This window comes from Solanum lycopersicum, chromosome 8, assembly GCF_036512215.1.
Source record: "Solanum lycopersicum chromosome 8, SLM_r2.1".
Classification (NCBI taxonomy): Eukaryota; Viridiplantae; Streptophyta; class Magnoliopsida; order Solanales; family Solanaceae; genus Solanum; species Solanum lycopersicum.
Genome location: NC_090807.1, coordinates 62,206,708 through 62,338,316, shown reverse-complemented (window position 1 = coordinate 62,338,316; position 131,609 = coordinate 62,206,708). Strand labels below are relative to the sequence as shown.

The following is a 131,609-nucleotide window of genomic DNA, read 5'->3' as shown; positions in this document are numbered from 1 at the left end:
TATGACGACCTTAAATATGTCTCGAAGATAAAATATGCTTGTGTCAATATATGTATAAAATTTCTTTACTAATAAAAATAATTTAATACTCCAAAGAATTATAATAGAGGCGCGTGATTCACGCGTTACCTGAAGCGAGTGGGAGTTTGGTGAGTAGTAAGACGTAAAGTGAGATTTTCATTTGCAAGTGGCAAAGATATCTTACTCTGAACCACACCACCATATTAGCGCGTGTCAAACACTCTCTTTAATTCAAAGTACGACTTGGGACTTATTCGGTGTGGGACCCATATGCTGAGTTGGCATTATGTCAAGGTTGTACCATGTCTGCTTCAATTTATTTATTTGTTTATTATTTTTTTCATTTCGTGTTCGGAGATCGCAACTCTGACTCAATTCTAATAATTCATTGTGAAGCTCATTGGATGGTAACGTTTTCAACGTAATTTTTTTCATACTCAAGATTTAAATTTAAAATTATTCATTAAGAATAAAACGATTTCATTACTACGTAATTTATGTTATTATTTTATTTTTTCTAATCCAACATGAAGATGTTTGTTGACTAGGATCTTGGTTCTTTTGGACATTGTGCTAGGTTAAGTTTTTAATGTAAAAATATGTTTGGAATTTGTGATATCGAAATCTAAATTCATAAGGTATTATCAATAAATAGAATTTCTTTTTCCTAGTAAAAATATTTAAGTTTGTGTTAATAATATAAAAAAGTTCTCAATAAACAATATCTCTGAATAATTATATTTATGCAAATGAATTCTAACTATAACTATATCATACGAATTTATTTGGTCTTAACATGTCTACTCATCATTGATGCTCCTAAAGAAGAAGAAGAAGAAATTTGTGTGTTGATATTGTTTAATCTAAAATTTAATTATTAGGTCACGTAATAGAATTTATAAGATAGGGTCCGAAGAATATGAGATTCAAAACGTTCATGATCTGGATGTAAATGAGTCGAATGATTTATCCCTCGGTCTATTAGTGAACCATCTCTCAGGATTGTGAAAGATGTTCTACTAGTAATTCAAAGCTATAAACTGAATAATTAGTTACAATTTGTGTTGTTAATTTAAACACATTGTTTGTTTTGATTGTTACTGAAATTTATTAGATTGTATCATAAAGTTGATAGTTATGTAATAATGAAAATTCTTATTTTGTGATCAATCAATTCGTGTGATCGTAGCATTATCTTTTTTTTTTCCATCCACTTATTATTTGAAATAACTTAAAATAAACTTTTCCCTACATTTATTTAATAGTTGATCGTATTTTGTATCCTACCTTTCTTTTTATAGGTTTATTCTTCAAACTATTAATATGTAATATCATACAAAGACGAAAAATGATATAACTAGTCCAAAATAATATATTATAATCCAATATAATATATTATAAAATAATACGTAACATTTTCGATGAGTATATATTATATTACAAAATAATACATAAAAATCTTCCAAGGAGTGAGCTTGTATACTAAGTGGAAAATATTTATGCACACCAAACACCAAAATCCATTATTATGTGATTTAATGAAATAAAACGCGTGTTAATTAATTAAAATTGTGGAATGAGCTGTAAATTTAAACATGTGACGTCTATATATTGGATCGATATAAACACCCGATACGAATAAATTTTATCCGTGCCTGAGTTGCAAAAGAAAACTTACATGCTAGGTCAAATGGGAATTGTCGATAATAAGGGAGAAAATTGATTATTATTATTTTGTAAAAGAAAAAAATATATAAATTAATGAAATCTTGCTATTTAAGGGATATGTACCATTATTGACAAAATCAACAACTATAGAAGTAGTAAATAATTACGAAAACACAGTGTAACAAGTGTGCAAATACTAGGAAATAAAGGTGCAGCATCATATTATATTTATATATAAATAAGTGCATTAATTATTTATTAAGTTAGATTAGGCAACAATAACTATCTCAATAATTATTTAGCACCTCTTTATTTCTCCACTAATAGACACTTCAATCCAAATCAATATGCTAATTGCTAATTAATGTTCTTATTCAACAATAAAAAAAAGGTATGTACGTATTTACTCATCTATGTTTGATTTGGCACAGTTCTTAAAAATCAATAAAGAAAAGAGTAACTTTTACTATATGATAAGATTTCTATTAATTATAAACCATTTAAATATTTGAGAATGAATAGAAGTATTAAATAATAACGATAAAATAGATTAAAAGACTCCTAATTAAGAAGTAAAATCATGCAATTGTTTTTACTTTGTTTACATCTTATTATATAACATTATTCCTTAAATGGAAAAGAGTCAAAAATATATTTAAATTTTGATTGAAATTGTTGTTATGATGTCAAATTTTGAAAATGATATTTTATTCCTGCACTATTTAATAGTGTATTTTAAAGGAATATATGTGTCATATGGACATAAAAAAAACACATAATTATAAATAATAATATGTCCACGCGGACACATTCATTACGTTGAAAACTTGAAAAACCATTCTTAGATACCTAAATAGAAAGAGCTTAGAAAGAAAAACATAAAACGCGTTTGCTAAATGCGATTTATGTATAAATTTCAGTCTCTCCGTATTTATTATTAAAATTACTTTATTACCCTTTATGTTTAATTTTATTTATTCACTATTTTAAAAATATATTCATTACTTTTATCTTATCAAGAAAATATAATTATTTTTTTCTATTTTACACTCAACATTAATTACTTATCTTTTTAAAATCTTCATATCTCAATTAATTAATTACCTAAAATTTAACTTTATCCATAAATATTTAATCCTCTGCCTGAGTTAATAATCTATCTATATTATTTAATTTAGTCAATTATAACTAGTCCAAATTCAACCTAGTTGAATTACTCAATTTTACATTCTTCTTTTTCAACTACACGAAAATATTCCAAGTACTAAAATAGTATATAGTAGTAATAATATATAAAAAAAACACAAAGTGGAGGACCATATAATTAATTTGAAGTATAAGGTGGGACCTTAGCCATATTGTGGACTGGTCAGAATATAACAAAGACAATCAATTGAACTTTTGGGAGTTGGTGATTTTTCTGCAGTTGAATTATTGTTCAAAGAGTACTTTATAAAATATAGTAATAATTTCTTTTGTACTCATATATCTACCTCTTGTTTTGATTTAATCAAAATTTTATAATGTTTAAATATAAAAAGATTTGAATTGTTTTAGTCAAGAATTACAAAATCAGCTCATAAAAATCTTAACGTTAAAATCGAAATCAGTTAAATATAAAAGATTTGAAAGGTTTAAGTCAAGCCTTTGAAATTATGATTTTTGTCCTTTAGATTTGGATGGATTAATTATTTTATTAACTAAGCTAATTTTAACCTATTTAGTTTAATCTATTTTAAAATTAGATTGATGTAAAGTTCAAATTGATTCATGGAAAACTTTGTCTAAATATTTTTTTTTATTACGTATGTTTTATATAGTCATGATACTCAAATAAATTATAAAAAACCAGCCTTATTAAGAATTGAACAGGTTAAATTATGATTCATTTTTTTTAAAGATAATTTTAACTCATTTCAATTCAGTCTGCTTCAATCCAACTAACATTTAAGTGAATCAACAACTCGTCTATTTGTTAGCTCAAATTTTTTAACATTCTCAAATTCAATTCAATTCGTTCACTTGACATTTCTCAGTAATCAAATAATCACCAATTTAGAACTCTACAACTCGAAATTTGAGAATTATACACTTGCAGTTTTAAGTGTTATATAAGAAAGAAATATTTAGCTGATAATTCCTCTATTCATTTAAGATCAAAATTATATTTTAAGTATGTATAATATATATATCAATTTTTTTTTTGTGTAAATTTATTTCTTTTATATTTTATATCTCCTTAATAAAAATTATGAACTCGGTACTATCTCCGGCCATTATCTCTTAATATTGTTGTTTTTTCTTCTTTAAACCTTCTAGTATGAAATTGACTCTATCAAAACTTAATTTTACACCTAAAAACATTTGAAGTTTTGATAAATATTTTCTAAATAAAAATAACACCCTATACACATTTAAGGTTATATATATCAAGTTATAAATTTACTTTTTAAAATAAATTACTTATAGCAGATTATTATCGAGTTATAGCATATCAATTAAAAATATATTTAATTAAAAATAAATTATAAGTAATTATTTAAATACTAATTAATATGTTTAAATATTTATTTTTATTTTTTACAACTAACTTTTTATTTTTATTTTTTTAGATAAAATAAAAAGAAAAAAAATGTTTATGTATGAATTGGTAACCAACACTAATTGTGGGATTTGAATTAATTTTGATTAATAATGAATAATTAACAAATTAGCACATGTTAAGGAATTCAAAAAGGACTTAAATTATTCAGTTTCCTTAAAATGCTCAAATTAGTTTAAATCAAATTAAAACATGATTTTTTTCTCTCTTTTTCACCTTTTAAAGCTTTTAATATAAATAATAAATTATTATTAATTAAATTTTACATTATATAGTTACCTTTTAAAAAACAAAATCTAAATAATAGGGATTTGATTTTAATTAATTCACTATTATACGGTTGCCCAATAACTATCCACCCCCATCTCAACCAATACATACATAGACATCTTTCCCCAATACACTCCATCTCTCCCCAACGCGCGAAGATATTTTGATCTTTCCCAAATCCTGCCTCACTCATCATCTCTTTCCAACACGCAAAGATTTCTTGTTCTTATCCAAATCTCGCCTCATTCATCTTCCCCATTATCCCTCTCAGATCAGTTCACCCAAAATCCAAACATCCCTCTCAGATCAGTTCCCCATTTAGTTCATACAGAATGTCTAGGAAGGTAGTGAAACCCCAAGTAAAAGTAAAAGATTGGTCGATGAGACTGATGACTTTCATGTTCCTTCATTCAATATATTGTCAGAAACTCAAGCACAGAAATCAAAGGGAAAAGAGAAGTGTAGTTCAGTTGATTCGAAGATGGAAAAAAACAAAATCAAAGAGGCATTGAAAGTGATCAATCAACAAGAAAGTTTTCAAAAAAAAAAACATCAGGGATACAAGCTACAAATAAACCCAAAAAAGTTGATAAAGTCAGTAAAAAGATTATTTCAAATTTGGATTACAATGTGTTGTGTTAGTGTATTTAATTTTTGCTTTTATTTGTCAATAGTATACTACATGAAATTGTATGATTTATGTATGAGTTGAGTTTTTAATATTTTTTATATTATAATTAAATATGAATATTGAATGATTTAGTGCTGTATGTTTTGTATATGATATAATTTGAATATATCAGTATATGATTTGATACATAATAAATGTATTAGTTTTGTATGATTTTGTGTATGAAATAATTGGTCATTATCGATACAGGAGTGTATGCATTATGTATTACCTTTGTATCATATATGTATGAAATGATATTCTTGTCCAGATAAATATATGTGTATGAATGATGTATTAATGTTGTGTATCCTATAATTTTGACTATTATAATAAGTATTGCAACTATATATTTTATTTTTTGATTTTGATGTATGAATTGACATATTCATACTAAATGAGTTTAGTATGTAGTTTTAAAGTCACATATTAGTGTTTTTTTTAAAATCGTATATGTATTAATATTGTATGAATTGTGTATGAACTGAGGCATATAATTTGTATGATTTCTGTATGAATTGAATTAAATGTCCATCGAATATGTATTTATATTGTATGAATTTTGTATATAATTTGTATGATTTGTGTATGAAATTGAATGTCAATTTAATATAGAATTGTATATGGAATTTTATGGTATATAAAAAGTAATAATTTAGTTTTACAAATTTTATAGGAGAAGAAGGTTCAAACACATTTATCTTTCTGTATCAACATGATTTTGTTTGCTGATTTGTTGACCTTCCTCGGTCAAGATAAGTTTCACCAATTTTTACAAGAAATTCCATTTGGATTTTTTTATGATATACATAACATAAAAATCCGATGTCAATTGTTGTGTCATACTTTCCTTCTTGAATTTGAAACTGGCAGGGATGACATGTTCATTATCAATGTAAATGGTACAGAGTTACGTTTTGACTTAAAAGAGTTGATCGTTGTAACCGATCTAAAATCTTGACCAATTTCTGATTTTGTTTCTGATCCATCTGTTCCAAATAGATTAATTGCAGAAAATTTCGGAGAGTTTGACAAAGTCCCCAAGTCAAATTTTTACCACAAGTTTAAATTGGAAAACTTTTGGAAAAAGATGACCATTTATAATTAGTTTATATAATTCATACATACTTCATACACATTTAATATATCATTCACTGTCCTATAAACTACTCCAATTAAATAAACACAATATAATTTCAATAAAAAATTAATACAAAAACATATATTCTAATTTCAATAGAAACTAGAATATATTTTTTTTAAAAAAGGACTTTCATAAACATTTGATACACGTTGCGTATACTTTTCATACACTAATAATACAAACTCCAGACTTCAAATAAGCTATACGTAACATGACTATTTCATTCAAAAAAAATAATATACAAACTGTTTTCAGATAATACAGTTATCAAAAAATCTAGCACTGTTCTACATGTAAAAAACATCAAATTAATTAAAATAAACAAATCATAATTAAAAAAAACAAATCATAATTAAAAACCAACACGATGAATTCCACTTTCCATCATGTTTAATTAATATTGACATAATGTTCTTCATCACATCAAATCAAATTGTTTCAAACGCCAAAATTTATCAGGTTACTAAAAAGACGAACTGAAATATGCAGATCTAAAAATAATCGTGAAATTTTGGGAAAAAATGACTTCTACGTTGATGCCAAACTGAAAATAATCGTGAAAATTTGGAAAAAAGATGAATTGTAACGATGATGCAAATAGATTTCAAAATGCCAATTTGAAAAAAATCTGAAAATAATCGTTAAAATATGGTAGATTTTTTTAAGGAATTAAATAAAAAAATAATAATATCATTTAAACTAACTAGAGATTTTTAAGGCAATGATGCTAATCTGAAAATTTTTGATATCCCTAAAAACGTGTTAATCTAATATTAATTTTTAATTAAAATTCCTTAAAACGTGCTAGTGTACAGTTCAAAATGTGCTAACTACATTTTATGTAATTAATAAAATATCTCATTTTCCATTATTAGTTTATCCGTTTGTTAATTAGGTATATTAATTATCCATTGTTAATTTATCCCTTTTTTTATTAATTGTTAATAACAATTTTTTTTAATAAATTATAATTAACATTATATTTATTAATAAAATGCTATAAATTGAAATATTAAACGTTATACACTGAAATTCAAACTCTAATGCTATAACTTGAGAATATTACTATATAAAATGCTATATACCTAATTTACACATTTTCTAATGCTTCGTAGCCTAAATTCAGCTAAATTTAAATTATATTTCAAAGCGATTTTAGCTTCAAACCCATATATTATGAAGTGATGAAAACTTTATAGGCAATGAATGTTGGGCTAACTAAAAAAGAGATGTGGGCTTTAAAATGAAAATGGGGCCTCAGGCCTGTAAAAAAGAAGACTTGGGGTTCCAATATTATATTATTTTACATTTAAAATTGAAAAATAAAAAGAAAATAAGAAGAATGCTTTATAAAACTGGAATTATGAGAGAAAATTAAATGTTGAAGAAGATAACAAGGGAATTCATTATCTACCATTAGCTTGTATTTGGACACGCGATATAAAATTCTGATTTCAAATCAGTATTTTTTTAGACGTGTCATTAGAAATCATGATTTGACTCATAATGGAGTTGGGATGATAAGATTGTTACGAAAGATTATATTTAAGAATAAGTAGTTACTACTATTATTGACTAGTAGATCTTTATAAAATTATTTGTATTTGAAAGTTTGTAATTGCAAACATTACTTATAAAGGGAACATAAAGAATGCAATATATCAATGCGGTGCCATAGAGTATTCTGATATCTTGTTTATGAACAATAGTTTTGCTCATTTTGGTAAAAATATATAAAAGTTCAGAAAATTTCGATAATTCACATCTTGTAGCATTTTCATGTTTATAAGAAAAAGAATATAACTTGAAAAATCTTCAAGTACAAACAAAACTTCAACTTTATATCAATCAAATTTCATATCACATGTCTAAACGAGCCCTTCAACTCATTAATAAATGACTCTCAATTTATTTTTCCTTGGGTCTACTAGCAGGGTCATTCCAGTTTAGATATTGTATCAATAGATCTCATTTTGGGCTAACCAATGAAAATTGTAGAACATTTACCAAAAGTGTAATAGGACTATATGAGTGGCTACATATATTTTAATTCCATACTTTGTGGACCCCATCAACTCAAAAACATTATCCTATCAACTTCCACATGTCTCATGACTTGGCAGATTTTTTCTGGTTCAAATTCACTTTCCAAATCTCATGGATGAGAGCACTCTTTCTAGTTGTCTCAATCAAGAAAATGTTCAAGATTCCAAGCTACTTTCACTTCTTTTCCAATTCCAAAAATTTAATATTTTCATAGCACAAAGTTGTAATCTTGATTCTATTGCACTAGTGACTAGTGAGTTTTATCAGTTCATCAAGCTTAGAAAATCTTGAAATTAAATGATGGTGTAAAACAGGATGGTGAGGACTTCAGTCCTTTATCAGACTCCATTCTTGATACCCAAAGAATACCATGCAAAAGCTCAAGAACTCAACTTTAGCTTGAAGGAACAAGAATGGATTTCTATGATCAAGAAATGCAACAATATGAGGGAATTGAAGCAAGTTCATGGCCAAATCTTGAAACTTGGATTCATTTGTAGCTCTTTCTGTGCAGGCAATCTTTTATCCACTTGTGCACTTTCAGAATGGGGCAGCATGGATTATGCTTGTTTGATTTTCGATGAAATCGATGATCCAGGTTCATTTGAATACAATACTGTTATAAGAGGATATGTTAAAGATATGAACTTGGAAGAAGCTCTACTTTGGTATGTTCATATGATTGAAGATGAGGTTGAACCAGATAATTTCTCATATCCTACACTTCTTAAAGTATGTGCTCGAATTCGAGCACTCAAAGAAGGAAAGCAGATTCATGGGCAGATTCTTAAGTTTGGACATGAGGATGATGTGTTTGTTCAGAACAGTTTGATCAATATGTATGGGAAGTGTGGAGGGGTTAGGCAATCTTGCATTGTCTTTGAGCAAATGGATCAAAGAACTATAGCTTCTTGGAGTGCACTTATTGCAGCTAATGCTAATTTGGGACTATGGTCTGAGTGCCTTAGAGTTTTTGCTGAAATGAACTCTGAGGGGTGTTGGAGGGCAGAGGAAAGTACATTGGTGAGTGTGATTTCTGCTTGTACTCATTTGAATGCCCTTGATTTTGGGAAAGCAACACATGGATATCTTTTAAGGAACATGACTGGTCTCAATGTTATAGTAGAGACATCCTTAATAGACATGTATGTTAAATGTGGATGTCTAGAGAAAGGGTTGTTTCTCTTTCAAAGAATGGCAAACAAGAACCAGATGTCCTATAGTGCCATCATCTCAGGGTTGGCATTGCACGGGCGTGGAGAGGAAGCTCTAAGGATCTACCATGAAATGCTCAAAGCAAGAATAGAACCAGATGATGTTGTTTATGTTGGGGTTTTGAGTGCTTGTAGTCATGCTGGACTGGTTGAAGAAGGGCTAAAATGTTTTGACAGGATGAGACTGGAGCATCGGATAGAGCCAACAATTCAGCATTATGGGTGTATGGTTGATCTCTTGGGACGAACTGGGAGGCTCAAGGAAGCTTTGGAGCTCATCAAAGGCATGCCAATGGAGCCAAATGACGTCTTATGGAGAAGTCTGCTAAGTGCTTGCAGAGTTCATCAGAATGTTGAGTTGGGAGAAGTAGCAGCCAAGAATCTTTTCATGTTGAAATCAAGAAATGCTAGTGATTATGTGATGCTCTGCAATATATATGCACAAGCTAAAATGTGGGAAAAGATGTCTGCAATTCGGACAAAAATGGTTAATGAAGGGATAATTCAAGTACCTGGTTCTTGCTTAGTTGAAGCAGACAGAAAACTCTACAAGTTTGTGTCACAAGATAGGTCACATACCTGCAGTGATGAGGTCTACGATATGATTCACCAAATGGAATGGCAACTGAAATTTGAAGGGTATTCACCAGATACATCATTGGTATTGTTTGATGTAGATGAAGAAGAAAAGAGGCAAAGACTGAGCACTCATTGTCAAAAGCTGGCAATTGCATTTGCACTTATAAAAACATCTCAAGGTTCTCCTATAAGAATAGTGAGAAATGTCAGAATGTGTAGTGATTGTCACACATACACTAAACTTATTTCCACGATTTATGAAAGAGATATCGTTGTTAGGGACAGAAATCAGTTCCACCATTTCAAAGATGGAACTTGCTCTTGTAAAGATTACTGGTGAATACATATTCTTTTTCCCTTCAAACTTACCTTTCATAATTATCGTCATGCTTTCTGCAGTTCAAAGATGAAACAATATTAGCACCTAACTTCAGAATCATGCCAATCCTGGAATCCATAAGAAATTGACAAGAAATCATATGATCCTGTATAGACGCGCTCTCATTGCTGGAGCTAAATATTTGATCCATAAAATTTGACAACAATCAATTTGAACAATGAAGTAAAAGAGAAATTCATTTCCAGCAAGATTTATTTTTTGATTCAATGATCCATAGAACTAGAGCAGGCTCTCATCTGGCTTATTTTTTCATGGCAATTACTTGCCCTCTTCAAACAATAGGAGGAGGTCACTATGACCTTGCAGTTTTGAAACTTCAGCCTACCTGAACTAGAAAGGTAATCTATACATTCTAATATTTTAAGATCTTATGTTTTAGTCATATGGCACTAGTAAAGTGAACAACTGCAAGTGATCTCCAACTTCCAGATCATTATTCAAGCTGAATTGAAAAAACAGCTGTAGTAATTTCCTTTGCTCGAGGATCGTTGTTTTCCAAGGACACACCATGAGGATCTTCTCTTACTAGCATTGCGAGAACATTAAGTGAACTCCAAGCTTGAGTCACATTTTCGCATGAAGCCCCCAGGGTAACTGCAAAAACTGCATCAAATCCACCAGCACCAGGAATGCCAGCCAACAAGACTCCCTCCATATTCACTGTAGCATCTAGAAGCTGAGATTGCGATTCTGGTTCTATCTGTGAATTGTGTACAAGGTGAATGAAATGGTCATAAACATGGAATAAGGCAGCAGTGCACTGCACTTTAAGAGCTTTTGACCTTACAGGCATTGTTTGAATGTCAAGGTCATCGAAATATGTTCCATGAGAAAACTGCAGTAAGGTAAATTAGACGAAAAACATAATTTTCTAGCGAAGTGTCTATTGAAAAGCAGAAGAAAGTTTAAATTAAGAAACCATGTCCCTTCAAAACTCCTAAACTTTGCAACAGATGTAGGAATTTGAATGGAACCTACTTTACTTTCTCATTTAGAATTTTTTTCCACTGATTCAAATACATGCAAGAATATTACTTTGTCATTACTTCATTTTTTAACAATTTTTCTTTTTACTTCTCGGACATTTATAGAGACCCAAAGGAAATGGACACTACAATTCAATTCTTCAGAAACAAAGCCTGCTTTTACATCATTGAGATAGAGCGATGTCTTGATAAATTTGCATCTGAAGTAATTCATTTATAGATGAGGAGTGATAAGAGAAAGAAAAGAGAAGAAACAGTCTAGTTATATGGAATTGGAGAACTTACTGGGATTCCAGCAGCTTCTCCCATCTTCCGCATCTGATACCTTATCCGAAGCATAGCATCTCGAGCTCCTAATAATTCTTTAACAATTTCTGTTTGAGTGGGTTCATTTGCTCTCTCCAACCACTGTTCATGGTTAAAAGCAGAAGAACTCAAAATTCGAATGAAAAAGGTATCTCGAAACTTTGAAATAATATTCTATGAATAGAGATTCCACAATTATACCAAAAAGTAATGAGAACCCGATTGCTGTACATATTCAAAATATTTACATTTGAAACTTTGGGCTATAAATAGGACCTTTGAAGTCTCTCTACCTTCACAAGGTAGGGATAAGATAGGCATACACACTATCCTCCCAGACCTCACTTGTGATTACACTAGGTATACTGTTGTTGTGAATATGACCCTTTGAGAAGTTATTTTTTGGGGGGTATTCTGTTAATTGAATTAGAAGAAAGGCAATTAGTTGATCTCAAGTATGATTCTTGTGACAGGCAGGACTGGATGCAAATTGAATAATTATATTAGCCCTTAGCTGCATACTTCTGCAAGGTAAATTGTAGGAAGGAGTTCACTGATATGAGAATCAGAGGGACAGCTTTCAAGAATGAGAGATAGTAAAACCTTAATTGTGAGGACGTAAATCGGCAATCAAATGTAATGCAAGATTAGGACTCGCATAAAACTGCCCAAGGAGGACTGTGAACAGAAACACGGAGGACCAAAAAACTGTTGGGAAAAGTTCAGAGGATCACACAAGCTTTTCGAGCTCCGTTCTAGTTCCACTTTACCTTTCCAGCAGGAAGTAGGCTGCAGGCATTGATGATGCATTCATAAGCATTGTAATATCTCTCTGCCAATTTACTTAAGGTATTTAGGTGCGCTTCAAGAGCAGAGTTTCCTTCAGATAACCTTCTCCATGTTTCTAGAGAACCCTGAGGGTCAGACCTCTGCCATTTCTTAACAGCTCCAACCATTGATGGAGTTGAAGATCCTCCACAGCCCGGTTCTCCAAGTAACTGCAAGTGCTCAGTTATTAGCTCCAGCAACTTAGTGTGCATCACATACAATTAACACTTCAATATTGAGACAACTTCTGTTATAGTACAAATGCCTAGGAAGAGCAAGAACAAATCCATTGAAGTGGCAAGTAAAAGGAAAAAATTCAGTCAGGCAACTTCTTCAGTTATTTCGTTTATATAGCTAATCAGGGGACTCAACAAAAGAGGACCAGCAAAAGCATGCTAGGTTGGATCATTGACCTATGTGAAAGTTAAATATCATATCATCATCATAGAGGTTTGAGTATCTTCTGCAAAAGAAATTTGAGTGCTTAGCCCAAACACCAGGTGGATAAATTTACACTTGACATCAATATTTAGCAATTGAAGCTGAAATTAGTTTTATAGTTCTATCAGCCGGTATGATAGTCAACCAGCTGTGTAGTCAGCTACGAGAATGGAGATCAAAAGAGAATGTGTAGATGTGTCATTAAAGGTCGCCTAACATGTAAAACAGTAATTCTGATCATCCAGCTTATAGCAGATGAGCAATCCATTATTTTTCACTAGATTAATATTCATAAAGTTGTGGAAAGTATATCAGACTCACTAATGTCATCAAAGGAGGCAATGAAAACTTGGTCCTCTCATGGTCCCACTTTGCTTTTAGGACATCATCAATGACTTCTGTTAGTGGTGTAGCCATACCTGCAAACTGCTAATCCAAAAGAATGTCAGAACAGTTGTGAACTAGATTCGATAGATTTAGATTCAAATCCACAATCATCACTCCGCATAGTAATTAGCAGATGTTGGTTGGGATGACATCTACCCGGAGGGAGTGTAATGAGTACGAAGATTTATATAGCTGACACCAACTGGTTTGGTAAATGAGGTATAGTTGATTGATTGATTGGAGAATTATTCCTTCACGTTAACTGAAGGATCAATTTAAGCAGGCATCAAATGTCCCATAAGTTCCCCTGACACGTTATACAAACCCCGACACCATTCCTTAATCTTATACCCTCAGAATAAGAACCAACTGAAGATTTTGAAAATCAAGGCTTTTCATTACAGCAATATGAGGATTGGACTGGAGGAAAAATGATTAACCCTTTAGGTAATTTTATGGTTACCACTCCCCCGATTACTATGTTCCCTCTTCATTGTTTGGAAAAATGCGAACAGATAGTTAATCCTGGTAAAAACTGGGCCTTGGGGGTGACCAAGCTAGATTTTAGCACCACTGAAGCATGTAGTGATGGCAACAATATTTGAGTGATGATACATTTTTTTTCTTCTGTTTTTTAGTAAGCGAGAAATTCATGAGGGCCAGTGGCACATGGTCCGAAACTTGGTGGATAAAGACCCACCCCTCTACCCTTCTTAATACTAGGCTTTTGGTACATCACAAGGTTGAACTCGTGACTTGCACCTCATCTACATAATTCACACATCACACACAGGCTCTTACCACTTAACCAAAGACCCAAGGGCTTGAATGATGTCATATATTCATCATCTTCATATGAAGTTATCTTAATTCGGAAAGAGTATATTACTCTTAGTCAAAGCTATGTAATTCACAGGGGTTTGAATGATGCAAAATATTCATCATGTTTGTATGAAGTTATCTCAATTTAGAAAGAGCACATTAACTTTGTTATCTTAGGACAAAAGCTATGTAATTTAAACATGGATTATTAATGAGCATCAGAAAGTAAGCCTTTGGTATATTAAATTACTAGTTCTCGAACACGTGCAACGCACGTGTATCTCATACCATTTTAAACTACACGAACACACAGTCAACTATGAACTTGTGTGCTCCAAGCATAGTCCATGTCCACATTTCAAAGTTCAAATATGCAAAGGCATTCACAGATCAACTTGTATCTGAATTTGAATTTTATTGCAACAGAAGCTTTTCATAAATAGATATTATACTAAAAGAAGTGAATATGCCGCTAGCTTAGCAATAATACAAAAAAGTGTTGGTCAATATTTGTAGCTAAATCAATTATATTGGAATAGATTTATCTGAAGTAAGACTCTTTTTAGAGGAGATATATAACCAAAGAAGGCAAATGAAATAATTGGACAAACCCACCTTATGATACACTTTATAGAGTATTTAACGAATGTTAAATTAATAAGAATAAATATTATTGAGAAGATTAAACTATGTACAACCAATAAAACATAGAAATTTTATATATTAAAATATGAATGAAAATGTAAAAAGAAGTTGGAAGATGAAAGAAAAAAAATTTAATGAGTGAAATAAATTTTAGAGTTCCTACACACAAGAATTGTAGGAATAGTAAATTAAAGTTTTTCTTAGAAAAGTTAAATTTATACGACAAAATTATGGAAACATGAAAAGACACATGGAAAATTAAAAGGTCAAATACTATTAAAATAAATATAAAAAAGATAGAGATGAAATTTAACTTTAAAAGATACATGCATCTACTTTAATTTCTTGTCTTTAAGGAATAATTACTCATTTGTATTTTTTTAAAATTTGTGTGAGAAATTTGAAAGGTCAAGATTTTGAAATGAGAATAAGAAGATTATATATATATATATATATATATATGAAAATTATAAAAGTTTTAATTTAGTAGAGGGGGAAAATGGTAATTCAACTTTTCACTTTGGAGCTTCTCACTTATAATAATATATGATATGATGATAAAATATATATGCTGAAGCCGTTCGGGCTATTTTCCCGTAACCGAGCCTCTGAGAAAACTTAACAGAATACTTTATCTATGATCAAAACTATGTCAACAAATTAATCAGATAGATGGAATATGAAGAAGACCTGCGCAGAAGAGAGCACTTCAGGCGAAAAGCGGATATAGCGTTGACTTCCATAAACTGCAGAACTAACATCAAACCCACTGCCAACTTTACCCTGTGCAATGCAATGAGCAGTTTGAGCTATCACATGAACTACATCAAGATCAGCTACATCTTTCTTTCCTTGGAGTTGGTCCTCATCCAAAGAGGAGAGGTTCACAACACCAAGATAATGAAGCAAGGCGGCAACAACTGCAGTTGTCATAGCTGCTGATGACCCTAATCCAGTCTTTGCAACTTCAGGCTTGCGAGTTTCTCCAGTTGATTCTTCTGCATTGAAAGTGATCGAAGCAAAAGGCGGAAGGGAAGCCAATGACTCAGGTGTAAGAGGGAGCCCATGTGCTTCAATCTACATAAATAAGTAACAGAGAGGTCTCAATTACTATCAAACTAGAGAATAAAGGCAAACTAGTTTGTCGCATAACATCTTCGACATCTTAGCTTATGCATTTGTTACACAATGTAATCTGATAGAAAGTTAAATATTTCAGTCAATGATTATTACAAAGGATTAATCCGAGTTGACCATTTCCAACCATACAAAATCCCCGTATCAATGTCATTGCAATTTCTTGTCCCTATAGTCCAGCGCAATGTGATCAAGATATATAAGTCTTAGCAATAAGATGATCAGGATGACTGAAGCTTGAGTCAATTTTGTTTTGATATACTATACAAATCCTAGTAGAATTGTTTTTATATTCTATATAAAGTACCGTAACTTCCTTAATAAATCTACTAAGCAGAAATTTGTTTCCATGAGTGAAGTAAATCTTACAAATGATGTGCTCATTTGGTGCATGACTAGTCACTCCGTTTAACAACTTCTGCAGTTGTGACTTCTGTTCAAGTAGTCTACTCTAGTTCTACTTTTTATCTTAAGCTTAAGATTTGAACATCAACTGTATAAATCAACTTGGAGTGGCATAATCAATTTTTTATTTTTTCAAAGTATTTCTAAGAAGAATTATATATTTTGTCCATTGTTATCTTCTGAACTTAGAAAAGGTTTAGTCAAACATTAGTCCAGCAATTGGTCAAATTGATTATTATGCCAACTTAGGTCACTTCTAGGATTGAGGTAGAACTCAGCACTATTTTTCCATTAAATCATTCAACAAATTGTGCAACACCTTTATTTTAAAATTGACAGGGCATTATATAGACTCATGAATTTTTTTCCTGCCCACTGTAAATCTTGAAACAGCTGCCACAAATTAGAAAATATTACGTCGACAACTGTGGGAATGGTGGTTACTGAATACCGAATTTCACTTCATGCCAACAAGCTGGACTCACAGGTAATTATCTACCACTGAGATACATGCCATATCAGAGATATAAAGTAAGCTGCAAAAGCACCTGATTCCGATACGAATAGAACTCATTGCAACCCAAGATAGTTATGTCAAGACCTGCATCGATAATGCAGTTTGAGAAATTATTTTTCTAATTTCTTTACAAACAAAAACTATGAGGTGAGTCCCGTATAAAGAAACGTCATCATCCACAGATAAGAAAGGTGAGAGTGTCGGACATTACCCTGCAGAAGTAGTGTCTGCAATCTGTCCTTCTTATCTTTGTCAAGTCTTTCATGGGCTGCTGCAACAGCATACTGCACTGCATGTTCTACAAAGGGGTTTCTTGATCCACTGATATTCGACTAAAAATATAAGTTACTACACTGCTCGTCATTTAGATGACTTCATAATTCATGTTATAACAAAACAGATCAAATTCATCAAGAATACAGTAGCCAAGTTACATTTAATACTTTTTTTTAAAAAAAAATCAGCAAATTCACAGACATTTTTTGATAAAAGTAAATAATTTTATTAGTGATGGAGTAAACTCCTGTAGAAGCCGTATACCAAAAAGTAGAAAACCTACACCAAATTTGGTTATCTACAAAAGAAACTCAATCATCAATGCACATTGGGACCTCATAAAGAAAGTAGAAACAAGAGACTATTTTGCAAGTTCACAAGCATAAAATGAAAAATATTATTTTCACTAACGAGACTTGAACTACTTGCCTTGAAGAAACAGGCTGAAGCTTTAGCTGTTTAAGAGACAGTTTATACATGGTTTCTCTTGCCATCTGGGGAGAAGTCAATTTAACATCTGTCCAACCCTGAAAAGGAATAAGAAAACTACCTTACAGTAGGAATAAAGCGTAGGGAGATACATAAAAGGTGCTTCTCAAGATGAGAAATGGTCATGTTTACTCCAATTAATTGATCATTCAGTTAAGTGCAGCAAATATCACTCACCCATGCCCAACTTTCAGGTTTAATTTCGTCATAAAGTGGCTTCACGATAGCATAAAAACGAGCATTTGTGCTCAGTACAATACCAGCATTAGGCCTCTCCAGAACAAGATAACCACCAGTCATCAAAACCTTTCCAGGAGCAGAGGCCACTCTATTTCCATCAATGAGCCGAAAATCAGACATACTAATACAAATGTAACTGGATTACTAAAGTATCATAAAATGGAAAATTCAAATGATTAACATCCCAAACTTACACTGCCATTATTTAATAATTCTCACTTTGTAAAGCTTGAAAACTTCAATCCAAGACAGATAAGCTGCAGGGGCGAAGTACCCGATAACGTACTTGTTTTTCTTGGGAAAAATATAAAGAGACAAAATGAAGCGTAATAAAAGAACAAAAAGCCCTCCAATTAATACAACAACAAACAAATATGCCTTATTAAGCAAAAATAAAAATATGATCCCAAACTAGCCTGGGATCAGCTAAATCATCAATCCTCTCCATTTCGACCTATTTCTAACCAAACTACAAAGACTACTACTTCCACTATCCGAAAAAGAATGTTACTTTATATATTTAGAAACAATTTAAGTATAATTCTTAAAATTTTACCCTTAATGAGACTTGATTTATAGCCTCTAAGGCTTGTTCTAGATCACAAGTTCCAAAAGTCATCCATTCTTTCTTAAACCCAATTCCTAGTCAAACAGTGTCACATGAGTAACAAACAGAGAACCAGATGTAACAGCAGCCAAAACCTCAATCCCAACTACTATGATGTATAATCAAAGAAAAGGGAGATCATTGATTTCACTACAATAACTTGTTAAACTGAATATAGAGCATCTTAAACTATATGTTTCAACATGGGTTCCTCTAAAATCCTCAAAGAAATATAACAACAAGCTAAACTCAAAATCATCCACCACACCAAAGAATAGAGCCAGATCACAAATCAGGAAATAGACAAATAGTGGGAAAACGAAAAAAGGGCAAATCTTTTACCATTCAAATTTTCAAATAAAGTCGAAAGCTCCAAGTCCACTTAACAATTTCAAGTTGGGATTTTTCAAGATTGACAAGTAATCATTCATATTTTAAACTCAACATATAAAGATAGAGAAAAAGATACTAACTTTTGTTGGGTTCGTGGTGGGGGTGGGGTGGTGCCACTGTGATTGACAATCTTGAATCGAATTGAAGACGACGACAAGTGAAGAAGTAGCACTCCATTTTCATTTTTTTCCTTTTCTTTGTTATTTTTTTTCACACCCCATTTGTTAAAAGGCTTAAAATGGTCCACTATCTTTGAGTTATGACTCAAAATAGTCCTATTTCTTTCTATTGGAGCATTAATAATCCAAATTTGGTACATTTTCTGTCTCCATCCTTAACCACCGTGAGTTTTTCAACCGAGGCAAAACTTTCTGCACGTGACTTTCTCTTCAAAGCTTCTCAATTTTCTCTCTCTCTCTAAATAAACCAGATCATTCTCTTCCTGCAGTTTCATCATAACCTAATTTACAGATTGTTGTGTCCAAGTGAAAACTTTGGTGCTTCAGATTAGGAAAGACGAAAAATAGCCCCTCTTTTTGTGGGTGAAATTGCAACTTTGGAGCATCGACTGTGGTGTCGTGTGGTAATTTCTATTATATTCTCTTTCTTGATTAAAGATTTTATTTCGTGTAATTATAACTTTCATCATCTCTAAAGAGAACCTTTGGATTATTGCAGTAGTTAAGTTTGGGTTTCTGAGTTTCTGGCTTGCTGAGTATGTACTCTTTGTCTTTATTTTCCTTTTTTTCCATTATTAAAGCCACCCAGATGCTAATTTTATGTGAAGTTTTGTTCTTTTTCTGTTTCTTGAGGTGTATTGGGGAAGAGGAAACTGTTATTTATCTTTTGCCTGTATTTTAGGTGACATACAGATACAGTTAGTAGAAAAGGTGTATGATAAGGCAACAAGGTACTACAAGGAGTGTGTATTGGTGATACTTTCAGGTATTGAAGGTTGATGACAATGATTAGGTGTTAGATTGATTAGAAGTTGGGATAAATGTAGGAACTCATCTTACCGTTTTGGCGGAAAGCATTGTACTCAACACATGTCATATATGCTTTCTGTGGTCCAGTTTAGGTTGATAACAATGACTAGGTGTTAGATTGATTAGGATTTGGATCAAATGTAGGAACTCGTTTTCCCTTTTTGACGGAAAGAATTGTACTAAACACATGCCATATATGCCTTTTGGCTTGAAGTCATCACCCATAAGCACATTTGATGACTTGAAATCACGATATATTACCTGAACTTCCTTTTGAATTAGCATGCAGGAAAAAGAACCTTCTTTGTCGTTTTGATGCCATTTTGCCAATGTCAAGCAAATGCTTATCTTTTTGTAGGAAGTGCAATAGCCCACAGTAAACAAATATGTTTTTTGAATTCAGACTTGTTTTTTTGGATAAATTTATTCTTAAGATGTTGGTTGGACCAGAATTATTCACAAACCAACCCGTGCAGATTTGAACAGGTTGGGTTATGACCCCTTTTCTATTTAATTCATTTTTACTTTGTCCAAATCAAACCCAACCAGACTTTACTACCCCTAATATTGGGTTTTATTTTGGTGATGTTTTTCTCTTTCCTTTGTTCTTTTATATATTTATTTGTTACAAGTAGTACTTTTGAATGAGCAGGTGTAAGGCAGAGAAAGAAGTAGTTCAGGAAAGATGCAGAAGCTAGGCGAATTCAAGCTGCCTAACTTCTTTAATTATCCACCCTACTTCACGTAATTTGCTCCTGCCCCTTATTTCCATGTCTCTATATGTATTAAATCTTGGCTATAAATTGCAGTTTCTGGATTTAGTATTTTCACTTGTCTGGTCAAAATATATGGAAAACCTTTTCTTGGACGTTGTGGTGAACCTGCATTTTGACAGCAGTAGCTATCAATCAACTAGGCCTCAATCCCAATTTCCCACATCAGTGGAGTTTAGCTATATGAGTCTATCCATCCTGCTTTAGGACTAAATTTGTTATGGGTACATGATGGATGGATGTATTTGCTAATAAGGAGAATGTAAATAGAATGATTCCTAGAGAAAGGTTCTAATCAGGGCATGGAGGCAGTCTCATTATTCGGATGTCAAAATCAGTTAGATGTACCTGCAGAAATTTAGTTTGGATCAGTGTTGTGGACGGCGAGAGGCGACAAAAGGCGACAAGGGCCAGCCTCGCCACGCGGCGAGGCGCTTGCCTTTTTGAATAAAGGCGTCAATTAATACCAAAAATTAAAAATATTTAATTGCATATTTTATTCAAAATCTTAATAGCAATAACACATATTAGCAAATATTCAATTCAAAAACCAATAGTAGATACTAAAATGTCTAAAACTTTAAAGACCAAACAATTCAAAATACAATAAACCAAAACTTTAAAAGTCTATTCTTCTTCAAAATTATCAAACTCTTGAAGATCAAAATCCTCTACATCATTATATTGCTCTTCATTTTCTTCCTCCTCGTATTCTTCATCAATCAGTGTCCGATTCCTACTTGAAGATGAACTTGTAGATGTACTTTCTACTCCTTTGCGAGAAAGAACTGGAGAGAGTCTCGCGATGGAGAAGCCGACAGCGATGGAGAAGAGAAGAGAGCGAGGGAGAAGAGACAGCGATGGAGAAGAGAAGAGAACTGGAGAAGAGAGCCGAGAAGAGAGTCAATCGAGAGCGAGAGTCGCGATGGAGAAAGCAGAAATTTCAAAAGTATTAAAAAAAACCCTAATTTTGATTAATATTGTTAAGTCAAATATTTTTAATTAAAAAGGCGGCGCCTTTTCTGTTGCCATTGTAGCGCCACACCTCGCCACTCCTCGCCATTTTGCTATCGCCTCGCCTCGGCAGAGAATGGCGAGGACCCATCGCCTCGCCTCTCGCCAAAGGCGAGGAGGCGCTCGTCTTTTGTAACACTGGTTTGGATTGCTTTCTGATTGTGTATATTATAACTGGAAAGTACCTAGAAGCAGTTGTCCGTATGCATTCCTGGTAAGCTAATGTATGTTATCAAGTAATCACCAAGTACTTCTTGTACCTGTTCCATTCATCTCCATCCAGTCTTTTATTGGGCGGATGAAACACTTTTTCCTTTTAATTTGTAACAGGAAGTTGTTTCTAGTTTTATGATAATTTATTTACTTCCCCAGTTTGCAGCCTGTGAGGGAAACTAGGGAGAAGCAGATACAACTATGGAAAGAGCTCATAATTGATTTCTGTCGAACCCAAAAGATCTTTGTAATTGCGCTGGAGGTAGACTTTCCATTGTTCAGTAATGCTGCTATTGAAAGTGAGTGCTTCTTCTTATTAGTGTTTTATATATTTGATTTTCTGCCAAGGAGCTGCTTTATATATATTCCCCAAATTATTGCTTTGGGTAAAAATCCAGTAGGGTGGGTTAAATTTACAACAACAGCTAGTGATCTTGAATGCCAGAGGAACTCAAAATAGTAACGCCTGTATTCCAGCTCATGTGAAATTTAAGATGTTAATTTGACTTGTATTATAGTAGTGATAATCTGTTCAAAAAGTGTACATTATAATAGTGATAATGGAAGAAAATATTGAAGTAAGAGTTAAAATAGTTATGATTTCTTATGGGAAAATATAACAGAGCTATAAAATGCATATGTTGTGAATTTGAATTCTTTAAAGGTCTTGAAAATTGTATAGAAATGAAATGGTGTCCACATTCTGGGATGTCCCGAAGCGAAATGAGTTTCATTTAAATTTGAAGAAGTAACTATCACCCTCTGGATTCTTACAAGATTGTCAAAACGAATATGCACGTGACATTAAGCAAGGAAGCAGAAACAAAATAGATGTTCTCATGCATGCATGCACATTTGAACTGAGATGATCTAGTCCCAGCATGAAAGGAGCATAAAATATGTTCATGCTGATTTTCTCAGTTTGTTGTTGAAAATAACCAATGATACAAAGATTATCCTACAACCAGGAAAGAAAATGGATTAATTACATGTGAATCGGTAGGTTACCCATCTAATTTCCAAGGAAGTGGGACGGTTAGGGGGAAATTAATAAGAAACAGCTGCAAAACAGAGAAAGAGCAAAATGTAAATATCATTACAATAGAATGTAAAATGTTTTAAAAGTTTCAGATCCATTGAGAAAATTTCTGCTATGTTACCACTTACCAAAATAGTATGAAATTATATTATAGTAGCATGCCATGGAATAATTCACGTTAGCTTATCTGGCAACAAAAAATTGTCTTTAAACCACATGCACGTTGCGTCCAATGAATTTCTTTTCCTCTGCAAATGTTACCTAGGGAAGTAAGAAATTCATATAAATGATCAAACTGTTTAAATTTATGTGATTCTAAAGTTGAACGGCGTGACTTGTAATACTTATTCCTCTGGAGCACAAGGTTACTGAAGAGATCCTTTAGTTTTTCTATGCCATTAAGTATGCATGTCTGTTCATAGACAAAAGAAATTTCAATCACAATAGCATTAGGTGGTAAAGCTTGCCGGTACTGGTTGATTTCTATTAGGAAAATGCAAAATCCTTGCTTTTTTAGCTAAAAGAAAATGTGATTATCTCTTTATGTGGTATAGCATGCCTCGGACTGGATGAAAATCTTTTATAATCTGGAATGGTGGCAATATTTGTGTGCCACAACTGAATACAGATGATCTTTGATAGTGCAGGATCTCTGAGTCATGAAGCTAGGGAGGCATTTCTCTCGGCTTTGGTTTCTGATGGTAAGTGATCTTGCCACGTGAATAATGTATAGGACCTTACTGAGAGTCTGTTGTACTGTAGAAGGATAGATCTCTGACTCTGATCTACTTGACAGGTCGTGCAGAATGGATGGATAAAGGTCATAGAAAATGCCTAGTTCTATGGCATCGTATTCAAGACTGGGCAGACTTGATTGTAAACTTTGTGAGTAGTATAGAACCATTTTTCATCTCTATGGGTTATCCATTATAAAAGGTGGCGCTGCAAGATCGTGTTTATCATCAGTCATCAGTGACCCCTTTTCCCTTCTTCTGCGTAGCTTCCACTTTCCTGCTTTCTTGTTCTTCTTAAATTTATCTGAAATCTCTCTCAGTTTGGTCATTTGAGTCGAATTTCTTATGGGGTGTCATCCTATAAAAAATGCAATTTTAATGTTAAGCAATTAGGTTCCCTGTTGGAAGACTGCTATATTACCATATTTGGGATGGATGCAGGTATCGGGTTTTCTTTCGAATGAAATGATGAACAGGAGTATATTCAACCTTGTCACATTGTTTTTGTGTTGGCAATCTGCTCCATTACCGAGCCTTGTCAAATTCCTTATGCCAGTTTTATCTGTCTGATTAGGTGAAGGAGAATGGGCTGGAAGACAGTGTTATGACAGTTGAAGAAATACGTTCTGGGGTGGAGTCCCGTGGAACAGGTAAAATTTCGGTTTTAGAATCTACAAGATATTAGATACCACTAATAGTTAAAGGCCGAAGCTAACATATGCAAAATATTTAAAGAAAGAAGATCAAAGTATAACCAATATTGTTTTCTCTTTTTCAAAAAAATATTGGTTATTCTTTTCTTCTTTCTGCAAATAGTTTTGCATATATTAGCTTAGGTCTTGGCAGTTCACTTTCCCTACTATGCACGAAGCGTATTTTCACTAAAAGAGTTTACGCTTTCAATTTTTCCTTTTCTAATATGATCATGTGCTTATTTCAATCTTGAACTACTTGATCATAAACATGTACTAGAAATATCAGTGGATCAAACATTTTACGTTTAACATCTGTCTATTCTGTATGTATTTGATGTTTAGTAATGAACTCGCTTACATGGTTTAACTACGATTTATCCTCTGACAACCTTCATGGACTTATGGAATCTTATGCTATTATGTTCTTCTTTGTCTTTGGCATTTTGATTTTTCAGAGCTTCATGGAATAGACCGTACAGTTCTTATGCGAGCTTTGAAGGTGCTGGAACATAAAGGAAAGCTTGCAATATTTAAGGGAACATCAGCTGATGATGAAGGTGTCAAATTTTCTGTGTAAACCACCTTGGTGGACTATATTTTTTTTGTGTACGATGATGGAGAAAGTTCGTATCTACGAGCACGTATGAATTGCTTTATGGAGTGAAACTGGAGATAAAATGGTTTCATGTTATGATACAGATACCTTACTGGACTATTTTAATTCCAGGTAGAATGAACATTGAGTTCTTACTTGACTAATTTGCCTAAATGAACAGATGATATATAGACTGATGAAAGGCTATATATGAACAGATAAATTTGTTCCTCACTGTGTGAAATGAAACAAATTTATCCTCTGGTAAATGGTGGGGATCAAATATGCCCTCGATGTTACTGGCGATAAAGGTTATGCCAGAAAGAATAAGTATATTACTATGAGCGACATAGGAGAGAGACGAGCGAGCAAGATGGTAGAGAAGCAAGTGAGAGTTCAACATGTATCTTTGATACTATATATATATATATATATTTGGGAAAAGGGTCTGATATACCCTTCAACTTTGTCATATGGAACTGATATATCCCTCGTTATAAAAGTGGCTCATATATGCCCTTATCGTTATACAAACGGCTCACATATATCCCTGCCGTTACAAAATGGCTCACATATATCCTTCATTTAACGGAAATTAAAAAATTAATTTTAAATTTAAATTTATTACTTCTAATTTTTTTAAAAAAATTTATTTAGGGGTATATATGATTCTTCTATCAAAGTTCAAGGTATATTTTAATTTTTTTCATACATAAATTATTTTTTGACTTCTTTTATTATAATTATTTAAGTTTCTTATTCTTATTTTGTTTTTTTCTTTCATTTCTTGGTTTAAAGAAAAAAAATTTAAACTATTTTTTTGTGTGTATTGTAATTTAATTTCGTATTCGAAAAAAAAAAAAATTTGGTCATCTACAATAAGTTTTACAAGAATATTAGTGAAACATGAATAAATTTGATTATCAAAATAATAATTATAAATAAGTCATTGAAATAAAAAAAAGTCAAAAAAGATATGTTTGACGAGGATTAAATTTACTCATATGGGATTATATTTTTTAGAAAAAAATAATAAAAATTTAGATTAAAATTAGTTTTTTTCTATTTCCGTTAGAGAAAAAGGGTATATGTGAGTCATTTGTTTACAAGTAGGGATATATATGAGCCACTTTCATAACAAGGGGTATATCAGCTCTAAATGACAAAGTTGAGGGGTATATCAGACCCTTTTTCCTATATTTTTTATACTAGATACAATTTGAAATACAAATACATATGAGGCAAGCGAGAGACGGAGAGATGAACAAAAGAAGAGAGGGGCAAGGGAGATAGGAGAAAGGTTAGCGAGAGAGTCAGTACGTCTCTGATGCATGTAAATCACGCTTGAATACAATGTATTTATAACAAATTATATTTAATAACCTGCATGTATCATCTGATTGCGCCAAATACATGTATTTGGTGAAGAAAAAGTGATAAGGAAGGTAATTTTCTAAACTAATATGAGCGCACGTAATTAAGATCCAAACTAATAAAATTTGTGTTGTTTGCTCAAATTCTATTTCTTGCAATTATAAGGTCACAATATTTGAAAAAATGAATCTTATGGGTTTCTTTAAAAACTTTTATTAGACACTTTTAAAGTTAATAAATGAAATGGAAAATCTCTCGATATTTTATATAAAAAAAGAGAGAGAGAGAAAGAATTATTAGTTAGTTTTCAATAATATAAATATTTTAAAACATTAAATTAAACTAATCAAATCTTTAAATTCAAAAAAAAAAATTTACAAGGTCCAAGGTGATACATTATAAATAACATCTTACTCATAACTTAAATTATCTACCGTATATATTTTAATATTATTATGTCAAACTGAAAAACTTTATATTTTATAAAAGAAAAAAACTAAAGACTTAATATTTTTGTGTGATCAAATCAAAGGTTGATTGATCACTCAACCTATGATTTTGCTTTAATCAAAAAAATTACACAAATATTTAAGAATGAGATTAAAAATTAAAATCATATCACACGATTATTATCGGATTCTATAAACATGACAACAAAGATGGTTATGAAATCTTTTTGAAGAAGATTATGGAGAGAGGTTTGAGATGAGAATATATACTTAATTGTATATTTTTATAAAAACATACCGGTGTGAAACCCGATGTCTTAGTTAAATCATTTTCTTTAACTTCTCCCTAAATTGTAGCAATTTGAATACCAATATGATTCTTAAATTGTATTAATTTGATTTCATTGGTAACTCTTCTGTAAAGTATATAAATAGACCTTTTACTTATTCTGACTTATATTAAATATTAAAATTAAAAAAAGTATTAATTTAAATTTATTATCACTAGTAGTTAATTTGTTATGTTTTTATTTACAGAAAAATATTTTTATATTGTTATTGTAGACTTGTTTAGAGTCGTCACTTAATTTTAGGAAAATCAAGAAAACAGACTTAAACAGTATCATTTGAAAAATCTTTAAAGAGAGGTTCGGACGCTCTTATTAATATTTTAGGAAGGTTTTTACGGCACCTAAAATATCCACTAACTTGCGGTTATCTATCAACGAACTTGTTTGGCTAAAATATTTAACTTAATTTTGAGATAAAAAATTATTTAGAGTTTGTTTGAAAGTGAAGAATTAATTTACTAGCTAAGTGTTTTATTTAACTCGCAAAATTTTTTCGTTATCATTTTTTAAGTCGCGATCAATTTAGTTTAAAATAATTAAAACATAAAGGCGTCTTGCGGGGAATTTGAATCTTTTTTTATCCTAAAATTAACAAAAAATAATGTCAAGCAAATAGACGATAAAGTAAAGAGATAGTTAGAGAGTTAGAATCCAAATCCAAAACTATTATTAATTAAATGAGAGATATTGTGATTATGAGGAACAAAGAAATAAATCCAAAACTATTACTAATTAAAATCTTCCAAAAGAAAATGTCTTCTACCCCCCAAAGTTAGAGTTTATGATTTATTGGGATGATAAAATTATACATAGAAGGAAATATCGTTTATTATTGGGAAAAGAGTTAAAAATACTCTTCGACTTTAATTTATCAGTTGACTATATCCATATTTTTTAAACAAAGTTATATTTACCCCTGTCGTTATTTATTTCATCATTTGTACCCTTTAATTTGATGGAAATTTGCAAATTTACTCAAATGTATCCAATTTCAATTGAAATTACCCGATTTTGTTTTTTGACCCAAATTCGAATCCAACCCATAAAACAGAACTCATGACAAATTAAATCCAAAAATCAATTTTTCTTCGTCTTCTCCCTCCTTGAATAAAAAAAATATTTTTATATCTTTACTCCATAAGAACTTCACACTTCCAACAACATATATTCTTGTGAATTCATCAGCTTGTTGATTCAATTTTTTTACTTTGATATAAATTCAGAATAAGAACAAGATTTCAACTTTTTTTTTTAAAAAAAAGTTCAAAATGGGATTTAGCTTTCAACTTCCACCATTTCTGCAAAGAGAAAATGGAAACAAAAACAACTTAAAAACAACAAGAAAAACAAATTAACCAAAATAACTAAAGGCAAAACGTTAAAGTAAAAAACAATTCTCATTGATAGCGAGTGATATCCAGTGGCAATGTGTAGGCCGACGAAGAATGTCGGAGTCGGAGTTGAGTGAGGTAAGGAAGGTAGGATTGGAGAGACGATTTGGGTAGCGATTTGTGGGAGGAAGAGAGGAAAGTGGTGATTGTTTGAACTAGTTGTCGCGGCTTTGGATTCAAAATGAGAAATGGGTCATTTTTAAAAATTTGGGTTAATTTGAGTCAATTTGAGAATTTTCGTTGATGAAGGGGTACAAATGATGAAATTGGTTACGACAGGGGTAAATATAAGTTTGTTTTAACGGTAGGGGTATAGTCAACTGATAAACTAAAGTCAAGGGGTATTTTTGACTCTTATTATAATTGTCCTCTCAAACACAATGCTAAATATTCAATTAATGTCCGATATCATAAATTTCTTTCATTAATTTACAAAAGAATGTGTATAAATAGTACTGACTGTAATTTTATTATAGTCGAAAAATACCTACTTCATTTTTATCACAAGTACAAGTTCCAAATTATTAAAGAAATCAAATCAATTTAATAATACTTGAAATTTATGTTAGAAAGGAGCCTAAGACTTGTCAAGAACGTTCTATTTTATCGGTTGAAACTTATGTAAAATCTATATTTCTCTTTGTAAAACATAATTTTTTTTCCACTTTATAAAGTGTAAGAAAAAGTTTCACTTTACAAAATGTTAGAATAACTTGCACGTTATAAAGTGTAATAAATAGTTCCGTTCTATATTAAAATATATATGTTATGAGAATAGCTAAAAATGTTTAGAATATTGAATAAAGTGGAGTTTTTTCTTCCACTAAATCTATTTTAGTTACTTCCTAAAATAGTAGCCTATTTTGAACACTTCCTAACAATTTATTTTTACCCTTCCTTAGGAACTCACTTTTTTTGCTTCATTATAAAATCAATTGTTTCGTTTAAAATCATCACCTCAAATTATTTTTCTCATTATAAAAAGTCAAAAAAAAATTTATTTAATTTTATCCTTAAATAATTTTTCTTGAAGACTATAAACACCTCAGTAGAATAAATATTTTATGAAAAAAAATTAATATATCAAGACTCTAACGGGATAAAATGGTTAAAAGTAATATCTCTCAATTAACGTTCCCTCCGTTAATTTTATCTTTTTAGTATTAACTTCACACATTCCTTAAGGAACAATAAATAGAATGACAATGAAAGTTTTATTATATCAAAATATAATAAATTAAGAGTTTTTGAAAAATGATTATATTAATAAAGGGTAAATTAGAAATAAAATACTCTAATAGATTATCTCTTGATTCTCTAAACTAGACAGTAATAATGAACAGTGGACAAGTAAAAGTTCACGGAGAAAATATTGTTTTCATAAGAGGCGTGAAAGTGAAGTTAGCTCAAATGTAACTATGAAATTAATAATTGAATTACAAGAACCCAAAGGTCTAAAAGAAACATTCACAAGTCACAACAGGCAATATAAAATGCTCAAGGAAAAGCCTTTAATCAGGTTGGATCTCCATACACCTAAACAAAAGCTTCCTCATGCATACGATGGAGCGAGGCATTCGTCAACCATGTCAACGAGGTTAGGGTTCTCCAATGCTGCAGCTACGCGTTCTTTATCATTCAACTGCTTATTTACTGCAAGCAGATAAATTGCTGGATATAAAGCAAGCGCGGACAACTCTTGAAAAGAGCTAATGCTTTATGATATACTAATAAGCAAAAGGGTTGTATGGTTTTCTTTCCTTCCATCTCTTTTCGACTGGGATATGTTATAGTAGTAACTTGTATTAACAAAAAGGGTGCACATTTTCTATGGAAAAAATAGCAAAAACCGTGTGGTATGTTAAAAGGAACGCGCACTTTAGTGAATGCAAAAAAGGGAAGTAAGAAATACATGCCTCTGTGGGTTGAATTAGAAGAAAGTCCAGCAGAGTGACAGGTAAAGAATTGGATGTTGTATGACAGTTACAAAGAGATGTATAGATACCTGCAGTTTCCGTAGCATGACTCCCCGGTGCTACTCTAATATCGACCTGGCAAGATAACAAGGATATGTTGTTGAAAACAAGCAGACTGAATACTTGTGGACAGGGAAAACAATTTCAAACAATTTAAGGAAGCTACCAACAGAACACTTCAATATTGAAATATTTGCATAATTGTTCAACAAGATAAATGACTTTGAACAGAAGTCTTTGCATCATTATTTCATTCTTGTACTTAAGAACGCAACTAGTTGAAATTGCAGACAGACTGGGTTAAAGTTCTGATACGGGTTTACCCATATAATGCAGGAACAACCCACAAGTAGTTGAATCACAAGAAAATTTCACAAGTCCACTGACCTCATCTCTGGCAGCCAAAAGAACCTACCCGACTCCTTTTGCACCTTCCAACATAAAAGCTATATCACAACCCCATACAAGCCCAACTTTTTACTTTTCAAGGAAGATAAATAAATTCTATGCTTTCTAGATTGCTGAGCTCATTTAGCTGTTCCTCGCCCAACAGAATAAACCACTAAAACCTTCAAAGATTTACCAGGACAAACAGCACCAAATTTTGAGACTGGTATAAATGAAATAAAGTTCATCCTACATTGTGTAAGAAAAGGAGAAGCTGCTATGAACAGGAAAAACATGGCAATTATGATGACAAAAAGATCCTACTTCGCTCAGGAAAAGGAAGATGCTATACAGAAGAACTTTGCAAATATCACGATGACTTTACTGTAGAGCAAAAACGAGAATGAGAATACAATCTGTAACTTGTCCTGAAGTACAGAGCAAAAGGGGTTGGAATCTATCCACGATTATTGGAATTCTTTTCTTTTAATAAGATGAAAAAATATAAGGGTATCAAGATGGTACAAAAGGGTATAAAACTCCAAGATAGAACATATAAGCAGCCTACTATGGTCTACACTCTTGCTCAACCAACTAAGCAACAATCTCATACTAGCTGAGATCATCTACATGAATCACCTATATTTATTCACCTCTATCAGCATTAAGCTGCATTTATTCTGAAACTAAATAATCTGTATTGCACAGAAAACTGGGATTTCTCTTAAAAAAACTGGGATTTGTCTAAAACTAAAGATGCTCTAAGTCACACATTTATCACATTTATCTACCGCAGATTCATTTATTCCAATACTAAATAATTTGTCTTTTAAGAAATAATTGGAAAGTTTTCTAAACTAAAGATTCTCTAAACACACATTATCACGTTAACCTCTACATTTACATACAAGTCTCTAACCAGACTACGGAATTATAAGAAGAAAACAAACATTTTACTGATTATTAAGCCTAAGAATGTCTAGCCTATGATGTCTATGTAGAAACTACACGTTTTTAGAAGCTTTTAGCTTATATGTTAGTCTGAAAGAGTGGGCTCAAACTCAGGTCGTACTTTCTTAATATTTCATAATCTTTTGGTAAAATGCATCATTTAGAACTGGCATTGGTTTGAAGAATCTAAATATTAAACCAAAGTTATGCAATGGAGAAGAATTTTTGTAATATACTGATCAAACTCAAAATGCTCGTTTAATAAATGGGAGGCAGGAACATAGCAACTCAAATTTAGAACTTCAGAGTTCAATATTTCAATACTAGTTAACTAGTTTTCGATTGGCTAATGAGTTAAAGGTTAGGCTTCCATGTTAATCCCAAACTATAGGAAGCAAAATGTGAATATTCATACCAGGAGAACTGTTAAAAAATAAAAAAGAATATAACTAATATAGTCTTAAAACGTCTGTTCTTTTCACTAACTAGAAATCTGAAAATTTCCTTAGAATGGCTAAAGTTTTTTTTTCTTCTTTTGATTGGTAAAGTGCAATTTTCATTAATATATCAACATAAATAGAGTGCTGGGAGAAGCTACAACCAAATAGAATGGCTAAAAACATTTTTGGGTGTACGAATGTCTAGGCACAAGAAGAAAAGATTAGTTGATGTGCTCGCAAGCTGGCCAAAACACCACCATTCATAAAAGTAGCATGGTGAATCAAAATTTGTCAAAAACTGCGACCACTTGGTGGTTTGAAATTAAAGTTTTGAGACAATAATTATATAAAACTTGTTACAAACAGTTGGACTGCTTTTATCAACGCTAGAAAGTGGTTACATACTTTGAAAACCACATTTTCTGTGAGAGGTGTAATTGTAAATGAAAACATTTTAACAAACACTTCTAAGTGGTTATGATTTGCTTGACCAAAGTAAGGATTAAACAACACTGTTCGCTGCAATATGCAAAGGAGTTAGTCTTCCTAAACTAGCACTTTTTTTGAGAAGATCATGATAAACAAAGACATGACACAAATTCACTGATTCAAGTACTTCTGTCATTTTTCCAAGTTACCTTTATATAACACATTACACCTAAAACTATGATTTACACCAAAAGTCAGACTCTATATTATCAGATTCCATCTCAACATGTTTCCCTATGGCTTTTACTTTTTCCACATCCCTCTCAATTGAAAAAAAAAACACATCCACAGGTGATAAGATCGAATATCATTAGAGCATCTAGAAAGAAACATATATGGCCTAACAACAATGGAGATAAACCAGAACTAAGTGCAGTTGTCATCAACTACTCATAAGAACTTGGAAGAGATTGGGGATAGAAGAATCCAGAATACAAAGTCAACTGTGATTTTGAAAACCAGCACAACGCGGCTCAAAGTTTCTCAACTATTTCTGATAAAATGATTTGATTATGATCTCACCAGGCAGCTACAGCGAAGCTACAAAATGCCACACAGCTGAGGGATGTTTAAGTTAAGAGTAGTAAGAAGCCAAGAACCAGAAGACGGTGTGTGTGTGTGTATGTTTTCCTTTACTCTGTATCATTTAGGCTGTGAAAGAAAACCTATCCGTTTATATACTCAACGTACCGGAATTAAAGTAACCGCTTGGTTGAATTAATTCTTTTAGTGGTGGTGCGGAAGGACCAAATTAAAGTCAGATATAAGCTAATGATGACACTTGTCATGTTGAATAGAATCGACCCATGCTCAGTAATAACAGGTTCAGCGAAAAGGTAACCACATTTGCAAATTGCTCAAGATTTTGAAAATGAAATCCCGAGTGTAGGATATGTGCCTGAAGATTCACTCAACTGGTGCCGAGGAAAAATCTTTTAGGTTGAAGTCTTTAATAGTTCTAAGAAAACACACATATATAGCAGCCGTGACATCAATGCTTCGCCAAGCTCGACAGGTATAACCTCTTTTCCATGGCTTTTGGGAATTATAAACTTCTATAATAATGTCATAATATCACATCAATTTTTAGCATAACATTCTATCAATTGTAATATCTTTTTTTTTAAAAGCTGAAAAAGGGGTGCAACACGAGGACTTCCCAGCAGGCACCCTCTATCAATTGTAATATCATTTTTACAGGATAAGATGTGTAACATTACGAGTCTGTTGAATCAAAACAGGAGGGTGATAAAGCATACCTTATAACGGGAAGGCAAACTTCGCATAAGCTTCACACGCAAGCATAATCCAATAACAGTCGCCATGCTGCAATGTTCCACGGTAGGCGTGAATGTGACCCTGAATCAAAAACTTCCTCTCCTTAGACAACGCGAAAATGCCACCTATGAGGAATCAAAATAGAAACATACGAAGCGGATTCATTTTCTCACCTTACATAGCTTCGCTGGTCATCTATGTCAATCGCATCTTCTGTTATAACTTTCAGCTCTTCCAGAGAATAGGGATGCTCTGGATCTTTTATATCTCTAATATGGTGTAAGAATGTTAAGGAATGATTAAATTTTCATTACTATGATCAAACTTAATACTTGCTTAGTTCTCTACGAAATGATACAATGAACAAACAGGCTGGAAAATAGTTGGAAGGAACCCTATAAAATACAAATCAAAGGTACTGAATAACACTGGCATTTCTGAAGCAAGAAAAAGTATGAAACTATGTAAAGGTTCATCACGCAGGGTAATGTGAAGATTGAAATTATGTGTACGGAATTGATTAGACTGATCCATGTTTTAATTGAATAGGAAGTATACAAAAATAGTTGGTCACTGATTGGACGGTATCACCTCAAATCAGAACTGAAGGCAGCATGATCCTAACACTTTTCATGATATCTGTTCCTAATATATTCTACCTTTTTCTAGGAATAGCAAAACAATGTGTACTTCGATTCCAATAATGTAAAACAAATATTGGAGGGGCCAATAATGCATGCCCTCCTCATCCCATCCCACCCTCACCCACCCCACACACAAATCCAGGAAAAAGCAAAATAAGGACAAGAAAATCATATGTCAACCTCTTTAGTGAAAGGCTTTCAGAAAAATCAAAATAAAGATAGCTATCATCATGTTTCTACAGAAATGGAGCTTCGTGACTGACATGTACACTTATCCCACTATATGTCCCCTCTTTTTGCAAAGTAATCAGACACTCAATATGCCAACTTCATTCTCTGGGATTTAGCCAAAAAAATAGAGTGACAAAATATTAATCAATCTTATCATACCAGAAAAGAGAAAGCTTAAGTTTATAAGCCTTCATCAAAAAAGAAAAAGGAACGCTCATAAACCTATTTTGTGCACCAAGGTACAAAAGGATTTTTCACTTCATCTTTCACATTGAACTACATGGCACAACAATAAATATCACAAACAACTAGTATAAGGGAATAAGGAATCAACTCTAGTTTGCAAATTTAAACACCTCCTCTAGGTATTTTGCAGTGTAATATGTTAATGCTACACAGAAACTTAGCATGCTGGTTGTATGAGTAATATGTAGTGCCCTTTGAATATGAATGATTGAACTTACTACCGCATATTCTGAAGTAGATGAGTTCTAGCCTCATAGATATTCCCTTAACATATAAAGATTAATTTCAAGCCTGGCATAACAAATTAAGAACAACATCCAATTTCAATCATCATTAACACAACAACCATCGGATGCACCCACTCAGAAGGATATCAAAAATTTCTAGCTGGTCGATAGGTTCAGCTGCATATTCATCCAGAACAGTTCTGGCACCTCTATCTCGCCGCTCCTTCTTTTTATACACAACGGGGTTGGCATTTATTAATTCAGAAACCATTTTCAGTGCTGGCTTGTATAGGATTCACCCTCCAATACTGATATCTGTAGAGAAGTATACACAGAGCCAAAAAATAAATAAATAAATAAATAAACTTCTTTTTCTTGGTCATAAACTAAAGATTGCATCTTTTTTTCTTTCACAAAAACAAAATAAAAAAATACACTTCCCACCATCAACCAAACTGAAGCAAACAATGAATTAACAGATGCCCAGTTGCCAAAAGCATCAAATTAACAGACCTACCGTACATAAACTAGAACAAGACGATTACTCTATAGTCTATACCCACATAAATAAACACATAAAATCACAATTTTTCACTAGGGTCAGGGGAATTTTTCAAGAAACAACAATAGGCACATGGGGTCGAGTTAAAAATCACAACTTTTCAAGAAAGTATATGTTTTTACTTACGAGCTCAATTTCCAATCTGAAAAAAAGCAGTACCTGTTGTGGGAGAGAATTAGAATGAGCTAAGCCAAGAGGATGTTGGCGGGCAACAAGAACTCCCAAATCTTTGGGACCTAAAAACATCTAAATTCCTCTAAGTAGTAATTGTTTATTTCTATTGCAAAAGCCAAAGCAAATTTGTGGGAATTTTACTTATATGGGGCATGGGGTTCTTAAAATTACATAACAATACACTTATTTTTGCTTTCATGTAAATCAGTCCCTTATATTATAATTAAATTAAATCAATGTAATAGTAGAAAAAGAAAATCATTTGTTTGTATTTGAGAGAGAAAAAAAATCTTGATTTTCTTATCTTCGTGGCCAAATGCAAACTAAATAGAAATTATAAGGGCATTTCTTTAATCAAATATGAAAAGTCACGTAGCATTTAGATCATCCATAAATATTTTATTAGCAACATATTTTCAATCCAGATAGCTAACTCCAAATATTAATTTTCAAGAGGAATTTGTATGTCTTTTTGTCGATGTACGTCATGTAAAAGAACATATCTTCGTCCTTGTTTTTCTCGAGCAATATAGTATGAGAAATAATGTTCTAAATATGGTCTTTTCTGCACAATAAGTGTTCCATGGTGACACACATAATCACTTGACATGTTTTTAATTTTTAAGTGTTTTATATTTTGATTTGATTCTCATTATATTTTTTTCATTCGCATCAGAAAATCATTTTGAAAACACTGAATCAAATTGAGTTGAGTTAAAAAGATTGAAGAGAATCAAAATTAAAATCCAAAAGATCGACTAAAATATGATAAAATCAAACAAAAAACCGAAGACTAAATAGCCAACCTGACCCCTTTTCCACGTTTAGTTTGTTTTGATCTTGTTGTCCAAATAAACATTGTACAATTTTTTTTTCTTCTGAAAATAAATAATAATAATAATACAGAAACGAATCTGAGCCGTTGAAATAAGTCCACCTCACGGTCAATTGCGCCACGTCACCAACCAATTCAACGATGGATCGAAACTACAACTCCTCCGCAAATCGACGGGACAGTGACGCTCCGTCTTGCCAATTTTCCCCCAAAACAAAGCCCTAACTTTCTCTCTCTAAAAATTCTCCCACATTTCTCTCTCTTAATCTTCCATTTTTTTTCCAGAATTTTCCCTCAATTTCACTTCTTTTGATTATTGTTGGGTTCGCTGTTCAAGTTAAAACCAGTCCTTTTCGGAGTTGTACTACAGCTGAAGCAGACCCAAATTTTCAGATTCACTGGTGTCTCTGTTTATCTTCCCGGTAATTGATTTTACGAAGCTTTGCATGTTTAAAGGTCTCTTTTGGGGGTTGGTGGGCGGGGGAGGGGATGTGGTGGACCCCCTCCCCCCACTAGGGTGAGGGTGTGGGCAGCTCAGCAACCGAGCTACACGCTACTTTTTTTTAGAGGTCTTTTTTGTGTGTGTGTGTGGGGGGGGGGGGGTTTAATCGTTTTTCTTGTTTGCATTAACTAGACGTGGACTTTGAGCTTTTATGGTTTTCTGTGGACAGTTTTCGATTTTTCAGTTCGGATTTTGGAGATTACAGCTAGTCAAATAGCAAATCTGTGTGAATGGACACTTGGTATGAACGAGTAATGGTCTTGCAAATTTGGTAGAGGTTGTGTCGGTCTTTGCTTATGTGTTAGTTTGTAGTAGTTTTGTTGTATTTTGTGTTTTATTTTCAGAAATATGTAATTCATGACTTGGATTTGGTCTAGTTTGTGCTTTACTCTGAGAAACATCTAAATTTATGACTTGGATTTGTTTGTTCAAAAAGATGAAAATTTTGGTCTAATTTGTGCTTTACTTTGAGACACATGTAGATTCATGCATTTGATTTGTGTGTGTTGATAAATAATAAAATTTTGGTCTAATTTGTGTTTTACTTTGAGACATGTAAACTCATGACTTGGATTTGGGTATGTTGAAAAAAAATAAATTTTTTGTCAAATCTGTGTTTTTCTTTCAGTCATATGTAAATTCATGCCTTGGATTTGTGTGCGTGTTGAAAAAGAGAACTTCAGCTGATTTTTATGAAGAACTTCATTTATGTGTTCTTATTTTGCATGACAGGATGGTTTGAGGAGTGTTTGAGGTAGTGGTGCAGTTTAGCCATGGGGAGCAGTGATATTGACAAATCCTCTAAGGAGGCAAAGGAGTCAAAGGAGACGAAGACTCCCAATTCACAGGTAACTATCATCTTCCTTTTTCTCTTTTAATAACCAAAGTTATTTATATAACATGTGAGCTATCCTAAATCCATAGCATCATTTTTCTATTTTGCATCATTTAGGAGCAAGCTTCATCTACTGCTACTGGTACAGCAAATCCAGAGTGGCCCGGATTTCAGGTTGAGTTTCTCTGTAGCATTGTCGCTCTGTCTTTTACTTCATCTGTTGAATTTAATTGCTGATAGTCAAAGGACATGGATTATTTTCATGCAGGGATATTCACCGATGCCTCCACATGGGTTCATGGCTTCAAGTCCTCAAGCACACCCTTACATGTGGGGAGTTCAGGTATGATGGAATTATGAATCACGGTATGTTTAGTGTTTCCTTCAAAAGTTAGATCTGCTGGCTGTGCATGAGGGAGTTCAGTCATCACATCTTCCTAAATAAGCATGTTTGTTGGATATTTTAGGATCATCTGCTTGGGGTTCATAATGCCGTATTGAGTTCAATGTTATGATAATGATGTATATATGTGGTATTACTCTGTGATAGTCAATGTAAAAGTGCTTGCAATCACCAATTTTATGTTTTCCCCCTTTTCAGCATCTTATGCCACCCTATGGTACTCCACCACATCCTTATGTCACTATGTATCCCCATGGTGGAATATATGCTCATCCATCTATTCCTCCGGTATCTTGTTCTTTCCTAGTATTTTTCAGTTTGCTACACATTGCTCGCATTTTATTTTGCTTACATGCAATATTTTCCTTATTAATCAGGGATCATACCCCTTCAGCCCCTTTGCGATGCCTTCTCCAAACGGCGTTGCTGAAGTTGCAGTAAGTCCAAAGCTAGATATGTTCACTGAATTTATACAATGATATCAATGGTTTAAATTTCTAATTTTTCATGCTGCTTCTGATTTATGAATTTTGTAGGTTAACACCTCTAGCAATACTGAGTTAGATGGTAAATCATCTGAGGTAAAGGAGAAATTGCCCATTAAAAGATCTAAAGGAAGCTTGGGTAGTTTGAATATGATTACAGGCAAGAACACCGAGCTTGGTAAAACGTCTGGAGCATCTGCAAACGGAGTCTACTCTAAAAGGTATGAAGATACTCGACTAAATAAATCATTCGAATGTATCACACGAAGATGAGGACTAACACCAGTCTCCTCATCCTTTAGCTTTTCTCATCTTCTTCATTACCCTTGAACTTTTTGTTTTAATAACCGAGAAATTCGTCTGTGACCTGCCCTTTGGATCAACCACAGCTTTCTAAACTCGGTGGATAATGGGTCCGTCCCTCTACCCTTCACTTAAATACCACGCTTCGCTTTGCATGTGGAGCTTGAACCTGCGACCTAAGCCATAAATCCTCCACCTTTTGCCACTCGATCTAGGCCTTGGGGGCATTACCCCTGAACTTAATTAGAATGTACTTAAATATTCCTCTGATATGAAAGTCGTTCAGACTGAAGAACATGTATAAACATGGAGGATAGGTTGTATTTGAATTGGTTTGCACTTCTTGAGCATTTCATGCAAGTTGCCTTGATTATATCTTTCTGCTAAAAATAAGTAGCTTGACTGAGATGGTTACTAGATGAATAAAGTATGCACCTTAGTTAGTAATTGGTCTCATCCGCTCTATCAAGATTCAAGAATGCATGCTTTGTTGAAATGGTTTGAGGTTGTTCCATCATCATGTCTCCAGTTCATGCTCGGTTTAATTTTTTTTGTTTTTTGTCTCTATTTATTACCAAAAGATCTGCTTGGGTTATTTGGCGCATAGTTCGGAACTCAACAAATAATGGCCTCGGACCTCCACCTTTCTCCATAAGTATCAGACTTCGTCTATAGCAGGGTTCAAACTTGTGACAAATGCATATTGTACGCATCACGTGCTGCACTCTTTCTATTGGACCAAAGCCTTCATGCTCCCTTTAATTATTCATTTATTTTTCTAGCTGCTTTTGTGTTATTATTTGACTAGATGCGTTTTTGGATAATTTATGTCATAAAAAATATTTAGTTAAAACTTGGAAGTAGGGTTTATTGGGACTCCATTCATAGAGCTTCCAATGTCTTTTTTTCCCTCTCAAAGAGGCCTCAGGCAGTGTTATCAAGGTGCACTTAAGTGCTGAAGCGAGGCTCAAAACGTGTTGAGCGCTTTGCCTCTCCTTATGTGTGCTTTAGTGTCGTCATTAAGGTTCTAAGGCAAATATTTCCTTGCCAATGAGCCTCTTATGAAGAAGTGAAACTAAATAATTGATATTTCACGTTCTCATAAATTTTTTTCAATTTCTTTGGTCACATATTTATCATTCATGTTTATAATTATTAGTCTTGGACTAAACATATATATTTGTGGTCTTCTCTTTCTTTGCGCTTTTTTTCATTAAAGTCCACACTTTATTTGCGCTTTGCTCTTAGAGCCCCCATAGACCTTATTTTTTGTGCTTTTCGTGTTTGATAACATTGGCCTCAGGCAGGGAGATCCTCTATCTCCATTTCTCTTCATTATTCGTATGGAAGGTATGACCAACGTATTAACACAACAAAAGAGAAGAACTGAATCAGTGGCTCCAAGCAGGTGACTTAAACAATATGGAGATCACACACCTCCAATATGCTGATGACACCTTAGTATTTTTTGGGGCTGTACACGACCAAATCAGGATGTTGAGGGTAATCTTTGTGATATTTGAAGCGGTGTCAGGGTTGCATATTTTTTGGGGGAAGAGTTTTGTCTACCCTATCAACACAGTGAATGCAATTGAAGGCCTAGCTAATACATTAGGTGGAAAGGCTGGTGATCTTCGAACTACTTATCTAGACATGTCTTTGGGTGCCAAAAGCAAAATATAAGGGATCTGGAATGGAGTATTAGAGAAGTGTGAGAAGAGGCTTACCAATTGGAAATGTCAATACTTGTCATTAGGAGGCAAGTCTGACACTAGTTAATATACTTAATGCTTTTCCCTCCTATATGACGTGTGTCTTTCCTATGCCAGCTAGTGTGTTCAAATGTATTGATGCTCTCAGCAGGCAATTCCTATGGCAAGGTAGTAAAGACGAGAAAGTTTCACTTAGTCAAGTGGGAGGAATTAATAGTGAGCAAGGAAACTGGGGTCTGAGTATCAAGAACTTGAAGAAACAAAATGAAAGCTTGATGTTGAAATGGTTATGGAAATTTGCAAATGAAGATGGCATGCTATAGAAGGATGTGATTACTGCTAAATATGGGATGGAGGACAAGTGGATGACAACACTACTACACAAGTAACTACTCCATATAATTGCAATGTATGAAGAGCCACCAGGATTCTATGGCCATTGATACAAGCAAGAACAAGAGTGGAAGTGGGAAATGGTAGGAAGACCTCCTTCTGGGAAGGCAAGTGGAATGGGACAATAGTTTTGAGACAAGCACACCCTGTTTTTATTTACACTATGCCAATGGCAACATGCAACTATAGCTAATATGTGGACTGAACAGGGTTGGAACCTAGGGCTAAGATGACAACTAAATGACTGGGAGATTGAAAATGTGACAGAACTGCTCAGCTAATTAGGAGTTCACACATGTCTTGCTGAGGAAATTGATGCGTTATTACGGAAGGAGGCTAGCAAAAGTGACTTCTCAATCCAGTCTGCTTATAAAGCCCTTAACAGGACATGGGACTTGAAAAAGATTGGCCATGGAAGATGATATGGAATTCAAAGGTGCCTTTTGAAATGAACTGCTTTACTTGGCTCCTGGCTAAAGAAGTTGTTCTAACACATGAGAACCTGAACAAGAGAGGTTATCTGTTGGCCTCTAGGTGTTATCTGCGTGGGTGCAAGCTGAGACAGTCAACCATCTCTTCTGACATTGTAAATGGACAGAAAAACTACGGAGAATGTTCACTAGCCTGGAGGGGATCACGTGGGTGAAACCAGGATGTATTAGAGGAGTACTTGTTAGCTGGAACAGGGATGGAAGTGTTACGAATGAGGAGAGATGGAAGATTGTCCCAACATGCATTTGGAGGTCAATCCGGAAAGGGAAAAACAATAGGAGTTTTGGTAATGTACAGGACATGCTTCAGGATGTATGAAGTGTCTAGCTCTATTTTACTTTTGGGGTAGACATAATTTATTAGCTCAAATAGAAGACATCTTTGATGTTCTAAATTGTTTGTAGGCAACAGATTTAGTTTTGAGCTTTTGATAGATTGTAATACTTTTGAAGGGGAACTTCAATGTTTAGTTGTAGTATTCCTGTGGATATATAGAGTATGGTTACCGGTTCCAAAAAAAAAACTATCCTGTCATAAACTTAGCCAGGCTGGGAATTTACTACCAAAAGAATGTAATAATGTCATATACTCTTTTTTTTTCTTTGGAAGGGGAATCTTGGAGCAACGGTTAACTTCAAAAGTGCAAAAGGTTGTGCTGGCCATATTTGTTGTATATTGAAACTAGCAAACTATCTTCTTCCTCACAGAGACTCTAGTACTTTCAACAGAGACTCTGTGTCATCTATATATTCCTGTTTGCACCAGAAATGGAACAACATAATGATAGCTTTGAGATGGATTTTTGTGACTAGCAGATGAGATGGATTAAGTTTTGCATTTTTAATGCCAGGTTCTCTTTCTTGTTGATGAAAGTTTCAAGCAAAATGATGTATAGGACAGTCATTTGGAGGTCTAAAAGGGTTTTGATGCTTCTTTTAATGGGTATAGTAATGTGACTGTTGCACCTCTTATTTGCGAATGAAACATTGGTCTTTTCTGATGCAGAGATGTCCTAGCTAGATCACTTGAGACAGATTTTTATCTGTTCCAGGTTGTGTTAGGCCTTAAAATCAATCTTAAATGATGTGAGATTACACCAGTGGGATCAGTGGATAACACCAAAGAAACCGCGCAGGTGCTGAATTGCAAGGTGAGTACTGTATCTACTACCTATCTGGAGTTTACATTGGGTGGGTCAAGCAAAGATTTTGCAGAGTGGAATCAGTTATAGAGAGAGTAACGAAATGACTAGCAGGGTCAGGTACTCGTCAAAAGGGTGAAGGGAAGTATGATCAATAGCACCCTTTCTATACTACATAGGGATGGAAACAAGATTAGTTTTTTGGTGCTTAAATGGTGCTGGGAGAACGGATTGAGGAATTCCTCAGCATATATATAATGTCTTGCCAAAGAAAGATGCTAATCAAAGAAATTTTGTAAGTCTCACTAGTGGGTGGGATTTAAGATTCTGAAGGAACGTATAGGATTGGGTGATGGAATAATTTCACGGAGATATTATATAAGATTGGGAGATGGATGAATTTCATCGTGATATTGTATTGCTGGACACACTAAACAATACATCGGATGTATGGAGTTGGCGGGGAAGTGTAAATAGACTTTCACTGCCAAATCCTATTACAAGAGGTTATAGTGAGAGAGGAACATACTTCCCCTCATGGTTCTGTTTGAATCACAGTGCACTGAGAAAGGTATGTTTCTTTGCATGGTTGGTGACTAGGAGTGTGCTTTTGATAACAAAAAAAAATTGAAATAGAGGAGAATCGCCTATTTTGGTGTTTCATGTGCAACAATTTGGGTGAAGATGTACATCATCTTGTTTTTTGCATTGTAATGACTAATCAATTATGGAGGATGGCCTTTAATTTTCTTGGGATGCAATGTGATGCTGGGCAAAGTCAATGGGCATTGCGAAATTGGGACTCAAGAGGAGGGGGAAGAGAAGTCCAAGGGCATGGAGTGCTGCCCCCTTAGCAATTATGTGAGTTATTTGAAAAGGGAGAAATATGAGAACATTTAAAGGGGTCGAATAAGATTTTGTAAAATTGAAAAGTAGTTTTTTGTTTGTAGTTTTCTTTTGGTGTCTCATGAGGTCCCTATTTGTATAGGAGATATCTCTTTAATTGAGAAACCATATTTCGGTGTAGGTTCTCTTTCTTTTGGTATATTTCTTGTATACGGGGTTTCACAAATTGGTAACAAATTATTTACCTTGTATTAAAAAAAGGAACAATACGATGACAATTCTATTTTATTTCTTGATTGATTGCCCTTATATTCAAAACATCTTGAATTCTTCCACCTCCGTATAGTGCACCATATGCAATGTGGTAGTTCGCTCCATCTTTTTTGATCTATTGATCCTCTTCTGTGTAACTTGACAACAGTCCAGGGCTTTTCCTAGCATTGCCAACTCAATCCTGGCATAATTAGAAAGTCAATAATGTGCGGTCACTTCACAATGTAGGAAGAGATGGCTATTTGTTTTTGCATTTTCTGCATGATTCTGTTGGTCGTTAAAGTTAAAATGAAAGTACTGTCAGTTATTGAGAAGTTTGACCTTCAATTTACCAATTTTGGGCTTGCAGTGCCGAGAGTGGAAGTGAAGGCTCAAGCGAAGGAAGTGATGCAAATTCTCAAAATGTGGGTACCGTATGGTTGATATTTTGATTTATGTCATTCCATCCTTGGCAGCTTTTATGGTGGATTACTGTTACTTAAAATCTTGTTTAGGCATGCTATTAAATAGGCTTTCCATCTCAATGCATCAATTTCAGTCTTTTGAGCATAGATTTTTGGTCTGTTCATTACCATTGTAGTCTGTATGCATGCAAACAGTATTGTCCAATTTACTACTTAGTTGGTACCATCATTGATTTTTCTTGTTTATTTTGTGTAGGAGTCACCAATGAAGTCAGCAGGAAGGCAAGATTCAGGTCTGGTGGTATGACTTTGCTTTAAACGTTTTATGATAAGTTTTGAAATGCATTATTTGATGAGAAGTATGACATCTCTTCAACAGCTGAAGAAGCATCTCAAAATGGCAATTCTGCTCATAGTTCTCAGAATGGAGGAACTAGTGCTCCTCATTCACTGGTCAACCAAACTATGGCAATCATGCCAATGTCAGCTGTGGGTGCTGGCGGTATTCCTGGCCCCACAACCAACTTGAATATTGGTATGGACTACTGGAATGCCGCTGCTTCGCCGAATATTCCTGCAATCCATGGGAAGGTACCGTCTGCTTCAGTTGCTGGAGGAATAGTTAATGCTGGATCAAGGGATATTGTCCAATCACAAATGTGGATTCAGGTGTCCCTTTATCTCTTCTTAACATTCTCCCTCTTTTCCAACTTTAACTTAGCATGTGGTGGATTAATTCTGTATTTGCATTTTGCATTATAAAACAAGACTCTGGTTCTAGATATGAATATATGCAGGTGCTCATAATGTTCATCTTCATGCTAAACACCCACTTTAAGAGCATGTACTTTAGTTATATGGGAGGAACATAAATAGTGTACAATATGGCCCGTCATAGCCCCATAGGATTATTGGTAGAACTCATTTAATATGTTCAGACATAGAGATTTTGTAAATGCCACGGATATTTTGCCTGGGTAGTGACTCAGGGTGGAACATCCTTAATGCATGCTCCTTGGATGTCCTTTTCTGCCGTTTCTAACTGCAGATGTGTCTCCTTAGGTTTTCCTTTTTGTTTGTAATTTAGTCCATATTTCTCACCATGATTATAGGATGAAAGGGAGCTCAAGAGGCAGAGAAGAAAGCAGTCCAACAGGGAATCTGCACGTAGGTCTAGGCTACGGAAGCAGGTACAGATAATTCCAATTTTTCTTTTTGTCTATCTGGATTGACCCTTGACTCCACTTTGCCTTTCGGGACCAGGCAGAGTGCGATGAACTAGCACAGCGTGCTGAAGTTCTAAAGGAAGAAAATGCCTCTCTTAGAGCAGAACTGAGTCGTCTAAGGAGTGAGCATGACCAACTTGCTTCTCAGAATGCTTCTCTTAAGGTATTTTCTCATTTCCTTTCTTTAATTCTCTCAAATGAAGAGAAACAGAAAGACGAATTCAATAATTGTCACCCAATTACTAATAGCACAACGAAGAAACTGAGAGCGGGTGAGGTCAAAGGAATAATGTTCCTAGTTGCAGAACCAACCAGCCTGTTATATTTACATGGTGTGGAGTGTTGACTGTGTCATGGTTTGATGCTAATTACAGTATTTGGCACACTTTATTTATTACCTTCTAATTGTGGAAGTTAGTTGAAATTGCTACTTCTCTTTTACCTGTATGTGCTTTTAGATACTTGTTTGCCATGAGTTACTGCATTTGACTTTGCAGGAGAGACTTGGCGAAGTTTCAGGCCGAGATGATCCAAGACCTAGTAGAAATGACATACATCTAAACAAAGATACCCAGCATTCATCACAAACAGAGCCCAAACAGGGTGGTCAGTGAAGTTCTGGCTAGATTATCGTGGATTGAAAAATAGGCTTAACCTAACAAACTTAGTAGTAAGAGTCTTTAATTTGCATATTTATGTAGTTTAACAATCTATGGAAATGTGAGGCTTTTTGGTATCAGGATTCGTTGTCCTATGTTGTCCATTGTTTCTCAGTTTGGACCGATCTTTTATGGTCGAGAAACCTGGATAATATGTAGAGTATGTGACCGATGACTCGTGATAGTTTTGTGCCTAATAGGTGGTGTCTCTGTTTGCTCAAATTTGTATGTACTGATGAAATAGTTGATGAGTCTGCTCTTAGAACTAATGAATTTCCAATATGACTATTATATCCTCTTTTGGAATCATATTCCTTTGTCCTTTCCCTCAGATAACTGTTGGTGACATTCCTCATTTTCAACTTTAAGATGTTCTCTTCTTGTGAAAAAGTGAATGGTGCTCTTACTTAGAAACTTGATCCAACAATAATTTCTACAACAATATACAATTTTACATGTAAAGGATGTATACAGATCTTACCTCCTACGTCAGAAGGTAGAGAGATTGTTTTTGCTAGACAAAGGAAAAACATATCAAAGTAGTTCTGGAAAAGCGGAAGTGAAGTAGTCTCAGCAAACTACGAAAGAAAAATGAATCTACTCTGATAACTAAAAATATTAAATGATTTTGCTAGACCTTTGATCCAAGGAAAAACATATCAAAGTAGTTCGGGAAAAGAAATACTTAAGTGAAGTAACATGACAAATTACAAAAGAAAAATGGATCTACTCTTGTGGCAAAAAATATTATGTATGATTTTGTTAAGGGTATATTGAAGAGTTTGGTGCTAGTTTAGCAGAAAATCAACTTTGGGGTCCCAAATAGCAAGCTATTGTTTTGATTAATCAATTAATGTGACTCGTGAGGTATAAGATTATTAGGAAATAATCGAGTCAATGTCGATAGTATTAATTAATAAATTAATGTAACTTGTGAATTGCGAGGTATAAAATTATTAGGAAATTATCGAGTTAAAATTGTGTTACAAAAATAATAATGATTGACACAAGAGCTCTTATACGTAAAAATTATATACCTATTATTATTATATAACTATATAATTAAATATAGCATATGATTTTATATTAACATAGAAAAAAAAATATTTGAAGAGAAAGAAGTTAGGAAAGAAGATTAGATACTTTTTATAGTTTGAATTCCACGTAACCAACCAATGCCTTCTTCAGAAAAATCAGCAAAATTGCGGCTCTACCGTTGATTAGCAACACACGCAGTAGCCACTAGAAGATTCCGTGCTTCGCCGAATCTCCACCTCCGTTCCCCGGGAAACCGCCGGTGCCTCAGCCGCCGAAAATAGTTAACGAAAATGTCCGTAATGTTCGCTGACGTGTCTGTTGTTCTTCCGTCAGCTGCCGGCGGTTTGAAACTCTCCAATGCATTTTCCGACTCCAAATTCCTTCTCTCTCCTTCTTTCTCCAAAGTAAGATGAGATTCTTATTTTATGATGTTTATAGTTTCTTGTACATATATCTTGGCTTTATAATGCAAGTATAAAAGGAAAAAAACAAAGAGAAGAAGAAATATCCTTAGTTTCGGTTCGGATAAACAATCGTAGATTCGCAGTGCTAATAGAGACTACGAGTTTATGAAGATTACTTGATGAAGTTAGAATTTGACAGTATTTGTTTGGTATTGCTATTTTAGTTGAAAATAGAACTTCGGTTTAAGAGTGAGCCCGGACGGTCCAGTTCAAACAATTGATTGAGCGCCCACATAGGCTAATTTCTGTGGGTTATGTAAGCGCACAAAATAATTTGATTGAGTATTCATTAGGAAAATACACAATAGAAGAAAGAGATTCCAGTGGCTGCGGTTTAGGTAGTTTATTTTGTTAGATTATAAAATTAATTGAACCAGAATATATCCTCCTTTATAGGAATGTTAATAACACTATGGCGTAAGCAAGTATTATGGCAAAGGTGATGTAGAAATACGGTGTGTACTACTTTCTTGATTAGAGCTTCATGTCAAGCTGTATATAAAAGCTTCACGACGAGCATAATGCAGATCGAAATGAACTCAGCGCCAAACTTGATATGGTATGCATTTGGCTTGAATACAAAATTCATTAGTTCATAGATTGAGAAACAATATTTTCTTACTCTTCGGTTTTGCAAGAAAATGTTGAATTAAAAGAGTCTAGCATGATGATACTTACAGTTGAGGAAATAAGTGGGAAAGTAGTCTTAACCACTTTGAACCTTTGGAAGTGTTTCGGGAAAAAGGCTCTCAGAACACTTGGACATTGCACGTAGCTTTTTGTAATGAACCATATGGCGGTTATAAAGTCAAATATGAAATAGGATGCATGATCCTAATTGGAATCTGCATGTTCAGTCATTTTTCTGGGGTATAAGTTAATATTTTTCCTCACAAAGACAGCATTCACCCGGTACGAATATAAACAAGATAAAGGACTTAAGCTCCTTTATCTATGATACAAAGAGTAATGAAGTCCAAAAGATTGTCATAATGATACATCTTTCATTTCACGCCGAAATGATAGAAACTAAAAACATGTAGATTTAATATAATGAAGTGCAGTTGCTTACCTTCAAATATGTGGAGTTCCTCTTCGTACACATTGTCCATATGATGCAAAGGTGTAGACAGATTGAAGTCAAAATGTATTTGTCGTTATTTTTTTGGTGTAAAGAAAGCTTTCTAGATGATAATGACTCCTTGGTAGATTTCATATGTTCCCTGTGAAGATTTGTGATTAATTCTTGTAAGATGAACAAGATTTTTGTCTTTGCTTACAACTTGTAAATATGGTGGCCAGCATTCCCTAAGCTGATGAATACACTGTTACTATTATTAAAAAAATAAAGGGGTTACGTCAAGTATGCTGAATTGGTCTGTTCTCAATTTGGAAATTCTTTAGGTAGATCTATTTCAGGGTGCCAGATTATAATATCTCTCCGAGTCAGCGAGTAAAAGTTGAATTTGTTTCATGTAACTGACATTGAATTCGTATTATAATTGAAAGTCTTTTAGGAGTATGAAAGTGACTGATACAGAGGTGGTTGCATTATGCATGTGATTGAGGAAAAAACCATCTATCTATCACTAACATTTTCAAGCTATCTCACTTGTTCTTGAACATCGTGTGGTTTGGTAAACTTATATTGTGTAAAGATATCTGCTCAGGATTGTTTTGTTTAGCTTTGCTCTTTAGAAAGATTGGCTAATCAGTGCATGAAACATCTTGTTTGTGTTGAAAGCTTATTTCATAAGCTGAAAAGATATGCAATTAGCCGACCCACACTTTGGCTACTAATAATGGGATAAGACCTTAACTATATAGGATATGTTACCCTCTCTCTAGTTAGTGCAGTGAAGGACTCTATTTGCATTTTTCTCCTGTAAATAAATTATATATTTGTGACTTAAAGTACAGTTTTATTTGAATTCAAAAATTTTGGATTTCATTTGTGCCGTTTTGTATGCTTGAGTAATGGAATTTGGGAACATTTTTTCTGATGACTTGTTTAAGGGCTGTTTCCTTGTTTGAGGTGGGAGGTTCGTGTGATTAATAGTATGTGTGTCCTTGTATACTCTCCGGCTTCATGTGATACAGTTTTCCTCAAGCAGTAACAAGAACAGCTGTATTTGACCGTTTAGCTGTTTATACAATTGTATGTTGATGTTCTTGATGGAGAGTCAAGAAGGTGTAGTACTTTCTAGATTCCAGTTTCTCACAAGAGAAATTTCTCAAGTACCTTAGCTATCTTACATTTATCGCCTCTAGTAATCTTACTTCCTTCTGCAGAGCTCTCCATCTTCTTCTGTTCCGAGGCTAGGACTTGGACTAGGAAAGGCCCAAACTAGAAGCTGGAAAATAAGAGCAACAGCATCAGGAAGTTCAGGAGGTGATTTGGTCCCAGTTGCTCCTGTTCAGTTGGAGTCAGCTGTTGGTCAATTTTTAGCCCAGATGTTGCAAACCCATCCCCATCTGCTCCCTGCAGCTATTGAACAGCAGCTGGATAACCTTCAGAATGAAAGGGATGCCCAATTAAAGGAAAACCAGTCTTCTACCAAAGATGTCCTCCATAAGTAATTTACTTGACCTTTGCTTCTTTATGTTTGCTTAGGGTGACATATTCAGTTATTGTTTTCCTTCCCAATTGAAAACAAAACAGCCAAGTCTATTTATATTGATATTATTCATATAAGTACATTTTTGAATTTCAGGAGAATAGCTGAAGTCAAAGAGAAAGAAAGGCGGAAAATATTAGAGGAGATTCTGTACTGCTTAATTGTACATAAATTTGTAGAGAATGACATTTCAATGATCCCAAAAATATCTGAAACATCAGATCCTACTGGAAATGTGGGTTATTGGCCAAATCAAGAGCAGAAGCTAGAGTCCGTACACTCCCCTGATGCATTTGAAATGATCATCAGTCACATAACCATAGTTCTTGGTGAGCGTGCTGTGGGGCCTCTTGATAGCATTGTTCAAATGAGCAAAATCAAACTTGGCAAGCTCTATGCTGCTTCTATTATGTATGGATATTTCCTCAAAAGGGTTGACGAACGTTATCAACTTGAAAGATCTGTGAGTAAGCCTCCTGAGAGCTTCCAGATCTCAACGAATCCTGACGAGCCAGCAGCACCGAGACAACTATGGGATCCAGATTCATTGATAGAAATTTACCCTGAAGATGGTGACAGAGAAGGTTTTGCAGTTTCTGATATTGAGGGTAAACCAGAGAGGCTGAGATCCTATGTGATGTATTTGGATGCGGACACATTACAGAGATATGCAACCTTAAGATCAAAAGAGGCAGTTACTGTGATTGAAAAGCAGACACAAGCATTGTTTGGAAGGCCCGATATTAAAGTTACTGGTGATGGTACCCTAGATGTATCTAATGATGAAGTTCTGTCTGTTACATACTCTGGTTTGACAATGCTGGTGCTGGAGGCAGTTTCTTTTGGATCATTTTTATGGGAGACAGAAGGCTATGTGGAGTCGAAATACCATATTATCAATAGCTAGAGATACTCTTTTGTACTTGAACAAGAAATATTTTTTCATCTTCTAGTTCTGTATATTGTTTACTCGTTCGAACCCACTTAGCATGAATTTTGTATCTGCTAATCATCAGACTCATATAGCATGTTTTACACGCATACTGCTTGTTGTATGATACAAATCCACATTTCTAAGCTTTCAATTCCAGAAAATGCTGGTTTCAAGTGTGGTCCTGGCAATCTGTGAAAATGCAGTCCGAGTGTCTCCATAACTTCTGAAAACTGGCTATGCAGGTTAGGCATGGGTCCCAATCCCGAACTGTTTGGTGGGATCACCCAGGGTTATGTTATTATTGTGAATTGTTATATATGTGTATATTGGTGATCCCTTGGAGCCATCATTACAGTTGTAGTGGAAGCTTCTAAATTGTGCATATATAGTTTGTGTCTTAACATTACACAAAGCACGCATGCTGATATTTGCAGGTAATCATCACTGTAGTGAAGTGGGAGTTTCTTTCATACTCATCTCATGCATGATTGCAGCCAGCTAATGAAGCCTTTCTATAAAGAGTTGCCAGGTCAGTGATCTTTCTTTGAGCTAGTTATGTAACTTCTTCTTTTGTTTTGGGAGTTCTCATGATTCCAGAATCAGAAGTGGGGTGCCATGTTCATCTATGCCATACCTTGAAAACTAGAAAAGCCAAAAGCTTTAGTGAAATGATTTTCAGGGCCTACGTGAGAAGATATCATTGTTGAATATTGTATTTTACATATACCTTGAACTAGGTTTAGACAGACATGCCTAATGATGACTCAACACTTATCCTACTTCCTTTTTTTCTTTGACAAAAGTGTTATTCTGGCCAGTTTGTCTACTCGGTTAGTTTCATAAGGTACCGGGTAACTATGTCGTCAAGTTTGAACAGATGAAAAGAAATCACCTAGTGTTTTTGTATTGTCCAGCAAAAACAATTACTCATATTACGTGTGTATATATTGACTTTGATTTAGTTCATAAGTTACTTGCGTCACAAGTTGATTTTCTCATAATATTATAAATATCGAATGCGACTAAACTTTTATGCAAAATCACTTTCATCCTCTCATACGGATTGCGATCATTTAAAGAAAAGCAAATCTAGCTATGTACTATTTAATCATGAATAGAGAAGAAATGAGATTGAATAAAATGTAGAAGGACATGACTCATGACTAAATTACTTAAATAATGTGCGATAGATATTCACATATTGAGATTTGATTAAATTTATTTACATATTGTAGGATTCATTTTTAATGCGAATATTTAATTTAAAGATGAGTTAATCTCAATTATGTAGTATATATGAGATTACACTCTTAACTTTCATGACCATATTTAAATTTGATATTTTGATTGATATGTATGGAGGAGTTATCTATTATCTTAAATTAATTTAACCTAATAATAACATTATCTTTGGAACCAAAACTCGATTTGATTTTACAATCCTTTACACATAAAAGAATTTTCTTTTTAGAAAACATTATCTTCTATTTCTATTTAAGTTATAAATAGTCATAATAGGAGTATATCATTTTCATCAAACTTGCAATATTACATTCCAATTCAACTATGTTTTGGTTATTAAATAGAACTTTCTTTCATATTACTCCACCATCCCAAAAAAGTATGATCCTATCAAAAATTAAGTCTAATAAAAAAAAGTTAATAAGTACATGAATTAGTGTAGTTTATTAAATTTATCAAATATTTATCGAACTTTTCTTTTAAAAACAAGAATATATATGGAAAAACATGTTGATTTTTACTTTATTCCCTTTTTATAAAAATATATCACGTGGCAATCTAGTAAATAAACCCAACTACGAGGACTATTCTATATTCCACCCCTCAAAACCGTAACCTGCCAAATCTCTCTGTTTCCTCCTCTCTTTCTTCATGGCTGCATATTCCGTTACCATTTTTGCGAATCGAAGAATCCAAAAGAAGAAGAAAATGAAAAGATTACAAAAATTTTTATAATTAAGAGAGAAGAAGAGAAAAAATCTAACGTATATATATGTATATATAGTAAAAAATTTCTATACAGAATTACAAAAAAAATAATAATCATGGATCATCGAGTTCTTTCATTTGTATCAAAATCAATAACACCTTTCTCTCTCCTATTATTACTGTACATTTTTCCGGCGGCTGAGACGGCGGCGAACATGACGTATAAGGCGTTTAATCTGCCGACGATTACTTTCAAAGAAGGATATTCCCCTCTTTTTAGTGATTTCAATATTGAACGATCTCCTGATGATCGAAGCTTTCGTCTCCTCCTTAATAAATTCTCAGGTAATTTCAATTAATTCAACTTTTGAAATTTATCGTAAAATTTCACTCAATATGTTATTGTTACGTGAATTGTCAATTGCAGGATCGGGTGTTATTTCAACAGAATATTACAATTATGGATTTTTCAGCGCTAGTATAAAGTTACCGGCCATATATACGGCCGGCATCGTCGTCGCTTTCTATGTAAGTATCCAACAAATAATTAATATATGCATTTTTTTTTATATCTGTGTTGTTTTTTTATCAATGAATATACATAGAATATTTTTTTAAAAGCCTGATTTTGACCACCTATTTTTGTCATTATATTATTATATGCATATACAATTATAAGAGTTATATTGCATCATTGTTCATTGGAATTTAAAATAAGTGATGTACATGGTATACAATTCATCGAAGCAATCACTAATACTTATAACTAGCTAGTTCTATATATGTACGTAATGCAGAATGTTTCATGCATCACAAAAGTATACTGTGATGATCCAACTAGGTACGGAGGTAGTTTTTAGTATATGAGTAAGATAAAAACTTAAAACTTCGTATCTTAGTTAAGAGGGGAAAAGGATAAATATACTCTTGAAATATCGTAAATGGTATGCAGATATCCTCCGTTGTACTTTTGGGACACTGATGTCCCATCTGTCCAAAAACTAGAGTATATATGCACTTCAATCTAACGATAGAATAAATAAGGATACGTGGCGCAATTTTATTCGTCGATAAATGTCGGATCGATCATAAGTTTGTGACACGTGTATGTCCGTTAGTATAAAGGGTGTATGTGTTCTAGTTTTCGAACGGCAGGGGTATCAATATCCCATAAGTATGACGGAGGGTATTTACATACCATTTCAGATAGTTCGGGGGTATATTTGTTTTTTTACCTTGTTAAGAAATTCATTAAATATGTATAAAAAATAAATTCAGAACTCAGTTACTAACATTCACTACAATAAAAATGATCATTAGCGGCATTTAATTCTTAATTGCCGCTAAATATGTATTTTTAGCGGCAATTATCACTCTTTACGTATGTCCCTAAAGCCTTTAGCGACATTCTAATGCCAGTAAAGATGTTAGCACTATTTATTAATGTCAATATTTAATGCCGCTAAAAATTATCTTTGCTATAGTGATTTGAGATCATTGACCATGTCTGCTTGTTGGAAGATGTTGTGTTTTTTCATTTAATGAGTTCATATATGGGGATATATGTAGACATCAAATGCAGATACATTTGAGAAGAATCATGATGAGTTAGATATTGAGTTTTTGGGGAATGTGAACGGTCAACCATGGAGGTTTCAGACTAACATGTATGGAAATGGCAGTGTTAGCCGTGGTAGAGAAGAGAGGTATAGAATGTGGTTTGATCCAAGCAAGGACTTTCATCAGTACAGCATTCTTTGGACACCAAAAAACATCATGTAAGTTGCCAAATTATATTCCTTTCTCTTGCTCTTCGATTATTATCGGTTTCAATACTATTATTTTCTAGTAATACTATTTCTGGCCGACTAATTAGGATTCCCATAGCAAATTTATTTGGTCACCTATTGCTTTTGTTGAATAAGATAATGATTATCAATATGCGTTGTAGTGCAGTGATAAGATTATTTCATTCTTAATTAGAGGTTTCGAATTCAAGACTCGAGCATGAAAAAAATTCTAATAGAAACTCTAATGTAGACACCAATATCGAATGAAAAAAAAAGATAAATTAAATATACAATCAAAACATCCTTGTAATGTTCATTCATATAAAAAAAAAGTTGTTTTAACTAACTAATGAAAAATTTACAAAGAGTCTCAATAACACCCTTTGGACGAGGGTTATGACGTTCATTCATATAAAAAATTGTTTTACCTATCTAACTAATGAAAAAAAACAAAGAGTCTTAATATAACACCCTTTGGACGAGAATACGTTGTTCTATCACTGATTAAATTGGGTTATTCTTTTCATCTGTTATATATATATATAAGAGATTTAAAAATAAGTGATCATAGAAGATTATTTTCTCAAGAGGATGAAAGTAAAAATAAATTGAGGAGAAATGAAAATTGAAAATAAATAGAGAAAATGAAGTACCATTGGAAAAGGGAAGAGAAAAATGTTGATTTGCTCATTAATTAATTAATCTGAATAGCTAATCTTTATTAAAGGGATATAAAGTTCTAATTGCGTGATTTATGTAATGCAACTATTACTTTTTCCTTTTTCTAGAAAAAAATCTTAAAGCTGAAATACTGGCGTGATTGGCTGTTCTCCTAATGACATTTGCACTAATTGAATTTTGTACAACACTTAAAAAATTATCTACACTTGAAAAGAAAGGTCAATAATCATGACTTTGACCTTAATTATTACTTAATAAGTATCTGAAGCATTAAAGTGACCTTCAGGTCACACGAATTCGAATCATGAATGCACTTTTTTTGAATTTTATGTGAACACGAAATACTTTCTGCATCGAATCATCATGTTTTGTTCTTAATCATCAACAAGTTTTTAGGTTACATTACCACTATATTTTTGCCATCAAGCTTATTTATATGTGTTACCATCAAGATTATTTATCAAATTTTGTTTGTACTCTATAAATTAATGAGTACATTAAATAAAGGACTACATAAGTAGTAAATATCAATGTCTTCTAGGTTTTGTACGAGGAAATGATCTCTTGTGTCTACTAACTAGTATATCATCGAATAAAGTGATCACACTAAAGTTCACAAAATAAATTTGTGAACATTTTCCCTAAAACTTGAAGATAGTATTTCTATTTTAGGTTCATAAGATATGTTGAAATAGTCGCGTTATAATTATTTAATGATTGAAATTATACTGATATATATCGAAAGTGTGATGATTTTACTCTCAGGAGTGTAATTTTACCTGTTGCAACATAATATTGTCTGCTATATTTTCAAGTTGTTACACTTATTATAAGCAGTTGCCAATCTTTATGTTGCTCTAACTTAAAATGCTTTCGCGCACCTGTGTTAGATCCTCAATAATGCACTAACTTTAGAGAATATCACGTTCCGTCAGCAGTTTTGAAGAGCTCGTGCAACATAGGACTATAGTTATAGAAGTTTTGATTTTGTTTCCTCTCTTTTACAGATTTTACATTGATGAAACACCACTTAGAGAAATAAATCGCCATCCAGCAATGGGAGGTGACTTTCCAGCAAAACCAATGGCTTTATATGCCACAATTTGGGATGCATCTTCTTGGGCTACAAATGGTGGCAAAGCTAAAGTGGACTATAAATATGAACCTTTTGCAACAGAGCTTAAAGACTTAGTTCTTGAAGGATGCATAGTAGATCCATCTGAGCAAATTCCATCAACAAATTGCACTGACAGGAATGCTAAATTACTTGCTCAAGATTACTCTAACATCACGCCCGAAAGGCGAAACAACATGAAATTTTTTAGGGAAAGATACATGTACTATTCTTATTGTTATGATAACCTTAGGTACCCTGTGCCACCACCAGAATGTGTGATTGTTCAGTCCGAAAGAGACTTGTTTAGGGACAGTGGAAGGCTTAGGCAGAAGATGAAGTTTGGTGGGAGCCACAGCCATACCCAAAGCCACCGGAAACACCGCCCTGGACGGAGCTCTAGGCGGCGGAATAAGGTGGCTGGCGGTGCATCAAAATCTGGCCGACGAGGTTCTGCTGCTGCTGCAATGTGATAAGTTGTATAACTAAGGTATACAAGGTGAATATTATGGTTTGTAAAAAGTATATTACACTCCTATAGTTGGTATACATACTCATTAGTGGTATAAATATTAATGTGGTGGCTGGGTGAAGAGTAAAAACCACATCCATTAATTTTTATGAGCAATGGTTTTCTTGGTTTCTTCACTATGTATATTGGCACTTCATATTCATCCAAGCAATGTTATGATGAATGGTTGCATGGTTTTCGCAGCTATTTGTCACTTTCACCCCGAGCTGTAGAACTATTGAGTCTGATCAATACAGTCCAGTCATTTTTCCTATCTCTTCGTATTTCTTCTTCCTACATTACGTGCTTTTATTATATATGCAATGAAATAGACTTGCTAGAAAGTTTCCAGTATTATGACTCCAAAGCTGAAGACATCAGACTTGATTGAGAAAGTTCCTTCCATAGCGAACTCAGGAGCCATTTAACCACTGTGCAGAGGATAGAAAACATTTTTTACTCAGCAAGTATGAACACGTACACATGTTCCATAGATTTATATCGAAGAGATGACTAGGCTTAACTCACTATGTCCCAACAACCCTGCCAGTCACTGCCTCCGTCTCATTCTGTTAAAAATTCTTGCTAAACTAAACTCAACTATCTTAAGGATTCATGTTTTCATCCAAAAGCACATTACTGGCTTTTAGATCTCTATGTATCACTCTCATTCTTGAGTATCTGTGGAGATAGAGCAATTCCTTCGATAACTGCAAACTGTTTCTGCCAATCCAGTAGCTCCCTTCTTGCTGGATCTGTTAAAGAGAAAGCATTTCACATCAAAATTTAAAAAATCACCTGAAAGTTGATTCTTTTTTTTTTGGAATAGTAACAGACCAAAGAAGAAGAAGTTCAAGCTCTTGTTAGGCATGTACTCGTATATCAACATTCTCTCATCTCCGTCAATACAACATCCTGGAACTCGAACTAGATTTGTATGCTGAACTCTGGCTATTAGTATGAGTTTATCTTGAACTCCACAAGCCCTTGTCCTGAGGTTCTTGAAAGTCTCTTGACTGCCACCTCTCGCCCATCTGGAAATTTTCCCTGTCATCCATTTTTACAGTTGATTCGTTATGTAGTGAGAGTACTAAGCAAATTTCTGAGCTACATATAACATAGTACAAATATACCTTATAAACAGGCCCAAAACCACCCTCTCCGAGCATCTCTTCACTCGAGAAGTTGTTTGTGGCTTCCAATATGAATCCAAAGCTAAATATATCTTCAAATCGTGTACTTCCCTTCCATCTTCTTCTTTCAGATTTGCGTTGTTGAAGCTGTCAACTCACGTATATATGCTTCCTCCTTTCTTTTCTCATCTATGTAAGAAGAGTATGTAGTCCAATTCTGCATTGTGGTGAGGTTATAACCAAGCTTCATACCAGGCAAAAGACAATTGGTAGGATGATCAAAGCTTTGCCATAAAGTTGTGTTTCGAGTCTCATCCTGAACCACAAAATTCCCTGAATCTTGAAGCCTAGATACTAAACTTCCTGTCAATAAAGGAGGGGCAATATTCACTATGATCTTCCCTCCACTAGTTATTTTTCGATGTTCCGTTTATGGTGAGCAACCCTGAGTTGATCAATAGAGGTGTACTTGGATTAGCTATCCATACTTTCCTCTCTCGTTGATCGCCTGCATACCATATTCCAAGATAAGTTTTATTTGTTTGTGGGATTGAGGAAAATCTTAACTTGAATTTTCCACCTTCTGAATCAAGTACTTGTGAGAATGATCAAGTTCATCACCAGGCTTCAATCAGGTTATTGCAGCTACAGATGGAATGTTAATAGGTACTCCTCTACTTTACTAACCGAACTTATACAAAATCAACCACATGATATAACAATTGGTTTCAAACTATGAGTATATGACTCTTGATTCAAAAGATCCAGAGAAGTATTTGGCGAGAATTTAGGAGAAGTAGGAGAGTGTTGTTCATACCGGCAATAGTTTAGGAATGAAACGAATAATTTATGTGAAATGTAGGGATATTTTTTAATACTTTCTCTCTTTAAAATATTTTTTAATGAGTTTATAAAAAAAATCATTGAGTTATTGGTTCGGTATCGATTTTTTACTATTGGGTTATTGGATAAATCGATAATCTAATAAGACGGTAATAATTTTATTATTTTACCCTTCCTAATTATTAAATATTAATAATTTCATATAATTAGACACCATAACTATATCACATTATTAGTACTCTAGCAACTTCACACTAGGCCGTTTTACTAGTTTTTACTATGTACTCAAAACCTAAAGACTAAAGTAAGAGGCTCACAATTGAAGCTATTTGATTTTAGTTTTAGTTTTAGTCTTGTTGGACTAGTTTATTTTAGTTTTAGTTTGTAATTGTAGGTTGTAGTATTTGCAAATTTGTAAAGGTCCGTAATTTGATTAACATAAAAAATTGGTATAATACATAAATGTGCTCTTTAACTTGGTTTCAAATCACATTTATTAAATGTCCTTCAACTTTGGATTTGCACAAATAGACACTTAAACTTGTATAAAGTTGAACAAACAGACACACGTGTTCTACATGTCATTTTTTGTCCTACGTGGTGTCCTACGTGTATTGTGTCATGTAGGACTCATGTATTTATTTATTTAAAAGTTGGATAGTTAAAGTGTTTGTTTGTGCATTATGAAAGTTGGAGGTCAAAGTTAAAATTTGAACCTAAGTTTAGGGTCCAATATATGTATTATGCCTAAAAAATTTCATATATACTATGTTTTAGTGATAACATGTAATTATAGTCATCCTACTATATTTTCTCTTATTGATGTAATTTTTCATTATCTTTCTTGTTTCACTATATCAAAACATTTTATAGAAATGATAAGACATGTAATATTTTACAGATATTTTCTTATTGGATAAATCGAAAATCGAACTGATAATGATAAAAAAAATCGATAAACCGAAAATCGATAAATAATATCTTATTGGTTTGTTATTGATTTAGCATATTTAAAAATTAAAAACCGATAAACGAATCAATAATATATAAAACCAAACTGAACTGAACGATGCACACCCCTAGTTAAATTCCTTTTTTTGATTATTTGGGCAAAAATATCACATGTCATCAATTTATTGACTACTTTTTGTTTTTACTCATAATTCATTGTTTAAGCATTATTTTGGGGACAAATGTCAAATGTATTGCTGAACGTGCATTGCACATTTGTCCCATACAATTATTAGATAGAAAATATTGAAATTAAAAATATTAGTTTTATCATTTTATATTTTACTCACTAAATAAAACTCATAATAATCGAATAGTACATTGACCATCAAGCAAGAAATATGAAAAAATAATGAAATTACTACAAATTTTAATAATAGGAATATATCTATATGATTTATCCTTAATAGTTTCTAATTACGCTCCATATCAGTATATACACAAATATATAGCTACTTAAAGAAATTATATCAGTAAAAAAAGTATAAAAGAAAAAAATATTATAAAAGAACATTTAAAAACGAATATAAAAGTCATATATTAGTAATTTCAGAAGCACTGATAAAAATCGACTTATAACATTCAAAATTTCACAGAAGATTAAATTAAAAGTATAAATCGATAAAGAGTACAAAAAAATTAAATATATAAGAACACATATAACATTCATATCCTTCTTAAGACTTTAATTATAATAATATATGTTGTAAAAAGAAATAGATAAGAAGTGGAGTTCTTGATCCCGTAACAAAAAAAAAACAATCTAAAATGATAAAGATAAAACTATGATATAAAATATCATTCACATTAGGATTAAACAAATATTAATATTTAAAACAAAAAAGAACATGAAATTGTCTAATAATTCACATCAACAAGAGGCAAGTGGTAGAGAAAAAATATTTTTTCATGATACAAATATATAGCTAAAGATTTATAGGATAAGATAAAAAGGTGAAGAGTTGTTTAAGTTAATTTTCAGAAGTTAGTGATCTTAGGCATGGGGGAGAGGAAAGGTTGATTGTTTTTACTAATAATTCAATACATTTAATTATAATAATTATCGAGAAAAGATGAACAAATATAATCCATTTAACCACACTAACTATAGAGAAAGAATAGAGAAATTTTTATCAAAAAAAAAAGTAATTCCTAACAATTTTCTATGAAATATTTTTGTATTTCAAAGTTTGACTTTTTACACCTTCTTATTTTTTGTATTTAGTATAATATAATATATTTTAATTATTACTTAGTATTTAAATAATTAGAATTTGAACCATAGTGTCTAGCTGCATGTATTTAAATATGATTATTTAATATTAAATTAATTATATATTAATATTTAATTTAGTTAAGAAATAAAATAAGAACAAAATGATAATTTAATTTTTAAGATAGGAGGTTCCCACTTATAATAATACTAGACAGTGAAAATTGTGTTGCGGTCGCGTACGTAAAATATGAGTTGAGTTATTTTCCTCTTTCACATGGACTGAGTCGTAATCACGTGAAGTAACTGACCTGGTAAGATTCTTATTTCCTAATATATATATTACTTTCCCATTCCTCTATATATTTTTGAACTCTAAGAACTTGGTTTATGTGATTTGAAAGAGACTTTTCGAAATTATACTTTTGAGTAAGTGATTTTGACTCCAGCCCTTCATTATTCATTTATTATTTCAATAGTCTCATGATACGTGCGTTGCACGTGTGTATCGCATCATATCGTATACAATATTATAAAATAGAAGTAATATAATTACTAAATTAAAGCTTTGTCGTAAATAATTATAATTGAAAGAGTATAGGACAAGTGGTTATATATGTTTAATACAAATTATCATAGAGTTGCTCAATTTTTAGATCAAAATGACAAAATTATCATCGATACTTTTCAAAGTACATTCTATGTTTAAATTTGGGAAGATAATGACATTTTTTTAGTAGTCTAATTTTTTACTTTACTTAATTATATAAAAAAGTTTAAGAAAATATATAGAAATAAATATCAATATAAAAAAGGTCACCGGAGGCTTTCTTCTTGACGTTACGCCGGAAAAGCTCAATTTGAAAGGTTAGGAGTTTAGTTCTGGCTAGTACTATCGAGGAGTGAATCCTCTTAATGGAAAGTCTGAGTTCGACCATAAATGATGGACATCATTTAAGTACAATTTTTCTCTTAAATATCCATATTTGAAATTTAATATGTGCATGATACTAATGATCACGATTACTATAAATATTTTAATATTCTATCTTTATAAGAAATATATCTTTTGAATAAACTATTGCTCAACTAATATTTGAGTAAGTCTATCATAGAGAGATAATTTTACATGGACTGAGTCGTGATCACATGGAGTAACTGACCTCGTAAGATTCTTATTTCCTAATATATATATATATATATATATATATATATATATATATATTCCTCTATATATTTTTGAACTCTAAGAACTTGGTTTATGTGATTTCAATGAGACTTTTTGAAATTATACTTTTGAGAAAGTGATTTTGACTCAACCCTTCATTATTCATTTATTATTTCACTAGTTTCACGGTATGTGCGTTGGACGTGTGTGTCGCATCATATCGTATACAATATTGTAAAATAGAAGTAATATAATTACTAGATTAAAGTTGTCATAAATAATTATAATTGAAAGAATATAGGACAAGTGGTTATAAATGTTTAATACAAATTATCATAGAGTTTGCTCAATTTTTAGATCAAAATGACAAAATATCATTGATACTTTTCAAAATAAATACATTCTATGTTTAAATTTGAGAAGATAATGACAGTTTTTTAGTAGTATAATTTTTTACTTCACTTAATTATAAAAAAAAGATTAAGAAAATATATAGAAATAAATGTCAATATAAAAAAGGTCACTGGAGGCTTTCTTCTTGACGTTACGCCGGAAAAGCTCAATTTGAAAGGTTAGGAATTTCGTTCTGGCTAGTACAGCCGAGGAGTGATTCCTCTTTAAGGAAAGTCTGAGTTCGACCATAAATGATGGACATCATTTAAGTATAATTTTTTTCTTAAATATCCATATTTGAAATTTAATATTTGTGCATGATACTAATGATCACGATTACTATAAATATTTCAATATTCTATTTTTATAAGAAATATGTCTTTTGAATAAACTATTACTCAACTAATATTTGAGTAAGTCTATCATAGAGAGATAATTTTACATGGACTTAGTCGTGATCACGTGAAGTAACTGACCTGGTAAGATTCTTATTTCCTATATATATATATATATATATATATATATATATATATATATATATATATTACTTCCCCATTCCTCTATATATTTTTGAACTCTAAGAACTTGGTTTATGTGATTTCAATGAGACTTTTCGAAATTATACTTTTGAGTTAAGTGATTTTGACTCCAACCCTTCATTATTCATTTATTATTTCACAAGTCTCACGGCACGTGCGTTGCACGTGTGTATCGCATCATATCGTATATAATATTGTAAAATATAAGTAATATAATTACTAAATTAAAGTTGTCGTAAATAACTCTAATTGAAAGAATATAGGACAAGTAGTTATAATTATTGTTTAATACAAATTATCATAAAGTTGCTCAATTTTTAGATCAAAATGACAAAATATCATTGATACTTTTCAAAATACATTCTATGTTTAAATTTGGGAAGATAATGACATTTTTTTAGTAGTATAATTTTTTACTTTACTTAATTATATAAAAAAGTTTAAGAAAATATATAGAAATAAATATCAATAAAAAAAAAGGTCATCGGAGGCTTTCTTCTTGACGTTACGTCGGAAAAGCTCAATTTGAAAGGTTAGGAGTTTAGTTCTGGCTAGTACTGCCGAGGAGTGATTCCTCTTTATGGAAAGTCTGAGTTCGACCATAAATGATGGACATCATTTAAGTACAATTTTTCTCTTAAATATCCACATTTGAAATTTAATATGTGCATGATACTAATGATCACGATTACTATAAATATTTCAATATTCTATCTTTATAAGAAATATATCTTTTTAATAAACTATTACTCAACTAATATTTGAATAAGTCTATCATAGAGAGATAATTTTACATGGACTGAGTCGTGATCACGTGGAGTAACTGACCTCGTAAGATTCTTATTTCATAATATATATATATATTACTTCTCCATTCCTCTATATATTTTTGAACTCTAAGAACTTGGTTTATGTGATTTCAATGAGACTTTTCGAAATTATACCTTTGAGTAAGTGATTTTGACTCCAACCCTTCATTATTCATTTATTATTTCACTAGTCTCACGGCACGTGCGTTGGACGTGTGTATCGCATCATATCGTATACAATATTGTAAAATAGAAGTAATATAATTACTAGATTAAAGTTGTCGTAAATAATTATAATTGAAAGAATATAGGGCAAGTGGTTATAAATGTTTAGTACAAATTATCATAGAGTTGCTCAATTTTTAGATCAAAATAACAAAATATCATTGATACTTTTCAAAATAAATACATTTTATGTTTAAATTTTGGAAAATAATGACATTTTTTTAGTAGTATAATTTTTTACTTCACTTAATTATATAAAAAGAATTAAGAAAATATATAGAAATAAATGTCAATATAAAAAAAAGTCACCGGAGGCTTTCTTCTTGACGTTACGCCGGAAAACCTCAATTTGAAAGGTTAGGAGTTTAGTTCTGGCTAGTACTGCCGAGGAGTGATTCCTCTTATTGGAAAGTCTGAGTTCGACCATAAATGATGGACATCATCTAAGTACAATTTTTCCTTAAATATCCATATTTGAAATTTAATATGTGCATGATACTAATGATCACGATTACTATAAATATTTCAATATTCTATCTTTATAAGAAATATATCTTTTGAATAAACTATTACTTTTAATATTTATACATGAACTGAGTCGTGATCACGTGGAGTAACTGACCTGGTAAGATTCTTATTTTCTAATATATATATATATATATAATACTTCTCCATTCCTCTATATATTTTTGAACTCTAAGAACTTGGTTTATGTGATATCAATGAGACTTTTCGAAATTATACTTTTGAGTAAGTGATTTTGACTCCAACCCTTCATTATTCATTTATTATTTCACTAGTCTCACGGCACGTGCGTTGGACGTGTGTATCGCATCATATCGTATACAAATATTGTAAAATAAAAGTAATATAATTACTAAATTAAAGTTGTCGTAAATAATTATAATTGAAAGAATATAGGACAAGTAATTATAAATGTTTAATACAAATTATCATAGAGTTGCTCAATTTTTAGATCAAAATGACAAAATATCATTGATACTTTTCAATATAAATACATTCTATGTTAAAATTTGGGAAGATAATGACATTTTTTTAGTAGTATAATTTTTTACTTCACTTAATTATATAAAAAAGTTTAAGAAAATATATAGAAATAAATATCAATATAAAAAAGGTCACCGAAGGCTTTCTTCTTGACGTTACGCCGGAAAAGCTCAATTTGAAAGGTTAGGAGTTTAGTTTTGGCTAGTAATGCCGAGGAGCGATTCCTCTTTATGAAAAGTCTGAGTTCGACCATAAATGATGGACATCATTTAAGTACAATTTTTCTCTTAAATATCCATATTTGAAATTTAATATGTGCATGATACTAATGATCATGATTACTATAAATATTTCAATATGCTATATTTATAAGAAATATATCTTTTGAATAAACTATTACTCAATTAGTATTTGAGTAAGTCAATCATAGAGAGATAATTTTACATGGACTGAGTCGTGATCACGTGGAGTAACTGACCTGGTAAGATTCTTATTTCCTAATATATATATATATATATTACTTCCCCATTCCTCTATATATTTTTGAACTCTAAGAACTTGGTTTATGTGATTTCAATGAGACTTCTCGAAATTATACTTTTGAGTAGGTGATTTTGACTCCAACCCTTCATTATTCATTTATTATTTCACTAGTCTCACGGCACGTGCATTGGACGTGTGTATCGCATCATATCGTATACAATATTGTAAAATAAAAGTAATATAATTACTAGATTAAAGTTGTCATAAATAATTATAATTGAAAGAATATAGGACAAGTGGTTATAAATGTTTAGTACAACTTATCATAGAGTTGCTCAATTTTTAGATCAAAATGACAAAATATCATTGATTCTTTTCAAAATAAATACATTTTATGTTTAAATTTTGGAAGATAATGACATTTTTTTAGTAGTCTAATTTTTTACTTCACTTAATTATATAAAAAAGTTTAAGAAAATATATAGAAATAAATGTCAATATAAAAAAGGTCACTGGAGGCTTTCTTCTTGACGTTACGCCGGAAAAGCTCAATATGAAAGGTTAGGAGTTTAGTTCTGGCTAGTACTGCCGAGGAGTGATTCCTCTTTATGGAAATCTTAGTTCGACCATAAATGATGGACATCATTTAAGTACAATTTTTTTCTTAAATATTCATATTTGAAATTTAATATGTGCACGATACTAATGATCACGATTACTATAAATATTTCAATATTCTATCTTTATAAGAAATATATCTTTTGAATAAACTTTACTCAACTAATATTTGAGTAAGTCTATCATAGAGAGATAATTTTACATGGACTGAGTCGTGATCACGTGAAGTAACTGACCTGGTAAGACTCTTATTTTCTAATATATATATATTACTTCCCCATTCCTCTATATATTTTTGAACTCTAAGAACTTGGTTTATTTGATTTCAATGAGACTTTTCGAAATTATACTTTTGAGTAAGTGATTTTGACTCCAAACCTTCATTATTCATTTATTATTTCACTAATCTCACGGCACGTGCGTTGTACGTGTGTATCGCATCATATCGTATACAATATTGTAAAATAGAAGTAATATAATTACTAGATTAAAGTTGTCGTAAATAATTATAATTGAAAGAATATAGGACAAGTGGTTATAAATGTTTAATACAAATTATCATAAAGTTGCTCAATTTTTAGATCAAAATGACAAAATATCATTGATACTTTTGAAAATAAATACATTCTATGTTTGAATTTGGGAAGATAATGACAATTTTTTAGTAGTATAATTTTTTACTTCACTTAATTATATAAAAAAAGTTTAAGAAAATATATAGAAATAAATATCAATATAAAAAAGGTCACTGGAGGCTTTCTTCTTGACGTTACGCCGGAAAAGCTCAATTTGAAAGGTTAGGAGTTTAGTTCTAGCTAGTATTGCCGAGGAACGATTCCTCTTAATGGAAAGTCTGAGTTCGACCATAAATGATGAACACCATTTAAGTATAATTTTTCTCTTAAATATCCATATATAAAATTTAATATGTGCATGACACTAATGATCACGATTACCATAAATATTTCAATATTCTATCTTTATAAGAAATATATATTTTGAATAAACTATTACTCAACTAATATTTGAGTAAGTTTATCATAGAGAGATAATTTTACAGAAAACAAAATGTACTTCCGTAGTGAATGTCAACATTGTTATAAGTAGAATATTGTAGAGATAAAAAAATATAACCAAAAATTAGTTCTAGAGAAAATTAGGAGATTATAGTAGAATGTTGTTGTAACAAATTATAGTCAAATAGAGGTTTGAGTGTACGTCAAATATTTAGTTTGACAAATTCTTTGTTTTAGTAGCATAATTTAATTTTGATAAATGAACAACATAACCTATTGTGAAAAATATTACATATCTATCTTTACGTTCTACCTTATCTTTGCAAAATTGAGTCTTTTTTTTTGTGTGTCACATGCATATCATATAGGTTTTGTCAAATGAAGTATCAAGTATCTTAATTATAAATATTGTATGGTTATAAACAATAAAATTTTTAATAAAAAATAACATATGAATGAACTTCTAAGTATTATTATAAGTATTATTTAAAGAATTTTTAATTTGATTTAAGATAATTTTATGATCAACCATATTTGTCTAATTTATTTTTTTATGGCTAGTAAGGAGTGTATCGTACGACATAACATAACATAACATTTTCTCCAATTTTAAATAAACAAAAAATATTATAGGAAATTTATGCATAAAAAAATCATACTCAATATAAATATAAAAAAGAACAAATATATTGAACAATTCATAGCCAATGAAAAAGGAAGACGAAAATATATGTTCATGCTATATTCACTCCAGTGATTCATTTTTTGAAATCTCATTGAATCATAAAAATAGAAAATAGAAAAACACATATGAAATATCTTACCGCAATCATGTGCTCTTTTTTGTATTTTTTTTATTACTATTGTCTCTCCCACAACTTGATCAATTACTTCTTTTAGGAAAAATAATCCACGATGTATGTATTCGTCAATTTCCACGATGTTATAACCCGTCAAAAAAGTTTCAACCCTTCAAAAAAAGTCACAATTCATAGCAAAATTCACAACCCTTTAATGCGAAAAAGTATCTATATTTAATATAATATAAGTAATAAAAATAAATTGATTGTGTATTTTTTTAATTGGGGGTATTATAGTAATTCGACATTCATTTCTAGGAGTTCATGCTAGTACTAGTTTCTGAGCACGTGCTTCGCACGTGTGTTTCATGTGAATTTTTATAAATACGTTAGAATGACTAAAATTTCATAGAAATATATATATGTAAATTGTAATGAATAATAAAATGTAACAATTACAAAATAAGAATAAAGACACGGTAATAAAACATTCATAGAAAACTAGAAGTCTAATAGATAAAAAAAAAAGAAGACAAAAAGAAACAAATTTAAGAAAAAATACAATGTAGACATTATTCTTATAACACTGATGTATGTATAGATGAAAAATAAGTAGAAAATTAGTACATAAATCTCTGAGTTCTTATCGACTCCTTTCATATCCTGTCAAACTTCAAGAGTTTTCTTCATCTACTTTAACTATACAAAAATAATAATAGCCTAATGATCTTGGTAGGGGTTTCATGAGATAAAGCATTTAAAAATGAACGAAAACTGAGATATGAAAAATTAGTGTCAACTTCGGGGGCTGCTGATGGGTTCCACCTTCCTTTTAATACATAAATTGATACTTCAACTCAATATTTAAAGCAGGCCCCTATGCCAGATTGCGTCTAAATCGTGTATGAACTCATAACATAAAGTCTACAGCCATCCTTGCATCCAGTTTTAGGGAAAATAAGATTAAATTTGAGGTGGTCCAGAACATTATACCTCCTGGACTGGACCTAAAATGATTATGAAATGTCTGTTGTTATATGTTGTTCCTAAGTACTAGTAAAATCGAAACAGCCTATGAACCATGACTCGACAGGCTTGTCCGCTATAAGATAGACTTGTTTGAAACCAACGATGGATTATGCCCGAGTTCTAGTATGTATGAAGCAGGCAAAATTAGCTTTTAGACCTTAACAAAAAAGAGCCTAAAAGTAATTTAGAGGTCATTACAACTTTGGTGATATATGCAATCTTTATTACAACAAAATAACATCTCTAGTCTTATCTTGCTTCAATGACAGTAATGGAACAATCATTAATTGAACATTGTTCTGTTTTGTTTGATGACGAATATGATTCAGCTTCGTCTCTTCCTGTGAAAAATGCAGGTTGTTTTGCGATTGGCAGTGACATACTTCCATTACCAAGCATTGAGATAACATCAGACATTGTTGGCCTATCTGTTGCTCCTTCTTGTACACATAATAGTCCGACATGTATAACTCGTAAAAATTGTTCAGTGTCGTAAAGATCTTCAAGAGCTGGATCCTTCAGTTCTAGTCCACACCCTTCTTTCCATAGTTCCCATGCCTAAACCAGAATGATGAATTATCTCAAACTTTGTACATTTAGTACTTCAAATATAAAAAAGGATGTCAAGAAACACTTACATAACCTATTAAGTTGAGCGGACGATTGAATTGTTGTAAGCTAGCATTTCTCCTACCACTCAAAATTTCCAGCATTAAGACTCCAAAGCTGAAGACATCAGACTTGATTGAGAAAGCTCCTTCCATGGCGAACTCGGGAGCCATGTAACCACTGTGTATAGAGAACATTTTCCACTTAAGTCAGTATGAATATGTATACATGTTCTCTATAGGTTAATATCAAGAAATATGCTGAACTCACTATGTTCCAACAACCCTTCGAGTCACTGCTTCCGTCTCATTCTGTTTGAAAGTTCTTGCCAGACCAAAATCAGCTATCTTAGGATTCATGTTTTCATCCAAGAGCACATTACTGGCCTTTAGATCTCTATGTATCACTCTCATTCTTGAGTATTTGTGAAGATAGAGTAATCCTTGAGCAATTCCTTCGATAATCTCAAAGCGCTTCTGCCAATCCAGTAGCTTCTTTGTTTCAGGATCTGTCAATGACTGAAAACATTTCATCAAACATTTCGACAGTTATTTGGAAAAAAAAAAGATAATAATTTTGAAATGGTTACAAACCAAAAAGGAAGAAGTCCAAGCTCTTGTTAGGCATGTACTCATATATCAACATTTTCTCATCTCCGTGAATACAACATCCTAGAACTCGAACTAGATTCCTGTGCTGAACCTTGGCAATTAGTATAAGCTCATTCTTGAACTCCGCAAGTCCTTGACCTGATGTTCTTGAAAGTCTCTTGACTGCCACCTCTCTCCCATCAGGAAATTGTCCCTGTCATACATTTTCACAGGTTATTACTACAACAGAAATTTTTGGGGTACATATGTAACACAATGAAAATGTACCTTATAAACAGGTCCAAAACCACCCTCTCCAAGCTTGTTATCACTCGAGAAGTTGTTTGTGGCTGCCAGTATCAATCCAAAGCTAAATATCTTCAAATCTTGTACTTCCCTTTCATCTTCTTCTTTCAGATTTGTGTTGCTGAAGCTGTCTGCTGCGTTCATCTCATGTATATGCTCTTCCTTCTTTCTTTTCTCATCTATGCAAGAGAAGTACGTAGATATACATACATGCTTAAAATAACTGATGAACAACATACTAATTAGTAAATCACTTTTCAGAGACTTACGTTGTAGTTTTTGTATTCTTGTTTTGATTAAGCAGACCAAACCACATATGAGCATTGTGATAACTATAGATAATACTATCCATATCCAAGTTTTTCCTGCACACGTAACACAATGAAAATTATGCAGTTGATTCTTCACTAATACAGTTTATATATTGAAAATTGAAAAACTGTAAAGACGGAGAATGGGTAGAAGAACTTTACAAATAGAAAAACTGTATAGAAGGGAGGAAGAGTAGGAGCTGTTTTTAAATTTGTTTAGCTGTGATCAGTTGTATCTTTTTACTTAAGATATACTGTATTCTGTTTTTGGGTGATTGCAATAAAATGTGTTTGTTCGACCAAAAAATTAGTTCATAAGTATGACATAATTAAAGACTAACCTTTAGATGATTTTGGTGAAACCAGAACATATCTTTGAACTGCATTACCACTCTCATCGACTCGAAAATCCCTCTTTCCATTCCAAATCCGGCAGCCTGTCCCATTGCTGTTAAGACTGGTGAATCCAACACAACTGCAGTGCTCCCAGCACTTCTGCATACAATCACCAAGACTAATGCTTGCATTGTCATAATAACTAGTACTAGTACCAGATAAATCTATAAAGTCTCCTCTCTTTTGCTCAAATTTATCACTGTCCTTTCGACACTCAGGCAACTGACTAGAGACACAACCGTCATCACCTCCATAACCATAACAGAACTTATTATAACGGGTGTATATACTACCGTCTCCAGCAGCAATAGCTCCATCTGAAGACAACTCAAGACTTGGGAAACTTCCCTTTGTAGCCTCAAATTGGAAGAACATCCCATCAGTACCGGATACCAAGTTGAGATTGTACTGATAAGTAGTAGCAGAATCACGGAATGAAGGTAAGTATGGAAAACCTTGATCGTTCCAAGCCCCACTAGTCCAATAAATCTCTCCCCTTCGACTAACAACCAACTGAAATGCATCTTGAATTGCCTCCAAACTTAAAGTAAACGCCCCTGAGGCCGGAATTGTACTACTAACCAACCAAGAAGTTAAAGTCCAATTCTGCCTTGTGGTAAGGTTATAACCAAGCTTCATACCAGGCAAAAGACAACTGGTAGGATGATCAAAGCTTTGCCATAAAGTCCGGTTCCGAGTCTCATCCTGAACCACAAAATTTCCAGAATCTTGAAGCCTAGCTATTAAACTTCCTGTCAATAAAGGAGTGGCAATATTCACAACTGTCTTTCCTCCACTGGTGATTCTCAATGCTCCTGTAGAATCTAATGTGAGCAATCCTGAGTTGTTCAATATAGGTGTATTTGGATTGGCTATCCATAATTTCTTCTCTACTGGATCACCTGCATACCATATTCCAAGATAAGTTTTATTTGTTTGTGGGATAGAGAAAAATCCCAACTTGAATCTTCCACCTTCTGAATCAAGTACCTGTGAGTGATTGAGTACATCACCAGGCTTCATTGAGGTTATTGCAGCTACAGATGGAATGTTAATGATACATGTTTGGCTGCAGAATAAGGTCAAGATGAGGAAGAAAGTGTAATTTGCTAAAGATTTCATTTGGCAGCCAGATAGAAAGAAATGTTGCTGCAGATAATAATAGATTATTCCTTTTTAGGTTGTTTACTGTTGAAATCCAATAATGCATTAGAGAATAGACAATTATATTAAATCATTTTCCAGCCAGAAATTTTGAAGATTTTTCTAAATAGAAGTATTACCTTACTTGTAGGAAAATTTGTTGAAAGAGACAATCTTTAATGTTGTTGTTGAAATGTGAACTCAATTTGCATTTTGTTTCTGTTCTTTCTTTGACTTTTCTAATTTCTTTTTTTCTTGTTCATACTTCTCTATTTCATTTTGCTGCTTGCTAATATAATTCAAAAAATCATATCTACTTGTTGAAATACACTGTGAACTTCATTGATGCATTGTTGAATCAAGATTAAGAATGTCCTTGACTCGTCGAGTAAGTTGTTTGGACTAGATTAGTTTACAGTCATCCTTATGAATTATGATCCTCAGATAAGTTATCCATTTATGTGGACCACAAAAAATAATCATCATTGATGAGTCTCCTAATTTTAAAAATATACAGGAGCTAATAAATAAAGAGAATCTTACAATCCCAAGGTTGTTACACTAATAAATGTTATTATATTTAAGTGAGAAAATGCACAAACAAAAAAATAAGAGAAGTTGTTGATAATTTTAGTCTTTGTAGGAGAGAGATTTAATGTATTGTTACAAAGACAGCTAAAGACAGCTATACAAGTGTTAACAGTACAAATTGACTAATCTATACCATAAGGAAACATGCTTTTCATGTATAGCTACTGAGTGTTGCACAATAGAGTACAGCAAGATAATGACTCTAAGCTATCTTGCTTCAATGACAGTGATGGAACAGTCATTAACCGAACATTGTTCTGCTTTGATACCCGATGAATTTGATTCAGCTTCATTTCTTCCTGTGAAAAATGCTGGTTGTTTTGGCGTAGGCAGTGGCATACTTTCATTACCAAGCATTGAGATAACATCAGACATTGTTGGCCTATCTGTTGCTCCTTCTTGTACACATAATAGTCCAACATGAATAACTCGTAACAACAGTTTAGTGTCACATAAATCTCCAAGAGCTGGATCCTTCAGTTCCAGTGCACACCCTTCTTTCCATAGTTCCCATGCCTAAACCAAAATGATCAGTATCCTCAAACTTTATGTATTTTAGTACTTAAAAGGAAAAGGGGTGTCAAGTACAACTTACATAACCTATTAAGTTGAGTGGACGATCGAATTGTTGTAAGCTAGTAGTTCTCCTTCCACTCACAATTTCCAGCATTAAGATTCCAAAGCTGAAGACATCAGACTTGATTGAGAATGCTCCTTCCATTGCGAACTCAGGAGCCATGTAACCACTGTACAGGAGACAGGAAACATTACCGATTTAGTCAATATGAAAATGTATAAATGAAGTACACCTATATGAAGAAATAAGCTCTACTCACTATGTTCCTACAACCCTGGCAGTCACTGCCTCCGTCTCATTCTGTTTGAAAATTCTTGCCATACCAAAATCAGCTATCTTAGGATTCATATTCTCATCCAATAGCACATTACTGGCTTTAAGATCTCTATGTATCACTCTCATTCTTGAGTATTTGTGAAGATAGAGCAATCCTTGAGCAATTCCTTCAATAATTTCATAACGTTTCTGCCAATCCAGGAGCTTCTTTCTTTCAGGATCTGTCAAAGATAAAGCATTTCAGGTCAAAATTTTCAGAACTTACTTGAGCTATTAATTCTTTGTTTTGAAATGGTAACGAACCAAATAGGAAGAAGTCCAAGCTCTTGTTAGGCATGTACTCATATATCAACATTTTCTCATCTTCGTGAATACAGCATCCTAAAACTCGAACTAGATTTGTGTGCTGAACTTTTGCAATGAGTATAAGCTCATTCTTGAACTCTACAAGACCTTGACCTGATGTTCGGGAAAGTCTCTTGACTGCCACCTCTCTCCCATCTGGAAATTTTCCCTGTTATAAAATTTTTACAGGTAATTCAGTTAATGCAATGATGGCACTGAAGTTTTTCGAAGGCATATAATGTAATTATACCTTATAAACAGGTCCAAAACCACCCTCTCCAAGCTTGTTTTCACTTGAGAAGTTGTTTGTGGCTGCCAATACAAATCGAAAGCTAAATATCTTCAAATCTTGGACTTCCCTTCCATCCTTTTCTTTCAAATTGGTGTCGTTGAAGCTATCGGATGCTGTCAACTCACGTATATACTCTTCCTCCCTTCTTTTCTCAGCTGTGCAAGAGAAGTTTGTAGATATTTATACATGCTTAGCATAATTGATAAAATAACATACTAGTTAATCATTTTTCACCTTTTCGGTGATTTACCTCGTAGTTTGCGCCTTCTCACTATAATGTAGCAGATGAAACCAGATATCAGCATAGGGAGAACAATAGCTACAACAATTACTATCCATATCCAATTCTTTTGTTTTCCTGCACACATAGGTTGTTGAGTGTCATACAGGTGACTCTTGATCTATTCAAAATATATTATAAGTATTTACCATTAGATGATTTTGATGAAACCAGAACATATTTTTTCACTGTATCACCACTCTCATCAACTTGAAACTCCCCATTTCCATTCCAAATTATGCAACCTGTTCCATTGGTGGTGGTGGTGAAGCCAACACAACTGCAGTGCTCCCAGCACCTCTTCATGCAATCACCAAGACTAGTGCTTGCATTATCATAAATGTTAGAATTAGATCTATCGATAAAGTCTCCGCTCTTCTGCTCAAATTTATCCCCATCCTTTCGGCACTCAGGCAACTGATTAGAGACACAACCATCTTGACTTTCATAACCATAACAGAACTCATTATAAAGGGCGTATACACGACTGTCTTCATCACCACCAAAAATAGCCCCATTAAAATTCAACACAAGACTTGGGAAACTTCTATCTGGAGCATCAAATTGGAAGTAAACACCATCTTTTTCAGACACCAAGTTGAGATTATACTGATATCTGTTAGAAGAATCATTCAATGCAGTTAAGAAAGGAAAAATTCCATTGTTCCAAGCGCCACTAGTCCAATAAACCTCTCCTCTTCGACGTATAAGCAGCTGAAATGCATCTTCAATGGACTCCAGACTTAAAGTAAAAGCCCCCGAGGCCGGAATAGAACTACTCAACCAAGAAGTTAAAGTCCAATTCTGCTTTGTTGTAAGGTTATATCCAATCTTCATACCTGGCAAAAGAGTATCGGTAGGATGATCGAAGCTTTGCCATAAATTCCTGTTCCGAGTTTCATCTTGAAGCACAAGATTTCCAGAATCTTGAAGCCTAGCTATTAAACTTCCTGTCAATAAAGGAGGGGTAATATTCACAACTGTTTTCCCTTCACTAGTGATTTTCAATGTTCCTGTAGTATCTATAGTGAGCAATCCTGAATTGTTCAATAAAGGCGTATTTGGATTGGCTATCCATAATTTCTTACCTTGTGGATCACCTGCATACCATATACCGAGATAATAGTTATTTGTTTGTGAGATAGAGAAAAATCCTAACTTGAATTTTCCACCTTCAGAATCAAGAACCTGAGAGTGATTTAGTTCATCACCAGGCTTCATTGAGGTTATTGCAGCCACAGATGGAAGGTTAATGAGATATGTATGGCTGAAGAATAAGGTCAATATTAAGATGAAGATGGGATTGGCTGAAGATTTCATTTTTGGCAGCTAGAAACAAAAACACAAAAAAGTTGCTGCAGATAATATGATCATCTCTTTATATAGTTGTCTGTTGTTCAAAGCAAGAAGTCATGAACCTGAGAATAATCAATACTTTGAAACATTTTTCAGCCAGAATTTTTCAATCATTTACTTGGAGGAAAGCTTGTTGAAAGAGACATTAATCTTGACTTTTTCTAAAAACCAAATTCATATTTGGTGTCTGTTTTTTTTATTTGACTTTTCTATTTCTTTCTTTCCTTCCTGGTGTTTTAAACAAAACCAGCACCAAGTGTTCGATTTTTATTGAAAACTAAAAAGTGAACAAACAATTCGCGTAGGGGGACTAGATCAAAGCCTCCTAAGCTATAGTAACATGATCATAATTTTCAAACCTTAAGATTGCTTAGTAATGAATATAATAATATTTTAGAGAAGAAATGCAAGAAAATTTACTCAAATCTTTAATCTGATGAATGCTGCAACTTTGAAGAAAAGTCATACAACAGGATAAACAACTTTGCTGCAAATAAATGCATGGACTTGCACTTAAACACTAATTACTAACATCTTCTTACAATCACTCTCTCTACATATATTACTTCTCTTTGCTGTAAAACACATATCTCAGTCTATTTAGTCTGTAAATTGTATTGTCTACTTGGATGCCTCAACTGTAAACAATCAAGCTCTATGATGTAATGTACGAATAGTGGTGAATTTTAACATCCGTTGATAGGACTGCTATTTCTTCAATAGCTAGTTAATTGAAGATTTGGAAATTTTGTTCATTAGTTGATTCGGATTATTCCTCAATATGGCGAGGTGCTTCAGCAATAAAATACAGTTGGGGAAATATTGAAGATAATGACATGCTTTTGAGAAGCAAATTGTCCAAGTCTATATAAGTAGAGTACCGATCCATTCCCCAACACATGTGGTACTCTAGCTCTCTCTAACCGTTTTAACAACAAGTTAGGGACTATAATATTGATTGAGGAGTAACACACAAAGTGACAGCTTATACTTCTTTACTCATTGGCTTCTGATGGTGTTTCTTGAATTCTCTAATATCCTAAAAGAACCATTTTTCTCAGCTAAATTAATGAAATGCTGCACCGAGGTGTTTTACATTATCCCTTGTTTCATCACAGATACTAGTCCACAAATTTTGTTTGGGACATTGTATATGTATGTTTTGTTATTTGTTGTTTCACATACGATCATGTATAGATATGTCTCTGATCATAAACTAACCTTGAACTTACCTTCAGATGATTGCCTCCAAGTTATTTTTTAATTGATTATAACAAGAGTTTTATTTTGTTTTCATACAGATCCTATTAAACTTCCTATGTTTGTTTTTCTTTTTTTGAATATTTTGTCTTTAAAAATATTAATTCTCCCATATTTTCATGAAGCCATCAAGCCTCCGATTCTATAACTTATTCCGATATAACATCATTTGATGACTCTCACACACACAAAATAGAAAGAATAAGCAGAGATGAACAACAAAAAAGCAGCATATGCCAAAAGCTCCTTTTGTTTTTTGAATATACTTTTCAAATGATGAAAACAATGTATTCCACCCTTGTATATATCCTTGGGAGTTTCACAAAACCAGCTGTTTCTTGCATATACATATTTCATCATGTAAAGTCCCATAGTGTCCTACAAATACTCCTTACAACCTAATAGACAAAACAAAGAAAAAAATCATTGTTTTTTCGTCTCTTTTACTTGTGGAAATGGAAGAAAATACTTATGAGATGGAAAACGCTTCAACTCGTAGGCCAAGATCAGTGGAAGATGAAGAGGACATATCTAAACAATATGTTCATAAAGTAGGGATGGAACTCCATAGGGATGATTATGAGGAGGATTATAGAGGATCATATGGAGGAGATGATCAAGAAATGAAGCCAACAAAAATTGAAGTTTTTGGATGGCATTTATATGGGATGTGCTCCTACTTCATTCACACTGTGTTAATTCCGATTGTGTTTCCCCTCATTATTAGCCAGACTTTGTATTGGCCACAGAAACCTCAGCTTGGACTTGTGAAGAATGCCAAGGGATTGGAGTGTAGACAAAGGGAGTTAGAACTGTAAGTTCGTAAACTATTAGTCGTTTGACAAACTGAACTTGTTTGAAAAGATTTGATGTTTTAGAGGGAAAAACAGAACTTCTATTTTTCAGATTTTTCCTTAACTTTTTCAAATAGTGAAATATTAACTAAGTACGCGATAATTTATACAAATACTTTTATGATAAAGGTCATGTTATATAGGATAAAAACACCTATACTGCTATACATATGTTTTGTTTCTGAAAAAGGAAGAACGATGATAAGGAAACATAGTTGGTGAAGCACTGGTGATACTTCTTTTATGTTTGCATCTGACATATCTTGAATAATTAACCTAATATGATATAATATACATATAATCCATGTATAGTATGTATATAATTGTGTATAATCTATGTCTACCAACTAGGAAAAGTAAACAGTGAATCTGACCGGCTATCCTCTAGTATGCAGTATAACGTTCGTTTTCCATTTTTTAATGTAAATTACTTGTAATCAGTATTGTGCATAACCAGTATAATATCATCTACTGTTTACATGTTGCTTTGGAGTTTAAAAATAATAAAAGGATCATGAAACAGATAGTGATTAATTGAGCATATATCTACTTCCAGGTATGAAATGTTAACAAAACACAGAATGAATCTCGCTGGTACTGAGTATTCAGCACTAGAGTGGACTTCAATATCTTGGATAATTGGCCTAATTCTAGAAGCACCAGTTCTTGGATTCCTTTCGATCCACCTCGACTATGGCAGGAACCAACAGCTCATTGCAGCTGCATCGACAGCCATAGGAGGTTTGTTCTGTCTTCCAGCAGGATTTTTCAAGACTAGATGGATTTTTCCACCTTATATTGCTGCTATTGTTGCTGCCAATACCATTGTATCATCCTGTCACGCCCGCCACCTTGGCCTAATGGTACGAGGCCTCGTTGGTTCACCTATCCGAAAAAGCCAATTCCCGGATAGAAAAGCTGTTGCTAGTTGGCTTTCCCTTCATTCCACTGCAGCTGGCTGCTTAGGTGCTGCTCTTATGTCTGCTTTTACTTACCATATGCTCAGGAAATCTGATAGCTTTACTAGCTTGTGGGTTGTGTCTATCTTTAGTGGCCTAATTTGGTTTATTGGAATGGTTCACATTGCTACCTCGAATCGACCTGGTCAAAATGCAGACTTACATACCAATTCTGCTCCAAAAACTCATGTCGTTTCGATCTTCAAGTACCCTCATGCAGCTGGAAGTCTTGCTGGTGTTTTCCTTTCATCTTTCACAACAATGTGCATTTTCACAGCAGGGGTTCTTTATTCTATAGGAGTCCTTTGCATCCCACCAGGAAACATATTAAAGCTATGGCTCACCTATTTCATCTTCCCATTAGTTTCCCTTCCACTTACTCATCCATTCCAACATCTTATAAGAGCTGATGCAGTCAAAATGCAACTTCTTGGTTTCATACTATCAGCAATAGTCTCAGGATTCGGATTCTACTATCGCCACGATCACTGGAACAGAACTTACATATTCATCTTTACTGCAATACAAACAACAGCCACAGGGATTTTACATGCATTTGGTAGAGTCCTTTGGCTAGACTGCTCACCATCAGGTAAAGAAGGTGCTTTCTCAGTTTGGTTCTCTTGGATAAGAGCCTTAGGGGCTTGTGCTGGTTTTGCACTTGCATCAACTTCACCTCAAAACATTGAAATGTCATTTGGTGTAGCATTTTGTGCTGCTATTCTTGGAAAAATCATACTAATCTTTGGGAATATTAGTAACTTTGGAGGTGCAAAAGCTGCAGGACATGTTAAAGATAGTGAAAGAGGTTCACCAGTGCCTACTGCCCTGGATATTGGTGTTGAAATCAAGGAGCCAGTGTCAACAGAAGTTCAAGAAGAAGAAAAAGTTCAAATCTAGTGATGTATGTTAATGTTACTAATAATTTTTTGTGTGTTGTTTTGACATTTTTTTTTGTCTTTTTGGCTTGATTTGTTTTCTTGGTTCCTTCAAAAGAATATTTTTACTTAACATTGGTGCATGAACAAAGTTGTATGTAACATCTGTTCAATTCTGTATGTATCATGGATTTTATTTTGTGTTGAATTTTGGAATTATGTTTGATCCTAAAAATTTAGTAATCTAACTTGAATTTTGGAATCTAAAAAGGTTTCACTTCGAATCACTTACAAAAACTTTAAAAATAACTACAAGTTGTATTCATTACCAAAAACAACTCTAATTTTCAAATATCATTTTTCATTTTGAAAACAAAAATTATCTTTTCCAAAATTTCACAATTTTTATAGTTGTTATTTCGTTTACTTTGATTATCTTTATTATTTTTACTGAAAAAAAATTTGCATATACCTCATTTATTTTTACCTCACTTATAGAGTTATTGTTAGTATGTTGTTTGTGTTTTACATACTGAAAGGGCTCTAACTTTAACACACAATTTCAATAAATGGGTATTTTGGCCCACTTTTTTTTTTTTAAAAAAAAAGACTTAATGTAGTTGACCTGTTTTTTTATCTATTTAATGTGATGTGCCATTATTAAACTACTCACTCAAAATTAGGAAATTATGGTGTGAAGTTATTTTAGTTTATTTTGTCAAAATAAGAACTTCTAAGTTAAGAAAAAGAAAATAAGGGTATAAAATCACAATGCTTTGTTTTTCTTCAATAAAATCATTTAAATTCGTTTCTTGTTTTTCATAATTCATATTTACTTTGTACTTTGAAAAATATTTATATATGTCATTCAATACACTCACTATTATATTTTTAGGTCACATTTGTCCTTGTAGTTATATAATATTCGAATATACCGCTTGCCCTAACGAAAATAAGAATATAAAATCAAGTATAAAGATAAATTTGACTATTTTCTCAAGATACAAGAATAATTTAATCAACACTCTTAGATATAATCTTTTTTTTTAAATTCTTTCTATTACTGAATATTTATTTACGCCAAATCACATTTTTGAAGATGAATGATAAAAAATAAATATTTTAAGAGCCATATTTTATTAAATTATAATTTACTATTCAAAATAAAACAAAATTAATAATGTGAGCATCATATTTGTTTACTAGCCATGCAAATCTGAAAAGGGAAAAAGAAAAGAGAGAAAAGGAGAAAAGAATATTTCTTTTTTACACTTTTAACTCAAAAATTTGTCCAAATAACTTTTTGAAAAAATAAAATATAAAAATAATTTTGGGACAAAAAAGATACTTATCTTATCATTGTGAAAGACTAATTTTATTATATTTAGTTTAGAAGAATGGTACTTTTATTATTTAATCAATCGAACAAGTCGCTGTCATTTTGTAATTTATTTTTATGTAATTTTTAAATATATCATATTATCTAAAAAAAAAAAATGAAAGATTGAACCATACCTAAAATTATTCTCCTTAATATAACAAATGACATTGGTCCCTGGAAAATAAAATTACTATTTTTTCCACCATGCAAAATAAAAAATATATATTGAAACAATAATTAATTGGTTTACATTTTTTGGAAGCAAAAGTAATGTTTGGTCCAAAGTCATAATCAAGAAGTAGCACTTAATTAATACCACATACCAAAAAGTACAAATTAAAGACCTTTTGCCATAAAAGAGATGTTTATAACCCTATCCGTTTATTATTATTTGTCAGGTTTATTGAAAATAATCGTTTAAAATTAATTGTTAATTTAAACAAATATAAAATAATCAATTATCTTTTTTTTAATTATGTCCTTAATGTGAAAAAAGTAATTTCAAAAGTTACTTGACTATTTAATGTGAAAAAAGTTATTTTTACTGTTTTAAAAAGTACAAACTATTTTAATAATGATTAATAGTAGGATTATATTAGTCAATTGCAAATTATATTAAATTTTTGAAAAAATACACAAGTATTCCTTGGATGATGACCGAAATTTCGAAGGCACAACTTAACTAAAACTAAGGTCTTATTACTGAACTTTTTCTTTATTGTAATTTTGTATACCTGCTGTCTTACGTGGCACACTCCATATTTCCACGCAATTGAGACGCATTGGGTGATATTTGGATGTTATGTAAGTCAAAAAGGTGCACAAAATTCAAAAAAATAATAATTAAGGAGGTAATAAGACCTTAATTTAATTAAGATGTATCTTTAAGACTTCGATCATAATCTAGAAATTAAGAATATTTGTACATTTTTTCTAAAATTTTCTTAAAAGTACGTACCATTTTAATAATGATTAATGGTAAGCCACCGGGATTAACAATGTTGATTTATCTACTTGATCAATTGATTGAGAAATACATTAAAATATTTAATGAGAGGAAATTGTTTATACAATGTTGGAGAAATTTTTTTAAAATTATCTTTGTAAACTCTTTTAGAATAGATATTTGAATGTTTATTTTAGATCAATTAGTTAAGTTATGTAGTTTTGCTTGTTCTTAGAAATTGTGAGACTGTGAATTTATTTTATACTCTCTCGGTGTTCCTATTTAGTTGTCCATTTTACAAAAGGCACACATATTAAAATAACAATAATTAATATAGTGAAGTTACAATCTTACCTTTATTAAATATGATTTCAAAAAAGATAAATTAAAACTATAAAATTTTCGAAAAGTTTAAATGAGGATATAATAGGAAAAAAATTATCCTTTTTTAATTTGTCAAAATAGACAAGTAAATAGAAACAGAGGAAATACTTTTTAAAAATATACATTTAAACGTGAACATTATCATAATGTTAATTATTTGAAAAAAGTATTATCAAACATAACTTCATTTTAACTCCAATTCTAAAAAAATCAATTTAAAATAAAAAAAAATTGAACCCCCTTTGATTTGAAATCGAAACTAGTGATGTGTTTGAACATGCATATTTTGTAAAAAAAAAAATTGATTAAGAAAACTATTAGAAACTCAAAAATATTTGAAGATCTAATTTTATGATAATATTAAATTTTAAAATCTGATTCAAAATTATAAACGATAGCAAACACAAAGTAAAATGTCAAATATGGAAGCAGCAAATTAAATTAAGTTTCAAGAATAGATAGAAATATCTATAAAGAGTAATTTGATCACTCTACGTTTTAAACATCTTTTATATCATAAATTACAAAATTGAAGTGTATAATAGATTAGTCAATTGTCTTGCTTTACGAGGAATTTTTGTTTATTCTTCTCCTAAAACATAGCACATAGAGTCGTAGCGATATAATTTCATAATAAAATACATAATTATTTTATCTTATAGTCTATTAAAAAGAATATTTAGTCTCATAATTATTGATCTTATTATTTATATTATAATGATGAAATACGTTATTCCATACGTATAAAAAAAATTCTCGTACTTAGTTATGTTTCTCCTTTTCCTACATTTGCTAAAATGAAAAGCACAGAGAATAATAAAAAGCTTCAAGAGGAGGATATGGGACAAGAACAAATGACTTTAATTTTTTTCCCTAAGAAACAACTTTTCTATTTCAATTAATTATGTAAATAAAGATTAATCTCGAACAAGTTAATGCCTCAACATTAAAATAGCTCCACTTAAACCATAAATTTGAAAATTTTTTTTATAAAAATTGACGATTATAGTAGAAAAATTAAATTAAAAATTTCATATTTGAATCCATGTGAACAAGGATAGAACTAGCTTGACTGCTTGAAGCTAGGAATTCATTCTTTTGGCAAAAATATACTATTATATGATTATATTTTATATCTTATTAAAATCTTCTTTAATAATTTTATGCATATTATTTTCTAATTTTGAACTCTCTCGATAAAATTTTTATGTATAAATATAAATACAAGTAAAAAATAAAATCTATTTTTTTTTACAAAAAAGCAACATAAATGTAGGGCCAGGTGCATTGTTTACACCATTTAATTTTTTACTCCACTAGGAAAACTTTTTATATATATTATATATATATATTATATATATATATATATATATATCCTTTGATTCCCACTTAATGAAAAAGTTGGAATACGGAAAAGGCAAGGAAAGTGCTAAAAGGAGATAAATTTTGCCACTTTCCACTTTTGATTTTTCTTCCTAGTTTAACTTCAACAAAAATTATAGTATTTATATAAATAAAAAATTACTATAGTGGTGAAAGGAAATAAATTCATATTTTATTATAGAAAACTATAGAAGTGCATTATTGGATCCCTAAGAAACAATGAATCATTAGATAAAAGGCAAAATTACATAAATTACTTTTTTCTTCTTCATAATTCCAATTATTTTAAAAAAATATCTAAAATTTCTTATTTCTTTGATGTATTTGAATCAGTATTTCATGTATCCGAGCTAGTTTTTAATATATTCGAGTTACATATTAATGTATCCGAGTCAATATTTAATGTATCTGAATTACATATTAATGTATCTAAGCCAATATTTAATGTATTTGAGGTACATATAAATGTAACCTAGCTACATCTTAATGTATCCGAACTTCAATTATTGTGCCCGACTTTGTAAGTTTTTAAGGTGTCAATGTAATTAGAAACTTATTAAGAATAGAATGTAATTTTATATTAAAACTATGAAATTAATGTTGTACCCCTAAGAAGTAAAGAAGTGATTCAAATTAGATTTAAGTACATATTCAAATTTGATAGGATTTTAATATAAATATCAGATAAATTAAAAATATATTTAAATAATAAAATCATCCTTCTTTAATTTTTTTAAATAAAAATAGAAACAAATTAAATTTAACCTCAATTTATCTGAGGTGAATCATCCACATGCTTTATATATCCTATATTTTATAAATTTTTTATTTTAAATCAAACATCTACTGGTAAAATAATAAAATATATTTAGTTTTTCATTAATCTCTTGTTTCTAATTTTTTTTTATATAATTTGCCATTATAAATGTTGATACATCTTATTCATCAACCACTAATCCTAATGACATGTTAAAGGTTTAATTCAACCTCTATACTTTTTAAAAGTGCTATAACTTCTTCTTTTTTTTTTTATAACATTCTATAAGAGGAGGATTACTTCTAATAGTGGAGAACTTGATACGATTTTCGTAAAAGAAAAATTATAAAATATATATATGAAACATTATTTTTCAATTATTGATAAACGTATACTCATTATAAAAACAAAGGATTAAACAATTATCACATCAAAAGGACGTGACTTAATTATGAGGGCAGCTTGATTGAAAAAGTTAAATCAATTTTTTTTTTTTTTGGTGTTTGCTTAGCTATCCAAAGAAAAAAATAAAACAAAAAAATTTACTCAATCTCAAGCTTCAATTTATATGACTTATTTTTGTAATTAATTCGAAAAGAAAAAAACAATAAAGTATTCATTTTATCTATGATGAGATGATTTATAATTACGAAAATATTTATAACATATTTTAAAAGTTTTTTTTTATTTTTAAAATGGGTCAATAAGTTATATACCTATAACTAATATTAGATTAGTAACTAACATTTAAAAGAAAGAAAATCGAGCTATTCAAATGAAAAAAAACTACCAATGACTACGTTTGAAACTTCAATACAATCATTCGGTACTAACTTATTGCAACAACTTTTATTCGCTTCATTCGCTCTTATTCAGTAACGATTCTTCATTCTTCAGATAATCACGCGAGAAAGCTCTAAAATTTCATTCAGCTCAGGTCTTTAAATTCGGTCAAATCACAATCACATAAAATTTGGGATAGAAGGTAAAATGACGCTGGTTTATTTATTTATTAAACTACATTTCCAAGTCAAATTACATCACATCGACGAATCAAAGACGACTTAACAGGGGCAGAACCACCTTTGTAAGAAGGGGATTCATCCGAACCTCCTTTGGCGGTAAATTATATTATCTAGCCATAGTTGAAATAATTTTATATGTATATGTAATAGTTGTTGACTCCCCTTCAGCTACTTTACGTGTCTATTTCTATAAGTTTTAAATCCCTCTGCTACTTAGTTTACCAACTTTTTCAATTATATCCAATCACTACCCAATTACAATCAGACACATGTATACTGTGACATTCTCTATCCTCAACATGCTGTCATTTTATCAATCTGCAAAGAATTTGAGATCACTCATGTGTTTTTTCAGAAAAATAATGTCATAAACCCAACAAAACCCCACCCACCCCTAATATAAAAAGCAAGAATGAGCACAAAAAAATGGAACACATGCTATAAATATATATATAGAAAGAGAAAGGAAAAGAGTGAATACAAAGAAGGGGAAAGAAAGAGAAGTAGGAGTAGTGGGTGGTTGTCTGCAGAAGAAAAAAAAGAGGAAAAAAAGGAAGTCCCTTTCAGTATTTAGTCCTCTCTTCTACAGAGGAAACAGAAAAAAAAAACCCTAGCTTTTGCTTAAAAATCATGTGGGGGTTGTCATAAACAAGTAAAGTAGCCTCTAACTCTTCAACATATGCATTCTTGTTAAGATATTTTATGTACCCAGATCTGAAAAGAGTCCTTTTTTGCTCTCATTGTTGTTGGATTTTGAGAAAAATGAGTTCTTTAAAGGAAAACTGGAGTGGGGTTGTTTGTTTAATGTCTGTGTAGCTTAAAGATTGGATTTTTATGACTCTGTGTTAGGAATTTGAGGTTTTGGGGGTTATTTGGAGGAGCTCATTTTCCAAGGAAGTATTGGGGTTTGTTCTTGTGGTGGTTTAATTGGGGTTTGGGGGTGGCATCTTCTTGGGATTTGAATTGGATGCATTGATTTGAGAGGTTCTTTTTTTGCATTGCTCTTTGGTGGCGAAGGAAGTATTGGCTTTTCTGTTTGATGTGTATGGTCTGGAAGTTAAAAGAGCAAGGATTGAAGTGATTTTGTTGGAATCCCTGGTGTTGTTACATTGTGTTTTCAGCTAATAACAGTTATTGTTGCTGGAACATTGTGAAAAGTTTGAGCATTTTCTTAGTTGTTGGGGAAGTGATCTAGATTAAGTAGTTGATTACTTGGAGCAAAGGAGCTCCATTGGTGGAAAATTTGGTCACTTTTTCTCTGCTTTTGCTAATTAACATCCAAATATTTGCACTGGAGTGGCTAGGAGTTCCTGGAGCTGTCACCATGTCTTCCTTGAGTAGGGAACTGGTTTTCTTAATCCTCCAGTTTTTGGATGAAGAGAAGTTCAAAGAAACAGTTCATAAGTAAGTTTCTCTCTATTAACCCTTTTATCATTTAAATCAAATGCCAATATAATTTAGTGAATGAAATGTGATGTAGTATTCTAAATTGTTTTTCTCCTTTCGTATCTCATTTCGATTAGACCCGTTGAATGATGTAGCAAACTGATCACCTTGAGTCAGATTTAGATTTTCCTTGTTTAAGGAATTTTCAGCTTACTGCTGAAATCTTATGATTGTTTCCTTTTGGGTTATTTGTTTGTTCTCTCTCTCATTTCATCATTTAGCTAGAGTCGAGAGAGCAAGTATATGATATAACTCTTAACTCTTAAGGGGGTTGTAATGTTAATTCTCTATTTCTCTTCTCATGTTCCATTATATCATGAAATTGCATGAATATTAACTTTAGGTTGGAGCAAGAATCTGGTTTCTTCTTCAACATGAAATACTTTGAGGAACAAGTGCAAGCTGGTGAATGGGATGAAGTTGAGCGATACCTTAGTGGGTTCACAAAGGTTGAAGACAACCGCTATTCAATGAAGATCTTCTTTGAAATAAGAAAGCAAAAATATCTTGAAGCTCTTGACAAGTGAGTTCAAATGTCATTCACCGTTGAATCGTTCCATAAGTTTCAGCAGCACCTCTAATCACTTGGTTGGTTTCTGAAATATATCTGCCAGGCACGATCGAGTAAAAGCAGTTGAAATTCTTGTGAAGGACCTTAAGGTTTTTGCTTCTTTTAATGAAGATCTCTTCAAAGAGATCACCCAGTTATTGACTCTTGACAATTTTAGGTATTAAATTTTGGCTTGAAGTGTGATGTGTACTCTCTTTACTTTTGTTGATGATTAAATGAAAATCTTTTTTGTATCCCTAGGCAGAACGAGCAGCTCTCCAAATATGGGGATACAAAGTCGGCGAGAAACATTATGCTGGTAGAACTAAAAAAGCTTATCGAGGCAAACCCTCTGTTCCGTGACAAGTTAGCTTTTCCCTCTTTCAAAGCTTCACGACTGCGGACATTGATTAATCAAAGGTTCTATGCTAAAGCTTGCTTCATACCTTGTATTTAATCCATTGAGGTTATCTATCTGGGGATGTTTAATGCTTCTTATACTTCCATAATATGCAAAAGAGATTCGGCATGATATTATCTACCATCAACCATTTAAAGATTACCTCAAATTAGAAGTGCCGATCAAGTTTGAATCAATTCTTAGCGAAGCAATGCCTTGGGGGGCCTATTAGTCCGCTACACTACTAATGATAATATTTATTGCTGTTAGCTGCTGATAAATTTAATGATGAGATCAACCCCCTTCTGTGATGATCTGATTTTCTTGTACGACATTATTAAGTTTTGTGTCATTTGAATTTCAGTCTTAACTGGCAGCATCAGCTATGCAAGAATCCACGTCCAAATCCTGATATTAAAACACTTTTTACTGATCATACTTGTGCTTCTAGCAATGGAACTCGGCCTCCTCCTCCTGTAAATACGCCTCTTGCTGGACCAGTTCCAAAGCCTGGGGCATTTCCTCCACTTGGAGCACACAGTGTGAGTAGAGTTCATTAAACATGTTATTCCCTTAAAAACGAAACCTCTTACTTATCTGCTAAACTATTTGCTATGTTCCATGTGGTATCTCAGTTATTTTAGTTTTCTTATTACAGCCATTCCAACCAGTTGTTTCACCTTCACCAAGTGCCATCGCAGGGTGGATGTCAAGTGCAAACACTTCTATGTCTCACACTGCTGTTGCTCCTGGTCCCCCTGGACTCGTGCAGGCTCCTGGTGCTGGTCTGTTATATTATTATTGGTTTGGAAGAAATTATGGTTGCATTTCCAGAAAGTTGGGATTTTTCTTGAACTAAAGTTGTCTACTGTAATGTCATCAGCTGGCTTTCTAAAACATCCAAGAGCTAACCCAGGCGGTCCTGGAATGGACTTTCAAATGGCCGAATCAGAGCATTTGATGAAACGAATGCGTGCTGGTCAATCTGATGAGGTGAGATTAAAGTAAGATGGAAATAGCAAGTTTGTGAGATTACTTCACTGGATTGATTAACCAGACAAGCAAACACATTTTTTTTAATTCTCCAGGTATCCTTTTCTGGTTCAACTCATCCTCCCAATATGTATTCACCGGATGACCTTCCCAAAACTGTTGTGCGGAATCTTAGCCAAGGATCTAACGTTATGAGCATGGATTTCCATCCACAACAACAGACTGTTCTTCTAGGTTGATTCTGATTGGCCCTCTATAGTTAGTTAATTATGATTGGGTGTTTATGTGCATATTCCTTTTCGAAATTGCGATATATCATTTGAGTATTTTGTAAGTTAGACCCATGGATGGGTAGGGGGCATTGTGTGCTTTTCAATTTCTGTTGGTCCTAATTTCCACCTTTTCCTTGTACCACCATGTAGTGGGTACCAATGTTGGTGACATTAGCATTTGGGAAGTTGGATCTCGAGAACGGTTAGCGCATAAGTCCTTCAAGGTTTGGGATATATCTGCATGCTCAATGCCATTCCAGGTGAGAATTTCTTTCGGTTTTTGAATTCTAATATTGCTTCTTTGATCCCCCCAGTTAGTGAAACAACTTTTGTTTCCAGTCCATCATTAAGTGGACGTTTGGACATTAAAATTGTGAAATTGGAAAAAGTTGAAATTGGAATTTGGAATTTGGAAATTGGAGTTGTTTCGACATGAATACTAATCGGAATTGTTTTTGAATTTATGCGAGTGATTTGGAGTGAAGATTGTGAAAACAACATTTGGGAGATTTTTGAATTCAGTAAAATTGTAACTATTCTATGTCCAAACAGTTTCCTGGAAAATAAAGTGGAAAATGGTCATGGCCAAATGGGCACTTAAGTGTGAATTTTTGTCCCATATTGAGATGCCAAACAATTCAGTGTTGTACTGCATATTATTTGATCTTGGCATACTATCGTTCAGTGAAGTGTGAACCACCTTACTTCACAGTTCACACATCAACATCTTTTTAGCAAATCAGAATACACCCCAACCCAATAAACAAGCTCCAAAAACCCTCTTTTCTTATTTTTTCAGTTTTTTAATAGGTTTCACTATATTCAGGATTGGAAAGAGTGTGTCTATATTACTCCTTCCGTTCATTTTTACTTGTCACTGTTTAGGCACACCCATTAAGAAAACAATTATTGGTATATATCCCTATTAAATGATGTTTGGTTTTAAGTCTTGAAAAATGATTTGAAGAATAAGTATTTAATGTTGAGGGTAAAACATGGAAAAAAAAGAATTGCCTTTTCTTGTTATGTCAAAAATGGCTAGTAAAAATGAAAATCTATTTTAGGAGCAAGTGACTAGTAAAAGTGAACGGTCGTTATTAAAAAAAACTAGTAAAAGTGAACAGTAGGAGTAAGTCATATTTCCTTAATTTAGCATATTTCAAATTTCTCCCCTCTTCTTTGGGTTAACCTGTAAGATTCACTTTTGCCTCCCTAATTAACATGCTTTGGTTGCTTATCATTCAGTCAGCTTTGGTCAAAGATGCCACGGTATCAGTCAATCGATGCGTGTGGGGTCCAGATGGTTCTATACTTGGTAAGATGGTCTTTTATTGGTTCACTTTTTATTTTCTGTGATAAGTTTTTGCAGCTTTAGGATTTTGTCATTTTGCTTTTTTTAGGTGTTGCCTTTTCAAAGCACATTGTTCAAATATACACATACAGCCCAGCGGGAGAATTGAGACAGCATCTAGAAGTAAGCCATGCAGAGAAACTCTCTTTATCTCACACCCTCATATCAATAATTACAGAAATTTATTAACTCTTCATATTCTTTTATGTTATAGATTGATGCTCATGCTGGTGGTGTTAATGATATTGCATTTTCCCACCCTAATAAGCAACTCTGTGTAGTGACGTGTGGGGATGACAAGACAATCAAGGTAATCTCTTTGACATGATAACATAATATTGGTGTTATGCTTTCCTTTAGTTAAAAAACAGAAGAAAGCTGTTGGTATGGGCGTATGGTAGGATTTATTTTCTTCATTATTTGCTTTCTTATAACAGGTCTGGGATGCAGTAAGTGGTCGTAGAGAACATATGTTTGAGGGGCATGAAGCTCCTGTATATTCTGTCTGCCCTCACTACAAAGAGAGTATCCAGGTTAACCAATTGCATTCTGTGGTTACTTTTCTCTCAATATCGACTTTTGGGCTGCTAAACTTTTTTCATGGGGCTTCTTTGAGGGGCAAGAAAGCCATGTTCTAATTTTATTATATTGTGTTTGAAAAAGAAGAGTATTTTCTGAATTTGTATTTTGCAGTTTATTTTCTCTACGGCTATTGATGGTAAAATTAAAGCTTGGCTTTATGATGGCATGGGATCAAGAGTAGATTATGATGCTCCTGGTCTTTGGTGCACAACAATGGCATATAGTGCCGATGGAACCAGGTTGGTCCAAAAGCCGATACAATTCAATCTTTGTTTAGTAAGTGGCCTTTATTTGTTCAAACAAGGAAGCTTTGACTATTTTTATGCAATGCATGTAATCTTACTTTTCTTTCTTCGATAAGATCTTATCCTAGTGATGCAAATTTTGGTTTTACATTTTTCTCTATCCTTGTATCAAGCTAAAATAGTATGATTCTAAATCTACTAGCTTCTTTATCTTCAAATTTCAGAGAACACATTCTATTCTTGTTTTTTTTGTGTTATCTTTCTGCACTTTCTTTCAAGTGGATTGTGTATATTATGCATTCAGCATGTCATTCCAAAAACCCGAAAGCACAAAAATATTAACTAGTCTGGACAAGTTTTCTACCCCATCTTATAAAAAAGGTCTATGGACAGGTTTCTCCTGCCATTGGAGCACCTATGACTCTTTTTAGCGAGTCACCCAAAAATACTTACTGGAGTAGTGAATCCTCCCGTCTTGTGTGCTCAGCTTTCGTCCAGTCCAACTCAATGAACTCCTTGAGTTGAGTTACATAAGCTGGATCATCCAGAAATTTGATGCTCAATTAATTGATGGTTTAAATCTTCCCATTCCGTTTCACACATAAATCATCTTAGAATATGCTGGTGCCTATTTTCTGTTGATTAACTTGTGTCAATTGGGATTTTATGAGACCCAACCGACCAAGACCAACAACTGTAGAAGGTGATCTACTATCCCAGATAGATTTCCAACTTATAAGGTCACTATATAGGTTGTTAAATACAGGACGACAACAATTTACAACCAGTTTACAATAATATTTTCCATCCTCCAGGTGTTTCCATCTTATTGAGTCATTCATTTACTATTTTATACGCAGAGCTGCTAGCTATTTTAACAATTGGGCTGATCTGTGTATGTCTCAATTTTCAAAGTTCCCACCGAAAGGTAGGTTTCATCCAGATTGAGATGAATTGGGCTACTTTCTCTTCAGTATTAAGAGCAAAACTGAACAGTTTAGCGATGTATGACCAACCCAAGCATCATGCCAAAATCTTAATTTCATCCACTTTTCGTGCTGAGAATTGGAAGTTTAAGAACATCCTTCCATAGGTTCCTAATGCTCTTCCAAACTGCAGCACCAAGGTTTAAGAACTCCAATAAAGTAGAGTGATATTTTTAGACTCCACCAAGTATCTGGTTTCACTTAAATAAAATGATCTTATTATACCGTCTTTGACTTTTGTATACCGAAACCTCTCACTTTCTTTGGTAGTATTGCTGGACTCTTTTGTTTAATGGAAGTGTATCTTTGTCCATGTTCCTTCTAAACTTTTACGTCTTCTCTTAAGTTCAACAGGTAATGGGCAAAGAGACATGACATATGTTGGTTGCTATCTAGAACCCAATGTGGACAATTCTTCCCCAAAATGAGTGATATTGTCTCGTTCGCCTTGAATATCTTTTTCCACCCTATCAAGTCCTCCCTGCCATATAATCCCATCCTTGTGTTTAGTCCAAAGGGGATGCATGCTAAGTGGTAGGGAAGGAACCATCTCCGTAACCTTTAATTGCTGCTAACTAATGAAAGTTTTTCACCTGGCATAGACGAAAAAACATTAGGTGATTTCTCCTTACCTGCTTAGACTTGGTGGGAGGTAATAGGTACCCGTTGAATAGTCTAGGTGTGCACAAGCTGGCCTGGACACCACCTTTACATAAGAACTGTTCTGTTCGCCATTTATGGGGATAAGGATGGCTCTATGTCAGATTTATAGTCTACCTAGAATTTTCCTCAAATAAACCAACAGTACAATGCTTAGATGCTTAATTGCCTAATGCCTACTCTAGGTTGACTTCATCAAGAAAAACATCACAAAATATGAGCCATCAGCATAAAGCATGAGAAATATATGTACAGACTTGTTGCTATCAGTGCTGGCTGAAAAAAAGAAGTAATTATAATATGTGCCTAGCAGGGCTTGAACACACAACCTTAAGGAGTTTTTGCAACCCCTTAACCACTAGACTAAACCCTTTACTTGTATCAAGAGGTGTCAATACCAATATATATATTTATCAAACCAAAATTTGACCCCTACCTACAATGTAATTATCTGGCGAAGGGGTGTCGCTTGACACCCCTTTTGCCAAGGTGGGTCCGCCCCTGCCTTTGTTCAGCTAAGCCATATATAGTATTGTTTATTCAGACCTTACTACTGGCTGTGACCTGCCTTGTTGGTCAAGTTCAATTCATTTTGTGTCCAAAAAGTTTGCATAATCTAACCATCTTGCCCAGATTTTTTCAACTGAGGATACGTCCGAGCAGTCTATCTTAGTCTTTTGCAAACAGAAATGCCAGCTCCCTATGTTTGAGTCAATAGTTCAATACTTGTCCATTTTTTCTGCTGTTAAGTCTGCTATCTGCGTGCACTCCAACTAATAAAATATAGCTTCTTTTGGTAGATGTTAACAAAAAATTGCGTTTACCTGCCATAATTCGTATTGAACTCAATCATCTTTAATTCCTTTGCTGTTTGTGATTTCATTGGTGTTCCTCCTTTTATCTCTAATTTCGGTTTCTTTATTGAAAGACATGATTAAATATATAAAAGTATCTCTCTAGCTTATGTTGGTGGATATGATCACACACTTCAAACATGGCAGTAGAGATCTCATGGTCATTCATTATCAAAGAGAAGCTCCACGTGCTTGACTCGTGAAAAAGAATAAGCCGCACTTAAGATGGTGCATTGAAAGACATTATGTAATAAATTTGGTGTGCTTTCTCTAATAAATTAACTTTTAAATGAGATGGTCACACACTTCAATATCATATATTATTTTCTTAATTCATACATACTCCTGGTAGAGTGATCCCTATAGTAGATTTTCCACAGCTCTTTTCAAATTCCTAAGAATTTTAGGAAGTCCCTTCTTCAATACTCTTATCAAACATGCCAATGCCCCAAAAAAATGAAGAAGGGCTTAAGTTATGTGCACCCCCAAGGCAAAACTTGAAGCCATCGGAGGAGGACTCGCTAGGGTGAGTTTTATACTCAAAGGTGTCATGATAGAACATATGACTGCAATAGTGAATGAGTGAATGATGCTTATTGAAGGTAGAAAAATGAATAGTAAAAAGGCCTTCAGGATTTTATGATAAATGTCTGAAACGAGACACTTTTTTGAGAAAGATCTCTGAAACAAGAGAAACTTGTTTGCGTTTGATTTTTTATAGTCATTCTTAACCTTTCCACCTTCTTTCAGACTTTTCTCTTGTGGGACAAGTAAAGAAGGCGAATCCCACCTTGTAGAGTGGAATGAGAGTGAAGGAGCAATCAAGAGGACATTCTCTGGCTTTAGAAAGCGTTCATTAGGTGTTGTGCAGTTTGATACTACGAGAAATCGTTTCTTGGCTGCGGGTGATGAGTTCCAGATAAAGTTTTGGGAAATGGATAATACCAACATGCTTACAGCTACTGATGGCGATGGTGGATTGCCTGTAAGTATTGCTGTTACTTGAATTCATTTGTTTGATTGACATTATTGAAACTGAGAATTCTTGAAAACCAATATTTCTTTTCAGGCTAGTCCTAGACTAAGATTCAATAAGGAAGGCTCATTGCTGGCTGTCACGACGAGTGATAACGGAATCAAGGTTCTGGCAAATACTGATGGACAGCGAATGCTGAGGATGCTGGAGAGCAGGGCATTTGAGGGTTCTCGTGCGCTTTCTGATGTCAATGTTAAGGTAATATTGATCCTCATTTGGGGAGTTATGGTTTCTTTGCAACTCAAGGCCTTTAACGAATACCCTTCGGGGTGGCCCAGTGGTTTGGGTTTGGGATTCCATGTTGGAGGGTCTCAAGTTCAAAACCTCTTGCTAGCAAAAGCAAGGGGTTTGCCTTCTAGGTCGAGCTTGTTGCACCGGGATTGCCTGGTGCGGGTTACCTTTATTGCATAGAAACAGGGTTTTACCCAGTGCGCACCCAATGGGTAGTGGCTGCAGGTTTCCCTCATCATTAAAAAAAAGAAAAAAAGGGCCCTTAACTAATGTAATTGTCATATTCATACTTCCAGTATAATGGCTGTCTTTAATCTTGATGCACTTTGCAGCCACCAATTGCTGGTTCCTTGGGTCCAATTCCTAATATATCTGGCTCGGCACCTCAAATCATTGAACGTAGTGATAGAACTCAGCAATCAATGTCTATCGGCAATCTGGTATTTATCTGCCATGATCTCCCCCTCTCCCTCTTTATTACCTTTGACAGGGAAATGCATGGCGCTTCCTGATCTTGTCATTTGAAGTATGATTCTATTATATTTGAATTATCATGCTTGTCATATCAATAGGCCACCATGGAAAGCAGCAGAGGTCCCGATGTAAAACCTAGAATTGCAGAAAATATGGACAAGATTAAAAGCTGGAAATTCTCTGACATTGCTGACTCATCTCAACTTAAAACGCTAAAGTTGCCAGACCCTCTGTCAGCAAGCAAGGTTGTTATAAAACTTCGTCTACAGTTTTAGTTTCAATTGCTTGTGGTAGGTTCTCTTTTGAAGACTAAAGTTGGTGGCATCTTTTGTTATTATCCTTGTTGAATTAAATTGTGTGAGTACCTCATATAAAAGGTTTAGAAAAGACGATTTTATTTACTTGATTATATCTCGAATACACTCTCTCGTGTGGGGCTTTGATTCTTTTTTGCGGCCAAGTATTTGGAAACTCTGTTTTTGATGAAAGGTGGCAGGAAAACTTGGACTAGGTTCTCTGCTTGCTCTAATGCTATTGGATTGTTTGGCCACCTCATTTACAGCTTGTACTACAATCAGATATGCCAGTTTTTTATTTGCTTGATTAGATCTTTAACAACTCTTAATTATTCCTGGAGACTAGTGTAGAATCCCCTTCTGCATGTTTATGTCTTTCTTTGTTGGATATGAATCGTTGCTAGGCACAAAATGCTTCTTCGATTGGTAGTCTTTATCAGCAACCTAAAGACATCTAAATTATAATGATGGCAGGTACTGCGGCTGCTCTATACTAATTCTGGGCTTTCTGTGCTGGCACTCAGCTCTAATGCCATTCATAAGCTCTGGAAATGGCAGAGAAATGAGCGAAATCCATCTGGAAAGGTTAAGTTGGAGTATCCATATGGCTCACATCAAATTCTCACTAGTTTTTCTTGTCAGAAAATTCTGACTGGTTTGCTTTACTTAATTCTTTCTTCAGTCTTCTGCAGCAGTTGTTCCACAACTGTGGCAGCCAACAAATGGAGCACTCATGTCTAATGATGTCGGTGATGCGAAGTCAGCTGAAGATGCGGCTGCATGTATCGCTTTATCTAAAAATGATTCTTATGTCATGTCTGCTTCTGGTGGGAAGGTCTCCTTGTTTAACATGATGACCTTCAAGGTTTGTTGACCCTCTCCGGGAAAAAGGAGTGAACGATGATTTTGTCTAGTTCTTAAACTTGAAGTTTGTTAACATTTTTATCATTATGTACAAAGTTGACTTGACCCTTCTTTGACGATGATAAATTGGTGCATCTAAACTGACACATGAACTCTGGTTAGGTGATGACAACTTTCATGCCACCACCCCCTGCAGCCACCTATTTGGCATTTCATCCTCAAGATAACAATGTTATTGCTGTAGGAATGGAGGACTCCACTATCCAGATATATAATGTTAGGGTGGATGAGGTACTTTTTCCTATTTTATGTGTTGGTCCTAGATTGTACATGCCATTTTGAAGGAACAGTATTGCACTACTGCTTATTTGGATTGTCACTGTTTATTCTGGTACTGAAACTTAGTCTTGTAGCTTCTATGTTCTCCTCTTTATCCTTCTGTTTTTTTTTACAATGCTCATTAGCCATGTGTGTTGGGAATATCATGCTTGTCTAGCATTATCAATTAATTAAAACTGGAAGGAACTCGGAAGCGTGAAAATTTAGAACCTTTACTTATCCTTTATTCTTAGACAAATGGATGTTAATCATAACATTTCACAGTAACCAACCATGCTTTTACTCCTTGCCTCAAAGTAAACATACTTTTAAGGTCAGGAATATAGAGAACCATCGATATCAAGCGCAAGAGGCTTATTTAATTACATTTCTTTCAAGCCTTATGCTCATCAGCTTTATTTTTTATTTTCCTTATTCCCAGCTGTCCTTCCGAATTTTGTGGTGATGGATCTTTTCTGTTTGCTTCTTTATGATTTCACCGTCATAGGTCAAAATCAAGCTCAAGGGTCACCAGAAACGGATCACAGGCCTTGCTTTTTCACAGAGCTTGAATGTACTGGTATCTTCAGGTGCAGATGCACAGGCAAGCTGATGTTTTTTCTCCTCTTTGAATTTTGCGTCTCTTGTATTCATTTCCTTTTTCAAGGGACAGCACTGTTGGTACCTGTGGATTGCATTTATGCATGAATATTAGTTTGTCATCTTATACAGAGGGCAATTGTGCTTCCTTTGCAATTTAGTCACTTTGATGCTGTAGTAGAAATGTTGTATAATTTCAATGACATGCTAATAACAAAGTATTTGGTTCTTGTTCTGTGATGCAGCTATGTATCTGGAGTGTTGATGGCTGGGAAAAGAAAAAAGCAAGACCTATACAAGTGCCACCAGGTCACCAAGCTCCCTTAGTTGGAGAAACTAGAGTCCAATTCCATAATGACCAATCTCATATACTAGTAGTTCATGAAAGCCAAATTGGAATCTATGATACCCAACTTGAATGTCAACGTTCAGTAAGTCTTCACATTGATTTATTGTTAGATGCACATAGAATTTGTATTGATTGCACAGAAAGCAGGTTTTTTAGGTTTACTCCAGTTATCAGTATATAACATTCCCATCTCTTCACTTGTGATTGTACTGATTGCACATTTCTTGTTAGTTTGGGGTAAGTTTCCTGTGTTACAAAGGTATGCTGTTTGATATGATAGAAAATAAATCATTAAGTACTTGGAATCTATTATGCTTAGTTGCACAGACACTTCACTTTGATGCCGCACCCCATGTCAGATTCTCCATAAATACACTACTTTTAGCGAATCTGACACTCACGCATTGGCATTTTTGAAGAGTCCAAGCAACATTATGGCAATGCTAAACCAGAATTGCCGGGAACCAATGCAATTGTCTGTGTTCTTTGTGTTCCCATTATCAAAAGTAGTTGTTAATTCTTTTACCGTGTTGACATTCTTTGCTCTTCCTAGTTTCTATTTTCCTTACTTGCTGTGCATACTTTTGTAGTGTAGCTGCATATATATTTCTTGGCATGGCTCAACAAAAGAGAACTTTTATGTTGCGTATTTTATTATGAACACACTACATTCATTATCATGGCTTCAAAGTTACACTCTTTAGTTCCTTACTTTTCCTAGTCCAACTATTAAATGATTTAAGCGTTAATATGTTGCAGTGGTATCCAAGAGATTCACTTTCTGCTCCCATTTCAAGTGCTATATATTCATGTGATGGTCTGCTGATTTTTACTGGATTCTGTGATGGTGCAATCGGAATATTTGATGCAGACAGTCTCAGACTTCGATGTAGAATTGCACCCTCGGCTTACTTATCTTCAATTGGCAGGTAGTCATGCTTTCCTTGGATAGATTCATTGTTTATAAATGATGTATTGCACATGTTTTTTGCAATTGTGACAAATATGGGAGTTGAGTGTCTGTCTAGTGGGCTTTGATTTGCTCAAATGCTTCAAAATGAAGCTTGATGTGTTACCATGTCCTAGAGAGTTGATGGACTGTGTTGGATATACCTCTCTCCTCTTCCACAGTAGTACTGCAGGCTTCCATTATTGAAACAAGGGAAATTTGAGTGATTTAGTTAATAGAATCTTCATAAATGGAAGGACAAATTCAATTCAAACTGTAACCCAGCTCGGAGATCCTGATTTGACTTTTGCCAAGCCTAGGTCCAACCTTAACCATTCCCTCCCTGAAAACAGAATATCCGAAGAACACAGAAGTTCAATAGAGGAGCAAAGTGATCAACAGATAACTATGGTCCTTGGATAGTTTCCTATAGCAAGATTTATCAAACGTGTAAAACAGACTCTGAATAGTACCTGAACTATTCCAAGCAAACAAAGTGTTCATATTTCCATCTTTACATTGAATAACGTAATATAGTCTATACCTGAACTATTCCAAGCAAACAAAGTGTTCATATTTCTATCTTTACATTGAATAATGTAATATAGTCTATGATTCTAAATGCTGATGCCAGATCTTAAGTGATCTTTTGGAAACCTGCCTTTGTTTGGACGCCAACTTAGCTCTGGAAAATATATTACTCTAGAATCTAGAATGGTATGCGAGTGAGTGATACGGATAGTGATTTCTTGCATGCATGTGTTTGTTCAAAAGGAAAATGAAATTCTAAAAGAAAAAATGATCATTTTCCCCGTAAAATTTTTCACTATCTGGAGGACAATTTTGAAGGAAATTAACTTGCAAGAAAGTTCTTGACTGAATATAACACAATACGTTGCACAAAGTTAGCACTTGGATTTCTGCTTATATTTGGTGAAAGGGGGCACGGGCCTCTCTACATAGTGACTTGAAATAATGACATCCTCATTACGCCATCTGAATCCAGTGTTAAACGTTTCGTAGATGTTGCCAACTAATCTGTATTTCACTTGTTTAAGCAGCGGCAGCGGCGCTGCATTTCCTGTAGTGATAGCAGCACATCCATCTGATTCCCATCAATTTGCTCTTGGTATGAGTGATGGCACAGTGCATGTGATCGAGCCATCAGATGCAGAGCCCAAGTGGGGCGGTTCATCGTCTCAAGAAAATGGAGCTATGCCTTCTATTCCCTCAAGTTCTGCATTGAATAGTCAGCCATCAGAAACACCTTCAAGGTGATGATACATTCAACATGATGATAGAAAGATTATGGTGATCATACTGTTCTTTTTAGATCCTAATATTGTAAAGTTCTAAAAATAGCTTATTCTTTTCTATCTATTTTGACTATTCTTTTGGATAGAAGTTATTGTACATCTTTGATCAGCTGCATTTTGTAGCCAGGCCATTTTTTTTTTTAAAATTCTGTTTCTCAAATGTTTCATTGATAACTTAACTTGTTTTTATGCATCTGCAGTTATAATTCTCTCTGTTTTCTTACCTATATTCGATGTTTATATCAAGTCGAACGAATACATGATGTGTTCAAATATACTGTTGTTGTGGACATAGTTAATTAATCTACATTCTCATCCCCTTTGAAATCATTTATTAATGAGTAGAATGTAAATCCATATTTTCAGATGTGAAAAAAGGTTTGATCAATGGAAAATGTCTGACTCTCCAAAGCGTAACTACATCACATAAAGTAGGATAAAAGTAATAATTTTGAAATTTGTAGGTTTTGTAACTAAAACACAGAAACTCTTAGCCTCAAACATGTCATATTTTTTTAGGGTAACTTTTACACAAATAAAAAATTCATAATTGTATGCTATAACAAAGTTATTATAATTGCACTCCATAGCAAACATATAACTGTATAATTCGCTGGCCTAAATTGTATAGTTCGCTGGCTTCGCTATACATATACAATTGTACGATTTGCTGGCTAAATTGTATAATTCGCTGGCCTATTTCGCTGCAATTGTATAATTCACTGGTCTATTTCACTGCAATTGTATAATGCACAATTGTATAATTCGTTGCGTATTTCGCTGCAATATTTGTATAAAATTTGCTTTGCATACAATTGAATAGAAGATAAAATATTTGTATATTGTATAATTATAAGTGTATAGGAAGAAGAAGATATATGTTTTTCTCTCGCTTTATACAAAAACAGAAACATAATTTGTACACTTCTGTTGTATAAAGTAAGAGAAAATTGTATTTCACTGCAATTGTATAATTCACAATTGTATAATTCGTTGGCCTTTTTCGCTGCGATATTTGTGTAAAATTTGCATTTGTCTACAACTGAATCGAAGTAAAATGTTTGTAAATTGTATAATTAAGTGTATAACATGAAGATATATGTTTTTGCATGTGTATATACAATTTTCTCTTGCTTTATACAAAACAGAAACACAATTTATACACTTCTGTGTATAAAGCGAGAGAGGCGAGCAGAGGGAGAGTGGCGAGCGAGATTTTTGGGAGAGAGGCGACTAGCAAACTTTGGCAAACGTATGCTATGGAGCACAATTAAATCAAATCGTATCTACTCTATTTATTTTAAATTATTAGTTTGCTATTATATATAATTATCCCTTTTTTTAGGTGATTACAAAAGCCATTTCAGGTAAGTTAAATGAAAATTGTACAATAATCTGTTTCCAAATTCAGAAATGTGTCATCTCTTCTGAAGAAAAGACCAAGGGTATGTTTAGCATGGTGAAAAAACAATTTCCAACAAATATTTTTTAATTCTTTTCAAGTTCAATCAACTTATGAAAATCATTTTTTCTAGAAAAAAATATTTTTATATTAGAAGTAATTAAATTTCATAAATAACATTTCACGTTAATTATATTCCTCCGACTTTAAAACACCTAGATAATTAGGAGCACAAATCTTTTGTAACTTAATTTTGGACACTATGATATTATCACACAAATAGCTTCCCTCCATGCCTCCTATATCCTAACAAAAAGACAAACAAAAAAGAGAGCCAACGTACGCTAATCGTACATTCAAAAAGAGAAAAAATAAAACAGGTAGCAGAGTGCCATTGGATGCTTTATTCTTGGCTCTGCAACTTTTTTTGTTGGTTTTAGCTTGTGCTGGATGATGATAATGATGAAAGTACTGAACTTTGGTAAAAACCCTTTTCATAATTCTTCTCTAAGGAGCTGAATCTGAAGATTTTCTTTGTATTCAGTAAGAAAAAGGAAAATGGGAGGACCTGTTATAGAAAGAAGAGGAGGTAGTGTAGTTTGGGTGCTGAGACAAAATGGAACATGGTGGCCAGGGAGAATATTGTGTATCAATGAAATCCCAACATCTGGGATTCTTTCTTGTACTGATTTCAGTTCAAGATTTCCAATTAAGCTTCTTGGTCGAGATGATGCTTCTGTGTATGCTTCTTAACTCTTCTTTTTTCTGTTTCTTTTGTGGTTTTTGTGTTGTTAGAAGTTAAAACATGGGATTCTTGAGTACCCCTTTTGTTTTTTCTTGGTAGGGAGTTGAGATTTGGTGGAGTTTTTTTGGTAAGAACAAGAGAAGATGGGGTTTTTTACTGTCTTTTGCTGCTAAGAAGTAAGAGCAAAATATAGCAGAATTTGTTGAATGTTGTTATACTCATAGAAATGAAGGTTGGTTATTGTTTATTTTGTTTTGCATGTGAGAAAAGGAAGTTTAATATGTTTTGAAATCAATTTTTTGACTTAAGGCCCTTTCTGTTCTAACCATAGGAGCTGTCTCTTTTGCTGGTTTCATAGCTTAGGTTGAGCACTAAAGTTTGTTTTTCTAAGTTCAATTTTTGGGGTTTTTGTTGGTACTTTTGGTAAATTTGACATGTCTACCTCTAGACAGCTTCTTGATCACAGAGGAAACAGTGAAACGGGACAAAAGTGTGTCATATATGTCGTTTAGTGTTTACTGTTTTTCCTTTAATGTGTTTCTTGATATCTTTTATAGTTTTGAGATCAGTATATAAAGGTGTGAAATCATGTTTGTGTGCAATTGTATAACGAAAATTATCAGGTATTGGTACAATTTGGAGAAGTCTAGTCGTGTAAAGGCGTTTCGATGTGGTGAGTTTGATAGTTGTATCAAAAAAGCTGAATCATCCAAAACTTTGACCTATACAAGAAGCCTGAAATATGCACATAGAGAAGATGCCATTCTTCATGCTCTTGAACTTGAGAAGCAAGATTTGGAGAAACTGGGAAGGCAAGGTATTTTAGCTGTTAGACTCATAATAGCTTTTGCATCTTTGTTGTATTGGACTGAAAGTTGATGAGGATATTCGATGCTTATTCGACCATAAAAGGATGTTTAAGCTCGTAGAACAGTGGTTAGGAGGGAATTTGACCTCAATTAAGATGACTGCTAAATTTAATGTTCATGATGCCACATAAAGAAAAATAGTGTCTCATCATTGTAATCTTGAAAGTTTCTTAATTATAATCAACAAGTTATCTGTTGGTAAATTTTATTTGTACGTTACAGTATTTGTTTCTGGATTCAAAGAAGGTGAGATTCATGGAGAAAGTAATCAAAGAGCAAAAAGAAGCAGGCGTTTTTACTCCCCTATCGACTCGATATCTTTCTTGGAGAAATCAGTTCATTCTCAATCATCAAATAAGGTTGCCACATCTATTCATGCTACAGAAATTTCTTCTTCCAAGTCTACGAGTTCCTTGAAGAGTGATTCACAGAGCTCACATAAAAAGAGAGAGACAACTGCAGGTTAATGTTTATTCTCTGCTTTTTTGATCCTTTTGTTAATGGTTTTGATACATGTACATCTCCTTTCAATTCCATCTTCTTTGAGAAAGTCGTGTGTTTGCGAATTAAATCCTCATCTTTCCTTAATTAGCATCATTCGAACTGGTTGTTTTTTTAACTGTTGCCTTTCTCATATTTGAGCAGATGTTACATTTCTATGCAAGCACATAAAGTACTAGCGCACTTCTCTTTATTTGCTTTCAGTTTCTTTGAGTTATTACATCAGCGTGGTACTGTAATGTCATAGAAATGGCATTGCCAGTGACTTCAACTTTAGAAAATATACCTTACATCATATGATCTAAGTTTAACAATCATTGGAGTAAACCACATGATGAACGATAGAATTTTTTTCCTTTTTTTCCTTTAGAATGGTGCTGCTTAATAGAAGAGCACTACAAATGTAGAGTACTTTCAGGACCAAGCAATTGATTGGATACTGTTTGATCTGTTCTGAAAATTCAGGTAACAATGCATTGCGACCAATGAAGATGAGCTTCAAAGTCATCAGTCGTCCAGCAGTCAACCAATGGAAGCACAATGGTAAAGTGCATAATCATCATTTTAAGAGCAGATCAGTTGTTTCAACTAATGAAAGAAGTACTGAATTTGGATCTAAGACTGAATCATTTGAAATCATGTCAAGGGATGTCAATCAGAAGTCTCAGCCTAGTCCAGGAAACAGTTTCACAGAGGACAACAGCATCCAAAGCCTTAATTCAAAGTTCACCACGCTGCAGAATAGTACCAAGACATTAATAGATGTGCATATGACAGTTCAAAGCACTTATAGAGGAGAGCATACTCCCCTTGTTTCCTTAATGAGTAGATTAAATGGAAAGGCAATCATCGGGCACCCCATCAACATAGAAGTGTTATATGATAGTTCAATGCTTCCTGTTGAGAAGGAGTGCTCTGATCAGCTAAAAAACAGGAGCAGAATGCCTCAACTTGTTTGGAGAACGTCAAAGAGAACTCCCGTCTGTTACACAAGTTCTACCTCTTCTGCAACTAAGTATGAGAACCTTCAGCACAGCAGCAAGAAACTTGGAGATTTAAGTTCCCAAGCTAGGAAAAATGGTCTCTTTAATACCAAGTCTCGTGGGAAGTTATCAAAGAAGCCAAACATGTCAAAAAATAAATCAAGATCACTCTACCTTGCTGATTCCAGAATCAAGAATACTTGTGTCCCTGTGAAAGACATATTCATCAAGTTAATAGGGGCACTTGGAAATGTATGATCTTAAGCAAGAGGTGTTCATATGGTGTATTTATTACCCTTTATGACTTTCTAGGAGATGCTTTCTATAGATATTACTGTTTGCTTAGTTTTTTCGTTCTAACTGCTGACATTCTGAGAACTGTATATTGACATACTTAAGTAGGTTAATGTCTCCTCTGTAAGTATCCATTAACTTACAAAAAATGAGCAAAATGATTGCTCAGTCTTTTGTTCTTCAAATATGAAACCTATCTAATAGTCCTGTTGTAGTAAGATTGAGTTGCCTTTTACTAGTATATTTCTTCATGTACTTCTATTACTGTACAGTTAACTTTATTTATGTTCCTTTTCCAGAGTTTTGAACTCTTGATCATTTTTGAACTTGGATAAAAGAAGAAAGTTGTGATAGAATTATGCTTAGTGTAGTAATAATTTAATTTCTGATGTATCTTTTGGATGTTTAATTCATTATCAAAATGATATGGCCTTTGATTATAAAGAGACGTGTAAACAAAAAACACGATTAAAAAGAGGGAACACTTGAAAATTCCATTATCCAAACTACCCCTTCTGTTTTCAGCTCCAAGTTGGTATAAATAAACTTTCAACTCAAAAAATTCACCAAAAATCCCAACTAGGGTTTAAGGGTTAAAGCTCTGTTTGGTTCCAATATTTTAAGAGTTACTCAACAATGGCTACTCTAAAATACTTGCTCTCCAAATCATCAACACCTCTAAAACTCAGCAATCCTCTCCATCTTCATCGTTCCAACAACAACTTCAATCGCATTTCAAAATTTCTTAGAGCACTTAACTCGTTCGCTTCCGGGCAATTTCATTGCCATTCACCTAATTCTAGAAGTTTCTCCACTTCTCCGGAATACGTCGCCCAAGACTCTGATTCTTCCGTTGCAGCCGCGTTGAATCTTGATAGTCGGGTTCCTGCCACTGTTATTACTGGCTTTCTTGGCTCTGGAAAGGTTCGGGGAAACAAGATTGCATTTTTCTCATATTTGTTAATCTTAGTTATGGTAACCTAAGTTATTGAATATTAGAATGAAACGGATCAAATGAAGCAATATAGATAAGGAGGAGGATTCATGTAGCTGAGCTCAGCTAGCTCGGAGTTGGGGCTAAGTTTATTGTTAAGCAAATTATTGAATATTAGAATGAAATTGTTTATGTAAAAATGTAAATTTTGTTGTATGATTTAATATAGTTTTCAAACATGTAAATTTTTTTGCAGCGAGAATTACTTAACTTGATTCTCGTGCGCTCTGAATCATCATTTTGTGAATTTGGGGGAAGGAGGATATTTCATTTTGATTTAGGAAGTAAAATCTCTCATGTTTTCACATTCTTATCTGAACTTGTATTCAACTTGAAAGTTAGGGAAATGTTTTCCTCCTTTTCTTTGTTTGTGTTTGTGTTTGTTCTATTATGGTTTGAAGAAATTATGGTACTTTGTTGATTACAAATGCTGGAAAGTCTTTCATGTATGGGTGGACATTGTAATCGTGTTACCACAGATGTGTCATCAATCCCATGTCTGCTATAAGTTTCAGATGATGAAATACATTTAAGTGAAAAGTAGGTTAATGAAATTATGCCCAATGCAAAATTAGAACTAAATGATTTGTTTTGTTAATATCACGCCTTGTTGTTTTTTAAACATATAATGACCAGGACTGTAGTGTTTCTCTATGTTGAATTGAGATATCTGAATCACCTTGCATGTAGAAGATGTCGGGATCAGTATACTTATGAGAAATATCTCTTTCTTTTCCTTTTATGGATACTCTGGCAGACTACTCTGTTGAATCATATACTGACATCTCAGCATGGGAAGCGGATTGCTGTGATTGAAAATGAGGTATTCTGGGGTTTTCTTGTCTTATCCAGTTACTATTGTTAACTTTTATAAATCATATGTTTTTTTTTTCCATTCAATGGATGCCCTTTTGACAGCCATTTTGCAATTTAATCATGTTATGGCTAGTAAAGTTTGTATTATCTGCATTTACTTGGATTTTTATATGGCTAATCCAATTGCAGTTTGGTGAGGTGGACATTGATGGCTCATTGGTTGCTAGTCATTCTTCATCTAACGAGGAAATTCTCATGGTTAATAATGGTTGTCTATGCTGTACTGTACGTGGTGACCTTGTTAAGATGCTTTTGGAGCTCGTTAAGAATAGGAGAGACAGATTTGATCACATAGTTATAGAGACAACAGGTATGTGAAACTATTTAATCATATGTAACTAACTGTTGTTTCAAACGTGCTCAAGTGCAGTTGTGGACTCAATTTTGTTAATAAGACCTCAAAAACATCTGACTACAAAGTACTTATCAAAAGGGAACAAATATAGATTTCTAAATTCCTGTGATAAGAACAGCCAAAAATAGGGAACATAAGCATTTGTAGAGTCGGTCTTATTTTTGACTTAAAGCATATAACTTCATTTAATTTGCTATGACTACTTTATCCTCTTGTCTTCACTGTATTGCTTGAAGCCTTGTTTAGGTCTGTTGTAACTTCATGGATAACTTCAATAGCTCTCTAAGTGATCTGGGAAAGTTAATGTCCACCTGCATTGCTGACAGAAGAGTTTTTCAATTTTGTTGAATGTTGGTTACTAGCTTACTGAAATGAACAATTCTTTATAGACCTGCTTCCTCATGGAGATAAGCAGGGCAAAGAAAAAGGAAAACTACGAAAGGTGGGTTTCGTAGTTTAGCCAATCACGAGGTCCCTGTAAAATGCTGACTAAATACTAATTGTGCATCTTGATCGGACTAAATCCCTGTAGCATGTTTTCTTCATAAATTGAAATTCAGAACTCATCTTTAGCGAGTGTTTATCATCTTTCTAACCGCTACTTGTTTTCCAGGTCTTGCAAAGCCTGGTCCAGTCATTGAAACATTTTGTTCTGATGAATTGGTTTCAAGACATGTCAAACTTGATGGAGTCGTTACATTGGTTGATTCGAAGCACGCCTTGCAACATTTAAATAAGGTAAAACCCAGATTTGTGTCGAATGAGGCTGTTGAACAAGTGGCTTATGCAGATCGTATTATCTTGAACAAGGTAAGGCAGCTTCTAGCTTTTACTTAGTTACACTTTACCTAGCCTGCTGTAGGTTCAACCAATCTTTGGAAGCTTATATTTCAGCTTATGTTCTTCTGATTATGTTGACAGATAGACTTGGTAACTGAATCTGAGCTCGAAGTGTTAACAAAGAGAATCAAGGTAGAGTTTCTTCTTTTTTGGTTTTAGTTGTCTTTCTTCTACAATTGTAGTGCAGGTAGTTGCTCTAATATAAATATGACTTACATTGTTTCAATATGGTTATGTATGAATGATTCAATGATATTAAGCTTGGAAATTACCTTTCAAGTAGGGGTAAGGTTTGTGTACACACTATCATCCCCAGACCCCACTTGTGGGATTACATTGGGTTTTTTGTTGTTGTTGTTGTTGTTATTGTTAAGCTTGGAAGTTGCCTTCTTCCTTATGGTGTTTTAGAACTAATATACTTAATGTGAAGGAAGAATTTTTTTGTGAGGCTCTTCTCACTGCTTGCATGTTATATTTCCGCAATTTCTTGTGTAATGCTTGTTCTAATATGACTTGATAATGCATTTTGGGCTGCTGCAACCTCGAAGTTTTTCTGTTTTCTTAAGAAAATTTATCTGGCATCTTTTTCGTGTTCCTAATAGTTTTGATTGCTAGGTAAACATCTGTATATCCATTTCTTGTGGATATACAATGTGTACTCCTTGAGCCTTTCATTTAGTTATATTTTCCCTTTTTCTTAATTATATTTATGACTCATTTTTTTAATACAAAGTCTTGATTGCCGTGACTTTCCAGCATATCAATGGGATGGCACAAATAAAGAAAGCAAAGCATGGTGTGGTTGATATGGACTTTGTTTTGGGAGTTGGTGGCTACGATCTTGACAGGTGATTCTTTTTAAAGAATTTGCTACTTAAACTGTTACCGTTTCCTTGGCCCAGAATGGTATCTTGAGTTATTGTTTCTAAGATTCAAGTATGCTTGCTTTGCAGAGTTGATTCTGAAGTTCAATCAGAGGGTTCCCACTGTGGGCACAAACATGAAGATGAACATGGTAGCGAACAACAATTAACTTTTTGAAACATTTCTTCTTTTCTTCCTGTTCTTTCCAATGTCCCAACCCTCTGTGCTTTCCTTTTCTTTCTTTTTTTCTTAAAAAAAGATTTTTATGTGCATGAGTTGTTTGATTCTTTTTTATTACTGCTCTGACTTTTCATCTGATCTGAAGATAAAGATGAGCTCCCTTAGGTTTTTGATAACATGCCTCATTATTTTATTTTTTTTGAAATTGGTAAATTGAACATGCCTCATTGTTTGCAGAACATCACAAGGGCCACCATCATGATCATGTACATGATTCTGCTGTATCCAGTGTTAGTATTGTGTCAGAGGGAACCTTAGATTTAGATGAGGTATGTGCTCTTTCTTTCTTTCTAGTTAGCTTCTTATTTTGTCATATTATTATCTGATTATTGTTGAGTTACCAATTTAACCGGCGGCCACTACATGGTTAAAGTTCTGCAGCTCTGGCCTAATGTAACACTTGTTGATATTTTAACAAGGCTTGCTCTACTTTTACTTTATAGTTGAAAATACTTCCTTGTCTATTGATACGTTCAAACTTAATTCTCAAATAAGAAGTAAAGCGGTCGTGTCAAGTAAATAACCCAACTAATGAGGTTGGGATCGTTCCAATCAATAGCCTATTAGAAAATATACACTAAATCTATGTTGATCATTCTTTTCATATTATCTACCTTCTTGGTCCGGCAGCATTAAGACGAATTTTAACGTTGGCCATCCGTTAGAAAGACTTCTAAGCGAAAGAATTATCAATACATGCAAGACACTATTCTAGAATAATTATTTTAGTTAGGTTTTACCTTATTATCCGCCTATGGTTCCCACAACCCTAGTTATGGAGTTTAGTTACCCATAGTCATAATCACAATATTCAAATATGTTATATAAGAATTCATGCACTTACTTCAATGAGAAAGAATAAAATTCAAAAGTTCACTTGATTAATCAACAAAAGTCACCAACAATCAATTACAAGAGTCTAAAAATACTCAAGAGTTTAACAAAAAGACTAAAAATAATCAAGAGTCTAACCCCAAAAACGAGGTTTTTTGAACTATTTATAAAAAATAAAAACCTAATTAAATAAGGACTCTATTTGCTGGAAATCTCTCAAAACGCGGCTGGGTCAACGGACCTCGCGACGAATCGTCGTGATCACGACGGGCCGTCATGGATTCCGTCGTCCCATGCTTATGCAATTTCTTCTGCTGCTCTCTTCATTACCCTCGACGGCAGGTATGACAGATCGTCACAGGCACAACGGTCCGTCGAGGGTCTCCGTTCCAAAACACTTGAACTTTTGGAATCTGGGTACTGGGACTACTTCTCTGATCTTCATGACGAACCAGCAAGACGGACCGTCATGGTTACGACGGTCCGTACACGCACTCCGTAACCCCACACTTGGTCAGAATTTCCCATCTTCCTTCAGCAGGTGCACTACGATGCCACCTACGGACCGTCACGAGCACGAAAAACCGTCATAAGCTCTGTAGGTGGAACTTTTCTGTATTTCTTGCTCAACCTCCGCATTCATCTTTTAGACAGATTTTCTGCAAATAAAGAGAAATTTACATAAAAATTAGTACAAAAAGGCTTTTGGACACACTAAACTTAAGGAAAAAGTATTCAAAATGCCGTGAAACCACGGTATATCATCTATGTTTGCCTAATTTTTTTATATTTTGTATGAACAACTTCTTAATGGGTATGATCCAGGTTGATGATTGGCTTGAAAGACTGATTGAAGAGAATGGGGATGACCTGTACAGGATGAAAGGGGTTTTATCTGTGAGCGATTCTGAACAACGCTATGTTTTCCAGGTTCTCATCAATTTCGCCTTTGTGGTATTCATGATCTTGATGCTCGGTCATTCTTGATTCTGATTTTGATCCTTTTTCTTGCTTTTCTTTCTTTGAACTTTTTGAAAGGGGGTACATTCCGTTTTAGATGGATGCCCAGGCAAGACATGGGAACCAAATGAGAAGAGAATAAACAAGTTAGTATTCATAGGCAGAAACCTAGATGAAACTGCACTAAGAAAAGGTTTCAAAGGCTGCTTATGTGAGGAATAGATGATGGATGCATGTTATCTACCGGCAAGCTATAGTTCAGATTGAGCATAAATGCATATTGATAGCCATAGCGCGAATCCTATGAAACTGTGAGTTCATTCTGTTATTGATATAGAATATGAGCTAATGTGATACTGTCCTCTAATGTGATAATGCATCTCCTCTTTCGGGGACTTGTCTCATGTAAAAAAAGGTTGTGATGAATCATGTACCGTCTCATTTGAAATGTACATTCTAGTTAATTTATTCTTCCTTCATTTTTCTCCCCATCATTTTCTGTTTGTGTTATACATCTTAGCCCCTCAACATTTGTTAGCAAATAAAAGAGGGTGTTATTTTCGGACTGTAGTGTGTTTTGCTTCAAATCAAAGTCATACAAGTGTCATCTTAGGATTACCTGGATTTATAGACTTTATAGCATAGATAATCCTATTCCTGCACTCTATAGGAACTCGGGATGCTTTGTGTACTTGACTGTTTGTAACATAGATAAAAACCCTATTTGGATGACACTGATGTGATCAATGCAGTTCAAAAAAAAAAGAGAGAGAGAGGGAAGGTACTAGTAGCAGTAAAGGATATGGAAAGATCTAGGGGAAAGGTCGGGTGGTCAATAAAGTAGGTTAAAAACCATGAAGTCTCGCGTTCCTATTCCGGTCCAAGTTAAAAGGTCAAAGAAGCATTGTAGCTGGTCTCATTACTGTCGATAATATTCTAACAAGACAATTTCTTCTAGTTGTCTTGTGATCCTTTTTTCTTGCAAGAATATTCTTCTGTCATCCTTCCCCTTTTGTTCCTGTTCCCTTCTCTTTTAGCTGCAATATTCTTATTAAAAGTGCCATTTTCAGTCTGATTTCTGAGCTTTGCATCTTTGTTATTCCATAGAAAGATAATAATATTGAAATTCTTCATAGAGTAAAATAAAGAGAACAGTATGCTACTCCAATATCTATTGTTTGATAAAATTATACTTTTCATAGAATTAGATAGTCCATTCTTCTTGAAAAAGGTGTTGACATTCAATCTCCCTCATCTCAAAATAAGTATCGCTATAACTCATTTCATGTCTATCAAGTTACTAAGTTAATCCTGTTTCTTAGGTATTTCACGTTTTTTTTTTAATTAAAGTGACACTTGTATTAAAACAGATCAGACTGCACACATTTTTTTCTCATTTCATAAGTTCCTATACTTCTTACCTTCGCTAAAACCTACTAGTATTCAATAGAATTAATCGAGGCGAAAAAAAGCTCATATTAAAAAAAGGAAGAAAGAGAAGTAGTACGATTTGTTTTAGTGAGAACATGGGCAAGCTGGCTGAAATTTATACAAAAGAGATCATGTAATTGTGTTTGTTTTTTAGCCTTTAACTCATAAAAAGCCAAAAGATACATAAGACAAAATTGTATGTAAATAGAGAAATCTAACGTGGAGTAGGTAGATTTAAAGATGAACTGGTTATTAATTAACTATAATATATAGTATAGATTGTTGAATAAACGTGATTTCTTTTTATTTTTAACATTTAACTTACTATAGTTTTATTATTATATGACAGTGGAGGAAGAGTAAATCAAACTAGGAAACTACACCCAATGACATTTAAAATAGGTGAAATGATTTTCTTGTCTAGGAAAAAAAGAAATTACTATATTGATGGATTAGAATTTTAAGTCTTACAAATTTGTACGATCGATAGTTTTAAATTAATATACAATATTAATAATAATAGAGTTTACAATGAATATTTATCAATGTATTATTTAGTAAATTTGTTAGTAAATTAAGGTTACTAAATGGATTCATAACAAAAATAAAAATAATATATATGTACATTTTCTTAACAAAAAAAATAAAAGTCAACTAGCAATTAATTTAAAATCCTTAACATCAAATATTAATTTTCAAGAGGAATTCAAACGGATTACTATGTTAAAGGAAACCGTGTTTGTCCTTGTTTTCCTTGAGCAGTAATTGGATGCACAACGTTCTTGATAAGACACATATGATTTTTTTAAATACAATCAAGTGTTTTGAAATACATCATCGCTTAACATGATTTTAAATTTTTTATGTATCTTAATCTTTGATTTTTTTTTCATTTGCTTCGAAAAATCATTTTAAATCTCCAAACTAAACCCGTCCAAAGTTGAAAAACCAAATCCAAACTAAATAAAATGACTTTGATTTGCTATTCACTATATACATTTTTTAAATTTAAAATCAAAAAAATCGAATCGGAGAATCGAATATTTATTAAAATTTCAATTATTTCCACGTCTAGATGACTATCACCCACCTATTGGTTAGTAGTATTTGGGAGGACGTGGCACGTGATTGTACTAATATTCTCTTTTCCTCATTCTTCGCCGAATATTCCACGCTGTCACCTACGTGTCACTTCTCCATTCGCTCATCACGGGCCCACATCTCCCAAAATTCCCGTCACCGACTCCCACTGTTGAATAAATTTATACGATTGTGTAGTCGAGTAATAAATATTTATTCATTTTTAGTTAATAACTTTGAATTTGAGCTTCTTAAATATAAAATCACATATTTTAGGAAGTATTTTAATGTAATATAAAGAAAGAAGTATTAAAAATACCTTTAAACTTCACGTAAATTATTAGTTTCATCCTTAAATTATTGACACCCTTAAAAACAATCATCTCTTTTACTAACTAAACTTAAATACACCTCGATAGGCCACATGACGTATCAAGCGGTCCCATAATCTTATAGGAACATGAAGTTCTTAATAATAATTTAAAGAATGTTAAAAACATCTCGACGAGAATTTAAAGGTGTATTTTCACTAATATAACAAGGTTGGATGTGTACTTAACTTCAATTAATCAAGTAAAGAAATATTTTTAAAATTGTTAATAATTTCAAAATAAAATTAATAATTTGCGTCGAATTTAAAAATATTTTCTTCGAATATAAATTTTTTTTTGTCTAATATGAATATGGAAGAATACATACATACAGCTTAGCAACACGGAATCGAGTTCCGACATTTTATTTATTGATTAAAAAAATAAAAAATATATATATATATTTTCGGCGCTCATATGTTTCTTCAGATTCCACGCCGATCTTTCCTCTCCGTGTTCTTTTTATTTTATCAAAAAATTATAGATTCCCTTTTCTCTGCAAAATTTTTATTAATTTTTAATCACGTCTGCATGTACGGATTACTATTATACAAAGTTTTAAAAACAAATTCTTCTGTATTTGATTTCTTTGACACTTTTTATGGACCCCCAAAGAAAAAAGATTCAATTTTTAGTTGATCATTTGGTTCTTTTTCCACTTGGGAGTTGTTGAAACTGTTTATTTTACTTAATAAGCTTTTTGGGGTGATTAAATTTAGTGTCTTTAGTGACTTGTGGAAGAGTTTTGAGGATTTTGAGGAATTTGGGAGTGGTGGGTTCATGGATAGGATGTATAATGGGGGAGGAGATATGGGGTATGGGTATGAAAATGGGGTGGTGATGACAAGGGACCCAAAGCCAAGATTGAGGTGGACTGCTGATTTACATGATCGTTTTGTTGATGCTGTAACTAAGCTTGGTGGACCTGATAGTGAGTTGCTGGTTTTTCTTTTACATTTAGTTTTGTTGTTTGTTATAGTGAAATGATCAGTAATTGCACCTAAAGGGTGTAGCGTATTTCGGTATATGTGGCGGTGGTGGCGGGGATAGAATGTATCTGTAGAATTAGTCGAGTTGTGCACAAGCTGGCCCAAAAAACAACTGGTTTTGAATAGATGTGAAGTCATTGTTACTTTTAATGGGTGATATACTTTTTACATTGTGGAGTGCCATTATAAGATTTAGTTGTATGTGGTTGTCAATAGGCATTGATTTATGGCATTGATTTATTATGCATATTTTTGCCATTTCTTGGAAATTGTTATATACTTTTTTGATACTTTTGTTGGTTGATTGATCAATTTGAAACAAATGAACCAAACACTATGACCATACTCAGAGTTGAGTACTCTTTTTTAATAAGTTGGTTGCTTGCCTTTTGAAGCTATTTCCTTTTAAGAAAAGAAAGATGGAGGCAAAAGTAGAAAGGTTCCCTATAATTGTTTCATCATTTGGAACCAAGATCTTGTGAAAGCTGCCAATGTCCTAAATCGATTGAACTTATATTGTGTTGCAAACTTTCCCACCATGAATAGGCTCACCGTTACAGTGTCAAGGCTGATTATGTCCTCTGCCTTCTCCTTGTGTAATTGATTTCAAGTATCTTACATTATAAACAACCCCTCATGATGTATAATCTTACTCTCGCGGGCTCTGGTTGTCTTCAGACTTAACTAGTTCATAAATTAGTAGTCTGATAACCAAGTAAAACTTAAAAATGAGGTCAATGCTAAAGAGAAGAGGTTAGGTTATGTCCTCCCCTTGAGTTTCACAGGAATAGGGATTTTTGGTTTACTTTCTCGCTTGTGCTGATGAGTTAACAATGTGTTGGATTTGTGGTTTCTATTTAAGAGTCTGCAATGTTTGTTAAAAGGCCTTGAATTTTGCAGAAGCAACTCCCAAGTCAGTACTAAGGTTAATGGGATTGAAGGGATTGACATTGTATCATTTGAAGAGTCATTTGCAGGTAGAGTCAGGCTTCTGCATCTCTGTTCATCCATAATTTTTGCACTGTCGAAAACTAAGTAGGTGCTTTGTCCCTTTTTCGTCCTGCAGAAGTATAGACTTGGACAGCAGACCAAGAAACAAAATGCAGCAGAACAAAACAGAGAGAATATTGGTAAGTACTGGAAGATTATGAAAACTCAATTGATAGCTTAACATATAAATGGTCTAATGGAGCTCGAAATATAGTAAATCCTTGTAATGCTCCCTTACGTAACTAGAGTTTTTCATGAGTAGATCTTGTAATACTCCTTATGTTTTTCACTCTAGCAGGGGAGTCATTCAGACAATTCAGTTTGCATTCCTCAGGACCGAGTATCACTTCATCAAGCATGGATGGTATGCAAGGGTAGGTATCAGGAAATTCAACTGTTGTTTATACTTATACCGTCTTTCCAGTTATCTAACATCTCTCTGTGAGAGTTGAGACTATTTTAATGACTTACCTCTAAATATTTCTATGAGAGCAATAGTGTCCTCGAACTTCAGTAGTTTATAGATTTATATTTGAGCTGCATTTTCTCTGTTGAATCTTGAAAATTGGCTCAAGTACAGTTGCCTACACTAGTATTACACATTGTGTTCTTGCTAATAGATGCTTATATCTTAACAGAGAAGCTCCAATTAGTGAGGCGCTGAGGCGTCAGATTGACGTCCAGAAAAGATTACATGAGCAGCTTGAGGTACACATTAAACCTTTTATCTAGAAGAATTCCTAGTCCTAACGAGCAAAAACACAATGATTTATGAAGCAATTGTCCAAACTTGGTCTTACTCCACCATATCATTCAACTTTAGTTCCTTGATATCGTATTTATTAGACCTCGTTTATTTTTTTTTCTTGTTCTAAAAGGTTCAACAGAAGCTGCAAATGAGAATAGAAGCACAGGGAAAGTATTTGCAAGCAATACTAGATAAAGCTCAGAAGAGCCTGTCCACTGATATGAACTCTGCTAGTGCTGTAGACGAAACAAGAGCTCAGCTTACAGATTTCAATATAGCTCTCTCAAACTTAATGGACTACGTGCATGGACACAACGAGGATGAAACTTCTGCAGGTAAAAGGATACAAGATGATACTAATAAGGATCTACAACGATCTACATACTTAACGGAGGGAGAACAAAAGAAGATTATGAATATTAAGCTTGAAGAAAGTTCTGTTAGCTTCGATTTGAACTCCAGAAGTAGCTATGACTTTATTGGCATGAACTCAGCTGCATTGGAAGCCAAACAATTTTCTAATGGAAGATTGGAAATATAATCATACAAGGTCAAGATTCTGTATTTTACTCTAAAGTGTACTAGGAATCCAGAGTATAACTTGTTACATGGAGCTCTTATTCTAGATTTTATTGCCCTCTATCTATGTAATTATGTCATTTGTTGCAAGGAAGGGATAATTTGTAGTACAGGGAATTGGTGAAGCTCTTATTGAAGAAATGTTTTAGCAAATCTATTACATCTTTTTTAATTACTTCTGTCCCTCGTTTGTCTTGTTTTGATTTGACACTAATTATTTTTAATGGCTTGTTAATTAATACAACAGAAATAATATTTGAATAAAAAGATCTCTAACTACGATACGAAACTTGAGGGGGACTCACAAAGAAAGAATCCAACAAACAATGACACTAAGACTAATGAATATCCAGATTTGGAATGTGAGCAATTTTGTGCCAGTCTTCTCCTATTTCCTTATCACAGCGCTTTTCCACTTCTGGACAACCAGTAACTCCTAAATCTGTGAGGGCTGTTAGGTGCTGCAATCCCTCGGGTAAACGTTTTAGCATCTTACAGTATTTAACAAACAACTGTGTGAGTGAAGTTAAACCTTCCAGCCCCTGTTCAGGGAAACTCTCAAGAGAGTCACAACTTTCAATTTGGAGACGCTTCAAAGCATTGAGACTAGTCAGGCTGGTTGGCAGCTCTTTGAGATTCTTGAAGTCAAAGAAACTCAAGTATTCGAGATATGTAAGACTGGTGAACATCTCTTCTGGGAGTGAAGTTGATCCATAGTTAGCACCAATGCGGAGGGAAGTAAGAGTGCTAAGATTAGATATGGAGCTCAAACCTCTTGCTTTTATGTTGCCGTGAACTTCTAACTTCTTGACAGAAGAAAGGGTTGGAAAAACAAACAGAGGGCAATGTAAAATCGCCATCTCTTCAAGCATGGGGAATTTCTCTTCTCCTTCCTCTTTCACCAACCCTTTCAAATTACGAAAGAACCATATACGAAGTTTTTTCAGAGATGGAAACCTTCTTCTTGTGGAGAATCTAGAATGGACATCATCCTCTTCAACATACTCCACCTCCACAGACCCGTTTTGTAACTCTAGACTTTCTAGACAAGGCAACTCCCCAAAGGGTGGTAAGCACAAGCAGTTTTTGCAGCTTTTAATTCTAATGGAGATGACCTTCTTCAAAACTGAGTGATTTATCCAGCTTGGAAAATGGAATCCTCCGAAGGCAATGATCTCTAAATATTTCAGATTGGGGTGTGGTTTGAGGGCTTCAAGCACTTTAACTTCTTCGGATTCATATCTGTTTGGTCCATCGTTATCCCAACTCATGCTTAAAGATTGCAGATTTGCTTTTGCAGATAAATTGGCTTCTGCATCCGTATCATTCTTCACTCTCTCAAGGTGTGCGATTGAAATTGAGCCGCAAAGATTTAGGTTTTTCAGTTCACCAAGTTGATGACCTTTCTTGCTTCCCACAATAAAGAAACCTAGAGTCTTGAGGCATGTCAACAATCCTATCCTTGGTGGAGTAGAAGTCAATGGACAGCCATCAAGAACAAGATTACGGAGACTACTAAGTTTACTTGTTTGTTTTGGCAAACAATTAAGTGAGTAGCAATTATGCACATCAAGAGTCTGAAGATTTTGAAGCTTGCATAACCTCTCTGGAAGACTATGGAAGTTATTGCGAGACAGGTCCAGGTATCTTAAATGTAATAGATCTCCAATAGAAGAGGGTAATTGCTCAAGTTTTGAGTAACTTAGATTAAGCACCCTTAACTAGACAAACTTTTTCAAGAGTGGAGGAGAGTAAGAAGACACCACTCCAGCGAAACCAATGGACATTGTATGCTTATAATCTTTGACATTTATTTCGCGGATATTGCTGCTTGATGCGCTTGCCAAAAACAGAGATGTAGCCAAATCATGGATTAGATCATGTATCTTGAAATAAGTATTACCGGATTTAGCTTCAATCTCTTGGAAGAAACACCTCAAGTATAATTCATTCCATACTTCATTACCCACATCCTCTAGCTCCAAGTTTCCCTTTGATAAAAGAAAACCATGTGCCATCCAGAGAGTGATGAGATTTTCCTTTATCATTTTGGTGTCCTTTGGGAATACTGCACAATACGCAAAACATTGTCTCAAATCAAGTGGAAGATGATGATAGCTCAGTCTTAGAGCAGGCAAAATAGAACTTTCATCTTGAGGCAGACTCCAAATCTCATTATCTCTCACATGTTCCCATTCACTCTCTTCTCTCTTGAAGCGTAAAAGACCACCAAGAGTCTTGGCCGCTAAAGGCACACCACCACATTTCTTCACTATCTCCTTTCCAATGGCCACTAGATTAGGATTTGCTTCTCTTTGTTGCCCAAATGCGCGTTGCATGAACAACAGTAAACTATCATGTGGAGATAAATTTGACAAATGATATGGTTGCGACGTTCCCATAATTGATCCAACCTTTTCAAGACGAGTAGTAGCTAGAATAGAAGCACCTCTTGCTCCAACATTTAAGACTGCTCTTAACTTAGCCCACTTCTCTAGATCATCATTCCAAACATCATCTAAGACAAGCAAGTATCGTTTTTTATTCAATAACTCCTGGAGCTTCTTCTGAAATGAAGCCAAGTCCTCGACATGAGGAGAACTTCTTTCAATATTTCCTACAATTGTCTTAATTAACCTCTTCTCATCAAAATCATCTGAGACACAAACCCATATTTTGGGATCGAAATGCTTAGTCACTCTCTGATCATTGAAGATCATTTGGGCAAGTGTCGTCTTTCCTAGTCCCCCCATACCAATTATAGGGAAGACTGGAAGTTCTTCGGCAACGTTAATATTGTTTATCAGGATTTTCACTATCTCATCCTCCTCTTTGTCCCTTCCGTAGACTTTTGGTTCTGTTAAAACAAAACCTGTTCCAAGTAGTGTGGACACAAAGATATTTGTTACAATTGAGCTCATTAGAATGAGTCGGCAAGAATTATAGACAAAACAAACATTTAGACAGGAATCATAGATGGGATGGTGCAGGGCAAACCCATACAACCCACCCCACCTTGCAAAATTTTCTGTTTTCAACCCGCCCCACACCAACACACATAATTTGCTCTTTTTTTTATGGAAAAAATGCTGGATACTAACCACACCTATCGAAATCCTTCCCAGCAGAATTATTTTCCCCTACTTTCTTCATACCAATTGTTTTAACAGTTTAGATTGAAGTTCCATAACTCACAAATGGTAATCAAAAATAGACCCTTATCCTAAAAAACAAACTCTTTTTTCTCGAATGAGAAATACTTCGAAGAAGTCAGCCTATGTATACTTCTTATTAGACAGTAAAATTCGATAAAGAAAATCGTCTAAACAAATGTTAATGCAAAAATGAATCCAAACCCCTTGCATATGCCTTCTAAAATTCACACTTGCAAGAGCAGATCCAGACTAAGTTTTACAGTTCCACTAGAACATTTTTTGGACAGACTGATATAGAATTGGATCATAATTCATAAATATGCATTTTAACTTGACATCAACGGACATCTATTCCCTCTTAACTGTGCACAAGTACATACTTAAAACTCTTGTAAAGTTGAACAAGTAGACACCAAGTAGGACGCGTGTGTACTTGTTCAATTCTATACAAATTTAAAACCTACTTATGCAGATTCAAAGTTGAAGTTGCGCTCCACACCTTCAGACCTCCAACTCCACCCCGCCCCATTGCCATACTACTGTAGAGACGACGGTGAACACACAATGTGATAACAAATTGAATATAAACTAAAGCTATATTACTTAGTTCTCACACCTGTTTCACGCGTAGCAGCGGCGGCTTGTCTCTCTGTAATTTTTTCAAGGAAATGAAACTTCCTTCTATCCTCAGCAATTGCATCTAGTTTCTCCATTATCTCTTTCATCCTTTTCCCAATTTTGTGACGGAAATTGATAATTCCTGGATGAAAAAACCCTAATCGAGATTGCTCGAATCTTGTTGCCTCATTTTTACATTCGCCCAATATATCATCAACTTCATATGCAGCAGAATTGAGTTTCTGCAACCAATTCTCAATTGACTTGTCCTTCAATTGCTTCTCCTGAGCATCTTGTAGCACAGCTTGAATTGTGGAAAACACACTCGACAGCTTTTCAAATTCCTTTTCGAAACCGAAAATCAATACAAGTTTTCCTCCGATGAAAGAAGTGAGATTTTCTAGCACAACTTGAAGAAAAGCTTCCGCCATGTATTGATGAAATATTGACCAATTCAAATTTTCCGGTTTGCTCAGCTGATCAGTGTATAGACTTCCATATATTCCATGATAACGACATATACCAACAATTCTCCGTACCTCTGGTTGACTGGCTGAAGTTCGTCGGCCATGTTTTTTCTTTTTTTTTCTCCTTTTTTACTACTGTTCCTCTTCCTTTGAAAAAAATCAATGTTTAAAAAGGAATATATCAAGTTTCTTTTTTTAATTTTGTGGATTATGGTATTAGTATATTCATATAGTCTTTGACTTTTGCTACTTGATATAAATTTTATAGTAGTTTTTATTTTTGATATCATGCACGTTGTTGGTTGTCTATTGTGTTTTAATTATTGTGCTAATTTATTGATTCACCATGTAAATAGCTATGTTTTTTATACTAATTCCTTCTTTCTATTTGGATTTGTTATACTTAGATCGACTGTCTTTCTGAAACAACCTTTTTATCTTCACGGGATAGTGGTTATCCTTCTCATACTTTACTTATAAAATTTTACTGAATATATTTTTGTTGTAGCAAGCTTAGATATTTTATGTGAAAAATTAAAATTAAAGAGCTTGATAGAAAAAAAATGAAACAATCAAACATTACTTTTTTTTATAATCCAACCTCCCTATAAAGAGAAAATTTAGACTTACCACCTAACTAAGCATAAATTCCAAAAAAAAATACTTTTTTCGTTTAAAAAAGGATGACCTAATTTGATTTGAAACAAAATTTAAGAAAAAAAAAAGATTTTTTAATCTTGTGGTTCTAAATTAAAGTTATGTCAAATGTACCAAAATATCTTTTAATCTTGTGGTCTTAAACATGTCACGTGAAAAATTAAAATGAAATATGGTTCAAAAGAAAAAGGTTTTTTTTTTTAAGTAGATAAAAAAGGAAATATGGTTTGTTTTTTTTTTGAAACAGAGGAAGTATTGTAAGAAAATACAATGATAATGGATATAAACTTTTTTTTTTGTTCTAGTTTATAAAGAGGGGAATACACTTTATTGTTAACTCTTTTGAACCTTTCTTTTTTTCTCTCTGTCCTTGTGGTTAGAATTCAAAATGTGGTTATCCACTTTTCCAACTGCACTAACAGCTGCTGTTTCAGTTCCTTCCTCTCATACTCCACAGGTAACTTTTTTCTAATTCTATAGGGAATTTAGAATTGTTTCATTTGATAAGTTGATTACTTTGTATATGTTATTTTGTTCCTGTTAAAAAAGGAAAATCACAATTATGCTTTCTACACTACTTTTTGTTTTTTCGATTTCGATTGATTTTTGTGGATTATGTTTTGTAGGATTTCAGCTGGAGAAAGTTTAAATTGAAGAGAAATGTGAAAATTTCAAGAAATTTTGAATTTGCCATCAGTTGTTCTGGTGATAAAGCTGCTTCAATTGGGTTTGATGTGTCATTCCCTAAGGACTACACTGAATTACTTCAACAAGTATTCATTCTATTCGCTTTTTCTCCCCTTAAAATTGTGGGTAAAGGTAGGGGAAATGGGGGGAAGGGATTATAAGGTGGGGAATTGAACCCTCGGGACCGACTGAGCTACTAAGATTCTCCGCTTTTTACACTAACATTACTACGAAAAAGTTTTTTTTATTTTAAGAAGCCCCTTTTTCCACCAAGTTATTGTTAACCATACTATGTTACCATTTCATATTTCCTTTAACTATTGCAGGCAGATTAAGGTAATTATTTGCCAAGGGGCGGAGATAGAGTATTACTTATGGGTTCGGATGAACCCAATAACTTTTGTTTAGACTCTATATTTGTATTGGGAGGTCCATTTAATACGGGTACATACTTAATTACAAACCCAATAATTAAGACAGGCTATGAGTTTGGTGGCAAGTTATGAGCTTGTAAAATTCAAATCTTGGCTCCGCCTGTTTTAGTTGTAGCTAGCTTTCTCTAGATAAAAGTATAAACTGCTTTCTACATTTCTAATGTTTGCCATGGTTTCTGTTATATCACTTTGATCGCCTTCTGAAATGGGAATTACATCCCCACAGTACAAAAGGTGTGTCTATCCACATCATGCAGCTCTCTTGCTGCCTTGAGAAGACTGTTTTTCGTGTGGATCCTTATCCCAAAGCCCTTATGAACAGGCATTGTTGTGTGCGTACAAGACTGACTAACCAATACTTGCTTGAATTCCTAATATAAGCTAGTATACTTAGTCTTCTTGACCTAACTGTTTTTTGCTAATTATAAATTTCTCATAATTGAAGGCTCTTATCCCTCTTGCTGCAAATTCATATATTACATCTGGAAATGTCAAGCTCCCGTTTGTACCTTTTTATGCACATCATGTCCGATTACCATCTATCGGACTGTGTTTCTGTTAAGCTCTTGCACTTCTCAAGATTTATGTTTGTAAATGTGCAGCTGAAACTTTTTATGTAGCTCTTATCAACATCCAAATCTGTCCACTTTTGGGGCTTAAAATCGGAACGTAGACTATAAGTGAAAACATGATTAAACACGCACTAAAAGACACAGGAGTTCCTGTCCATTACATGATATCTTTTAAAATTCTTGAAATGTATGTAGATGTACACGACCACTCTAAACTTTTTCTATATCAAATGTCCGTTTTATGAATAATGCTCATCTTGTTGCTCATCGCATACTCGTTTTATTCACTTCTCTTTCTTAAGTCTGTGCTGCAGTTCTTCAATCATAATTCCGGAATTTCATGATTAACAGGCTAAAGAAGCAACTGAATTGGCATTGAAGGATAACAGACAACTGATGGTCAGTCAAATTTCCCTGTATGCCTTCAAGTGATAACGACACTTAAAAGAAATAATACAGTATCCATACTTTCCGTGGACTTAAAGAGCAAACACTTTCTTGTACCAGGAAATTGAATTTCCAACTGCTGGGTTGGGTTCTGTACCAGGTTATGCCTAATTGTCCTCCTTACATGGCAGTTTCTCCTGATTTGGGCATGTGAAGATCGGTATAATCTACACTAGCTCACTGATTTACCATTCATGTCAGGTGATTTTAATATCGTGGTAACTATCAACAGGTGACGGTGAGGGTGGAATAGAAATGACTGGAAGTATACAACTAATACGTGAGTTCTGTGATCTCTTGGTTATACCAGAGAAAGCCACAAAGACCAGAATTGTAAGTCTCTGGTTCCAAATGAATTTTATACTATATACTGTGAGTCTCGAAAAGGCTCTCTTGCTGGCTATTGCTCTTTTCATTGTATTGGAAGAAACAATCATCTGGTAGTTCGGAATATATATAAGGAATATTTTAACCATAAATGAAGTACTCAGAAAATTGGGGGGAAAGGCTATTACTTAATCCTTTATTATTGTACTGTACTGCATAGAGTGTGGGCTTAATTCTTCTATTTGCCACATTATACAAAATAAACCAAATTTCGGCTATTTGTAGAGTCCATCTATGTTGTGTCCATGCATGAGCTTTGCGTTGTTAATTATTTCTCTATATCGCAGCATCAATCTACCTTGATTTCTTGTTTCACATGTAAGCTGTTGTTACAACTAAGACAAGAAGTGAAGATGTTTCATATTTATGTTAAACGAATGGTGCTACAAAACTAGTGGTGTTGCTTTTTCCTCTTATCATATTGCTCCGTTATAGTTTCATCTTCTTCTACTTCAAAATTAGTGTTCCCTGTTAATGTTTGTGATCGCCTCTTTTCCCATTAAGCTCTTTTACTCTACCAGGTGCGATCTATCAAACTTGCATTAAACCTTTCAGTTTTTCCCGGAGGCTAACGAAGTGAAATTTGCAAGACAATCAATTTTTGGAGGAGCATCTTTTAAGTTGGACTATTTGACAAAGCCTTCTTTTTTCGAAGATTTCGGTTTCACCGAAAAGGTCAAGATGGCTGATCGTGTCAAGCCAGAAGATGAACTCTTTGTGGTCGCCTATCCATACTTTAATGTCAATGGTAACATTAAGCTCTCGCACCATATATAGTGTACATCAAATGATCGCTTTCATAGAAATGTTATGATGTCATCATTTATTTCTGCAATGTAGAGATGCTTGTCGTGGAAGAGCTATACAAAGCAGCAGTGTCGAACACTTCTAGAAAACTGATTATATTCAACGGAGAGCTTGACCGAATAAGATCTGGTTGTATCCTTTCTTACCACCAATCTTTTTCTCTTCAATCCATCAAAGAATAGAAGTTCCTTATTGCTCTGCATGATTGTCTGCATATTGTGGCAATGACTAACGTATTGCACCAGAAATAGGATGGACATCGTAGTATAAATATCGCTGCCTTTTAAGAATTACACAGAAGAAAAAATATATCTTCTAAACAATTGTTTCATGTTAAGTTACTGTATTCCATGCTATCTTTGACAAAATAAGATTATCCGCCATTCTTTTATCCGAAGCTGGCTGCACTATCCAAGACTCTTTTTCCTGAAATGGAGACGGTATATTATATTCACAATTTTAAAGGACGATATGGAGGAGTCCTGTTTAGGTAATCTCTTTAACCAAAGCTTTGAATGCCTGAACTATTTGTTAGATTGTTTTGTTATCACCTGAATTTTGCTCGTTTCCTTTTTTACTTTGACCGTCTGTTGTAAACTAGGTGTTACCCTGGTCCTTGGAAAGTTTTCCGAAGAGTAGGAAGTAGCTACATCTGCTTGCATCAACAGGAGTCAATGCCATCCTTGAAAGAAGTTGCTTTGGACATCCTTCCATCAGCTTGATTGTTTTGTTTATAAGTTGCACATTTCCCCTCTTTCTCCTGTTATTTGAAGGAAGAAAAACTGTTCATATCTGTGTTCTTTTATGACCTATGTTATTGCAGAATTCTTAATTCATGCATTATCCAACAAATCCCTTTACGGTGTGAATATGTTGATTTCGTTACACTTGTAATACACATGTATATTAACCTTCAAAAGTTGTTGAACACCACACTACCAGAAATTCTCCAATTTCTGATGTCCCTTTCTGTTGGAAAACTGACGGATATAAGGAATTTCAATGCTGTTCGAACGGTTCTTGATCCTTCTGGAAGATAGCTAGTCAGAGAAGGCTCATGTCCTAGTGTTTATGAAGGGACTTGAGCCTTTTTTGGTACAAGTAGTTGAATGGATGACTATTTGAATGAGACCAAAGTAGCTAGCTGTAGGCATTGAGTTATTTGGTAGATGAGTGAAAATGCACAAAGTTGATCACCAAATGGATGACTATTTGAATGTGTATATTGGTTAAGCTTTGATCTGTTTTTCTTTTCTTTCTGAGGTTCCAATACAGTTTATGCTGGATGTAGTTTTGTGATTGTATTTTGGAAGCAAATCAATTATTAATATCTATTCGTATATTAAAACTTTTATTATGTGAAATCTAATAGACTATGTTACTTTTAAGATCATAGAGTCTATTTGCTTTCTAGTAATATTCAGTGGCATCATTTTTTTTTCTGCACGCTAGGAATAGATCTCGTATACTCCCTCCTTCTCATTTTATGTGAAGTAGTTCAATTCGATACGCAATTCAAAAATGAAAAGAAGACTTTTAAAATTCATGGTCTAAAATAAATAAATAAATATTTGTGTGATTATAAATCATTTCATTAAGGGTAAATGGACAATTTAAAATTAAATTGTTACTTAATATAGAAATGTGTCATTTTTTTTTTTTTGGAATTGTTTAAAAAGAAAATAAATCATATAAATTGAAACACATGGAGTATCTACTTACAAAATTAGTAAAAGTTGCGTGTAGAAGATTTTGGCATACAAATTAGGGAAAAAGAATATATATACATCCGAACAATCGTAAATGATATGCAGATACCATCATCATACTTTTGAGACATTGGCGTCCACGTCGTCCAAAAACTAGAGCATATATATTAACGGACATCACGTGTCATAATCATATCCACCGACCCGACATTTATTAAATATTGGATCAATGGATAAGATTGTGTCACGTGTCTCTATTTAGTCTTCGGTTAAAGTGAATGACTTATATGCTCTAGTTTTTGGACGACAAAGACACTATTATACCAAAAATATGACAAACGATATTTACATATACCATTTACATAGGTCGAAGATATATTTATTCTTTTTTTCGTTGCAAATTATAAAGGGAAAGCAAAGTAGATTGAGATTCCATATGCAATTTTCATGACACGAAAAGTATGTATTTGTTGATCTCCGAATTAGTGTATTTATAAGAAGTAACTAATTGTTCATGACACCAAAAGCAATAATTTTGAACTCATTGTTTATTTGTGTTACAATTTAATTTCACTCTACACATATGGCTGAAGCTTTTCTTCAAGTTGTGATTGAAAATATCACTTCTTTCGTTGAAGGGGAACTTTCATTGCTTTTCGGTTTTGAAAATGAGTTTGAAAGTCTTTCGAGCTTGGTTTTCTACAATCCAAGCCGTGCTTGAAGATGCTCAGATGAAGCAACTCAACGGCAAGGCGATTAAAAACTGGTTACAGAAACTCAATGCTGCTGCGTATAAAGTGGATGACATATTGGACGAATGTAAATATAATATACATAGGACACCATGTAGGATGTCACGTAGAACGAGTGTACCTATTTGTTCAACTTTATAAAAGAATTAGGGTGTGTTTGGTAATGAACGAAAACATTCCAGTTTTCTTTTGGTTGAGACAAAAGCTTTAGAAAATGTTAGAAAGGATAAAAAAAAAAAAAAAAGCTTATTTGCATTCTCCCCATTTCCTCATGTTATAAAAAATTAAAATCTTGTATTACCCTTGACCAGGTTCTGTTTTAACTGAACCACAAATTTATGGAAGAGACAAAGAGGAAGATGAGATAGTGAAAATCCTGATAAACAATGCCCAAGAGCTCTCAGTCCTCCCAATACTTGGTTTGGGGGACTAAGAAAGACGACTCTTGCCCAAATGGTCTTCAATGATCAGAGAATAACTGAGCATTTCCATCCCAGAATATGGATTTGTGTCTCGGAATATTTTAATGAGAAGAGGTTGATAAAGGAAATTGTAGAATTTATTGAAGGAAGGCCACTACTTGGTGAGATGAACTTGGCTCCACTTCAAATGAAGCTTCAAGAGTTACTTAATGGAAAAAGATACTTGCTTGTGTTAGATGATGTTTGGAATGAAGATCAAGATAAGTGGGCTAATTTAAGACAAGTGTTGAAGGTTGGAGCAAGTGGTGCTTCTGTTATAACCACTACTCGTCTTGAAAAGGTTGGATCAACTATGGGAACTTTGCAACCATTCCGGTTTGTCAAATTTGTCTCAGGAAGATTGTTGGTTGTTGTTCTTGCAACGTGCATTTGGACACCAAGAAGACTTGAATCCCAACCTTGTGGCTGTCGGAAAGGAGATTGTGAAAAAAAGCGGTGGTGTGCCTCTAGCAGCCAAGACTCTTGGAGGTATTTTGCGCGTGGGAACATGCGAGTTATTTAATCTATTTATTATTAATATAAAATATTATAATCCGAGACTAGTATGATAATGTTGATGTATGAATTTAAAAACAATTCATAAGTAAAATAGTACCTCTTAACGAAAGTATATGTCTTTGAAAAGGTTGGATCAATTATGGAGACATTGCAACCATATAATTTGTCAAATTTGTCTTAAGAAGACTGTTGATTGTTGTTCATACAACGTGCTTTTAGACATCAAGAAGAAATAAGTCCTAACCTTATATGCTTCAATTTAAGTTTCAATGTTTCTGTGAAGTGTTTGCTAATCCCAGTTGGCACTTTTGACTCTAAAAGGGTTTAAATTCTTATCTAAATTTGTTGATTTCTATTTTTAGAAAGAAATAATAAGAATGTTTATTAGTATTTTTTAGAATATTTATATAAAAAAATTAATTTATAATTCACTTTAAAATTAACTAAATTAACTTAAAAAAAAGGTTAACGCAACAAGGCGAAAAAGTAATTGTACTCTCATAAGAAAATTTACTTTTTCCTTGTAATTACACAGTACGTGCATCATCATGATACAAATTTTTTCTTTTTAAAAGAAATTATTGTCCCTATCTTGAGTTTGTAAGAGCTTAATGGACAAAAAGTAACGATTTTTTTAAAAAAGAAATGGGTAAAAAAAAAAGACATTTTAAATCGTGACACTTATAATATTTATTACTCAATTTATTTTACAAAGAATAATCTATTTTAATTTGGTAAGAAGTTTAAATACTTTCTTCGTTTTATAAAAAATGATTTTATTTTATTTTTAGTCTATTTCGAAAAGAATGACTCTTTTCTTTTTTTGGCAACAGTTTAAATTTAACTTTTCACGTGACATGTTTAAGACCATAAAATTAAATGACATTTTGATACATTTGACACAATTTTAATTTAGAACCACAAGATTAAAAAGTCATTTTTCTTTTCTTAAATTCTGTTTCAAGTCAAACTAAGTCATTCTTCTTAGAATGATAAAACAAGGATTTTGATCATGTGGTCCTAAATTAAAGTTTACAAAATTACCCTTTTGATCTTATGATATTAAACATGTCACGTGGAAAGCTATTATAAAAAAAAATATTTTTCTTC

The 131,609-nt window shown here is 33.3% G+C and overlaps 14 protein-coding genes and 1 pseudogene across 33 annotated transcripts; 10 read left to right on the top strand and 5 right to left on the bottom strand.

Annotated features, from left to right (window-relative positions):
• Positions 1-8,498: 8,498 nt before the first annotated feature.
• Positions 8,499-10,578, top strand: LOC101257993 (pentatricopeptide repeat-containing protein At1g31920). The gene has a single exon (XM_004245897.5). It carries the CDS (start codon positions 8,737-8,739, stop codon positions 10,552-10,554), a length of 1,818 nt encoding a protein of 605 aa, XP_004245945.1. The 5' UTR covers positions 8,499-8,736; the 3' UTR covers positions 10,555-10,578.
• Positions 10,579-10,678: 100 nt separating this feature from the next.
• PMK2 (phosphomevalonate kinase 2) lies at positions 10,679-19,364 on the bottom strand. 3 transcript variants are annotated; one of them, XM_004245877.5, is made up of 11 exons: positions 19,174-19,364; positions 18,288-18,350; positions 18,031-18,181; positions 17,794-17,891; positions 17,300-17,409; positions 17,120-17,172; positions 15,720-16,106; positions 13,497-13,601; positions 12,677-12,904; positions 11,886-12,008; positions 10,679-11,314 (listed from the first exon to the last, which is right to left on the bottom strand). In XM_004245877.5, the coding sequence occupies exons 2-11, from the start codon at positions 18,293-18,295 to the stop codon at positions 11,048-11,050; spliced, it is 1,530 nt and encodes a 509-aa protein (XP_004245925.2). In that variant the 5' UTR covers positions 18,296-18,350; positions 19,174-19,364; the 3' UTR covers positions 10,679-11,047.
• Positions 19,348-25,305, top strand: LOC101265760 (vacuolar protein sorting-associated protein 25). Of its 5 annotated transcripts, none has more exons than XM_004245923.5 (9): positions 19,424-19,676; positions 19,772-19,808; positions 19,955-20,038; positions 20,735-20,826; positions 22,242-22,381; positions 23,769-23,822; positions 23,918-24,006; positions 24,430-24,505; positions 25,006-25,305. In XM_004245923.5, exons 4-9 carry the CDS (start codon positions 20,768-20,770, stop codon positions 25,125-25,127), a joined length of 540 nt encoding a protein of 179 aa, XP_004245971.1. In that variant the 5' UTR covers positions 19,424-19,676; positions 19,772-19,808; positions 19,955-20,038; positions 20,735-20,767; the 3' UTR covers positions 25,128-25,305. The 5 variants fall into 5 exon arrangements, with proteins under 5 accessions (XP_010325588.1, XP_004245970.1, XP_004245971.1 ...); XM_069288556.1 differs by having other exon boundaries at positions 19,448-19,676; positions 19,775-19,808; XM_004245922.5 differs by lacking the exon at positions 19,955-20,038 and having other exon boundaries at positions 19,388-19,676.
• A 4,761-nt stretch (positions 25,306-30,066) lies between these two features.
• On the bottom strand, positions 30,067-36,499 carry LOC101267335 (protein AE7). 4 transcript variants are annotated; one of them, XM_010327291.4, is made up of 7 exons: positions 36,300-36,499; positions 35,726-35,893; positions 34,404-34,509; positions 34,212-34,311; positions 31,073-31,116; positions 30,715-30,760; positions 30,067-30,362 (listed from the first exon to the last, which is right to left on the bottom strand). In XM_010327291.4, the coding sequence occupies exons 2-6, from the start codon at positions 35,847-35,849 to the stop codon at positions 30,745-30,747; spliced, it is 390 nt and encodes a 129-aa protein (XP_010325593.1). In that variant the 5' UTR covers positions 35,850-35,893; positions 36,300-36,499; the 3' UTR covers positions 30,067-30,362; positions 30,715-30,744. The 4 variants fall into 4 exon arrangements, with proteins under 4 accessions (XP_010325593.1, XP_069144655.1, XP_004245976.1 ...); XM_069288554.1 differs by having other exon boundaries at positions 36,267-36,427; XM_004245928.5 differs by lacking the exon at positions 31,073-31,116.
• A 664-nt stretch (positions 36,500-37,163) lies between these two features.
• LOC101253816 (bZIP transcription factor 16) lies at positions 37,164-52,038 on the top strand. Of its 6 annotated transcripts, none has more exons than XM_026032373.2 (15): positions 37,325-37,571; positions 37,821-37,892; positions 38,384-38,499; positions 38,604-38,660; positions 38,755-38,829; positions 39,088-39,177; positions 39,267-39,326; positions 39,426-39,595; positions 44,884-44,938; positions 45,195-45,231; positions 45,318-45,607; positions 46,051-46,128; positions 46,202-46,327; positions 50,618-50,901; positions 51,040-52,038. In XM_026032373.2, exons 3-15 carry the CDS (start codon positions 38,425-38,427, stop codon positions 51,848-51,850), a joined length of 2,208 nt encoding a protein of 735 aa, XP_025888158.2. In that variant the 5' UTR covers positions 37,325-37,571; positions 37,821-37,892; positions 38,384-38,424; the 3' UTR covers positions 51,851-52,038. The 6 variants fall into 6 exon arrangements, with proteins under 6 accessions (XP_004245929.1, XP_025888157.2, XP_025888158.2 ...); XM_026032374.2 differs by having other exon boundaries at positions 37,336-37,571; positions 37,821-37,902; XM_026032372.2 differs by lacking the exon at positions 37,821-37,892 and having other exon boundaries at positions 37,317-37,571.
• A 253-nt stretch (positions 52,039-52,291) lies between these two features.
• On the top strand, positions 52,292-58,197 carry LOC101263927 (probable xyloglucan endotransglucosylase/hydrolase protein 30). The gene is made up of 4 exons (XM_004245916.5): positions 52,292-54,172; positions 54,255-54,355; positions 55,397-55,605; positions 57,306-58,197. The coding sequence occupies exons 1-4, from the start codon at positions 53,944-53,946 to the stop codon at positions 57,883-57,885; spliced, it is 1,119 nt and encodes a 372-aa protein (XP_004245964.1). The 5' UTR covers positions 52,292-53,943; the 3' UTR covers positions 57,886-58,197.
• A 12,100-nt stretch (positions 58,198-70,297) lies between these two features.
• LOC101248601 (G-type lectin S-receptor-like serine/threonine-protein kinase CES101) lies at positions 70,298-77,489 on the bottom strand. Its single transcript, XM_010327294.4, has 14 exons — positions 76,077-77,489; positions 75,898-76,005; positions 75,606-75,802; positions 75,314-75,524; positions 74,994-75,231; positions 74,753-74,903; positions 74,427-74,673; positions 72,369-73,325; positions 71,986-72,081; positions 71,699-71,895; positions 71,414-71,624; positions 71,091-71,328; positions 70,850-71,000; positions 70,298-70,769 (listed from the first exon to the last, which is right to left on the bottom strand). The coding sequence occupies exons 1-14, from the start codon at positions 77,245-77,247 to the stop codon at positions 70,461-70,463; spliced, it is 4,482 nt and encodes a 1,493-aa protein (XP_010325596.1). The 5' UTR covers positions 77,248-77,489; the 3' UTR covers positions 70,298-70,460.
• Positions 77,490-87,496: 10,007 nt separating this feature from the next.
• LOC101248902 (protein TOPLESS-RELATED PROTEIN 2-like) lies at positions 87,497-102,091 on the top strand. Of its 4 annotated transcripts, none has more exons than XM_004245865.5 (25): positions 87,497-88,514; positions 88,900-89,079; positions 89,171-89,284; positions 89,368-89,526; positions 89,871-90,048; positions 90,165-90,291; positions 90,390-90,499; positions 90,595-90,733; positions 90,922-91,031; positions 92,017-92,086; positions 92,172-92,245; positions 92,337-92,432; positions 92,560-92,655; positions 92,816-92,943; positions 96,200-96,434; positions 96,519-96,683; positions 97,049-97,156; positions 97,289-97,435; positions 97,961-98,071; positions 98,169-98,351; positions 98,513-98,641; positions 99,177-99,272; positions 99,514-99,699; positions 100,377-100,546; positions 101,628-102,091. In XM_004245865.5, exons 1-25 carry the CDS (start codon positions 88,435-88,437, stop codon positions 101,842-101,844), a joined length of 3,408 nt encoding a protein of 1,135 aa, XP_004245913.1. In that variant the 5' UTR covers positions 87,497-88,434; the 3' UTR covers positions 101,845-102,091. The 4 variants fall into 4 exon arrangements, with proteins under 4 accessions (XP_004245913.1, XP_010325597.1, XP_069144602.1 ...); XM_010327295.4 differs by having other exon boundaries at positions 87,519-88,514; positions 101,625-102,091; XM_069288501.1 differs by having other exon boundaries at positions 87,539-88,514; positions 90,165-90,285.
• A 1,524-nt stretch (positions 102,092-103,615) lies between these two features.
• Positions 103,616-106,894, top strand: LOC101257099 (uncharacterized). 2 transcript variants are annotated; one of them, XM_019215434.3, is made up of 4 exons: positions 103,616-104,024; positions 104,680-104,846; positions 105,121-105,360; positions 105,865-106,894. In XM_019215434.3, the coding sequence occupies exons 1-4, from the start codon at positions 103,843-103,845 to the stop codon at positions 106,638-106,640; spliced, it is 1,365 nt and encodes a 454-aa protein (XP_019070979.1). In that variant the 5' UTR covers positions 103,616-103,842; the 3' UTR covers positions 106,641-106,894. The 2 variants fall into 2 exon arrangements, with proteins under 2 accessions (XP_019070979.1, XP_004245942.1); XM_004245894.5 differs by having other exon boundaries at positions 104,653-104,846.
• Positions 106,895-107,043: 149 nt separating this feature from the next.
• On the top strand, positions 107,044-113,118 carry LOC101255615 (uncharacterized). Its single transcript, XM_004245888.5, has 10 exons — positions 107,044-107,600; positions 108,428-108,493; positions 108,676-108,856; positions 109,515-109,711; positions 109,823-109,873; positions 110,498-110,589; positions 110,695-110,756; positions 111,023-111,114; positions 112,505-112,609; positions 112,718-113,118. The coding sequence occupies exons 1-10, from the start codon at positions 107,313-107,315 to the stop codon at positions 112,859-112,861; spliced, it is 1,278 nt and encodes a 425-aa protein (XP_004245936.1). The 5' UTR covers positions 107,044-107,312; the 3' UTR covers positions 112,862-113,118.
• Positions 113,119-115,948: 2,830 nt separating this feature from the next.
• On the top strand, positions 115,949-118,999 carry LOC101263047 (myb family transcription factor PHL11). Of its 2 annotated transcripts, none has more exons than XM_010327298.4 (6): positions 115,949-116,452; positions 117,411-117,487; positions 117,577-117,640; positions 117,796-117,874; positions 118,139-118,208; positions 118,379-118,999. In XM_010327298.4, the coding sequence occupies exons 1-6, from the start codon at positions 116,302-116,304 to the stop codon at positions 118,787-118,789; spliced, it is 852 nt and encodes a 283-aa protein (XP_010325600.1). In that variant the 5' UTR covers positions 115,949-116,301; the 3' UTR covers positions 118,790-118,999. The 2 variants fall into 2 exon arrangements, with proteins under 2 accessions (XP_010325600.1, XP_004245962.1); XM_004245914.5 differs by having other exon boundaries at positions 115,977-116,452; positions 117,799-117,874.
• Positions 119,000-119,041: 42 nt separating this feature from the next.
• Positions 119,042-120,098, bottom strand: LOC138338017 (putative disease resistance protein RGA4). The gene has a single exon (XM_069288478.1). The coding sequence runs from the start codon at positions 120,096-120,098 to the stop codon at positions 119,166-119,168; it is 933 nt and encodes a 310-aa protein (XP_069144579.1). The 3' UTR covers positions 119,042-119,165.
• Positions 119,042-123,811, bottom strand: LOC101251707 (putative disease resistance protein RGA4). Its single transcript, XM_004245875.5, has 2 exons — positions 122,599-123,811; positions 119,042-121,699 (listed from the first exon to the last, which is right to left on the bottom strand). The coding sequence occupies exons 1-2, from the start codon at positions 123,029-123,031 to the stop codon at positions 120,549-120,551; spliced, it is 1,584 nt and encodes a 527-aa protein (XP_004245923.2). The 5' UTR covers positions 123,032-123,811; the 3' UTR covers positions 119,042-120,548.
• A 153-nt stretch (positions 123,812-123,964) lies between these two features.
• On the top strand, positions 123,965-127,993 carry LOC101261055 (protein LPA3). The gene is made up of 9 exons (XM_004245907.5): positions 123,965-124,181; positions 124,351-124,497; positions 125,769-125,816; positions 125,925-125,964; positions 126,097-126,197; positions 126,807-126,999; positions 127,092-127,190; positions 127,431-127,548; positions 127,660-127,993. The coding sequence occupies exons 1-9, from the start codon at positions 124,113-124,115 to the stop codon at positions 127,778-127,780; spliced, it is 936 nt and encodes a 311-aa protein (XP_004245955.1). The 5' UTR covers positions 123,965-124,112; the 3' UTR covers positions 127,781-127,993.
• A 1,357-nt stretch (positions 127,994-129,350) lies between these two features.
• On the top strand, positions 129,351-130,728 carry LOC101266442 (disease resistance protein RGA2-like; annotated as a pseudogene).
• The last annotated feature ends 881 nt before the right edge of the window (positions 130,729-131,609 follow it).

What these genes read in the sequence shown, in the direction of transcription:
- LOC101257993 (XM_004245897.5), top strand. Translation starts at nt 8,737, where the DNA reads ATGGTGAGGACTTCAGTCCTTTATCAGACTCCATTCTTGATACCCAAA.
- LOC101248601 (XM_010327294.4), bottom strand. Translation starts at nt 77,247, where the DNA reads ATGAAATCTTCAGCCAATCCCATCTTCATCTTAATATTGACCTTATTC. An exon ending in CACTCAACTTAATAGGTTAT is followed by an intron (nt 74,674 to 74,752) that starts GTAAGTTGTACT and finishes ATTTTGGTTTAG; the next exon opens with GCATGGGAACTATGGAAAGA. An exon ending in CGAAGGGTTGTTGGAACATA is followed by an intron (nt 71,001 to 71,090) that starts GTGAGTTCAGCA and finishes CTCTATACACAG; the next exon opens with TGGTTACATGGCTCCCGAGT.
- LOC101251707 (XM_004245875.5), bottom strand. Translation starts at nt 123,031, where the DNA reads ATGGCGGAAGCTTTTCTTCAAGTTGTGCTAGAAAATCTCACTTCTTTC. An exon ending in CGCTGCTACGCGTGAAACAG is followed by an intron (nt 121,700 to 122,598) that starts GTGTGAGAACTA and finishes TACTTGGAACAG; the next exon opens with GTTTTGTTTTAACAGAACCA.
- LOC101257099 (XM_004245894.5), top strand. Translation starts at nt 103,843, where the DNA reads ATGGGAGGACCTGTTATAGAAAGAAGAGGAGGTAGTGTAGTTTGGGTG. An exon ending in GGTCGAGATGATGCTTCTGT is followed by an intron (nt 104,025 to 104,652) that starts GTATGCTTCTTA and finishes GAAAATTATCAG; the next exon opens with GTATTGGTACAATTTGGAGA. An exon ending in AAAGAGAGAGACAACTGCAG is followed by an intron (nt 105,361 to 105,864) that starts GTTAATGTTTAT and finishes CTGAAAATTCAG; the next exon opens with GTAACAATGCATTGCGACCA.
- LOC138338017 (XM_069288478.1), bottom strand. Translation starts at nt 120,098, where the DNA reads ATGAGTTGGGATAACGATGGACCAAACAGATATGAATCCGAAGAAGTT.
- LOC101255615 (XM_004245888.5), top strand. Translation starts at nt 107,313, where the DNA reads ATGGCTACTCTAAAATACTTGCTCTCCAAATCATCAACACCTCTAAAA. An exon ending in ATCGTATTATCTTGAACAAG is followed by an intron (nt 109,712 to 109,822) that starts GTAAGGCAGCTT and finishes TTATGTTGACAG; the next exon opens with ATAGACTTGGTAACTGAATC. An exon ending in AACAACGCTATGTTTTCCAG is followed by an intron (nt 112,610 to 112,717) that starts GTTCTCATCAAT and finishes ACTTTTTGAAAG; the next exon opens with GGGGTACATTCCGTTTTAGA.
- LOC101265760 (XM_010327286.4), top strand. Translation starts at nt 20,768, where the DNA reads ATGCAGAAGCTAGGCGAATTCAAGCTGCCTAACTTCTTTAATTATCCA. An exon ending in AATTATCCACCCTACTTCAC is followed by an intron (nt 20,827 to 22,241) that starts GTAATTTGCTCC and finishes TTACTTCCCCAG; the next exon opens with TTTGCAGCCTGTGAGGGAAA. An exon ending in GGTGGAGTCCCGTGGAACAG is followed by an intron (nt 24,506 to 25,005) that starts GTAAAATTTCGG and finishes TTGATTTTTCAG; the next exon opens with AGCTTCATGGAATAGACCGT.
- LOC101261055 (XM_004245907.5), top strand. Translation starts at nt 124,113, where the DNA reads ATGTGGTTATCCACTTTTCCAACTGCACTAACAGCTGCTGTTTCAGTT. An exon ending in AGGATAACAGACAACTGATG is followed by an intron (nt 125,817 to 125,924) that starts GTCAGTCAAATT and finishes TTCTTGTACCAG; the next exon opens with GAAATTGAATTTCCAACTGC. An exon ending in TCCATACTTTAATGTCAATG is followed by an intron (nt 127,000 to 127,091) that starts GTAACATTAAGC and finishes TCTGCAATGTAG; the next exon opens with AGATGCTTGTCGTGGAAGAG.
- LOC101263047 (XM_010327298.4), top strand. Translation starts at nt 116,302, where the DNA reads ATGGATAGGATGTATAATGGGGGAGGAGATATGGGGTATGGGTATGAA. An exon ending in TAAGCTTGGTGGACCTGATA is followed by an intron (nt 116,453 to 117,410) that starts GTGAGTTGCTGG and finishes TGAATTTTGCAG; the next exon opens with AAGCAACTCCCAAGTCAGTA. An exon ending in ACAAAACAGAGAGAATATTG is followed by an intron (nt 117,641 to 117,795) that starts GTAAGTACTGGA and finishes TTTTCACTCTAG; the next exon opens with CAGGGGAGTCATTCAGACAA.
- LOC101267335 (XM_004245928.5), bottom strand. Translation starts at nt 35,849, where the DNA reads ATGGTTTCTGAATTAATAAATGCCAACCCCGTTGTGTATAAAAAGAAG. An exon ending in GACCAGCGAAGCTATGTAAG is followed by an intron (nt 34,312 to 34,403) that starts GTGAGAAAATGA and finishes TTTTTGATTCAG; the next exon opens with GGTCACATTCACGCCTACCG. An exon ending in TCATGCTACGGAAACTGCAG is followed by an intron (nt 30,363 to 30,714) that starts GTATCTATACAT and finishes ATCTGCTTGCAG; the next exon opens with TAAATAAGCAGTTGAATGAT.
- LOC101263927 (XM_004245916.5), top strand. Translation starts at nt 53,944, where the DNA reads ATGGATCATCGAGTTCTTTCATTTGTATCAAAATCAATAACACCTTTC. An exon ending in CCTCCTTAATAAATTCTCAG is followed by an intron (nt 54,173 to 54,254) that starts GTAATTTCAATT and finishes TGTCAATTGCAG; the next exon opens with GATCGGGTGTTATTTCAACA. An exon ending in GCATCGTCGTCGCTTTCTAT is followed by an intron (nt 54,356 to 55,396) that starts GTAAGTATCCAA and finishes GGATATATGTAG; the next exon opens with ACATCAAATGCAGATACATT.
- PMK2 (XM_004245877.5), bottom strand. An exon ending in TGCCTCCTTTGATGACATTA is followed by an intron (nt 12,905 to 13,496) that starts GTGAGTCTGATA and finishes GAGCACTTGCAG; the next exon opens with TTACTTGGAGAACCGGGCTG. An exon ending in GCCTACTTCCTGCTGGAAAG is followed by an intron (nt 12,009 to 12,676) that starts GTAAAGTGGAAC and finishes AACCATGAACAG; the next exon opens with TGGTTGGAGAGAGCAAATGA.
- LOC101248902 (XM_010327295.4), top strand. Translation starts at nt 88,435, where the DNA reads ATGTCTTCCTTGAGTAGGGAACTGGTTTTCTTAATCCTCCAGTTTTTG. An exon ending in TTTCTGATGTCAATGTTAAG is followed by an intron (nt 96,684 to 97,048) that starts GTAATATTGATC and finishes TGCACTTTGCAG; the next exon opens with CCACCAATTGCTGGTTCCTT. An exon ending in CAATGTCTATCGGCAATCTG is followed by an intron (nt 97,157 to 97,288) that starts GTATTTATCTGC and finishes TCATATCAATAG; the next exon opens with GCCACCATGGAAAGCAGCAG.
- LOC101253816 (XM_026032372.2), top strand. Translation starts at nt 38,425, where the DNA reads ATGGGGAGCAGTGATATTGACAAATCCTCTAAGGAGGCAAAGGAGTCA. An exon ending in CGAAGACTCCCAATTCACAG is followed by an intron (nt 38,500 to 38,603) that starts GTAACTATCATC and finishes TGCATCATTTAG; the next exon opens with GAGCAAGCTTCATCTACTGC. An exon ending in GTGATGCAAATTCTCAAAAT is followed by an intron (nt 44,939 to 45,194) that starts GTGGGTACCGTA and finishes TATTTTGTGTAG; the next exon opens with GAGTCACCAATGAAGTCAGC.